Raw genomic sequence first — 143,671 nt, 5'->3', positions numbered from 1 at the left:
CCGTCCGGACATGTGCCCATGAAGGGCCGTCCGGATGCCCACAATATAGCGTCCGGACGCGCCATGTATATTTATATATTTTTGCATTATTTTCTCATTTATTCTATTTCCAAATCCTTTTCTCATATTTTCCTCTTAAATTACTTATTTCTTTGGACTATAAAACATTCTTTGCGCGTCCTATTGTATTTTCTAGTTGTCAAATTAATCCTAGTCATTTATCCATTAAATTTTATTTTTAAAATGGTAAATAATATTCGAGACATCACAGTTGTTCTCTTGCTACTTATTGATTTTTATCTTCTTGTTTCACCCATTTTTTTTGGTACTTTTGTACTTTAGTTGTGTTTCTCTTTTATTTATTCCTTGTACCTGTTATTGGTTGCACTTCCTATTTTTTTTTTTAATTATTATTTTTTTTGTTCTCTTCACTGCTAACCGTGGCCTTCTTGGTAGCATGACTGACCTTGCCTTTTTTATTTTTTATTTTTATTTTATTTTTTATTTTTTATTTATGTTTTCGTTCTTCAAGAATCAGACTTTCAACTAGACTTTTACCTTTATTGTCTTTATTTATTATTTATGGGTTTCTTGCCTTGATGCTGTACAACCAAAGTCTTGTAGGCCCTTTTTGTTTTGTTCTTTCTCATTTATCCCAGAAACCCACGCCTAAGTTATTCCCTTTTGCTTATTTATTTATTCATTTTTCTTTCTTCTTTTCTTTGCTCCAGCCGTTTTTTGCACTGTACTCCATTGGTTTTATTTCTTTATTTAAATTTTTTCATTCAGCCGTTGCAAGTTCAGACTTGCTGTGTATATATATATATATATATCTATATTTTTTTTTCCTCTCTCCCTTTTAGTCAGCAGCTGAGTGCTATTTAGAGAAATTACCGATATTGTGTTTTGTTTCTTTCTCTTCTCTTCTTTCAATGTATAAATTATGAGTTGTTTTTATTATCTCCGCTGTCTATTCAAAGGACAACCTGTAACAAGTATTTTCATGGTATGCTTGTATTAAATCTGTTCCACATAGAAACAAAATAGTTTTAATCCTAGTGTTTCAAACCTTTCTATTAGTTGTTAAAAATCAACAAAGCTTTTAATAAATTGTTTTAAGTATACATATAACTTTGTAATACCAAGGTTTCTCAGAATTTCAGAGTTGTTAGCATATGTTAATACTTTCTTTTAATATACGTTAAAACATGCACACAAATCGTAAAGGGATTGGTATTAATAAATTTATGCATGTCGAATTATTTTAAATTTTTTTTTTTTTTTTTTTTTTTTTTTTTTTTTTTTTTTTTTTTAACTTGGAATCCATTCTCATTAGACTAGCAGACCGAACGATAGATAAGTTATTATGTGTCCAGTAATGAGTACGTAGTAATAATTGTTTGAACCTGTACTCAGGTGACTAGCTAGCTGCCAGGAAATTTCAGTAGCTGCGTTTAGAGATGTAAGGGATCATCTACCCCTTCTAAAATTGTTTTATGTCATAATATTTTATCCCTTTATTAACATATTTGCAAATAATTGTTCTCGTTCTGTATTTCAATTTATATTGTTTGCATGAAGGATTTGTCTTAAATTAGTTTTGATATGAAATTTATTTGGTGGAAATGATATTTTTGAAAGCAGCAATTTTGAGAAAACCTTAGTTCTAAAGGACTTTCCAATTATAGAAAAAATTGCTTATTTTACTCCCGAGATGGGAAGTCATTACTTTTGGTAGTAATGAAAAGGGAAGTGTAAAAACCCTCCCACACGTTGCCCAAAGATGTACTACAAGAAAGTGAAAGGAATAAGAATAATTTATGAGAATGAGATTTTTATAAAAGAGGCACGTTTATGGAAGAGACTTATTTTGGTCCTAGAGATATTCACAGAGATTCACAGAGGATTAAGCTTGGTACTGTTGCTTGAGATGGAAGCGCACCCGCTGAAGAATGTTGAGAAGGCGGTAATCCGTCTCTAGGTCATGTTAAGTGCACTTTGATTAATTAGCTGACGGGGCAGGCCTGCGGCCACAGTTACTTGCCATGGTCACAACAAAGACCGCGCAACCCTAAGTACACCGGGCGCAATAGTGTACATGGGCCCTATTATGAGAAATTAGTTTTAAGTATATTTGTATAATTATGTGTTCCATATAAAAGAATAGGCCTTAACTTAGTTTTATTGAGAATTAAATCGCATTTAATTAATGATATGACACAAGAAGTTTCGAAGGGTTTTAAGAGAATCAATGTTTTAAGAAAAGATTTTTAATAAAAAGGTTATCTTGTGTAAATAGTGATATGTGGTAATTGTGCCTTGAACTGCGACAACAAATAAATTGTTTTATTTTTATTTTTATTTTTGTTTTGTTTTGTTTTAAAGAAAATGAATTTAACTCAACTGTTTTATGGTTGAGGACTACTTTACTGAGCATTTCTCGCTCACCCTTACTCGTTTTGTTTTTAGGTTTTGAGCAGTGAGACCTAGGCGCCCGAAAATGGGAATTTAGGCTAGCAGTAGGAGCATTGCATGACCCTTTTGTTGTCACACGTGCATTAGCACGAACTTATGCCCTTTGGGCTTTTATCTATGTTGTCAGACTTAATTGTTATTTTGATACCAGATGCGGTGGTTGCAAAAAATTGGGTTTCACAGATGGATAAGCTTATGGAAGTCATGTGCTGTACGGACGAATAGATGGTTCGCTATGCTACTTTCAAGATGACCGCTGAAGCAGAACGGTGGTGGGCATCTAAGAAGGACCACTTGCAACAGCAACTAGGCTAAGGCTTACCCATCACTTGGAAGAATTTCAAGGATGCATTTCTAGAACGCTTGTTTCCCCAGTCAGTTCGACAAGCTAGGGCACATGAGTTTATCGACCTGGTGCAGGGACCCTCGATAGTGGAGCAGTACGCTGCAAAGTTCATAGAACTCTCACGGTTCGCCCCATACCTTGTGCCCACAGAAGATCTAAAGGCGAAAAGGTTTGAAAGGGGTTTGCAACTGAGAATCATGAATCAAGTGGTTGGTTTCAAGATCGGAAACCTAATGGACCTGGTCAGCAAGGCGACCGTGATTGAGCCAACGTTGAAGATCAATGCAAAGTACTTAAACCAAAAGAAGAGAAGCGCCCCATAAGGGAGTCGATTTGGGGGACACCCTCACAACCCCAAAAAGAGAAGATTCAACCCTACCGCTGGAAGGAACATAGCTCCTTAACAGCCCAATCGACAAGGAGTGGGCGGTCAGCATCCCACATGTCAAACTTGTGGAAAGATGCATTTTGGGAGATGTCATGTTGGACAGGTTTGTTACAAATGCGGTGGACCAGGGCATTTTGCTAAGGAGTGCCGAACCCCTGTCAACAACCCAACCAATCAGAATCGCCCAGAAGGACAACAGAATACTGCACCTGTACGTGTGTATGCCTTGACGCCAGGTGATACTACGGTGTCGAACAAAGTGGTGACAGGCACACTTTTGATTGCATCTTGCCAGGTTACTACTTTTTGAGTCAGGGGCCACACATTCGTTTGTGTCATCCTCTTTTACTAGAAATTGCGGTTTGAGATTTGAACGGTTGGATGTGGACCTAGCAGTGACCACTCCTGCAGGGAAAACGGTAATATGTACCTCTGTAGTTAAGGATTGCCCAATTTCTGTGCAGGGTCATGTCATGCTAGCTGATCTTGTCATTTTTTAGAAGAGTTGGTTTGATGTCATCCTAGGTATGGATTGGTTGTCTATCTACCATGCTTGTGTCGACTATTTCTGCAAGGAAGTGGTGTTCAGACCATCGGGAGAGGCAGAATTTAAACTTCAAGGGAATTGGGGTATCAATCTACCCAAGTTGGAATCAGCAGTGCAGGCGACCTGGCTATTGAAGCAAGGGTGTTCGGGATTTTTGGCTTGTGTGAAGAAAGAAGTAGCAGAGGCAAAAATTGAGGAGATACCTATCGTACAAGATTTCGTAGACGTATTTCCAGAGGAGCTACTTGGATTACCTCCTGACAAAGAGATCGAATTTACCATAGACCTATTACCAGGCACGAGACCTATATCCAAGGCACCCTGCCGGATGGCACTGCTTGAACTCAGAGAACTGAACGAACAACTGCAAGAACTCCTAGACAAAGGATTTATTTGTCCAAGTGTATCCCCTTGGGGAGCGCCAGTTTTATTTGTTAAGAAAAAGGATGGATTGATGAGGTTATGCATCGACTACAGAGAACTGAATAAGGTCACAGTCAAGAATAAGTACCCGCTACCAAGAGTCAATGACCTTTTTGATCAACTACACGGCTCTCAACTATTTTCCAAGATTGACCTACGGTCTGGTTACCACTAGCTCAAGATTAAGGAGGAGGATATTCAAAAAACAGTATTCAGGAAGCGTTACGGGCACTACGAGTTTTTAGTAATTCCATTCGGATTAACCAATGCCCCAGCCGCATTCATGGACATGATGAATCGAACCTTTCAAGAATTGGTCGATCGATGTGTGGTGGTTTTCATTGACGACATACTAGTCTATTCAAAGAGCTGAGAAGAACACGAGGAGCATTTGTCTACAATATTGACTATATTGAGGAGGCATAAAATTTTTGCGAAATTCAAGAAGTGTGAGTTCTAGTTGGAGGAAGTGGCATTTTTAGGGCATGTCATATCAAAGGAAGGAGTTTCGGTGGATACCCATAAGGTGGAGGTTGTGGTGAATTGGGCGAGACCTACAAGTTCCCACAAGATAAGAAGTTTCCTAGGTCTCACGGGGTATTACAGAAGATTTGTTGAAGAGTTTTCCAAGCTAGCTGCCCCTTTAACTAAACTCACTAAAAAGAATGAAGTATTCCTCTAGTCGGAGGATTGTGAAAGAAGTTTTCAAGAATTGAAGCACCATTTGGTCACCACGCCTGTCCTTACGCTTCCATTCGGGACTAGTGGATTTGTAATTTACAACGGCGTTTCCTACAAGGGACTAGGCTGGGTTTTGATGCAACATGGGAAGGTGATCGCCTACGCCTCAAGACAACTGAAAGTGCACTAACGTAACTATCCAACCCACGACCTCGAGCTAGCTACAGTGGTCTTTGCTTTGAAAATCTGGCGACACTATCTTTATGGGGAGCATTGCAAGATTTACACGGATCACAAAAGCCTAAAGTACTTCTTCACTCAGAAGGAACTCAACATGCGCAAGAGACAATGGTTGGAACTTCTTAACGATTATGATTGCTCAATTAATTATCTACCAGGGAAAGCAAATGTGGTAGCCGACGCCCTCAGCAGAAAGGCGACAACAAGTGGAGTGGCAGCGATGTTCACTACTTGGAAAGAGTTACTCCTGGACATGGATCGGGCAGGCATTGAATTGGCAATAGAAGGAGTGCAATCCTACCTTGGTAAGTTAACTTTGGAACCAACTCTACTAGAGCAGATTAGAGTTGCCCAGCTTACAGACGATGAGTTGATTAAGATCCGAGAGGAAGTTGTTAAAGGTCGACGAGAAGATTTTAGCATTTCTGAAGATGGAGCGAAGTACCAAAACCGTTTATGTGTACCTAAGGAGGACAACCTGAGAAAGGAAATCTTAATAGAAGCTCACCAATCATTGTAGTCCATACACTTGGGTAGTACCAAGATGTATCGGGACTTACGGGAGCGCTACTAGTGGAATGGTATGAAGAAGGAGGTAGCTGATAAGTCTTGAATTATTCGATTCAAGACCCCTTAAATTGCATTTGTTAGACCTAGTTTGTGTTGTACATATAACGTTTTGTTGTAGTTTCGGTTTATGTCTTATTTTCAGGTCTTAGTTGAAATCTAGTTCAAAACACTTGAATTAGACCTGAAAATACATCAAGGGCAATTTGGACATTTTCAGAGTTCGAGGCTGATCCTGAAAAGATGAAAAATCGTCCAAAGCATTTCGATCATTCGATTATTTGTACAGCTAATAATTTGATCGATCGACTTTCTGTCGACTCAACTTCGATTGATCCAGATGCGATTGATCGATTCTCAGAGCACAAAATTTTCGATCGATCGACTTCGCATCTTCCAAAAGGTCAAGATATTTCCAAATCTTTTTGCGATTCAAATCAAAAGTTGGGTTTAATGGACAGAAATGGATGGCGACCAGCTCTGTTTGTGCTGCTAGAATTGATCCTTGATGAGTTCCTTGTAAATTAAATCTCTATATATATGAGATTAGGGTTTTAGGTTAATTCATGCATCTTTTGGGGTTTGTTCGGATTTTCTCAGGTGTATCACTTTAATTTCTCATGTTTTAGTTTACTTTGATGCACGTTTTCTGGGTTTAATTCCAGAGAGCAATTTCTTCATTTTTTTCCCTTTTGTTCTTCATGTTCTAGTTTAGGTTTTTCTCCCCTTTTGTAGTCCGAATTTCATAGTTTTAATATAGTTATTTTTGGTTCATTTCTTTCTTGTTTCTCTACTGTTTTCCTTTAAATTCATGCTTAGATTAGATTCAATTCATGTCTAGCTAATTTAGTTCTTAGAGTTTGATCAAAATCCTATCCAAAACCATGTAGTGTTCTTGATGTTCTTAGGATTTTCTTGAGATGTTTGATGATTGTTAAGGGCTAGAGGATATCAAAACCCATGCTAAAAGGTTTTGTTATCAAGATTCCAATCTATTTATTCATGAAAAAGAGTTAAACTTGTCTATGAGTTTTCTTAGATTTCTTGAGTAAAATCAACATTCTTAGAAATAAGAATGATGTCTTTTGCAATGGTTCAATATGACTTGATGTATGATTACCTATTAGAGTCACCTTATAGGGTATGCTAGGGAACACTGATCATTTCTTACCTTTGGTAGTGTAGAATGTCTTTCCATTGTAGTTTAATCTTTACATGGAATAGACCAGTGTGAAACTAGATACCTTATCATTGGGGCCTAGTTAGGGTTTTCGTATATCTTGTAAACTTATTAGGATGTGTTGTAGAGTAGTAAGCTAGGGAGCATTAATCACTCTACACCTTTTGTAGTGTAAACGTTTTTCAATTATAGACTAATCTTTACGTGGAGTAGATTAATGTAAAACTAGGTACTTTATAACTACGTCTTAACGAAAGTGTTTTCACGTCGAGGTCGTCGTAATGGTTGACGCCCATTACGCGCTCATATCATGCATGTTAGGAAGATCCATATAGACTTTAAGCATTTCATTGGTTGAGGATTGGATAAGATCAATACCCTAAGTTTTCTCTTAGTTATTTTCATTTTCCACTTTCATTTCTTCACCTTATTGTTTTAGCTTTAATTCTACAACCTTTACTTTTATTTTTATTTCAAAGTTAAGTTAAATACGCTATTTAGATATCCCGTTACACAAAACAACCAATAATCTCTGTGGTTCGATCACCCTTACTATAGTACAATCGATACGTACTATTACGAGTGGTAAACTTATAAATTTAATATCCACGTAGCCGGTTAGCCTGCTACCAGTAGCCCAGTTGTGGAACGCTACCTTACCCGCTAGCGGGTCAAAGCAGAACATCAGAAACCAGTAGGGATGCTTAAGCCGTTAACTATTCTGGAGCGGAAGTGGGAACACATAACTATGGATTTTGTCACGGGTTTACCAAGGACAGTGACCGGGTTGGATACAGTTTGGGTGGTAGTGGATCGTCTAACCAAATTGGGACACTTTCTACCCATTAAAACAACTTATGATATGAATCGTTTAGCAAAGGAGTACATGGATGAGATTATACGGCTACACGGGGTACCAGTGTCGATAGTCTAATATCGTGACCCTCGCTTTACCTCTCAATTTTGGAAAAGTCTGCAGGCTGCAATGGGGACGAAGTTAAACTTTAGTAAGGCATTCCACCCTCAGTCGGACGGGCAATCAGAAAGGACAATCCAGACATTAGAAGACATGATGAGGGCATGTGTTTTTGATTTTAAGGGTAGCTGGATCCAATATATTCCTTTAATGGAATTTTCCTACAACAATAGTTACCAAGCATGCATCAAGATGGGACCGTATGAAGCCCTGTATGGAAGGAAGTGTCGATCACCACTCTATTGGGATGAGGTTGGAGAGCGACAACTGTTAGGACAAAAAATAATCCAAGAAACTTTGGAGAAGATCATGCTAATCCGGTAAAGACTCACGGAGGCTCAAAATTGACAGAAAGGTTACGCAGACCACAGGCGCAGAGAATTGGAGTTTGCAGAGGGAGATAAAGTATTTCTGAAGGTCACACCAATGAAGGGAGTGACCCGTTTCGGGAGAAGAGGCAAATTGAACCCTCGGTACATTGGGCCTTCCGCAATTTTGGAGCATGTGGGTTCATTAGCTTACTGCCTGGCACTACCGCCCCATCTATCCGGTGTTCATAATGTCTTCCATGTGTCAGCATTATGAAAGTATGTCGCAAACCCATCACACGTGCTAGAAGTTGAATCTATCCCATTGCGTGACAACTTGTCATACGAGGAGGTACCCATAAAATCCGCATTGCAAAATCTTTGCAGCGGTCTTCTTTGCACTGAAATGGCTTCCACAAGCATGATCATGACAAAAGGATATGACATTGGATTGGTCAGGCTCAGGGATGCATCTCCTAATGATCTGATCGGGACAATACTTGAACAGATAAGGATCGTCCCAGAAAAAGTACTTCACCATGGCCATGAACTTGGACTTATCTTGCCGCCTCTAATGCAAAGGCATTTGACCGGTGACAAGATAGTTTGCTATATCAGCAAACCAAGGTGAAGGAGTGTGAGCAATGTGCATCAACTGCTCATCAGGGAAGGTCTCAGAGATGGGGGTGGCCTCCTCAGTGAAATCTACGGTAATCCTCGAAAGATGATCGGCCACCACATTTTCGGAACCCTTCTTGTCCCAGATCTCAATGTCAAACTCTTGCAACAATAAAATCCACCGAATGAGGCGAGATTTATCATCTTTTTTGGAGAAAAGATACTTCAATGCCGCGTGATCCGAGTAGATAATGCCTTTTGATCCTAGCAAGTAGGATCGAAACTTATCCAAAGCAAAAACGACTGCCAACAACTCTTTCTCAGTGGTCGAATAGTTCAGTTGAGCATCGTTTAGAGTCCTACTTGCATAATAGATGACATGGGGGAGTTTATCAATGCGCTGCCCCAAAACAGCTCCAACAGCATAGTCTGACGCGTCACACATGATCTCAAAAGGTGCACCCAGCTGGTTGGCTGAATGATGGGTGTGGACGTCAGAATCTTCTTCAAGGCCCCAAATGCCTTCTTGCAATCCTCATCAAAAATAAATGGGGCCTCCTTCACCAACAATTTGCACAAGGGCTTGGCGATCTTGCTGAAATCCTGGATGAATCACTGGTAGAATCCTGCATGGCCCAGAAAAGAGCGAACCTCTTTCATAGTACGTGGGGGTGGAAGGTTAGATATCAGATCCACCTTTGCTTTGTCAACCTCTATCCTCCGGTGAGAAATGACGTGCCCGAGTACAATTCCTTGCTTCACCATAAAATGGCACTTCTCCTAATTGAGCACTAGGTTCTTCTCTTTGCACCTCACTAAGACTAAAGTGAGGTGGTGCAAACACTCCTCAAATGTCGAACCAAAGACCGAGAAGTCATCCATGAATATCTCTAGGAAATGCTCCACCATGTCAGAAAAGATGCTGATCATGCACCGCTGAAAAGTAGTGGGTGCATTGCATAACCCAAAGGGCATGCGACGGTAGGTGAACGTCCCAAAAGGACAAGTGAAGGTTGTCTTCTCCTGATCTTCGGGGTCCACAGGGACCTGGTTATATCCAGAACAACCATCCAAAAGGCAATAGTACTCGTGCCCTGCCAGGCGCTCCACCATCTGATCAATAAATGGGAGTGGAAAATGATCCTTCTTGGTGGCGGTGTTCAACTTGCGGTAGTCGATGCAAACTCTCCATCCTGACTGAATTCGAGTTGGCACCAACTCGCCATCCTTGTTTTGCATAACCTAGTACTCCAGCTTTCTTGGGCACAACATGAATTGGGCTCACCCACTTGCTGTCAGAAATTGGATAGATGATTCCTTCATCCAATAACTTTATTACTTCTCCTCTCACCACTTCTTGCATGGCTGGGCTGAGCCTTCTCTGTGGCTCCCTCGATGGCTTGGCGTCCTCCTCTAGATGTATCTTGTGCATCACCACCAAAGGGCTGATTCCTTTTATGTCTTCAATGATCTAGCCTATAGCTTCATTGTGCTCTCTCAAGACATCTAACAACTTCTCCCAGGGATGGAGCTAGAAGTTCTTATGGGTAGGGGCCAGTGGCAAAAAAAATTTATTAGTAGGGGCCAATAGGCTAATTTTTTAGATTTTTAGCTTATATTTTTTTTTTTAGATTTTTTTTTTAAGGAAATTGGGGTGGGGGGCATGGCCTCTACCAGCCCCCCCTCCCTCCGTCTCTGACTTCTCCTCCTGGGCAGCAGGTAAATCTGAAGCTATGATTATAGGCAAAGTCTCTTCTGGATCTAGGAACTTCTCCTTTAAGATTGTCTGGTAAGGGCTTAAGTTCCTTTTTTGGAGGCTCAGGTACTGCTGTCTCCTCATTCTCATTGCTTTCCAAAGGAGCAAACTCCAAAATGGCATCAACCTGCTCAAGTAACATGTCCAAGTCCAAATCCTCTCCGAACTGAGCAAAGCATGCCTCCAAGGGGTATTCAGTGCTTGATTCTTCAATAGCTTCCTCTATAATCTCCTCAATCAAGCAGGTACTTCCGATCTCATCGCACTCCCTCGGCATCTTGCTGATGTCAAAGATGTTCAGCTCCACTGTCATATTGCAGAAGAAGATCTTCATTACCCCTGTCCTACAGTTGATCAGGGCGTTAGCCGTAGCTAAAAATGGTCACCCTAGGATCACCGGTATCTAAACTCCAACGTTCTACACCGGCTCTGTATCAAGCACTATAAAATCCACGGGGAAATAAAACTTGTCAACCTTTATCAACACATCCTCCACAATTCCCCGTGGTATCTTAATTGACCTGTCAGCCAACTGTAGTGTCATGGAGGTGGGCTTCAATTCTCCTAACCCCAATTGTAGGTAAACCGAATAGTGTAGGAGATTGACACTAGCTCCAAGATCATACAGAGCCTTCTCAATGCGGCTAACTCCTATTGTGCAAGAGATAGTAGGACATCCAGGGTCCTTGTACTTGATAGGTAGCTTGCATTGGAGGATTGAGCTGACTTGCTCGGTCAAACAATCCTTCTTTGGGACATTGGTTTTCCTCTTGACAGTGATCAAGTCCTTCAAGAACTTGGCATAAGACGTCACCTGTCGGATGGCATCCAAAAACGGAATGTTGATATGCACTTGCTTGAATACCTCCAAAATGTCCTCAAACTTTCCTCCTTTCTTGGGCGCAAGTAATCTGTCAGTGTAACACCCCATATTTTGAGATATTGAATATAATATCTTAAAATATGATTTAAGACCTAATAATAAGGCAAACGAATAAATAATATTTATGAAAATAAATATTCATTTGTTAAGAAGTGTTTATAGTTTCAATTTAATAAAAGTTCAAACGGACCTTAAACTTTGGAAAAATGAAAATTGGGTTAAATGAACTCCATTTTGGTCGTTTCAAAAGCCATAACGCTCTTCTTGAAGTTCTCTATCTACCCATTTCTATTTCTTAAAAACCCAGCCCAACCTCAAATGGAAGGCAGCCCACAAATGTTAAAAACCCATCTTACACTTTGTACAACCCAGTACCTGTGAATGGCCCAGCTTGTACGTTGGTAATGAACTCAGTAGCTAGAACTCAGTTAAATATAAGTTAGAACTTAAGTGTTAGATTGTTAAGGATAAGAGATATTTTGAGAAGCTTCCATAGAGGACCTTGTGCATCAGCCACCTCATTTCCAGATGCAACCCCCCTTTTTGTCACAACTTGCTGCCCAAGTTGCAGCCCCAACCATTGGATAAGCTTTGATAAAATTCATCCCAGCCGTCCAAGCAAGGTGCAGGCCTTCTTCTACGTTTCTCTCCTTTTTCTCTCAATGATAACATGCATGACTCACTGGACAACACACTACCCAGCTGCTACATCCCCAGCCTTTGATCAATTTTACCCAAAATGATCCAAGCCATCCGTTTATGTATAAGAGAAGAAGCTCACTTCTAGTTCCTACGCACATCTCCTTCTTCTTTGCAGAAATTTCTCTGCAACTCTCTTTCTTTCTGTGTGTTTCTCTAAGCAATAGTCTAATACTGTTGTTAGAGGAATTCTTCAGCAGAAAGACGAAGAATCTCCCATCTCTCTCTTCTCGGTAGTTTAGAGCAGAAAAGAAAAAGATGCAGCAGCTCTTGCTCTCCCTTTATTTTAATTACAGCAGCACGAACCAGCTGCATCTTCTCCTCTGTTCTTTATAACCACAGCATAAGTCAAGAAGAGGAACTCTTCCTTTGTGTATAAATCGGTCAGAATCCAATCAAGACCCGAAAATCCTTTACCTTTTCCTTCACTTGGTCTGTACCTAAAACAGAGTAGGTAATTCGGCATCCCTCTCTCTTTTTCCTGTTCTGTATAAGTGAGTAAGGAAAAGAATTATTCTCCCCTTCCCTCTGCTTTCCTCTTGGTCAGAACCCAAAGAAAATAGAGCAAGCTCCTTCGGTTAAGCTGCTGTAAAACCAGCAGCATTTGTTCTCCTTTGCTGCACAAAAACTGCAAGTAAAGTCCTTGTTTTCTCCCCCAAAACAGCAGCCTCTTCTCTTTAAAAAGCCACAAAAAACTCTCCTTCTTCTGCAGAAAAATAGTGCAACAAAAGCTCTCTCCTTTCTCCGTGTTTTTCTCTCACTTTCAACAGCTTTTTCTCTGGTTTTCTGCAAAGCATTGTTGCTGTAAATTTCAGCAAACAACCTCCTTTTCTCTTCCTCTACAAAGAAACAAGAGCTCTCTTCCCCTTTTAAGAAAGAGAAATCGGATCTTCTCCATTTCTTCTACTCTCTTTTCTTTCCTCTCTCGGGTACAACAAACAATGGAAGGAAGAAGAAAAGAAAAAAGGAGAGAAAGGAGGGAGAAAACAAAAAGAAGGAACTCTCTTTTCCTCTCGCGAGTTGCATTTCTTTTACAAGAAAAACCAAAAAGTTATCTTTCCCGTATGCTACAACAAGGGTGCACTTTCAGCCCTTTTTCTAGAAGCCTTCGGTAAGCCTCTATAAAACTAGTTTATGTTTCTATTTGGTTAAGTGTTTTATTTATATATTTGGAAAAGAAATATATATATATATATATATATATATATATATATATATATATATATATATATATATATATATATATATATATATATGTTGTAAGCAATATTATTTTTAAGGCACCGTTACACCGCTCAAATCTTTTGAAAACATTACTAGGCATTAAATATATTAATGCCGTTATTTTATTCATAAGTCAAATATTGATATTTGGGCCGTTGTGCCGTTCGTCTATTTTTATATTAAACTTGTTATTATTGAAGTCACCATATGGATTTTGATAACAGAACATACTTGGTTAATATAATGTTTATATAGTATATATTATACATATAGCCGTTTTGGTACGAAGGTATTGTATTAAGAATATCTATATTGGAAAGAATAGCAAAAGTATTTACCTAGCTCATACATTAACTTAATGTTAAGGATCTAAAGTTAGGAATTTAAAAGAGTGGTGATAATAGAAATATGTAACTTTCTTGGTGTTGTGCTGATTTGTTATCACATGTATATAATTGTGCAGTCAACTGTTGTGTGGAAACCCTTTTGGAAGAAGAAGAAGAATGTAAGTATCTTTATACTTACCGAGGGTGATGCTGGTGGACTTTTCCTTAATATTATGAACACTTATTTATTTATTTGTTTGCGTATATGATTTTACATATTTTCTATTTTAACTAAACTGGTTAATAACAAAGCTAGTGTGCAAAGGCCATCAGTAGGGCATAGGCCCTGTAAAAGATCTAATAAATAACAACACTGGGATGTAGAGTCTACCAGTATTAATATAATAAGATTTGAGCATAGGCTCTGGATGAAAGAAGTATAGGCTTCAAATATAAGAAGCATAGGCTTTAATTTGACGGATAAGCTTAGGCCCCTGATAAAAGAAGTATAGGCTTCAATTTGACGGATAAGCATAAGCCCTCGATAAAAGAAGCATAGGCTTTCAATATACAAAGCATAGGCTTCAATTGGAAGGAGCACAGGTTCCTAGAATAAGCCGTTAACCGAGCAAAGGCTATAACTATAATTAGGTAAGAAGAAAGTTGTCACTTTAATGAATAAAAATCTGCATATAAAACTGTCATATCATTGCTTTATTATATATATATATATTCAATTCATGCTCGGAACATGAATTGCATATACATATAACCATAGAGTTATATTTCATTGTGTTGCATTTCATATATAAATCAGCATCATTATATTGTTGGAAACAGCTGACTCACTTAGGTTTTTTTTTTGTATTATTATTTCTATCTGTAGTATTTATTAATACAGGGTTTGAGGATGAAAAATATCAGGACTATTCAGATGCTTAGATGGTTCCTAGTGGAGGTCTTTTGAGGCTAGGTTGCCTCCTATGTTGTGGACTCTTGGATGTGATGGACTACCCTGCTTAGTCTATTCTTTCATGCACCTGTGTCAGACTCTTTTCATATGTTTATTTGGTGCTATGATATTTATTACGATATGACTGATACTTTATTAAGTGCCGCTTGTGGCACATATGTTATTAATTTAAATGTAATTATTATTATTTCAGAACGTAAAGTTATTATTTTATATATTGAGGTTATTCAGTCAGCTCTGATGTGTCATTGTAAGAAAAAATATATATTTCGCTGTCAATATTTAACTCTGATGTTGTCGAAATGTCACGTGGAAATCGAAATTTTCACTTACGCCTTTTTGTAAAAGGCGAGGCGTTATAGTCAGGGTATGCCGCCTTAGGTACAAAAGACCTAGGAGGAATCTCAATAGTGGGAGTGGCTGTAGATGGCTCCGCATCTCTCTCCTTTGTGCTCCCACTTCCTTGTCCTTCTTGTGCAGCAGGGTTCTCTTTAGGAAGAACCACTTGGTTGTCCACTTGTTTTCCTGACCTAAGTGTGACAACGGCTTGCACATGCTCCTGCCCGTGCACTGCATTTGATGAACTTCCCCCATGGAACTGCAACTTTGGATTCGGCACAGGCTGACTAGGGAGCTTTCCCTTTTCTCTCTCCCCCAGGTGACTAGCAATTTGCCCAATCTGGGTCTCCACCTTGGATATAGCTTGAGTGTTCACCATGGTAGCATTCTTCACGTCATTGATGGATTGGCCTGTGAGCTGCATGAAGGCCTTAAGGGTGTCTTCTAGAGTGGACTGTGAAGAAGAGGCAGGGGCTTGATTGGGTGCTTGGTATGCTGGTGCTGGCTATGCTGGACGACCCTGATGATGAACCGGTTGATGAAATCTGGGGGGGTATTGATTATGGGCTTGATGCGCCCCCCCCCCCCCCCCCTTGATTCAATGGTTGATTCTGCTTCCACGAAAAATTAAGGTGGTTTCGCCACCCAGGATTGTAAGTCTCAGAAAAAGGTCCATTGGCTTGCTTCCTAAAGTAGTTGAAAGCGTTCACTTGTTCCATTGGTGACTCAACAAAAGTCGGCAAAGATGAACAAGTCTGTGCTAAGTGCATAGGACTAGCACAGATGGAATAGCAACCAACATGGAATGTGTTTGGAACATTGATGGACTTGCCTATGACGAGAGCATCGACCTTCTTAGTGAGGGCATCTATCTTTAGCTTTAACTCAATATCTTCCTTCACCTCATAGATGCCTCCTTTCTTTTGGATGCGAGCATATTTATCCCGACAGCTTGAAAAATCCCATTGCTGGGAATTATCGGACAATCGATCTAAGGTCCTATATGTTTCCTCTCCCATCAAACTCAGGAATGCGCCTCCATTCATTGACTCGATCATACTACGGTTGGATTGAGTCAATCCTTGGTAGAAGAATTGCACGAGTCTCCACTTCTCGTATCCATGTGGAGGGCACTTGATCAACACCTCTTGAAATCTTTCCCAACTCTCAGAAAATTTCTCATCCTCCTCTTGAGTAAATGAACTTATTTCCTTCCTACACTCATTTACTTTGGACATTGGAAAAAATTTATTGTAAAACTTGTTCAGCAAGTTTTCCCAAGACGTGATAGACCCAGGCATGTTTGAATCCAACCATGCCTTGGCTTTATCATGAAGTGAGAAAGGAAAAAGCCTAAGGTGCACAGACTCTTCAGAAATTTTTTGAAATTTAAACGTGGCACCAATGTCTTTGAATTTCTTCACATGGCTATAAAGATTTTCAAGGTCCAAGCCATGGAATGAAGGTAAGAGTTGGATGACATGAAGCTTGAGGTCAAAGTGGGTGGGATTGGTTGGTGGCAACACTATACACGAAGGAGTATTTGTCGCAACAGGTGCGAACAAATCCCTAAGTGATCTAGTATGATCTACATTTTCCCCCCTATGCCTCTCATTCTCTCCCGCATGCACATTATCTCCCATCTCAATAGATTCTCTCACAACAGGTGGTCTACGCCTTCTCCTAAGAGTCCTTTCTATTTCGAGATCTAAAGATATCAAATATAAGTTCAAGGATCTCCTACCAAGCATACACCAAACACAAAACCTTAAATAAACTAAAAGAAGAAAAATAAACAATAAATAATGTAAAATAGAAACAAAATATTAACAAAAACAAACCAAAAAAAGAAAAGGCAATTTTTTTTTTAATAAAATAAATAATATAAAATCAAAGACGAAAACTAACACAGATGCAAAAATTTCAAAAATTAAAACTAAAACTTACAAAATGGACCAAAAATAATTTTTTTTGGTAAAGTTTCAGCTACTGATCTGCCGCAAGTGGTGCCCTTTGTTTTGGTTCCCTCGAGCACAATTTCGTGGATTGTCACACCAAAGCTGCAAAACAATGACAAAAACTTTTTTTTTTTTTTTGGACGAGGAAGCAAAAATAAAAATACACAAAAATTGCAAGAAGAAGAATAAAACAAAAATCTACCTAAACTAGTAGAAAAATAAAATCAATTCAAAGAAAAATCAAATTTTTACAAATCAACAAATTCCCAGGCAACGACGCCAAAAACTTGTTATTTTTTAATGTACTCGCAAGTGCACGAATCGTTTGCAATATAGCATTTTGCAGTGCGAGGTCGATCCACAGGAAATTGTGTTGTAAAAATTAATTTCTATTTAAACTAATTAAATCTTAACCTAGTTCCATTTTTTTTGGTTTTAGCATGCAAAACATCAGACCTAAACTAAAATTGAAATAGAACAAATGATAAAAAGTACTAAGGTTTTAGAATCCACCTAACCAAATCAAACAACACACTCTTGTATTTTATTTATACACCCGATAAACATTTAAACTTTGTTCATTACTCAAGTTCCCTAACAATGTATGTTAAAACATTTAATGAATCCAACTCAAAGATAAATCACAACGAATATCCATTTGAAATCAAATCATTCAATGTATCCGTTTGATAAACAAATCACAATGGATATCCTCTTTCAATCAAATAAGTTGATGTATCCATCGGTTGAAACTCATTAAATATCCAACATTTTAATCAATAAACATTCATTCTAAAGACATAAATCAATGAAATGAATGGGACTTGAATAATAATTCCATAAACATCGGATTGTACAAATAGCATAACAAGAATGTGTGTGTTATTAATGGTTAGGTTTCATCATCAACCTTAGTTGAGGATGTTAGCCTCTCATGAATAAAAACAATACATTAACTTGAGTTACAACTATAAAAGACATGAATAACTAAAAAAAAAATAAAAATAAAAAGATAAATAAAACTACTGGAAAGGGCAAGAGACTGCGTGAACAGGAGCTGGAACGTGAGTTGCAGCTCACGTCTCACACACTGTTCACCACAGGAAAAAAAAAAAAAAAAACTGGGTGTCTCAGCTGTAGCAAAAAAAAAGGTAGGAAAATGAAACTTAAAACTCAAAAAAAAAAACAGCTCCCTCTCACGTCTGTGTAACCGAAAAACTCAGTAAATGGTAGGAGACTAAAACGAAAATACAAGAAAATGAAACTAACTACTCGAAACTCTGCCGTAAAAGAAAGAAAGAGCTGGAAATATAAACTAGAAGACTCCGAACTGCTCTCACTCACGTTCGGATTTACAGTAAAAATGGCTAGGTTATGCTGGGAAGCAAAGGAACGAGAAAAATAAAAACAAAAACCACCGATCTGCTCTATGTTTACAAAAGGAGAAAGAAAAAGAAAATGCAATTGCTAAGAGAAAAGGCAAACCAGCGTGTACTGGAGCTAGCCCCAGTCACGTCTGGTCTTATGTTTTTTCTTTTAGGAGAGAACTTGGTTTTGAAATAAAAAGAGAAGAACAGAATAAAAAAAACAAGAAAAAGAGGAAGAACAGAATCAGAACTTGCAAAATAAAACTGAACAGAAACTTGTAAAGAAAAGAATTGAAATCATAACAAAACCAACGTGACTGGAGCTACTATCCAGTCACGTTCTAGACTATGTTTTTCTACAGAAAAAGAACTCTCCCCCCCACTACTCGTGTCTCCCGTTTTATAAGGAAAAGATAGGTTTTAAACATGCTTAAAAGTGGCGCCTCTTCTCTTCAGATTTCTGCAATTTCTGCTATATCCTGCAGGTCCAGCTTGTGTCTTCTATTTTTTCCTTTTGCTTGCAAAGACTTTTGTGCAATGCTTTCCAAAATAAAGAGAACTTATTTCTTCCTATTTTTGTTGTCTTTTTGGGAAGGGCCGGCCAGTTCACGTGTCTTCTTCTTTCTTTTTTTCTTGCGTTGTGTTGTCTCATGGCTTATGATGTTTGGGTGCTGTGAATTATGGACAGAGTCACAAAAAAATGAAATTGGAAAACCTGCTCTTCAAACGGTGCTCCACGACTTTCTTGGAAATGATTGCATGGCTGGTTCGGTGCTCCTTTATTTTTTATTTTCTTTGGTCATTACCCATGCCTGGTCACCAAGAAGAATGTGTATAAAATTTCTGCTGGGTCTTGGTGCTGTTCCTTTGGAAGGCTACGTCCATGTGAATGTTTCTCTCCTCTTCGTTTTGCACCTCCTCTTCACGTTCACAAGAGAAAAAAATAATTCAAACTGCTGGGTCAACTTGTTATGGAAATAGCAAATTCAACCACTTCTTTTCTGTTCCTTGTCTGCAGTATGTCTTGGTTCGGCTTGACTTCCACGTGATTTCAGGAGAGAAAATAGCAACTTGCATGTGCTGAGACTTTCATAAAGGAGACCTATGCCTTGGCATGCCTATGCCTTTATTGAGCATGTCCTTCACGTGATGGGATTATGATCTTTAAAGACTTTTGTCTTTTCTATATAAATCTCACATAAAGTCAAGAGCCTCCAAGTCTTGCATGGCTCAATTCAAGGGTCTAGAATTTTTTCTTGCAATTTCACATAAAAATATCGCCATTTTAATTCAATTTCCTGTAAAACACTAAAACATCAAAACTAGCAAAAAAATCAGAAAATAACAAAACTAAAGTGAAAAAATAATATGGACTTATAATTTTAACAAGTGTGTGTGAACAGTGTGCAACAAAATATTAAATGCGGAATTAAAGGAGACAAATATTTTGTTGACGAAGTGAAAACTCAATTAAGAGAAAAATCACTCCGGGGCAGCCAAACCTAGGATATCTACTATTCAAAAGACAAAGCTAGATACAAGACAGACACTCACATACACCCGATGCAGTGGTCGTACCTTGATCTCTAACATGTAACCCAACACGAACGCTTCCCAACCAGGTCTCCTACCTGAAGGGGTCTTCAATGGAATCATTTACCTTAGGGCCAACCCCTAAGATAGACTTCACAGCTGATCAAATCACACACTTGGCAAAGCTAGAGAGCTAGCAGATCTTCAATATCTCCCTAAACACCCTCTCTAAGCTGTAGAGAATTCACCACCGAATTCTGTGTTGAAAGCATGCCTAGAGCCTCTTATTTATAGGCTTAGGAAACCATATTTTGAGTAAAAAACGGAGTCTGAAACACGCGCGTCCGGACGGGTCAAGTTTTTCTTGTCTGGAAAGTAATTTTGGAATTTTCTGCAAGGCCGTTCGGACACTTATAATGGTCGTCTGGATAGTTAGTTGACAGCATTTTTTGTCAGCTTTCCAACGACGCTGATTTTGTCCCAATCCGATATTTGAGTAAAACGTTATGATCAAAATATCGGAGGGCGTCCTGACGGCTTGACCGAGCGTCCGGACGGTCAACTGCAACTGCCTTTCCAAAATAGTACTGAAAGCTCCCATAACAAGGCCACATTCGGAAGGTGTTGCCCTAGCATCCGGACGGTTGCACTTTGGCTGCACGTAATTACCATAATAAGGCTTTGGAGCGTCCGGACCTTGAAGGGTGACGTCCGGACGGTTGAACTGGTGCACGCATTTTCCATATATGAAGCTTGATCGTTCGGACCCTGAAGGTTGACGTCCGGACGGTTGAACTTTGTATGCACGTCTTGCCTTATGGAGAACATCGTCCGGACGGGATCACACATCGTCCGGACGGTAGCAACATTCTTCCCATAACTGTGTCTTGAGGCAGAAACCTTAATGCTTGTCAAACCTTGAATGGCGTCCGGACAGTATAACCACGTCGTCCGAACAAATGCGCTGGAACACTGGGATCTTCTCAAACTCTGAAGAGCGTTCGGACGATTTGCCATTACGTCCGGACGGATGCAATCTTGAACTGTTCGAAGCTTCTAGACACTGATGGGCGTCTGGACGGAAAGTTCTCGTCGTCCGAACGGATGTTGCTGACTGATGAGCGTCCGGACGGCTGCCAGGGAACCGAAATAAATCCTTGAAAACTTCACAAAATCTTCTCGAAGAACATAGCTGAAGAGTAGACTCTGGATAAAGCAGAATCCCTGTGAAAGCAACAACATTACATAGAAGTGATTTTGTCCAACATAATGCAGCCAACACAAAAACTAACAAAATCCCCCTTTGGCTATTCTGGGACAAAAATCACATGACCGGTTAAAAATACAATCCCGGTCCAAATCAAAAATTACTTCCCCTTTTTGCCACAAAGGGACAAAGGGTAAAACAGAGTAATGAGAAAAACCACACAACAATTACTCCCCCTAACGGTCTCAGAAGGACCAGGGTAAATAGAGTAATAATATCCATAGACATAAACTTTCTAAAATCCAAAACAATAGGAAAATAGAGAAAAGTCTGCAAGTGGCTCAAAAGAGAGGAACATAAATCCTCCAAGTACCAAATCCTGCTGATCGAGTATCAGAGAGAAATCCGTAAAGGCTGGATTTGTACTACTTCGGTTTCTAGCTCCGGAAGCCGGGAACCATGGACTGAAAAATCTTCAATCTCTTGATTTTGCAAAGCCTGAAACTGGTTATCCGCAGATTGACATCCTCTAAGCATTTGGTCTGCAAGATAATGAGGAGATTCACCACTAAACCTTTGACTGATGCAGATCTGAGGGAATGCTACGGAAAGCTTTGCATGAGCTGGGGAAAAAGCTCATCTCAAAACCCAAGACCTTTGGAAATTTTGAACATCCGACTTCAACCACTGTCAGTTTTCCAAAGGATCCATCTGTCATATATTGAGCTGAGAGTTGCTGGACAACGTATTCCTGAAAGGATTTAACAGAAATCTATCCAAACATAACACCACAAGGAAATATTAGTTCTTGTTAGTTCTAAAAAGAATGTGGTATTATGACAACTTGCAATTTGGATGCGCATGAATTACACAAGCAAATATAGCAATCCAAATAGCACAGATATAACAATATCCACCCAACACATAGACAGAATAGAATTTCCATGCACTCTATCTCAATAAAATATCCCAACAAATATTCTAATATTCTAAAAGCACAAAAACTTAAAAGAATAATGGAAAACACAATGAAGATCATAGGATGAGAAGAGATGTGCAAAGAATGCCGAAATCTCGGGAGAAATCCACAAGAAAAACACACATCATGCCATGATAAATCAATAAAAATGAAAAGATATGTGTATGGCAGAAAAAGAGACGCAAGTCTTAAACCTGTAGAGATCTTGTCCGAATGTGTCACTTAACCATCTGGATGACAACTGCTAGATCAGCATATGGCAAGACTGCGCTTGTCCGGATGTAAGAGTAGGTCCATCCGGACGCTTCACACTGAAAATCTGAAACTGGAGAAAAATTTGCAGAAAAATATTTTTCTCAAAAGTTAGCTTCAGAACACGCATGTATAATCTATTGATAAAACAGTCAAATAGCATTGCAAAAATATGCAAAGATATAAATGAGAGTTAAGTATTCAATAAGCACAAATTTCCATGCAGATAGAAATTTTAAATAGATTACTCAACTCATGCAATGCGTGTGTGTGAAGACTTTTCCCAAAAGGTATGAATTCAACTGATATGACAAAAAGCAACCAGATTTTCTAAACAAGAGAGAAAATCAATGAAAAATCAGCCAAAAGTCAAACCTTATCTTACTAGGGCCTAGCCACCCTCATCTGATACACTCCCCCTAAGATGCAGCATCTAATTATTTTACTTGTACCATGAAGGACAAGGTAAAATTTTTACTTGCACATAAAGGACAAGGCATAAAGCAAATGTAGCACATAAGCAGAGAATATATACTGTAAAGCATAGATTTCATACGATTAACTGCTTGTTTCTTATGGTGGCAAACTATAGGGAGTGCCAGAGTTTATAGGCTCTAGGTTCAACTAGCATGAGGTCAATTTGGTCATCTTATCAAAAAATTCTTCTCTTATCCAAAATTTCTAGAAACACAGAGGTCAGAGAAGGAAAAGATGTACCTCAAGGGAGTCTTAGAAAGTGCACATTTTCATCGCATGAGGAAAGTAACAATCTATCATCAAGATGCAACAGGAAAACTTAGCAGATATCATGCATAAACTCTCAATCATATATAATCATATTTAATAAATGCACAATGAACTGAGTTATCAGAAAAAAATACATGCAATATCTGAAAAGCTATCAAAAGAAAGAAATAAAGTTTCGCATCTTCTCCCCATTTTTTTTTTTTTTTTGTTGAAAACCGATAAACAGAAAAACAACAAACACATGCTTAGAAAAGGAAATGACATCTAATCCCAGCATGTAAGGTAAAACCAAACCTGTCCTCATGGAGAGAGGTTTAGAAATACCAAGACAGAAATGCAGCCGCCCGACGTGCTTTAACTGTCATCCCCAAAAATATCTGCAGATGTTTCTCAAGACAATAAGAGAAATATGGGGACAAAATAAACGGTTCCTCAAACAGAATGCAAGGCATGAATAAGATATGACAAGAAAAACAATGCAATGCAAAACATACCTGACATGCACTAGGATTTAGGAACCAAAATCCTAGACATGGGAAACATCACCTCCTAGGTGAGTCAACTCCCCATCAAGGGGTGAATGGTCTCATCCTTCCTGACCCATACTTGCTTAACCCGTGGCGGTAGCTTGCAGGTTTTGCCCATGTTGTCCATTCTCCTTAGCATATCTTGTATCAGGCTCAGAAACCCTTCATAGTCATGGTAGCTAATGGGCTTTTGCGGCTTTCTCTTGTAGCGCCTTGATTTGTTCTTCTTTGATTTGCCACTCTGATAGGCAAGAACAAATTGCTGCTGATGCCGTGAAGCCTGAAGCGCCATAGGAGGTAGAGTGCCTGATGTAGCTCTAGTTGGCAGCTTCCTCTGAACCTTCAACTTCTGGAGTTGTGGGCATTTGGATCGGATGTGACCGGTGATGCCACAGTGATGACAGGTAGGCAAGCTTCTTTTGTTTGAATGCTTCTTTGTATTCTCTGCAAAATTATGATTAGCATTCTTACAAATAACATTGCCCTTACCTTCTATATGTCTCCTATGAGGAGGGACATATTTAGATGAGGAAGAATCTTCAGCTTCACTTTTCCTCAAAGCATCCTGCTTAATCCAAGGCCTGTGGGATCTCAACAAATAACAATTTGGCCTAATATGACCAATCTTCCCACAATTATGACAAGTAGGGACAAACTTACCATGAGCTTGTGTACCCATGTCTTTGGATTTTGGCATCACATGATTATTCAAGCAAGAATTATCCAAACAAGCAGTGTCTACTATCACAGGCTTAATAATAGTGGAATCTAATTTAGAATCAGAAGCATGTGAAGTAGAAGTACTCAAATCATTAGCAATTAAACCATACTTGTTAGGAACATCTAAATGAATACAAAGCATGCTTTTCAAATTATCACTTGAGAAATTTTTCAAGAGATCATCAGATTCTTTTAATTTATTCTCTAGTGTATCAATAATGTTAAACAACATGGTATTTTCAGATCTCAAAGAGTCAATCAAAGTATGTGATTCAGACAATTGTACAATCAATGACTCTTTTTCTTCCTTCACCTTTTTAAGCTCTTTAGAATGTTGAGCATTTTTCAATTTATTAAAAACCTTAAAGAGCTTAATATCAGAATCTTCATTAGAAAACTGAGAAGAATTCATGATAAAAGGTGTAATAAAAAAATAGAAGTCACAAGAGATGAGGATCATGCTCAGGAAATAAATCCTAAACATGGTGTACCTGCTCTGATACCAATTGAAAAAATAATATGAACTTCTAATTTTAACAAGTGTGTGTGAACAGTGTGCAACAAAATATTAAATGCGGAATTAAAGGAGACAAATATTTTGTTGATGAAGTGGAAACTCAATTAAGAGAAAAATCACTCCGGGGCAGCCAAACCCAGGATATCCACTATTCAGAAGACAAAGCTAGATACAAGACAGTAACACTCACATACACCCGATGCAGTGGTCGTACCTTGATCTCTAACGTGTAACCCAAAACGAACGCTTCCCAACCAGGTCTCCTACCTGAAGGGGTCTTCAATGGAATCCTTTATCTTAGGGCCAACCCATAAGATAGACTTCACAGCTGATCAAATCACACACTTGGCAAAGCTAGAGAGCTAGCAGATCTTCAATATCTCCATAAACATCCTCTCTAAGCTGTAGAGAATTCACCACCGAATTTTGTGTTGAAAGCATGCCTAGAGCCTCTTATTTATAGGCTTAGGAAACCCTATTTTGAGCCAAAAACGGAGTTTGAAACACACGCGTCTGGACGGGTCAAGTTTTTCTTGTACAGAAAGTAATTCTGGAATTTTCTACAGGGCCGTTCGGACGGGAAAATATTTCCGTCCCGATGGGTGCCGTCCGAATGCTTATAGTGGCCGTCCAGATGGTCAGTTGATAGCATTTTTTGTCAGCTTTCCAAGGACGCCAATTTTGTCCCAATCTGATATTTGAGTAAAAAGTTATGATCAAAATACCGGAGGGCGTCTGGACGGCTTGACCGAGTGTCCGGACGGTCAACTGCAACCACCTTTCCAAAATAGTATTGAAAGCTCCCATAACAAGGCCACATCCGGACGGTGTTGCCCTAGCGTCCGGACAGTTGCACTTTGGCTGCACGTAATTACCATAATAAGGCTTTGGAGCGTCCAGACCCTGAAGGGTGACGCTTGGACGGTTGAACTGGTGCACGCATTTTCCATATATGAAGCTTGATTGTCTGGACCATGAAGGTTGACGTCTGGACAGTTGAACTTTGTATGCACGTCTTGCCTTATGGAGAACATCGTCCGGACGGGATAACACATCGTCCGGACGGTAGCAGCCGTCTTCCCATAATTGTGTCTTAAGGCAGAAACCCTAATGCTTGTCAAACCCTGAATGGCGTCCGGACAGTATAACCACGTCGTTCGGACGGATGCGCTGGAACACTGGGATCTTCTCGAACTCTGAAGAGCGTCCAGATGATTTGCCATTACGTCCGGACGGATGCAATCTTGAACTGTTCGAAGCTTCTAGACACTGATGGGCGTTCGGACAGAAAGTTCTCGTTGTCCGGACGGATGTTGCTGACTGATGAGCGTCTGGACGAAATTCCACTTCGTCCGGACGGCTGCCAGGGAACCGAAATAAATCCTTGAAAACTTCACAGAATCTTCTCGAAGAACATAGCTGAAGAGTAGACTCTGGATAAAACAACATCCCTGTGAAAGCAGTAACATTACATAGAAGTGATTTTGTCCAACAGAATGCAGCCAACACAAAAACTAACATAAAGGCTTAACAAATGCAAATTAAGGGGGTACAAATGCAAACTAATATTTTGTACTCATCAGACACCGACAACGCTAGTACGTGCTACTCTAACTTCAGCCTGGAAGAAGGCCCAGTATGGGTATCGAAGGGAGAATCCGAACGTCTATTACGATCCAGATGTAGATAGGGATGTTAACTATCCAGCAGATGTGGTGAGAGTTGTTGACGGGCTTGAGTCCGATTCGGACACCTCATGTACCTTCCTTAGTTGCTAGAATAGTTGGTTTTGAATTCCAAGGACAGAATCCTTTTAAGGATGGACGATTGTAATAACCTTGATCTTCTTTAAGGGATAGAATGGTAATTTACCCTTAAGTGAGAAACTAGGCAATAGTGGGTTGACTTAGCAATGAGAATGGTTTAAAAAAAAAATTAAAAAAATTTTATCAGATAATCGATTTTCATATTTTATTAAGTAAATGCTTTTACTTTTAATAATATTATATTAATATTTATACCCAATTTTAATTTTTGATGCAAAAGCCCAAATTGTCACCCCCTAGCCCTATAAATATGTACTTAAGTTAGCCCATCTCCCCCCTTTTCACAACCCTATTAGCCGCCTCACCCTTTCTCACCCCAAACATTTCCTGCGAGTTGTCTTTCTCTCTCTCTCTCTCTCTCTCTCTCTCTCTGTTGGGGACCACTGCAGGTAAATTTCTTGTACCTTTCCTCCTCACTTCTCTTTCAAATAACCTTGGCAAGTCTTCAACTTTATGGTTTAGTGTTTCTTTCTTTTCTTTTCTTTTGCTCTTATCTAACTACCGTACATTCACATGTTGTTCTCTTGCTACTTATTATTTTTATCTTTCTGTTTCACCCCTTTTTCGATACTTTTGTACTTTAGTTGTATTTCTCTTTTATTTATTCATTGTACCTATTATGGGTTGCACTTCCTTTTTTTTTTTTATTATTATTATTTATTTTGTTCTCTTCACTGCTAACCGTGGCCTTCTTGGTAGCACGACTTACCTTGTCTTCTTCTTCTTTATTATTATTATTCTTTTTGTTGTTGATGTTTTCTTTCTTCAAGAATCAGACTTTCAACTTGACTTTTACCTTTATTCTCTTTATTTATTATTTATGGGTTTCTTGCCTTGATGCTATACAACCAAAGTTTTGTAGGCCCTTTTTGTTTTGTCCTTTCTCGTTTATCCCAGCAACCCACGCCTAAGTCATTCACTTTTGCTTGTTTATTTATTCATTTTTCTTTCTTCAATTCTTTGCTCCAGCCATTTTGTGCAATGTACTCCATTGGTTTTATTTCTTAATTTCAATTTTTCCATTCAGCCGTTGCAAGTTTAGACTTGCTGTGTTTATATATATCTATATATTTTTTTTCCTCTCTCCCTTTTAGTCAGCAGCCGAATGCTATTTAGAGAAATTACCGATATTGTGTTTTGTTTCTTTCTCTTCTCTTTTTTCAATGTATAAATTATGAGTTGTTTTTATTATCTCCGCTGTCTATCCAAACGACAACCTGTAACAAGTCTTTTCATGGTATGCTTGTATTAAATTTTGTTTGTTTTAAATCTGTTCCACATAGAAACATAACAATTTTAATCCTAGTGTTTCAAACCTTTCTATTAGTTGTTAAAAATCACAAAGCTTTTAATAAATTATTTTTAAGTATATGTATTACTCTGTAATACCAAGGTTTCTCAGAATTTTAGAGTTGTTAGCACATGTTAATACTTTCTTTTAATATATGTTAAAACATGTACACAAATCGTAAAGGGACTGGTATTAATAAATTTATGCATGTCGAATCAGTTTAATTTTTAATTTTTTAACTTAGAATCCATTCTCATTAGACTAGTAGACCGAACGGTAGATAAGTTATTATGTGTCTAGTGACGAGTACGTAGTAACAATTGTTTGAACTCATACTCAGGTGACAAGCTAGCTGCCAGAGAATTTCAGTAGCTGCGTTTAAAGATATAAGGGATCCTCTACCCCTTCTAAAATTGTTTTATGTCATATAATTTTATCTCTTTATTAGCATATTTGCCAATAATTGTTCTCGTTCTGTATTTCAATTTATATTGTTTGCATGAAGGATTTGTCTTAAACTAGTTTTGATATGAAAGTTATTTGGTGGAAATGATATTTTTGAAAGCACCAATTTTGAGAAAACCTCAGTTCTAAAGGCCTTTCCAATTATAGAAAAAATTGCTTATTTTACTCTCGAGATGGGAAGTCACTACTTTTGGTAGTAATGAAATGGGAAGTGTAAAAACCTTCTCACACGTTGCTCCAAAATGTACTACAAGAAAGTGAAAGGAATAAGAATAATTTATGAGAATGAGATTTTTGTACCGTTGCTTGAGATGGAAGTACGCCTGCTGAAGAACGTTGAGAAAGCGGTAATTCGTCTCTAGGTCATGGTAAGTGCACTTTGATTCATTAGCTGGTGGGGCAGGCCTACGGCCATAGTTACCTGCCATGGTCACAGCAAAGACCGCGCAACCCTAAGTACACATGGCGTAATAGTGTACATGGGCCATATTATGAGAAAGCAGTTTTAAGTATATTTGTATAATTATATGTTCCATATAAAAGAATAGGCCTTAACTTAGTTTTATTGAGAATTGAATCGCATTTAATTAACGATATGACACAGGAAGTCTCGAAGGGTTTTTAAGAGATTCAATGTTTTAAGAAAGGATTTTTAATAAGAAGGTTATCTTGTGTAAATAGTGATATTTGTTAATTGTGCCTTGAATTGCGATAGCAAATAAATTGTTTTTTTTTTTTTTAAAGAAAATGAATTTAACTCAATTGTTTTATGGTTGAGGACTACTTTACCTAGCATTTCTTGCTCACCCTTACTTGTTTTGTTTTCAGGTTTTGAGCAGTGAGACCTAGGCGGCTCGAAATGGGAATTTAGGCTAGCAGTAGGAGCATTGTATGACCCTTTTGTTGTCACACGTGCACTAGCATGAACTTATGCCCTTTAAGCTTTTATCTATGTTGTCAGACTTAACTGTTATTTTGATAATCGTTTCAGCTTGTAATGAAGTTTATGAATTTAACCATTTCCGTTCACTTTAGAAATCATGCATCCTAGTTGAGTACTTTGGCAGACCTTATGATTTTTGCGTCTCTGAGTTTGTATAAGGACGACCCAAACCCTAGCCAGTTCGGGGTGTTACACTCTCACTCAACTACATCCAACTTTTTGGAAGTTGGAAGACCAATTTGAACCCCAGACCCAATTCTTTACACATCGTTCCTAACAATCTTCAAACAAGAACATGACTGAAAATGCCAAAAGCTACAACCGACAAAAACACACAAAACACAGTGCATTGGGGACCCTACATAAAGTTCGGCACTTTATGCTTTGCCCACAAAACCATACTCTAATATATATAAATTACTTTTCCTAACAACCAACCCCAAGACAAAAGATGTATATAAAGCTTCTTGGGTCAGGTTCTTCTTCATATCACAAAGAAAGATCACACAAAGCATCATGAAATATAACTTTCGGGTCTCAGAACTACATTCTGTCTTTTGCTGGTACTCTGTCACGAGTGGGTTTCGAGAAGGTTGGCAAAGTGGGTTCCAAGAAAATCTAACTGCAAATCTACTTCTAAGCATCCGACAACAAATCCAGCCTAAATGCTGGAACTAGCTTTGGGGGGAGATTGAATGGGGCGAGAAGGAACGAAAGATATTTGGGGGAGAAAGACGAACTTTGAGGAATTAAGCTAGAAATAATTGGAAGTTAAGAAAAATGGTATTGTCTGCACCAAAAAGAAATATTTACTCTTTGTTTTTTTGAAAATTCACCATTTTAGTTTCCCTCTTAAGTGATGTGGCAGTGGAGAGGTTGACGTGCATGTTTCTCTCACACTGAGGTGTGCATGGGGACAGATGTCGTGTATGTACGCGAACACCTATAGGATGACATGGCTGGACGTTAGTTTTGAACGGAAAATTGGATGGAGTTACTAAGTCCGTCTTTTCCCATACCACAGGTACCACCTATGATAAAAATGAAAACTCTAGGGGCAAAAAATAAAATTTGCAAACCACAGAGGGAAATTAAGTATTTAACCCATTCTTCGTAAAATGTTTGAAAATCTGCAAAACCCATTAATACATTGTTGTTTTTGTTGTCTTGTACGCGATTTACTCTCAGTTATGTTGTACGCAGGTGGGCTCTAGTTGATTTCTCCGGCCTTTCTTTGCCGTGCCGAACAGGTAATTTGCAGTTCCCTTGTCCCGTTAGGCCGCTGGGTGGGCAATCGAGAAGTGTGTAAGTTTATTTAATTAAGGGACAAATCACATAAATTTTTTCCATTTAGTTTATTAAACTGATATATATTTTTAAAAATAACTATGAAAATTACATGTTTTATTAATTGTATTAAATAATGCGTCCTCTAAAAATATAGGTCAGTTAATAGATTGATTAATTAAAAAAATGAATAACTTTACAAAAAGGTATCGAATTATACGGCCTTTTGAGATTAGAGTACTGAACTAGCAAACGTTTCAAACAAGGGTATTCACGTTTCAAATGTCTCACTTAAAGGTACTCTGTTAGGATTTGCTGTTAAATCCTGTAAATATTTCCAACTGTGCTTTTTTTAAAAAAAAAATTAGGCATGGATATTTTTGCAAATTCCGTTAAATTCTGACCAACACTTAAATCCTAAATTTTTTTTCCTAAAAAAATAGGGGTATTTTGGGTACTCCGTTAGGATTTAACAGTAAATCCTAACAGAGTACCTTTAAGTGAGACATTTAGAAACGTGGATATTTCAGTTTGAGACGTTTGCTAGTTCAGTACCCTTATCTCAAAACGGCGTTTAATTCGATACTTTTTGTGAAGTTATCCTTAAAAAAACTTCCTTTAACTAATTTAAAGAAAAATTTTGCTATACAAATACACGTGTTCCGACAAGAAGTCCTAGTCCACAAATGGTTTGGATTGGATTGATGATTAGAAAGAGACATAAAGTAAGTTTAAACCTTTTTTTTCCCTCTTTATTTTTTTGTTTTATTTTTTTGGTTTTAATTTCTGCCTACCCCCATTCCGGTTAGGTGAAGAACATAATTCCTGCATTCATATTTCATAGGGCACTTAATGAGAGGTTGTTGAAGGTGAAGAAGACATCTTCTGTTTTTTGCAACTAGAAGAGAAGTAGAAACATTTGGTGATAATTAATTACCTTAATCTCATTTTCAGTGCAAATAAAAAATCTAAAATTGGTGATATGAATTATATTGTCAATTTTAGACGGGGTCTAATTCGGTGATAATTACCTTAATCTCATCCGACTTAATTGGTGCTTGGAGCTCAAAGTATTCAAGTATATCTTCAGTCGTGAGAAGTATATTCTTTGTAAATGTAAAACAAAGAAGATAGAAGGAAGTCGGAGAGAGAGAAAAGAGTACGGAGTTCGGCGTTGGATGGAATTTTTTGGGCTTGTTTGAACTTTGAAAAAAGAAGAAGAAAATGGAAAGGTTGGAAGTTGATGGTGTTGGTGGTGGCAATCCTTTGTATTTATTGGCTTCCGATCTGGGGCTTTGCAGCGGAACAACAATTGCGGTTTGGGAAAAGTGGGGAGTTTAAGATACTGCAAGTTATTGACTTTCAGAAAGGAAAGCGATGAAAGAAAACATGAAGAGAGGAAAGTGTTCGAGAGAAGAAAATTCTTCTTGTATTGATAAAAGTGCGTAAATGAAATACAACTGAGAGTCAGATATTTATACTAAGACTAAGGATACAAGGATACAACTCGACTGTATATCTAGGATCCAGCTCATACAAAACTGAATAACAGAAAATGAAACTAATTAACAGAAGCTTAACTAAATAACAACTAGTTTAAGCTAAACTGATAAAATATATCGTAATACCCCCCCCCCCCCCCTCAAGATAAAGGGAATATGTCAATAGCATTCATCTTGCACTTGAGCAATTGAAAAGGACCCCAAGCTAAAGGCTTGGTGAAGATATCAGCAACCTGATGCTGAGTATTAATGTGAAGAGTCCGTAGAATGCCTTCTTGTATTTTATCTCGAACAAGATGGCAATCAAGCTCAATATGCTTGGTCCTCTCATGGAAAATCAGGTTTGCAGCAATATGGAGGGTAGCCTTGCTCTCACAGAAAAGTAATGCAGCTTGTGGGTGATCAATCCTGAAATCCTTAAGTAAAGAGAGAAGCCAAACAATCTCACATGCTGTGGAAGCCATGGACTGGTATTCTGCCTCAGTTGAAGACCGAGAAACAGTATGTTGTTTCTTGGATTTCCAGGAAATAAGAGACTCGCCTAAGAAAACACAAAAGCTAGTGATTGAACATCGAGTGTCTGGGCATCCTGCCCAATCCGAATCATAAAAGGCTTTTAAGTGAAAAGTAGAAGAAGATGAGAAGAAAAGACCTTAACCAGGAGACCCTTTAAGGTATCTCAAAATTTTGTACGCTGCATCAAGCTGTGGCTGTCTAGGATGAGCCATGAACTGACTAAGCTTCTACACTGCATATGAGCTGTTCGGGTGTGTGATTGTCAAGTAGAGAAGACGACTAATTAACCTTCGGAAAACTGATGGATCTTAAAGCAAAACACCATCAGACTAAGATAACTTCAAGTTTGACTCCATGGGAAACTTAGCAAGTTTAGAAGCAAGGAGACCACAATCATCAATAATCTCTAAGGTATACTTTCGCTAAGAAATAGAAATACCTTGAGCACTTCGGGCAACCTCTAAACCAAGAAAGAACTTCAGAGGTCCGAGGTCTTTTAACTTAAACTGATTTTTCAAATACACTATCAACTGAGAATTAGCCTGAGAGTCATTGCTAGCCAGGATAATATCGTCAACATAAACCAATAGAATCACAAAAGAAGAACCTTGAACCCGGGCAAACAAAGAATAATCAGAATGAGACTGGGTAAAACTCGAATTAAGTAAAGTGGTAGAGAATTTGGAGAACCACTGTCTCGAAGCCTGTTTTAAACCGTACAAAGACTTGTTTAGTTTACAGACTTTAGATGTGTCTTGTTTACAGCCAGCAGGTAACAAAGTCCCTTTACAATCAAAACCGAGAGGAAGAGTCATATAAACCTCTTCGGGTAAGTCACCATGTAGAAAGGCGTTATTCACATCTAATTGGTGTAAAAACCAATTTTGGCAGCAACAACAAGTAAAATTCTCACAGTAGTGAGCTTAGCAACTTGAGAAAAGGTGTCATAGTAATCCAGGCCCTCACACTATGTGTATCCCTTGGCAACAAGCCTGGCCTTGTGACGCTCTATAGAGCCATCGGCCTTGTACTTGAGTTTATAAACCCATTTCAAGTGCAGATATCTCAGCATGCATAGCATCTATCCAAGACTATGATTTAACGGCTTGGTAAAAATATTTGGGTTCAATATGAAAAGAAAGACTAAGACAAAAATGTTTATGAGTAGAAGAAAGTTTGTCATAAGCAATGCAAGATGAAAGGGAATAAGGAATACCTTGTTCGTCAGTAGAGGATGAAGAAGATGGGTGAGTGGCAAGCTTACAGTGATATTGTTGCAAACAACCAGGTTTACATTTAACACGAGTAGATTGTCAAACAGAAATTAGATCAACAGAAACAGGAACTGAATTTGGAACAAAATCTGCATTATCTAATGAAGTAGGAACTGAGGGCGTATGTAAAGGAGAATTGTAGGAAGGAATATGTGGAATAGGATGAGAAACATAATCTGGAAAATCATAAAAGGAATGAGGTAAAACAGAATGATTAAAATCTAAGGAATCAGATTTAGACAATGATTTATAAGGAAAAATAGACTCATGAAAAATCACATTTCGAGATAGAAAAATTGACTTAGTTTGCAAGTTAAGCAACTTGAAACCTTTGACACTAGCTAGATATCCTAAAAACAAACAAGGGATAGCTCTAGAATCAAAATTATGACAATTTCTTGTTAAAGTTGAAGCAAAGCAAAGACATCCAAAGACTCGCAAATGTGAATAAGGAGGTTTAGAAAATAATATCTCATAAGGAGATTTATTTGAGAGTAAAGGGGTTGGAAGTCTATTAATGAGGTGAACGGCTGTGAGTACACAATCACCCCAAAAATTCAAAGGAAGATGTGATTGGAAACGCAAGGCACGAGCTACGTTTAAAGGTGTTGATGTTTACGTTCAACAATCGAGTTGTGCTGAGGAGTTTCAACACATGATCGATGATGAATAACTCCTTTAGCCATAAAAAAATTCAACCATATTAAATTCAACCCCATTGTCCGAACATAAACATTTAACTTTGGTATGAAATTGAGTTTCAACCATTTGAAAGATGTATTGAATAAAACAACGAGTTTAGGATTTAGAATGTAACAAAAACACCCAAGTAAAACGACTAAAATCATCCACAATTGTCAAAAAGAAACTAGCATTATTATTGGATTTCACATTAAAAGGACCCCACAGATCACAGTGAATCATATCAAATGAGGCCTGTGAAACAGAAATGCTAGATGGAAAAGGAAGCTTATGCTGTTTTGCTAGAGGGCAAACTGTACAAACAAAATTAGGACTACAAGGAACAAAAGAAATGAAATTGTCTAACAATTTCATTCTAGAATGTGACAAATGACCTAGCCTATAATGCCATATGTCAGTAGAAGCATTCTTTATTGAAGCATAATATACCTGTGTAGAATGTAAATGTGGCTTATGCAGCAAGTAGAAGAGACCACCACGCAGTCTACCCACTCCAATCGTCATCCAATCTAACAAACTCTGTATGAAACAGAAATTAGCAAGAAAGATTAGACAACAATTAAGAGGTTTAATCAACTTGCTAGCCGAAATCAAGTTGAAAGAAAAAGAAGGAACGCAAAGAACATCATGTAAAATAAGATGTTCAGAAAGCTTAACTGTACCGATATGAGTAACCATGGCATAATTGCCATTTGGTAGTTTTACATGAGAAGAAATGGTTGCAATATTTGAGGTGAATAATGAAATTGTACTGATCATATGATCAGTAGCACCAGTATCGATAATCCAAGAATGAAGATTAACAAATGAAATATGAGGTGGTAAATGTGAAGTTGAAAACACGGAATGCTTCATTTCCAAAGAAACAGAAATAGAAGCAGAGGAAATCACATAGTGAACCATAGAGTTCTTCAATTTCGAAAGGAAAGAAGCAAAAGAAAAAGGAATGGAATTAAAACCATTACCTCCCATATTAGAAAACAAATGATCCTGAGAGTTGACGACTTTGATGTGCTAAAGGTGGAACTTCAGCAGCTGAAGTTGAGGTGGACGACTTGATTAGAGCCGGCCAGCAGCTGTTGTATCTGCTCCTTAGAGATAGATAGCTGAGGAACCTGGAAAGGTTGATAAACTTCTTGAACTTGATTAGCTGAAGAAGAATTCAGCTTGTTCTTGTTGAATGTGTACCCTGGCGGATAACCATGGAGTTTGTAGCATTTCTCCATTGTGTGGCCGAGCAAACCACAATGAATGCATACAAGTCTTTCTTTGCGAAACGGTGGTTTGCCAATACGATTCGGCTGATTCTGGTACTGTGAAGTAGTCTTCGTCACCAGTGCAACGGTTTCAACTTGAATAGGATTAGCAGAAATCACACACGCTGCCTTTCCTCCTGAATAACTAGAGAAAACACCTTATTGATCGATGGCAATGGATCAATAAGGAGAATTTGCCCTCGAATTTGAGCAAAATTGTCATTCAGTCCCATGAGGAACTGAAAAACGTAATCTTGATGATAATGATGAGCAAGAATTTTCGGAGTATCACAGGAACACTGTGGAATTGGCCTATAACTGGTCAATTCATCCCAAAGCCCCTTGAGTCAAGTATAATACTCACTGACAGAGAGGTTCTGTTGTGAGTAAGAAGAAATTGCCTTTTGCAATTGGAAGATCCGAGGCCCATTTTTCTGTGAAAAACAATCCTTTAAATCGTTCAACATTTCTTCGGCCGAATTGATGTAGATCACACTCGTCGCAATATCCTTGGACACAGAATTCAAGATCCAGGATAACACCATATTATTACTGCAATTCCATACGTGAAATTCATCTTTGAGCTCAGTAAATGGTTTCTTCAACGATCAATCAACAAATTTGAGCTTATTCTTGGCTGTTAAAGCCATGATTATCGAGTGGCTCAAAGTGTGATAATTGTCCCATTGGAGAAGTTGAGAAATGAGAACGGAGCCTGGACTGTCCCTGTGACGAAGGTAATAAGGACTGGAAGAATCAGAGAATGCGAAAGAGAAAGAGCCAGACGCCATTGATGGTTGCTCTGATACCATATTGACTTTCAGAAAGGAAAGCGATGAAAGAAAACTTGAAGAGAGGAAAGTGTTTGAGAGAAGAAAATTCTTCTTGTATTGATAAAAGTGTGTAAATGAAATACAAATGAGAGTCAGATATTTATACTAAGACTAAGGATACAACTCGACTGTACAGCTAGGATCCAGCTCATACAAAACTGAATAACAGAAAATGAAACTAATTAATAGAAGCTTAACTAAATAATAACTAGTCTAAGCTAAACTGATAAAATATATCGTAATACAAGTGGCGGACATGCATTTCGCCGACGGCAAGACACGCCTTTTGAGGACGTGGTCCCGAGACAGGTCGCCTCTTGCTCTGACCTCAACATCACCGCCTTTGTGCGCCGCATGATCCTCGCCGAGAACCCCCATCTCATTGTCTTCACCGGTACACTACTTGTCTTTCTTCTCTTTATGCTGCTTCCTTTTACAAGTAATATTGCAAGTGGGCACTTTTTACTATGTACAGAACAGCGCTCATTGACATCATTTGCTAAGCTTATTACCCAATTCACCCCATGACAGTATCTTAAGCTTGCTAAGCTGAGTATGTTTGGTTATGGATTCTACTCAACCTGTGCGACTGTTAACTTTTTGGTGCAGGGGATAACATCTTTGGGTTTTACGCTACGGATGCGGCCAAGTCTTTGAATGCTGCATTTGCGCCAGCAATCTCATCCAACATCCCATGGGCTGCCGTTCTCGGGAACCATGATCAGGAATCTACCCTCTCGAGGGAAGGGGTGATGAAACATATAGTTGGCATGAAGAACACACTGTCTCGGGTCAATCCTGTGGAAGCCCACATTATTGATGGTTTTGGGAACTATAACATCGAGGTTGGTGGGGTTGGGGCTCTGGTTTTGAAAACAAGTCGGTTCTCAATCTGTACTTCCTTGACAGTGGAGATAAGTCCACCGTTTCTTCCATCCCTGGCTATGGTTGGATTAAACCCTCTCAACAACTATGGTTTGAACGCACTTCTGCAAAGCTTCGGGTACTGACCTCTTTTTTTGTATAGAATATCACAAAAAGAATACACTTATGATAATCTGTTTATCAACCATACCTGTTTTCATTGCAGAGAGCATACATGGACAAGCCAGAGGCTCAGAAAGGACCTGCACCGGGGCTTGTATACTTTCACATTCCGTTGCCGGAATCTGCAAGTTTTGACTCGACCAACTTCACTGGTGTGAAACAGGAAGGCATTAGCTCTGCTTCTGTGAACTCTGGCTTCTTCACGACCATGGTAGCTGCAGGGGATGTGAAGGCAGCTTTCACTGGCCATGATCATCTCAATGACTTCTGTGGCAAGCTAAGCACTATACAGCTCTGTTATGTTGGGGGATTTGGATTCCATGCTTATGGGAAGGCTGGATGGTCAAGGAGAGCAAGGGTGGTGGTAGCGAACTTGGAGAAAACAGAAAAGGGTGGTTGGGGTGCAGTAAAGTCAATCAAAACATGGAAGCGCCTTGATGATCAGCATCTCACTGCTATCGATGGTCAGGTCCTCTGGAGCAAGAGCTCTGCCGGTAAGCTTTCCTAAAGTTCCATGCATGCTTTTTGCTTATTGCTGCTCTTAGCTTATCCTGTAGCTTTAGGAACCTAACCTTTGTCTTTTCACTTTTCACTTCTCTCTTGACGTGGTACAGACCTAGCCTCTAGGCTCATTTTAATGTGTCGTTGTACTATAAATTTATCTAAACATTATGTATGGCATACGTATCGATCTTGAGAATTAGTGAAACTACTGATGAATTTGTATTTGCCATGTAATTGTGTGTTCGAATATTGTATTCAGATCTGAATAAAGTTGGATATTTATGTATTGAGGCTGGTTGTCTTTTTGAACATTGTGAAGAATATAAATAGGCCTCTCAAGCACAAACGAAGGACACGAACAAGGTGGTAACTTGAAAAACGCCATTGTAGCATTTTTAGCTCCCCTTCCCTCCATACTCTTCTACCTCTCCTTCCTTAACCGTATTGCTTCTACTGGGAGTGAGGGAGATTCGCTTTCTCTTCCTCCGCTTTGGACATGGTGCTATCACCACCCTCTTCTGCTAGCCAACGCCCTCTTCTTCCTCAACGTTAACGTGCTCTTCTGGCTCATCGGCCATATCCAGGACAGCCACTGGGTACGTGCCTACTTGCTGCTTTTTGTCGTTTTTTCTTTCCGATTGATCGTTGACTTTCGCTGTTTGGTTTGGCTTGGGTACAGATGATAGATTTGTATTGGACGGTGATACTGGTGATGCTTGTTCATTACTACGCAACTCACCCTTTGGCTCACTTCAACTGGTGGAGGTCGAGGATCGCGATGTTGATGACCTGGCTGTGGGGTTTAATGCTCACCCATAACTACTTCAGGCATGAAGGCTGGCGGTGGGGCGCCAGGGAGGACTGGAGGTTCACCGATATGCGCCGACAGTACGGCAAGCACTGGTGGTGGGTGTCCTTCCTCGCCGCTACCTCTCTCAGCAGGTAGTTTAATGTGCCTATCTGACGTCACGTTAACTGCTCGATGAATTACCTCAATGGGTTTCCAAACTATGTCAGCTAATTATATGGGTGGTTTTGCAGGTATTTCAGATTGGAGTAACCATCCCATTCTATGTTGTACACTCGGTCAATGAGCCATTGAACATCTGGGATTTAATTGCAATCGTTGTCTCTGTGTGTGGCATCATTGTCGCGTACCATGCGGACATGCAACTCCATGACTTTGTGACTAGGAACAGCAAACAAAAGGAGCTTGGAAAGCCAATGGTACCCAATCTTGACAAGGGCTTGTGGAATTACTCCCGGCATCCAAATTACTTTGGAGAGCAGTTGTGGTGGTGGGGACTGGTTATATTTGCATGGAACCTGGGACATGGATGGACCTTTTTCGGAGCGCTTATCAATAGTATGTGCTTAGCGTATGTGACTAAGCTTGTGGAGGACCGAATGCTGAAACAAGATTACAGAGCTGAGGCATACAAGATTTACCAGAAGACAACTTCAGTGTGGATACCTTGGTTCAGGTCATCCACGATAGGAGGAAAAGACAAAAGCAATTGAGTTGATATATTGGGCCTAAGCTCTGGTAGTTAATTATCTTTATCAGCATTATCCTTTATATTCTGTGTTCCTGCCTTGATTATCCAGACTTTATGTACATTTATTTCAAGAAAAAGTTGGATTTTGTTTGTGCTTAGCCAAATAGATCATTGTATGTATTGTTCTTGTATAAAATCTTTCTGCATAGGCTAAAGAATTCACCTTTGTTTTCTGAAGTTTTCGAAGGTTTATAGATCTTTAACGAACCTCTCTCGTCATAGATCGGACATTCGAACAGGTCCGCTTCTTTTTCTTCTTCCTCCTCAACCACATCTATAAAAATTTATAGGTGGAAGAGTGAGTCCACAGCTCAGCAAGTTCAAGCAAACCGACCATATATAATTTAAGCCCTTAATTGTTTATTAAATATCTCATCACTAGTGTTTACTAGACATCCATGTATCCAGGGTTTGTTGTTTTCAATAAAAGTATGGCTAAATAGTAAACTAAGTAATGGACAGTTTGATACATAGTAATAAAACATAAATATCTTCCTTTGTATTTTCTTATTACATAATTAACTTCACATTTTATAATATGAAGCAATAAAACAGTTCATAGCATGATAAGTAAAACATTAGTTAAAATAAACATACTTTATCACATAACATTGCATAATATAACATCTCATAATAATTATAAATGAATTTATACTCTTACTTATCTTTAGGAGTTTGCTAAGTGCTACTCCACTTAACCGCAAGGTTGCTAATAATTTATCCCTCTCATAGCTTCGAGGTGTCAAGTGATACCCAACTTAATCGCAATGTGCTAATAATTTATCACTCTCATAGCTTTGAGGTGTTAGGCACATAATCCTCACCTAACCGTTGGGCCTTTGCATGCATTCATACATAATTTCCATATAATATTATCATTTTTGCAAATCACATTTTCCTTCCAAAACTCAATCATATCATTTTGAAAACACATTTTCATTTAACACAGATGTAAAACATTTCAAAATATATTCATACGTGTAATCAAAATAATAGAGCTCAATAAAACATACATAACATACTTTTGTAAAATAATGCAAGGTCAGTAAGTTTGAACTTACCGTTCAGGTTTATACTTTTAAGATAACTTTCTGTGCCTTCGTAAATTTTATGCATTAACATTGTATCTTCATATTAGCCTATGTTCTTTATTTCTCATTCCTAAGCCTTATTTTAAATTCTAAAAATTTGGGCAGCATAACGCCATATTTACAATGTCATAAATGCAAATTGGGCATGATCATAACAACATATCTAAATATTTTAATATTATTTAGGCATCATAACGATATATCTAAAATATCTTAGTATTGTTTGGGCATCACAACGACATATCTAAAATATCTTAGTATTGTTTCGGCATCACAACGACATCTAAAATATCTTAGTATTGTTTGGGCATCACAATGGCGTTATTGTAAAATAACTTAAAATATTTAGGCAGTACGACGACGCATTTGTAATTTTAAAAGAATGATTGGATATAATATCATTCCCTGAGATATTCAATCACACTTTCTCCAACAATTTAGGCATTATATCAACATAATTTAAATTCTAATAATTAGAATGGACATAAGCTAAGGATAAAATAATTTATACTTAGTAATTCCACTTTAAGTAGCTCCAAAATTTTCTCACTATTCTAAATATTTATCTATTTTTCTTTTTCTTTTCTTTTTTTCACTGCTGTCTGCTCGTAAGAGAGAGCGAGAGAAGAGTGAATTTTTAGTATAAAAACAATAATGTATGTGAATTTCACCACAGCAATAGCATCTGCATGAGTCTTGTTTGGATGTTCAAAAACACTCTAAAAAATCATCGCATTTCGCCTCAACCAAATCCTTCTGGCAATTGTTGCAAAATAATCCATTTCATCCCTGTTGAACCGATTTAGGCAAAGCTGGAAAATTTTCATAAAAGAAAGATCAACAAAAGCACATTTCTGAAAAATAGAGTGGCCTACATTCCACACATCCTTGGCTGCAGGACAGTACCAAATTGCATGGGTTGTAGTTTCCTCTTCTAGATTACATCAAGGGCATTTGCTAACTTCAATCACCCTTCGTCTGAGAAGATTCTTTTTAGTAGGGAGGATATCATTGCAAGCACGCCACAAGAACATTTTAACCGGGTTTGGAACTTGGAGGTTCTAAAGAGAGCGCCAAACATCAGTGCCCTTCTCAACTTGAGAGGTTTGACCTTTTCTTCTTTCTATAATTTTAAGGCCTAGATGATAAGTACTCCTTACAGAAAAATTTCCATTCTTCTTGGTACCTAACCAAATGAGGCGATCTGGAGGCAGGTTCAAGCTAAAAGGGATTGAAGCTATCACACTAGCTTCTTCTGGATTGAATGTGGCTTGCAACAAAGACACATTCCAGCTTTTAGAATCCTTACCAATGAGAGCATGGGCCCCGTTTTCTACCAAGTGCAAAGCTGTTAAGGATTGAACTGTGTAAGTGATGGGAGTGGGGATCCATCTATCCCCCTAAATATTAATGCTTGCACCATTTCCAACTCTCCAAACAAGGCCCTGTTACAATAAATATTGAGCTGAAAAAATACTTCTCCAAACATAGGAAGGATGTCTTCCTAAGGAGGCCTCCAAAAAAGACGAATTTGAAAAATACTTTGCTTTTAGAATGCTACCCGTGAGTGAATAGGGGTTTTGGCAAAGTCTCCATCCTTGCTTAGCAAGGAGAGCCTTGTTGAAACAGTTGAGATCCCGAAAGCCTAAACCTCCAATCCTTTTTGTTCTACCTATTTTTTCCCAACTCATCCAATGAATCCCTGAGGAATTAGCCATATGCTTCCACCAATGAAAGCGGTGCTCTTGTGACAACACTCGAGAGAAAGCGGCGCTCTCATGTAAACATGCTATGGTCTCAATGAAAACTGTATAGTCATTTGTAATGTCTCTCCAACCTAAAAAGTGCATCAATATTCCTTCTAAACTATTAAAAATTTGCAATATTACCCATAATGACAAAAATATTCTTATTAAGAAAATTCTTAAAAAAAAAAACACTAAAATTTTTTTAGTTTAAAGGGATATCGATGGCAATCTTCTTTTTTTTTTTTTTTTTTTTTGTTGAAAATAATATCTTTGGCAGGGATTTGATTATTTTATTTTATTTTTTCTGTTTTTGAACTAGTTGATGAGTTCTTCAAACCTAATCAAATAAAACATGCTGACCTAAATGTCGGTAAAATATGGTGACCCAAACTAACTGACTGAAAATTGGTTTATGTCCTGCATAGTCATTATGTTATAAAACAACTAAATCATGTCGTACAAATTTAGCTACAACTAGAGATGAAAACTCCATAGTTTTATTCTTTTCCCAAAACACATTTTATTTTCTTTTGTTGTTTTAAGTTAAAAAATGCTTACTTACATCTAGACCATACAATTTTCACAACATCTATGCGGTAGTGAAAACTACAACATGGAAGCCGAATCCCTCCTTTTTTGTCGCTGAGAATATATATATATATATATATATATATATATATATATATATATATATATATATATATATGGGGAAAAAACACTTTGCCCCTCTGATTTATCCACGTTGTGGCAATATACCTCCCAATGTACAAAAATTTAGATATGACTCCCCCGAACTTGCCAACGCGTGGAAAAAAATACAATCCGTCCATTCGCCCATCTGTTTGGACGAAAAGTCGGTCACGTGCAACGCACATGACCGTTTAATGCATTTATCCTTCCAAAAACACCCCCATCCCATCAGCTTTTAAATGAAACGGTATTTTGATTTTAAAACAACGTCCAACAAAGACCACACTCGCATGGCACTTTCACAGAAATGCTTTGGATAAAGCTCCATCAATGGCTTCCTCACTCCGTCAATGCTTTGGGTGAAGATTTTCGACCCAGTTGCTTTGCTTCCTTGTTCGAGAAAGCCACGAATTCTATTGGTTCATTGCAGAACCGTCCGAGACACGCATTCAAACGTCCTAACCTCATAGTCCCTATTAAAGAAAACTTTCACGCCTTCACCATAAAGCCGAACCAAGACCTTGCTGACAACCATTTTTTTTCTCTTTTGTTAAACCTCCTCAGTCATTGCACCACTTAATCGGATCACACACAAGCCCCTATATCATCAATCACGTCAGCCACTGATCCAAGCACTTTCTTTAGTTCCTCAGGAAGACAACCTTTGACAAACCCATTTGTCTTTCTAACCATGGTGCTTCAATACTACGAGGGAATTGTAACAAAGTTCAGCCTAGCTAAGACACAAACAGAGAAGATTATCATTTCTAAGGCTATACAAACAGAAAATAAGCTAGCCATGCAACCCATGGTTTTGTTTGCCGGATCCGTTGTTTTGTTTGCATGGTTTTCATGTGCCCACGTAAGGGCCCACGTAGCATAATACCAATATCTTTGATTGTATGATCTGTGCCTATTCCATATGTACAAGCTTTCATTGCTGCAGTTGCACGTGTAGCCTTGATTATTTTAGTTTCCTAATCTGTAGATTGCAGCTTGAGGAGCAATGTTAAGATCAATGACAACTTATTCCTCAAGTGCAGTAGCTCTTGATGAATCTGCTGCTCTTGGAAAACTTACCTTGACATAAAAAAAACATTCTCCACGTCCTCTGTTTCATGTTCAAAAAACAGAGCATGACAGATTGCTGTTGTGTATAGTCTGGTTTGCAACATTGTTTGTATTTTGACTATGAAGATCATGTTGCTGCTCAAAATTAATATTTTCAAGGTTTGACTGATAAAATATATTCACTCGGAAGGAGGGGTCCTGTTGTATATTAGAATGTCCGAGGCTATGCCTTTCTTCAACATATTCATTCCAAAAGCTACTGGGATGAGATCTTTTCAAGGAAAGGTCCAATTGCGGCAAATAATCAAACTCGCCTATGCCCTCATTACTGCCATTTGGATAGTTACGAAATGCTCCAATCAAGTCAATGGCTTCTCTAGAAGAGTTGACAAGGGCTTAATTATTGTCACAATCCTCATTGCCAAGAGTAATTATGCTATATATCATCCTTGGAGGTGTCCACCACTAACTTAGACATGTTCAAATGTTAGATGCATCCCACGGGACAGAAAGATTAGAGATATTTACCCTCGGCTTCACTCTCATGCACAAGCAATTTCTGCCACTTCCACATGTTTGGATTCTTCATGCTGGTGAGGGAGGTGGCAATGGGCGGTGCAATAGAGAAGTTTGAGTGGTAAGAACTCTATTCTCCATTGAATACAATACTAAAAAAAAAAAATACTATCCTTTCCTTTTCATTTTTCTTTCATTTCAGGACTAAACAATGACTACAATATTCGAAGAGATATGTATCGTGTTGTGGTTGTAATGAAAAAACCAATAATAAGAATCTGTAAAAGAAAATTATGATGAACATCGGAATTGTATGCGTCACACGACAAGAATTTATTTATATATTTTATGGTTGAAAGTTAAAAACCTTAGTCTCAATTCAATGTCTTATTTTATGATAATTAAACAAGGAATTGTAAGTGTTAAAAAATTTTACACAAAAATATAAAGAAATTCAATAGAAAGAAGTTTGAATGGTATGAACTCTATTCTCTATTGCACATATATATATATATATATATATATATATATATATATATATAAACCCTACTATCATTGGCCTTTTTCTTTTATTTTTGCACAAAAAAGAGACTACTATATTCAACGAGATTTAATATTCTAATGTATACACATGTAACAAAAAGAAAAAAGAAGAAACATTGAAATGAAGGATGGAACGAAGTACCGAATGAGAAAACTAGGAGCGTCACGAAAAGAAGGGAGAAAGTTGTAGAATATTTCATGTTGAGACGAAAACGTGAACAACAACAATTCAGCTTAACAACAAAGTAATAGAAAACTATAGAGATTTCTCTAGCATATATAGCAAAGCGCAAGCTTAATATTTTTTGGCGAATACCGTAATTTTTTGAGAAAGATATAAGAAAATAAATAACAATTTAAGAAAAAAGTTAGACGAAAAATAAAACACTTATCAAGAAAGGAAAAGGAAAAAGGGAAAAAACGAAAAAAAAAAAAAAAACAAAAAAAAAACAAAAAACAAGATATTCAAATACGGAAGACAGCGAGACAAAAGAATATGTGAATAAATCCAAAAAAAGAAAACAAATAATAGAGTATGGAAGCATATTAGTGCAACAAGGAAAGACCGTGTATTAGATGATAAATTAAGCCACGGTAATGGCTAGAAAATATAAGAATATTGATCTTCGATAGAAAATTAAATATAAAAGATATGGAGCTAATTAAAATTGCTTGTCAAAATAATATTCTATTTTCTTTTTCCAGAACTTAAAGCCTTTGTTGTTGCATGTTAAAGAAAAAAAAAAAGAAGAAAAAAAACGCCATGTCCATTTAGGTAAAAGAAGATAAAAACAAATACAAATAAATCGATAGAAAATTATTTATAGCAAACAATCTCAATTATTTTCCTTGAAAAGCTTGTAAAAGTTTTCTTTTAAAAAAAAAAAGAAAAAAGAAAATAATTCTTTTTCGAATAACCAAGTTTGTTTACTTTTCTTTACTCCCCCATTTAATTAATGTCTTTTATGATGCCCACACACCATTCATTTTACGCTTTCTCCCAACTCCAATCGTCATTCGTATTTTTGGATCTGGATATTTGAAGGTAAATGATTTCAGAGAGAGAAATAAATTCCCGAATAGGTTATGGAACTGAAGAAATCTGACAAGAAAGGTAAAATGAGTTAAAAAGAAGGAAACAAATTTGACTTACAAGAGTTGGTGAAATAGTTCATAAAATGAAACCATCAAATAGAATAAAGAAATACATTAGTGGAATAATGAGAAATTGTATCTATAAATTAACGAAAAATATGTTACAGAAAAAGAAAGAGAACAATAGACTATTGACCATAAACAAAATATGCAGTTTTTTTCCTTTAGAAAGTAATGACTTATATAAAAAATATTGTTCGAAATAATCGCCTTCTTGTTTGGCTATTCAAATTATTACCTTTTATGCCGCATAATAAAGAAACAATTGAATATCATGGCTAGAAGGTAAAATAACATACATAGATCGAAAAAAAAAAATGAGTGTATTTACTCTAGAAAAAGTTAGATTTTGCTTCCTTAAAAAGTAATGGCTTTAAATTTTTAGACAAACTTCTTTACAAAATAATCCTCGCTGAATTTATTTCTTAAATTTGTTCGTGGTTTTTGTAACGCCCCGCCTTTTACAAAAAGGCGTAAGTGAAAATTTCGATTTTCACGTGACATTACTACAACATCAGAGTTATAAATTGGTAGCGGAATATAATTTATCCAACAGACTTGGATTAAATAACACATCAGAGCTTTTAAATTAAATACCTCTAGACATTCATTAGAAAATACTTAGAACAAATACATGGAAACAGGTGTCCATAGTGACACAAGAGAATACATGGAAATTATTAGCAATCTTGTCAACATAAAATGTTATAAACACAGAAGACTACAAACAAAATACAAACTATATATCTTTAACTTGAAGACCACTCGAGCTCTAATCTTTGTCTATAAACCTGCACCAATGTATATATATATATATATAGAAATAAAAACACAAAACAACCTAAGTGAGTCCACTGTTTCCCATAATAATATGAATGCTGATTTACTAATAAATGTCACATAATGCAAATATGGTTTTATAGTCACGTATATATGCAATATATAATCCGTGGTAGCTAATCACAGTCATATATTAAATGTATACCTAACCATAAAACAGTAATATGACAGTTTTAAATGCAAGGCTTAATTATCAATTTTATGCACTCCTCTCGTGAAGGAACCAACGGTCCGGATTAGCGTGTCACGGGAGCCAACGGTCCCAGTTGGCAATACCATCAACACCCCAGCTGTATTAGCCAACTCTCACATTTATTAGTTTGTTACTGGAATCCAAAGGTCCCAGCAGACTATGAGCCAAAGGTCATAACCCGTTTATTTATTAAGTGTCACGGAAGCCAAAGGTTCCACTGGCAGCCATCACCCCCCCGCTGCATACCAGCTTTGTTATTAACCATTTTAGTTAAAAATATAAAACATGTAAGAACACATGCGCAAACAAATAAATAAAGCAGTAAACACAATATCATGGAAAAATCCACCAGCTTCGTCCTCAGTAAGTATAGAGATACTTACAGCCTTTTGGTGCAGTTCTCATAATAGCTCATATTCTGCAATAAATATATGTTTATATATAGAGAGTGTTAATATTATTATTCAAGGATCATAATTGTACATATATAGATACAATTACCCATTTTTTCTTGGAAATCATTTATATTTATTAACACGAGTTTAAGGAACTCAATATTATTGTCATAATTTTTAATTAAACCATATAACCATTTTAATTGATTATTTCGAAATCCCTATTGCAATTCATTTTAAGATCCAACCTTTGAAAATACAATTTATCCAACATCACAGCTGAGACACTTCTCCTGTTGCATAATTAGTTAACCAAATTCTATTAAAACCCATTTATCCTCAATTTACACATCACATCATTAAACCATAAAACCAAATACTAAAATATAGTTCTAAGATACCCTAACCCAAAACAGGAACACCATCACGACTTCACACAACCGGTACAAAAACACCAAATACACAGTATCATAACATATACATACTACACCACCCGAAACCACCCAAAACCGGCTGATCAAGGAAAATACTCAGCACCTAGCAACCAACCAAACCCAATCAAAACTCACCGATACAACCCAAAACGTAGACCAGTCCACACAACCGAAACAACACACAACCGGGTCAATCCAAATACTCAATAAATCCAAATACACAACAGAAAACCACAATAAATCAAATAGAAAATACAAGAAATCATCAGGAATTGAAGGCTGGGGAAATTCACCAGAAAATCGCCCATGGAAGTCGCCGGATTTCCGGCCAGAACCGCCGGAAATCACCTCTGGGTTCGTCACCGGCGATGACCCACGGAGGATCGGGTCTGGGTCTCGCCGGAGAGTCGGGTTTCAGCTCCGGTTCTTCTGGGTCCTCTCCTCCGTCGGTTTCCCTCTCTCGGTTCTCCCTCTCTGATTCACTCTCTCCCTCTCGGCTGTCTCTCTCTCTCTCGGCCTCTCAATTTCTCTTGTTCTCCTGATCTCTCTCTCCCTCTGTTTCGGGTTCCCTGTGTTTCTCCCTCAGCTCTGATCTCTCTTTCTCTCTGTTCTCACTCGGATTCAGCTGAGAAGAAGGAGAAAAGAAATGGGATCAAAAGAAGAGAAAAGAGAAAAGGATTGGGTCTCTTCTCTCTATTTCGGCCAGACAAGGAGGAAAGAAGAAGAATCACGGAAAGGGAAAGAAGAGATTCGGGTCATGGGTTCTCCGGGTTCGTTGGGCCACGGGTCATCTCCGGTTCTCTCCCTCTCTCGATTCTGCCTCTCTCTCTCTGGCTCTCCCACGGTCTCTCTCTCTCTCCCAGTCAACTTCTCTCTCTCTCGGGTCCCTCTTTATCTCTCTTCTCAGTTTCTTTTGATCTCCCTCTCTCCCTCACTCTCTGTTTCACTCAGACAATATCAAGAAAGAGGAATGAAGAAGGAAAGAAAGGAGAAAGAGATGTGATGAAATTGAAGGAGGAAGTATCTGTTATATAGGCGTGAGAAACAGACCAGGCGTGGGCAACAAGTTGTAGGAGTGAGCTGTAGAGGGTGAGTCAGTAGTGATGCAAGGGGATGACGCAGAGTTTAGGACAGCTGGTTCATGAATCTTCCTATTTGCACATTATGTTCATGATACAGATTAAGTTAATCTGTAGGTATTCTTACATTAGGCTTTTATCATATAATAACTCACTAGGGTATAATTTTAAACTCGTTTTGAGTCCGGTTCATTTCATAAATAATGTTAATTTTTGAATAACATTATTACACTGATAATATTATTATACAAAATAATATTAGATCAAAATAATATCTTGTACAATAAATATTTCAAAATAATATTATATATTAATAATATTATTCTACAAAATATTCTCGTATAATAATATTAGAGATATTATTATTCCAATCAATTTACTAAATATTTAGGTTTTGGAACAGATAGCACATAAAGATGCAATTTATCACAATAATGTCGATCAAGCAATTAAAAGTGTGAATTGATCGCCATAGATCTTAAATTCTATTTAAAACGCTCTGTCTTAAAATCTGGGGTATTACAGTTTTATTCGACTTTCTAATTCACTTTGACCACAGACGACGTCATTCGTTTGGAAGTGGATCGTGATATTATGTCATTTTGTTTGTCTATCACTTCATACGATTATGACGACATTGTAATCTAACTATACTTTTTATGCTTTTAAGTGTAAAACTATTTGAATTATATCTACGAGCAATGCTATATATGTCAGCCCCATGTTCACCTTGTGCTCCACCCAAAATTGATGTGGCTTTTTAAATCAGCATTTGAACTAAACCCTAAACCCTTTTTTTAAGAAAAAAAAAAAAAAAAAGAAAAAAAGAAAAAGAACAAACTGTAAGGATTTAGGTGTTGGTCAAAATTTAACAGAATTTGTGAAAATATCCATCCCTGGATCGTTTGTTTATTTTTCTTTCTTTCAAAAGAGAAAATTGATCGTTCACACCTAAGGAACAACATCGGTGATTTAAATAACCACATCATTTTTTGGGAGACACAAGGTGGACAATAGGGTGGCACTTAGAATTACTCATGTTTCTCGTTATATTAGAATTACACATGTTTCTAATTATATTCCTGTAGTAAAATGTTATTGTTTCTTCCGTAAAAAATAAAATAGTGTTTATTCAGTTGTGTTACACTTTCTCTTCTTCTGCGCACAACCCTTATCCTTCGTTTGCAAGTGGATCGTGGATTAGTTTCGATTTTTCCCTCGATATCAAAAGATCGATAATGAAAATAATCGTGCTGGTTAATGCCTTGTTAGGAATTTCTCATGATTGTTACTTGTTATTACAATTTATTTTGGACTGAACATTTATCAGTTGAAGAATATGGTGTTTGAAAATTTGTTTTCCATCAAATGCTATAAAAGGTTGTTGAAAATAGCATATATTTGCTTTATTCATTCAAATTTATCCTCAACAACAACTATTTCCCCCACCCACTTCCATTTTCATCTTATTTCATTTATTTCTTTCATCTACTTGAGACCAAATCGATCCATTGGTTAAGCAATCAAAGGTAACCCTATTTCATGAGGTTGAGGGGGTTCAGTTCTTCTTCGTCAAGCAACAAAACTTGCGTCGTAAATGCAACAGCATTGGGTTGGCTCCATACATTTAAACCGAGTCCCCTTGCCATAACCGTCCTCACATTTTGTCCTGCAAGTATCAGGAGTACAGTTTGGAATCGGGCTGCACTTACTATGCACGCCTAAACCAGTTGCCGCTATTCAACAAAAACATATTGAATTAAGCAACATACGAAATTATTTCATTACAGTGCTATAATACTTAGATCCTATCATTACACGGTGAAGAAAATAACAGCAATTAAAAAATAAAAAATTAATTAATGAATTTATTGTTTTAATCAATTGTGTACGACTACTTCTAACAATACAAAAGCCGCTGAACTCTCTAGCTATCAACCCTCAAGTTTAAAATCAATACATCGAGAACATATAAAAACCCTTCTACATATAAAGAAATTCAACAAATAGAAGTTTTAATGTTAAGAACTGTATTCTCTATTGCATATAATACAAATAATAATAAATAAAAAAACAACTATCATTTACTTTTTTCTTTTATTTCAGCACTAAACAGTTACTACTATATTCGAAGAGATTTGTATCGTGTTGTGAGGTAAAAAAATAACCAATAATAAGAATCTGTAAAAGAAAATTATGACGAACATTGAAATTGAACGCGTCCCACACCAAGAAATTTTTATTCCTAGTTTTTATTTTTATTTTTATTTTTGTGTGGTTGAAAGTCAAAAACCTTACCCTCGATTCAATCTTGTATTTTTCTGTTCACTAAACAAGGATTTGTAAGCGGTAAAAGATTTTACACAACGATATAAAAAAATTCAACAGAAAGAAGTTTGAGTGGTAAGAACTCTATTCTCCATTGAATACAATACTAAAAAAAAAAAAAAAATACTATCCTTTCCTTTTCTTTTTTCTTTCATTTCAGGACTAAACAATGACTACAATATTCGAAGAGATATGTCTCGTGTTGTGGTTGTAATGAAAAAACCAATAATAAGAATCTGTAAAAGAAAATTATGATGAACATCGGAATTGTATGCGTCACACGACAAGAATTTATTTATATATTTTATGGTTGAAAGTTAAAAACCTTAGTCTCAATTCAATGTCTTATTTTATGATAATTAAACAAGGAATTGTAAGTGTTAAAAAATTTTACACAACAATATAAAGAAATTCAATAGAAAGAAGTTTGAATGGTATGAACTCTATTCTCTATTGCACATATATATATATAAACCCTACTATCATTGGCCTTTTTCTTTTATTTTTGCACAAAAAAGAGACTACTATATTCAACGAGATTTAATATTCTAATGTATACACATGTAACAAAAAGAAAAAGGAAGAAACATTGAAATGAAGGATGGAACGAAGTACCGAATGAGAAAACTAGGAGCGTCACGAAAAGAAGGGAGAAAGTTGTAGAATATTTCATGTTGAGACGAAAACGTGAACAACAATAATTCAGCTTAACAACAAAGTAATAGAAAACTATAGAGATTTCTCTAGCATATATAGCAAAGCGCAAGCTTAATATTTTTTGGCGAATACCGTAATTTTTTGAGAAAGATATAAGAAAATAAATAACAATTTAAGAAAAAAGTTAGACGAAAAATAAAACACTTATCAAGAAAGGAAAAGGAAAAAGGGAAAAAAAACAAAAAAACAAAAAAAAAAAACAAAAAACAAGATATTCAAATACAGAAGACAGCGAGACAAAAGAATATGTGAATAAATCCAAAAAAAGAAAACAAATAATAGAGTATAGAAGCATATTAGTGCAACAAGGAAAGACCGTGGATTAGATGATAAATTAAGCCACGGTAATGGCTAGAAAATATGAGAATATTGATCTTCGATAGAAAATTAAATATAAAAGATATGGAGCTAATTAAAATTGCTTGTCAAAATAATGTTTTATTTTCTTTTTCCAGAACTTAAAGCCTTTGTTGTTGCATGTTAAAGAAAAAAAGAAAAAAAAGAAAAAAAAACGCCATGTCCATTTAGGTAAAAGAAGATAAAAACAAATACAAATAAATCAATAGAAAATTATTTATAGCAAACAATCTCGATTATTTTCCTTGAAAAGCTTGTAAAAGTTTTCTTTTAAAAAAAAAAAGAAAAAAGAAAAAAAAATTCTTTTTCGAATAACCAAGTTTGTTTACTTTTCTTTACTCCCCCATTTAATTAATGTCTTTTATGATGCCCACACACCATTCATTTTACGCTTTCTCCCAACTCCAATCGTCATTCGTATTTGGATCTGGATATTTGAAGGTAAATGATTTCAGAGAGAGAAATAAATTCCCGAATAGGTTATGGAACTGAAGAAATCTGACAAGCAAGGTAAAATGAGTTAAAAAGAAGGAAACAAATTTGACTTACAAGAGTTGGTGAAATAGTTCATAAAATGAAACCATCAAATAGAATAAAGAAATACGTTAATAATGAGAAATTGTATCTATAAATTAACGAAAAATATGTTACAAAAAAAGAAAGAAAACAATAGACTATTGACCATAAACAAAATATGCAGTTTTTTTCCTTTAGAAAGTAATGACTTATATAAAAAATATTGTTCGAAATAATCGCCTTCTTGTTTGGCTATTCAAATTATTACCTTTTATGCCGCATAATAAAGAAACAATTGAATATCATGGCTAGAAGGTAAAATAACATACATAGATCGAAAAAAAAAAAAAAAAAATGAGTGTATTTACTCTAGAAAAAGTTAGATTTTGCTTCCTTAAAAAGTAATGGCTTTAAATTTTTAGACAAACTTCTTTACAAAATAATCCTCGCTGAATTTATTTCTTAAATTTGTTCGTGGTTTTATTCGACTTTCTAATTCACTTTGACCACAGACGACGTCATTCGTTTGGAAGTGGATCATGATATTATGTCATTTTGTTTGTCTATCACTTCATACGATTATGACGACATTGTAATCTAACTATACTTTTTATGCTTTTAAGTGTAAAACTATTTGAATTATATCTACGAGCAATGCTATATATGTCAGCCCCATGTTCACCTTGTGCTCCACCCAAAATTGATGTGGCTTTTTAAATCAGCATTTGAACTAAACCCTAAACCCTTTTTTTAAGAAAAAAAAAAAAAAAAAAAAAAAAAAAAGAAAAAGAACAAACTGTAAGGATTTAGGTGTTGGTCAAAATTTAACAGAATTTGTGAAAATATCCATCCCTGGATCGTTTGTTTATTTTTCTTTCTTTCAAAAGAGAAAATTTATCGTTCACACCTAAGGAACAACATCGGTGATTTAAATAACCACATCATTTTTTGGGAGACACAAGGTGGACAATAGGGTGGCACTTAGAATTACTCATGTTTCTCGTTATATTAGAATTACACATGTTTCTAATTATATTCCTGTAGTAAAATGTTATTGTTTCTTCCGTAAAAAATAAAATAGTGTTTATTCAGTTGTGTTACACTTTCTCTTCTTCTGCGCACAACCCTTATCCTTCGTTTGCAAGTGGATCGTGGATTAGTTTCGATTTTTCCCTCGATATCAAAAGATCGATAATGAAAATAATCGTGCTGGTTAATGCCTTGTTAGGAATTTCTCATGATTGTTACTTGTTATTACAATTTATTTTGGACTGAACATTTATCAGTTGAAGAATATGGTGTTTGAAAATTTGTTTTCCATCAAATGCTATAAAAGGTTGTTGAAAATAGCATATATTTGCTTTATTCATTCAAATTTATCCTCAACAACAACTATTTCCCCCACCCACTTCCATTTTCATCTTATTTCATTTATTTCTTTCATCTACTTGAGACCAAATCGATCCATTGGTTAAGCAATCAAAGGTAACCCTATTTCATGAGGTTGAGGGGGTTCAGTTCTTCTTCGTCAAGCAACAAAACTTGCGTCGTAAATGCAACAGCATTGGGTTGGCTCCATACATTTAAACCGAGTCCCCTTGCCATAACCGTCCTCACATTTTGTCATGCAAGTATCAGGAGTACAGTTTGGAATCGGGCCGCACTTACTACGCACGCCTAAACCAGTTACCGCTATTCAACAAAAACATATTGAATTAAGCAACATACGAAATTATTTCATTACAGTGCTATAATACTTAGATCCTATCATTACATGGTGAAGAAAAAAACAGCAACTAAAAAATAAAAAATTAATTAATGAATTTATTGTTTTAATCAATTGTGTACGACTACTTCTAACAATACAAAAGCCGCTGAACTCTCTAGCTATCAACCCTCAAGTTTAAAATCAATATATACATCGAGAACATATAAAAACCTTTCTACATATAAAGAAATTCAACAAATAGAAGTTTTAATGTTAAGAACTGTATTCTCTATTGCATATAATACAAATAATAATAAATAAAAAAACAACTATCATTTACTTTTTTCTTTTATTTCAGCACTAAACAGTTACTACTATATTCGAAGAGATTTGTATCGTGTTGTGAGGTAAAAAAATAACCAATAATAAGAATCTGTAAAAGAAAATTATGACGAACATTGAAATTGAACGCGTCCCACACCAAGAAATTTTTATTCCTAGTTTTTATTTTTATTTTTATTTTTGTGTGGTTGAAAGTCAAAAACCTTACCCTCGATTCAATCTTGTATTTTTCTGTTCACTAAACAAGGATTTGTAAGCGGTAAAAGATTTTACACAACGATATAAAAAAATTCAACAGAAAGAAGTTTGAGTGGTAAGAACTCTATTCTCCATTGAATACAATACTAAAAAAAAAAAAAAAATACTATCCTTTCCTTTTCTTTTTTCTTTCATTTCAGGACTAAACAATGACTACAATATTCGAAGAGATATGTATCGTGTTGTGGTTGTAATGAAAAAACCAATAATAAGAATCTATAAAAGAAAATTATGATAAACATCGGAATTGTATGCGTCACACGACAAGAATTTATTTATATATTTTATGGTTGAAAGTTAAAAACCTTAGTCTCAATTCAATGTCTTATTTTATGATAATTAAACAAGGAATTGTAAGTGTTAAAAAATTTTACACAACAATATAAAGAAATTCAATAGAAAGAAGTTTGAATGGTATGAACTCTATTCTCTATTGCACATATATATATATAAACCCTACTATCATTGGCCTTTTTCTTTTATTTTTGCACAAAAAAGAGACTACTATATTCAACGAGATTTAATATTCTAATGTATACACATGTAACAAAAAGAAAAAGGAAGAAACATTGAAATGAAGGATGGAACGAAGTACCGAATGAGAAAACTAGGAGCGTCATGAAAAGAAGGGAGAAAGTTGTAGAATATTTCATGTTGAGACGAAAACGTGAACAACAACAATTCAGCTTAACAACAAAGTAATAGAAAACTATAGAGATTTCTCTAGCATATATAGCAAAGTGCAAGCTTAAGAAAAAATATAAGAAAATAAATATTTTGGCGAATACCATAATTTTTTGAGAAAGATATAAGAAAATAAATAACAATTTAAGAAAAAATTAGATGAAAAATAAAACACTTATCAAGAATGGAAAAGGAAAAAGGAAAAAAAAAAAAAAAAAAAAAAAAAAAAAAAAACAAAAACAAAAACAAAAAACAAGATATTCAAATACGGAAGACAGCGAGACAAAAGTTGAAAAGTAGTAGTAGTGGACCTAGAAATTAGAATTATTATGGCGTAAAAAAGAAGTGGGAATGAAGAGACAAGTGCAAACGTTTTTAAGGTTTGGAAGATGACGGCAAAAAGAAAAGTGTGACCGATTCCGTGTCTGAATTTTCATTACGTATCGTGTGGTTGATCATCAAAAGTAAAGTGTTAAATCACTTATTATTTTAAAATTTTAATCTGATAGAAAAAAAATTATTATTTTTTTAATAAAAAGCAACGTGATTCACGTGAACAATAATACTGTGGTAACTTTAAAAATAAAAATAAATAAATACTGTGGTAGAACATCAAAAAAAATTTGGTTGGTGAATTATGTAACGTGGATGTACAGTACTGGTTGAGAGTTTGGATAGGTCCACACGCTATAATGGGGACTTGTTTGACGCTCACGTTTACCTTTGACCGCGGTTAAAGGTCTACCATGCTGCTGCTCTCATCACGTTTACTTGTTTTGTTTCCTTCTTTGATTGCTATTTGCTATGGACTTTGGATTTTTTTATTTTTTTATTTATTTTTTTAAAGATACGTAAGAAACACAGAAGCTAAAGCTAAAAATATAGTTAAAGCTAAAATAAAATTTAAACAAAGCTAAAATTTAAAGCTAAAGCTAAAGTTAGATTTAAACAAGTCTATGAAAGATCTTTATTGCTAACAATTAGAATAAAGGAGGAGATATGAAGATAGATGAGAATGCTGTTAAAGTTAAATTTGGCTGCAGCCCAATGTGCCATAAAGTGGGTATAGAAATTTGTACTTCTATGGACTTTGAAATTTCATTCACCAACATAAATAAGATTGATGTGATATAAAGTTGAAATAATTTATATGGAAAAGTTAAAAAAATTTGTATTGTAGTGAGTTTTTTATTTTAAAAAAGTATTGATGTAATATAAAAAGTGAAAAAATTTAAGAATGTTTTGAAGTTGATGTTTTTTGAAAAAAGTCAAAATAAGAGAAGGGGAGAAGAAAGTGAATTTCAAACGGGACCAATAAGTATTTTCGTTGAAGTTTTAGTCGGCTAGACATGTAGGCGCCAAAATCCTCTTCTTTTTCACACCTGCTTCAAGCTTCACGCAAGCCTTCTACACAGATTCGTGAAGGCTATGCAAGGCTTTTAACAATTTCTCAAGTCACGTACAGACTTGTTTTAACTTAACAATTGTGCATTTCTTAAGGACGAAGGGAGGGGGGGCTGGCAGGGGCCATGGCCCTCCCCCCAATTTCCTAAAAAAACAAAAATTATAAGGTGGAAATTTTTTTTTTTTTCTTTTTCCTAAAAGATAAAAATTTAACTTACCGGCTCCTATCAAAAAAAAAATTTGGCCATTGACCTCTGCCCATAAGAACTTTTAGTTCCATATTTCATTTCTCATCTTTGAAAATTCAAAGTTTGAAAAGTTAATAAAATTCTTTCCTTTTTGCTTTTGCTTTTCTTTTCTTTCTTCTTTTTAAGTCACGTACATGTTGACCACTTGACCGCATCTTACTTTTCTCTTCTTCTATTTATTTATTTTTAGGGTTAAATAGCCTATACACCCATGTGCTTTACGACCTTTATTTTTTGCCCCTTCAGTTTCACTTTTTATCAAATTTGGTACCGGTGGTATATGAAAAGACGGAAATGGTACCTCTGTTTGATTTCCCGTTCAAAACTAACGTCCAGCCACGTCATCCTACAGGTGTTGGCGTGCATGCGCGACACCTGTCCCCGTGATACACTTCAGCGCTGACGTGGCGATCATTTTTCTTTATTATTATTTTAATGATTTCTTTTATATATATATATATATATATATATATATATATATATATATATATATATATATATATATATATATATATATATATATATATATATATATATATATATATATGTATATAAAAAAAAAAAAAAAAAAAAAAAAAAAAAAAAAAAAAAAATTGGGGTGGCTCCACCCCTTTGGGCCACATGGGGGTGGCCGAACCACCCCCAAGGCCTTGGGGGTGGTTCGGCCACCCCCAAGGGCCAAATTGGGGGTGGCTGAAACCACCCCCATTTGGTTTGGGGGTGGGTTGGCCACCCCCAGACCGGCCGGTATGGGGGTGGCCAAACCACCTCTGTGGCCCATGGGGGTAGTTCGGCCACCCCTAAGGACCAAAATGGGGGTGGCCGAAACCACCCCCATTTGACTTGGGGGTGGCCATTAGGCCTGGGGATGGGTCGGCCACCCCCGTGGCCCATGGGGGTGGTTCGGCCACCCCCAAGGGCCAAGGTTTTTCTCACTTTGGCCCTTGGGGGTGGCTGAACCACCCCCATGGGCCACGGGGGTGGTTCGGCCATCCCCAGACCGGCCGGTCTGGAGGTGGCCGACCCACCCCCAGGCCAAATGGGGGTGGCCGGCTGCCCCATGTGGCCTAAAGGGGTGGCTCGGCCGCCCCAACAATTTTTATTTTTTTTATTTTTTATTTTTAAAAAAATCTTTAAAATAATATATATTGATTTTATTTTATTTTTTGACATATTCGCACAAGAAGAGGAGGGGGATTCAAACTAGTAACTTCCATTTCATGTGGCGTGGTCTCCAGGCGATTTAGCTATTCCTTGGGAACAAAAATATATTAACTGTGTACAAAGTACCATGTGTGATATATTTATAAAACCAAGGTACCATTTCTAGTAATTATTTAAACTACAGGGGGCACATCATGAAATATATAAAACCACAGGGGTATACATTGGGAAAAAAATTGTGTTTAAGTAACAAACATTTGGTCATTTTTTGGGTTATATCAATTGGCTACGCAGATTATTTTGTGTTTCCAATTGTTACACAGAACTGATAGCATTTATTTATTTTATAAAGGGTTCAATTCTTGGCAACATATTATTTTCATACACGACAGGCATATAGGTCACTTTGGGTTCAAAACATGCATACCAAATATACCAAATATTGTTTGTGTACAAAGTACCATTTGTGCACGCCGACACATGTCTGATGACGTGGCTGGACGTTAGTTTTAGACGGGAAATCAGACGGAGGTACTATTTTCGTCTTTTCATATACTACCAGTACCAAATTTGATAAAAAATGAAACTGAGGAGACAAAAAATAAAGGTCGTAAAGCACATGGGCAAATAGGTATTTAACCCTTATTTTTATGTTCATTCTTCTATTTGTTTTGGTTTCACTTTTAATTTCCAACGTACTGACACACATTTCTCCTTTCTTTTTTTTCATTTTTTAAATTCTTTTAATTTTATTTCATTTTTTTTAAAGCTATATACTTGAAATCCATCTTAAAATTACAAAAGTGATTTTAAATTTAATGACCCATTAATTAATCTTTGTATAATTTACATACAAATTTCTCACTATTTTAATTAATATATTTTAAATCAGAGCATTTATCTATAATGCAAATCAAAGCCTAGTTCGAATTGTACGTCCACTTCTCAATTTAAACTGATGATATAAAATTCGACATCAAATATTTTTTTTTTCTTCCAAATATACTTGATCAAACTTAAAATTATTATTTATACTAAAGTATTCTTAGTCAACCTAATAAATTCTTTGGGTGTTACATGCATTGTCCTGGTTACAACCTTTTTTAGCTATTGGCGGGAGTTGGGATCTTCTCAAATATTTTAAGAAAATTTTGGTAAGTAATTCTAAGAGGCCATTAATAAGATTCACCTAACCAGATAAATGGTTGAGTAACTCAATTTTTATTTAGTTAGATGAATTTTATAAATTGTCTTTCTTATCTAAATATTTTTAAATTTAAATAAATAATTTGAAAGAAACATGACCCATTAACCCTGAGTCCTCCATTCCATGAGAATCAGGGCCTTTCAACTTCTTCGTTCTTTCTTCTTCATCTTTTATTATTATTTTCTCTCTCTCTTTTTCTAAGCTATTCAAATAATTTAGGTGTGAAAATTTGACATTTCTTAGTGACAGACAGTGACAGGGTGCGTTGATTCTTTTTCTTTTTCTCTATTTTTTAACAGATTCCTCCCTTGACACTTAACAGACAGTGGCAAATTAAAGGTCACGGAGTAAACAGTTAATGGACTCAAATTACCTTAAAATTCAATATTCAAGTGATTAATTAAGATGACATAAAATTATAAAAATCAACGGCGCTGCTTGATTTCAAAATGGTCACTGTCCCCATCCAGCCATCCAGGGTGTTTATTGAGGCCCGGGATGAGACAGATATGAGTTGATTCTTCGTAAAATGTTTGAAGATCTGCAAAACCCATTAAAATATATTGTTGTTTTTGCTGTCTTGTACGCGATTTACTCTCAGTTCCGTTGTACGCAGGTGGGCTCCAGTTGATTTTTCCGGCCTCTCTTTGCCGTGCCGGACAGGTAATTAGCAGTTCTCTAAAAATATAAGTCAGTTAATAGATTGATTAATTAAAAAAATAATAACTTTACAAAAAAGTATTAAATTATATGTTGTTTTGAGATGAGTGTACTGAACTAACAAACATTTTAAGCAATGGCATTTACGTTTCCAAATGTCTCACTTAAAGGTACTTTGTAAGGATTTGCTGTTAAATCCTGTAAAAATTTTCAACTGCATGTGCTTTTTTTTTTAGGGTTCCTTGATTGAATTTATGATAGATCATTATTGTATTTTGATTCAATGGTAATTTTAAGAACCACATCAATTTTGAGGGAATAAAAAGAAGACAAAGGGATGATATGTAGCATTAATCATTTTAGATTGGGTCAAATTTGGTGATAATTACCTTAATCTAATCCGACTTAATTGGGGCTTAGAGCTCAAAGTATTTAAGTATATATCTTCTGCCGTGGCCCGTGGGAATATATATACGAGGCCCCAGGGCATAAATTATTGAAAGCAAATCATTCTTTGTGAACGTAAACAAAGAAGATAAGAAAGTCGGGGAGAGAGATAAGACTACGGAGTTGGGCATTTTCTGGGTTTGTTTGAACTTTGAAAAGAGAAGAAGAAAACCCCATAAGCAGAAGAAAATGGAAGGGTGTTGGAAGTTGATGGGAGTGGCAGTCCTTTGTATTTATTGGCTTCCGATCTGGGGCGTCGCGGCGGAACGACAACTGCGGTTTGGGAAAAGTGGGGAGTTCAAGATACTGCAAGTGGCGGACATGCATTATGCCGACGGCAAGACCACGCCTTGTGAGGACGTGCTCCCGAGACAGGTCGCCTCTTGCTCCGACCTCAACACCACCGCCTTTCTCCGCCGCATGATCCTCGCCGAGAAACCCCATCTCATTGTTTTCACCGGTACACTACTCGTCTTTCTTCTCTTTATGCTGCTTCCTTTTACAAGTAATATTGCAAGTGGGCGCTTTTTTACTATGCACAGAACAGCACTCAACCCCATGACAGTATCTTAAGCTTGCTTGGTTATGGATTCTACTCAACCTGTGCGACCGTTAACTTTTTGGTACAGGGGATAACATCGTTGGGGCAGACGCTACGGATGCGGCCAAGTCTTTGAATGCTGCATTTGCGCCAGCAACCTCATCCAACATCCCATGGGCTGCCGTTCTCGGGAACCATGATCAGGATTCTACTACCCTCTCAAGGGAAGGGGTGATGAAACATATAGTTGGCCTGAAGAACACACTGTCTCGGGTCAATCCTGTGGAAGCCCACATAATTGATGGTTTTGGGAACTATAACATCGAGGTTGGTGGGGTTGAGGGCTCTGGTTTTGAAAACAAGTCGGTTCTCAATCTGTACTTCCTTGACAGTGGAGATTATTCCACCGTTTCTTCCATCCCTGGCTATGGTTGGATTAAACCCTCTCAACAACTTTGGTTTGAACGCACTTCTGCAAAGCTTCGGGTACTAACCTCTTTTTTTGTATAGAATATCACAAAAAGAATACACTTATGATAATCTGTTTATCAACCATACCTGTTTTCATTGCAGAGAGCATACATGGACAAACCAGAGGCTCAGAAAGGACCTGCACCGGGGCTTGTATACTTTCACATTCCATTGCCGGAATCTGCAAGTTTTGACTCGACCAACTTCACTGGTGTGAAACAGGAAGGCATTAGCTCTGCTTCTGTGAACTCTGGCTTCTTCACGACCATGGTAGCTGCAGGGGATATAAAGGCAGCTTTCACTGGCCATGATCATCTCAACGACTTCTGTGGCAAGCTAAAAACTATACAGCTCTGTTATGCTGGGGGATTTGGATACCATGCTTATGGGAAGGCTGGATGGTCAAGGAGAGCAAGGGTGGTGGTAGCGAACTTGGAGAAAACAGAAAAGGGTGGTTGGGGTGCAGTAAAGTCAATCAAAACGTGGAAGCGCCTTGATGATCAGCATCTCACTGCTATGGATGGTCAGGTCCTCTGGAGCAAGAGCTCTGCCGGTAAGCTTTCCTAAAGTTCTATGCATGCTTTTTGCTTATTGTCGATACGATTTTTATCTTGGTGACGTGGCAGCCTCCGATTCATCCCTTCGCATATAACGTGCAACAAAGCAAAGACCCATCGGAGGTTGGCCGTCGGAGCCTCCTCTGACACCCAAGTCAGTAGGGAGAGTGAGAGTGAATGATCATCATATTAGTTAGATGAGATGCATACCTCTTAGATGATGTGTATATATATAGGCTCCATTTTACTGTTGATGCATAACAAAAATCTTATTATTGTACAGTGTGAACAGTGACCAGTAAGATGTGTAGATATCAGGCATGGTGCTCCATACTGATTTCTGACTTGATTTTACAAGTGTTGGAGATCCTAAGAAATGCTGAGGATCTAGGTCATTCCCGACCAAACATACATTCCCGACCAACCATATAACCAGAGTAGTCATTACCGACATAGCATATAATCCCGACCAACCATATAACCCGAGTGGGGAATAATAATAATTCCCCAACACTTATTGCTGCTCTTAGCTTATCCTGTAGCTTTTGGAACCTAACCTTTGTGTTTTCACTTTTCACTTCTCTCTTGACGTGGTACAGACCTAGCCTCTAGGCTCAGGTCTCCTTGAAGGATTGAAGTCCATCCTTGCCAGTGCCCTTACCCTACTTTCATACCAGAAAATTAGATAGGAAACACCACAAATCAATCCTCCTCCTTTTTGTTGTTTGTTATCTATTGCCTTGTAAAGACACATTTTACCTACCGTGACACTCGTTTTCCATTCGATGTCAACTGTTTTCTCCCAATTTTCTAATTTTTCTAGTTTGCTCTGAACAGGACCCTTCAGAAAAAAACAAATTGGTGGCACTTGAGTAGCAGGCATATGAAAAACAATTACTATATACAAGTTCATACTTAACAAGTTGGCTGTGAGGAATAAAGTTTTGGAACTGGTTTGTTGGAAACATTTTAATGCATGTGTCGTTTTACTATAAATTTATCTAAACATTATGTATGGCATACGTATCTTGAGAATTAGTGAAACTACAGGAGGTAGCGGATGAATTTGTATGCCATGTAATTGTGTGTTCGAATATTGTATTCAGATCTGAATAAAGTTTGGATATTTATGTATTAAGGCTGGTTGTATTTTTGAACATTGTGATGAATTTGTAGTAAGTTACTGTAATATTTTGAGCCATGGACGCGTGGTGCAACGCAGCAGACACAATCTGAGAATATGACTAGGCTTTAACTCGAATTTCCAGACATAAAACATACGCACTACAAAAAAATTTGCATTTAGCTACTTGCAGGTTGCCACGTGTATGGGGCTTATACACATAGCAAACTGTTAGACACGTGTAAATGATCACGTGTGCGCAGCGTGGTAGATCCGATTGTTGCGAAATGCACAACTTGAGTGTAATGTAATCTTTAACCAAGTTGTGCAACTTGGTTAAAGATTACAATACACTCAAGGATCGAGAAATTTGACTACGTACAGCTCTTTCATTATGATCCAGAACTTGGTTAAAGATTACAATACACTCAAGGATCGAGAAATTTGACTACAGCTCTTTCATTATGATCCAGGGTTCTACTTCTACCTCTTCCATTCTGTGTTTTTCTAGTCAACAGAGAATTATTTGGTCGCAAGGTGCAAGAATTAATTCTGATGAACCAACCTTGGTAGCAAAATTTTCGCCAAAACGGATCATCCTTTGTTGCCCATGATTGATGCCTTTTGGTACCTCAATTCCTCAAATCTCCTTTCCCAGAAAATCCAAAGTCGTCACTACAAAAATTCATGCAAATCACCATGTGGCTACAGTAGCCGTTACTGTAGCCACGTGGCCAGATCGCTACGTGGTCTAGATGACCACGTTGCTGATTGTATCACCGACATGCCCAAATGACCATGTGGCTACCTGGACACGTGAGATTAGTGCACGTGGCAACATGGCTGCATGGGATTAGGACACATGACCATGTCGCCACGTGGATTAACGCATATGGCCACATGGCCACGTGGAAATAGGGCACGCGGCAATGTGGCCACAATCTACCACATTTATTAGACCATGTGGCCGACTGGCCACATGTGGGCTAATCCCACGTCACTAAATGGCCAGGTGTTATATGTACACGTAGCTAACTATTGTAATTTTTATTTTATTTTGTTTTATTTTATTTTTTTGACATTTGAAAAAAATAATATATTTTACATGTAAAATAAATGTTTTAAAAAATAAATACAACTTTTAATTAATATTACATACATATTTTGGTATATTCTACGATTTGAACTCTAATTAACTCTAATTTAATATTTATATAGCATGCATATATACGTATGGCTAGTCTAGAGTTTATATTCGTGTAATATATACAATATAGATATATATAGTATATATACATTAAGAATATATACTTGTTTTAATTAATACTATATACATATTTTTTAGTATATATATACATAATGTATATATAGCATTAACCCTAGTTTAATGCCATATATAGTATATATACGTAGGGTTAGGATTGTGTACTACACATATAAAACATATACTTTAAAAAATATAACAATTTGCAATATATTAATATTATATACATAAACCGCAATTGTGCTTGTCTGGTACGTATAAGAAAATAAATGCACAAGTTCATGAGGATCATCTGCAGAAAAGCCAACCTTGTCAAATAGAACATGGTAATGTGTTGGTCTTGTCGTCCCGAGCATTCGAGCATACCCTACAAAGATAGAAATTGCATGCCTCTATCATTACATAAATCCGATTCAATGTTCAAAACTTGGTTGAATTGTGACTCGTTGACGCCATCTCTGAATATAATGATCCAACCAGGGCCGGTGTTTCCTAATCTGGCCTGAACTCTTATAGAAGTTAATCAAAAGCTCCCTAATTAATAAGGGCGCCTTTCATCTCCAGTTTCAGACACACGCTTAAATAATGAATCTAGCATTTCAGACCTTGGAGACTGTGTCCAAACAGATGCCCTATACTTATATTTCAATGGTCACTGCCTTGAGCTGACCACCGCAGCAATTGATGGTATGTCAGACTGTCCTGGAGGGTCATGTACGTGAAGGAGGGCGAGTTGAACTCCATTCAACTCTCCACATAGTACACAAATCTCATATGAGTCATTGTATAATATATATATATATATATATATATATATATATATATATATATATATATGTGTGTGTGTGTGTGTGTTAATGGTATATTTTATATATTGAACCATAACCCTAGTTTAGTGCTATATATAGTATATATACTTAGGGTTAGGGTTTACATCCTTATAATATATATTCCTTTAAGAATATATGTCAATTAACTTCCATGCAATACTATATACATAATATTGTACATATACTATTTATTAAAAAATAACCCTAGATTGAAGCTATATATAGCAAACGTAGGGTTAAGGTTTACATTAACTTGTGTACGTACTATATATACATTTTGGTATTTTAAACCCATAATAAATTAATACTATATAGTCTATATAGTTTATTTCAACTCTCCACATTTAGTCAAATCTCGTATAAGTCATTTTTTATCTTAATACATGTGTTAATGGTATATTTTATTTATTGAACCCTAACCCTAGTTTAGTGCTATATATATACCAACATATATATTTTATTTGCACTTTGGAAAATTAATACTACTTTATATATACCAACATATATACTTTTTTGAGTGTGTTTTATTTATTGAACTCTAATGTACCGTATTTTAGTGCTATATGTGGTACATATATTTAGGGTTAGGGTTTACATTCGTGTACTATTTAAATACTTTAAAAAGTATATACCAAATAACTTTCAATTAATTTGCAGATATACATATATAATATTCTACATATACTATTTATATACCCTAACCTTAGATTTGTGCTATATATAGTATGTGTACGTATATATAGTTAAGGTTTACTTTTATGTACTATAAATATATATACATTTTTAAATTTTTCATGTTAAAAAAATTTGAAACTACTTTAAATATTTAATTTAATAAACTATAACGTACCCTAGCTAGTTTAGTGCTATATATAGTATATACACTTAGGGTTAAAGTTTAGGGTTAAGTGCGTGTTTCAATATATATTATACTTAGGGTTAGGGTTTATGTAATATATATATATATATATATTAAATTGGGCTTAGGGTTTAGTGCTATAAATAGTATACTTAGGGTTAGGGTTTAGTGCTATTAATAGTATACTTAGAGTTAAGGTTTAGGGTTTAGTGCTATAAATAGTATACTTAGGGTTAGGGTTTAGTACTATAAATAGTATACTTAGGGTTAGGGTTTTGGATTTTGGGCTTAGGGTTTAGGAATTATTGTTCTATATAGTATACCTAGAGTTAGGGTTTATATGGGTTTATTACAAATACATATTATATAGTATATATAATATAAAATATTTTAATTTTATTAAAAATCTTATACAGTGACGTGGCTAAGTAACACGCTGCACAATAACCACGTGTTTTAGCCCATGTCACACAATGGGCGACGTGTATTTGATATACACGTCGCCCAATAGCCACATGGTTTTGACCACATGGCAATAAGCCACGTGGGCAAATTTGGCCAGGTGGCGCACGCGGGACATATTTGCGCGCCACTCGAAACTTATAAGAAAAAAATAAAGAATAAAATAAAAAAATTTGAAAATTAATCTTATTAAAATGGATAGCATCCTCAGGAAGCGATCCATTTTCAATATCTCTCTCTCTCTCTCTCTCTCTCTCTCTCTCTCCCAGTACTTTATCTCTCTTGCTATCACTCTAAGAAAAAAGTCCCACCGTCCGGCAACTACCTCCGGACTGCAACACACCAGCCTGCCCCCAAACAATATCTAGCCCTCACTTTCTCTCAGCTCAATTCCCTCTCTCTCTCGATTTACATGCAATAGTGTTCTAACATTTTTTTTTTCTCCAAAAATGCAGGTACACAGGCAACCATCAATCCTTACACTACGAAATCCATTGTGAGTAATTTTTTTCATTTTTGCCTTGAATTTTTTGCTATATCTTTGTACATTTTATTGATTTCTTTGTAATATTTTCTGATCTTTTTGGGCAACCAATACGTAGAAAATTGTAATATATACTTGTAGTTTTTTATTTTCCTTGCAATGTTACTGACTTTTTTGTAATTTGTATATATATGAATTTTTTTTTTTGTCTATTTTGATTTTGCTGTGGTTAGTTATTACGTAGATGTTGGAATTTTTGTTCGATTCTATTTTTTTTTTGGTGTTTATGTTACTATAATGTTGTGTTTTTTGTTTTTTTGTTTTTTTTTTGGATTTAATAGTTGTTGTGAGAAGTTTTGATATATATTTTAGTGTGCTATTATGAATTTTGGTATTTTTGGGAAGTGGAAAAAGTAAAACAATAACCGCTATCATTTTAACTTTATTAAAATATGTTCGCAACCAACAATGACAATCTAAAATTAAAATACGAAATTATAATCAACAAATTGCAGCAAAAAAATAAAAATAAAAATTGTGCTACTAATATACATACATCTTGATGGTAATTTTGGAAAAAAAAAAAAAAAAAAAAAAACCAAGTCTTTTACCGTCCACCATTTACAATAATATTCGTACTAAAAAATTTAAAACAAACGTCATAAATGTGAATAACGACGATTGACCTTTTTTTTCTCTCATTTTTAACTTTAACCGTTGATGTGAGGAGATTACATATTTATGAGAAGCATTCGATACAATTCGCTTTAATTAAAAAAATAAAAAAATTCCCACATGGTCCATATTTAAAATAATATGCAAAATCAGTAGTTTAAAACTAACATCAATCTTAAACAAGTGTAACGACCACGTTCAAACATTTTTGTTTTCAAAAAAGTTTAATTGTTAATGTGAGCAGGTTGATCATGATTTACGGTTAGGTTATGAACATGGATGAACTAGACTGTTTTTGACATAACTACAATATTATAAGAAGAATTTTCCACATATGTATATTTAAAATAATATGCAGAATCAACAGTTGAAAAACTTAAATTCTATTAAAAGAAAAAATAAAAAATAAAAACCGGTTGAAAACAAACATCAAATTTAAACAAGTGCAACGACCATGTGTTTATCAATTTATTTGTACATTTTGTTACAGTTTAATTGTTGACATGAGACGGTTCTAAAAATTTTAAGGTGCTATGAACGTAGACGAATTTCGGTATATGCGACCAAAATAAAATAAGACCAAAATTTTCGACATATGCATATTTAAAATAAGCTGTGGAATAATTTGTTTAAAACAAACATGAAATTTAAACAAGTTCAACAACCATGTTCTTACCTTTTCTTTTCTTTTTTGGTCTTTTCAGTTTAACTATTGATGTGAGAAGGTTCTCAAAATTTAAAGGTGCGATTAACGCACACAAATTTCAGTATATTCGACCAAGATAAAATAAGACCAAAATTTTCAACGTATGCATATTTAAAATAACATGTGGAATAATTTGTTTAAAACAAACGTGAAATTTAAACAAGTTCAACAATCATGTTCTTACCTATTTTTTTTAGTCTTTTCAGTTTAACTATTGATGTCAGAAGGTTCTCAAAATTTAAAGGTGCTTTTAACGCACACGAATTTCGGTATATTCAACCAAAATAATATAAGAACAAAATTTGGTGACATATGCATATTTAAAATAACCCGTGGAATAATTTGTTTAAAACAAACGTGAAATTTAAACAAGTTCAACAACCATGTTCTTACCTTTTTCTTTTTTTTCTTTTTTTTTTTTTGTCTTTTCAGTTTAACTATTGATGTCAGAAGGTTCTCAAAATTTAAAAGTGCTATTAACGCGCACAAATTTCGGTATATTCGACCAAAATAAAATAAGAATAAAATTTAACGACATATGCATATTTAAAATAACCCGTGGAATAATTTGTTTAAAACAAACGTGAAATCTAAACAAGTTCAACAACCACGTTCTTACCTAATTTTTTTTTTTTTTTTTTTTTTGTCTTTTCAGTTTAACTATTGATGTAAGAAGGTTCTCAAAATTTAAAGGTGCTATTAACGCACACGAATTTCGGTATATTCGACCAAAATAAAATAAGAACAAAATTTGACGGCACATGCATATTTAAAATAACCCGTGGAATAATTTGTTTAAAACAAACGTGAAATTTAAACAAGCTCAACAACCACGTTCTTACCTTCTTCTTTTTTTGTCTTTTCAGTTTAACTATTGATTTGAGAAGGTTTTAAAAATTTTAAGGTGCTATGAATATGGAGGAATTTTAGTATCTTCGAACAGATGACCAAAAAAAATATCTCAAATTTAAGACAGGACTATGGAAATTTAAAATTTATATAGCCAATCAACAGTTTAAAATAAACGTGAAATTTAAACAAGAGTTTTGGGCAATTACTGTTTTTTTTTAAAAAAATTTACTTTAATAAATTTAGGCCCTTTAATTGCTCAAATTAAAAATCTTAATTTGTTTCGGCCTGTTGATTCGCGTACAGACAATTATGGACAAGTCTTGGATGTTAGCCCGTAAGGGTACGACACAGTATAATGACAAGTGTAAAGCGTTTGTAGAATTTGCCGTTAGTAACTGTACGGCCGCCAATGGTAAAATTTACTGCTCATGTAAGTATTGTAGAAATAACCAGCGCCACTCCACATATTACGTTTTTGCCCATCTGACAGGGGGTATGAGAATGTCCCCGGGGTACATTTTATGGTATATGCACGGTGAGACCGCGATTAGTGGACCTGTTCCTGGCCGGTATTTGAATCCTGTGGCCACAGATGCGACGGCCGGTAGCACAGAACAAGGTGGAGGCACAAAACAGGGCAGAGGCACAGAACTGGGCGGCGACATGCATGCCATGTTGCGTGGCTACCATGACACTTGTTTTCCATTCGATGTCAACTGTTTTCTCCCAATTTTCTAATTTTTCTAGTTTGCTCTGAACAGGACCCCGCGAAGAAAAAAAAAATGGTGGCACTTGAGTAGCAGGCATATGAAAAACAATTACTATACACAAGTTCATACCTAACAAGTTGGTTGTGAGGAATAAAGTTTTGGAACTGGTTTGTTGGGAACATTTTAATGTGTCGTTGTACTATAAATTTATCTAAACATTATGTATGGCATACGTATCGATCTTGAGAATTAGTGAAACTAGCTACAAGAGGCCGGTAAAGGATGAATTTGTATGCCATGTAATTGTGTGTTCAAATATTGTATTCAGATCTGAATAAAGTTTGGATATTTATGTATTGAGGCTGGTTGTCTTTTTGAAGATTGTGAAGAATATAAATAGGCCTCTCAAGCACAAACGAAGGACACGAACAAGCATGGGTTCGATCTGGTGGCGACGGTACGCCATTGTAGCATTTTTAGCTCCCCTTCCCTAGCCTCCATACTCTTCTACCTCTCCTTAACCGTATTGCTTCTACTGGGAGTGAGGGAGATTCGCTTTCTCTTCCTCCGCTTTGGACATGGTTTTGCAAACTATGTCAGCTAATTATATGGGTGGTTTTGCAGGTATTTCTGATTGGAGTAACCATCCCATTGTATGTTGTACACTCGGTCAATGAGCCATTGAACATCTGGGATTTAATTGCAATCGTTGTCTCTGTGTGTGGCATCATTGTCGCGTACCATGCGGACACGCAACTCCATGACTTTGTGACTAGGAACAGCAAACAAAAGGAGCTTGGAAAGCCAATGGTACCCAATCTTGACAAGGGCTTGTGGAATTACTCCCGGCATCCAAATTACTTTGGAGAGCAGTTGTGGTGGTGGGGACTGGTTATATTTGCATGGAACCTGGGACATGGATGGACCTTTTTCGGAGCGCTTATCAATAGTATGTGCTTAGCGTATGTGACTAAGCTTGTGGAGGACCGAATGCTGAAACAAGATTACAGAGCTGAGGCATATAGGATTTACCAGAAGACAACTTCAGTGTGGATACCTTGGTTCAGGTCATCCACGATAGGAGGAAAAGATAAAAGCAATTGAGTTGATATATTGGGCCTAAGCTCTGGTAGTTAATTATCTTTCTTCTTTTTTTTCTTTTTTTTATGAATAAAAGCTTTCATTGAATCAACTCAATCATATACAACTCTCCAGTAAAAACTAGAAGCACACTCCCTAAACTGGAGAAAACAATCACACTGTCCTTATGACAGGAACTCCACACTATAACCCAAGTCTATACACAAAGAGAAACCAGCTAAACAGAACCAACCAGAGACCACAACCTACTACAGAAAACAGAGAAGAAACAGGAAACTAAACCAAAGAACTCAAATTCCATAGCAAGCTTCTCATTTTGAGCAGACCTCTTGAACCTCCCTTTAGCCATCACCCTCGTCCGGACCTCCCATCTAATATTCTTCACCACCACCTCTTCTGTCCTAGGAGTGTTTTCATGACAAAGATCATTTCGGAGCTTCCATAAATGGTAGATTGATGCAGCTAAGCATAATCTGCAGAGATTAGCCATTAAGCTTCTGCCGGTAAACTTAGCTTCATACCAGCCCTTCACTTTCTCCCATTCAATTTCAGGTCTTGTCATACATCCCTCCATAGCAGCTCTCCATACTCTACGACTGAAACTACATTGGAAGAACAAATGCTCAACATTTTCTTGAAAACTATAGCAGAAACGGCATAGAGTATCTCCACCAAATCCCCAACCACACATTTTTTATTTAGTGACAATGGCACCTCTAAAAACCAACCAGAGTATAAAAGCATGGCGCGGTATTGCCAAAGGAAACCATACAACCTTAAACCAAGTAACTACAGGTTTTTTTTCCCTAAGGAACTCCCAAGTATCAGCACATGAATACAAGCCTTTCTTGGAATTCCAAATAGGCTGATCAGATTCACCTATAGGAATCTCAGGCAACCTACTTTGAATTTGGACAAGTTGGTCCGAACGAGCAGCCGGCCAGTACCACTCTCCATTTCTAATGATAGAAGAAACACGGGCATCCACATGACTACCTGCATTATACATTGCTCTATAACCATATTTCTCCAAAAGACACCCATCCGGATGCCAATGATCCCACCAAAGAAAAACTCCGTTGTCCCTACCTATGGAAAACCGAATACTTTTCTGAGCAAATTCTCTAACCTTTAACAATTTCTTCAAACTCCAAGAACAAGAGCTTGGAATGGGGACATGCCAAAAGCTTCTCCCCTTAAGCCAGGTTGTCTCCACCTAAGCCACCCATAAAGAGCATGCTCGAGTGAACAAACTCCAGATGTGATTTAGCATAGCTGCCCTATTCCAAACCTCCAAATGCTTGATCTCCAACCCCCCTTCCTTCTTAGGAAAACATATATTATCCCAAGACACCTTAGCTTTGGCCTTTGAGTCATTTCCACTCCACAAAAATCTGTTCAATTTTTGCTCTATAATCCGGATAATCTTCATGGGAAGAATGAATACTCTAGCCCAAAAAACATGAAGACTAACCAGAACAGAACTAATAAGTTGGAGTCTACCAGCAAAAGAAAGGTGCCGAGTCAACCATGAGTCAATACGGGCTGTAATCCTCTCCACAAGAACACTGCAATCATCAGCCAGCAGCCCACATGTACTTTATTATCTTTATCAGCATTATCCTTTATATTCTGTGTTCCTGCCTTGATTATCCAGACTTTATGTACTTTATTTCAAGAAATAGTTGGATTCTGTTTGTGCTTAGCCAAATAGATCATTGTATGTATTGTTCTTGTATAAAATCTTTCTGCATAGGCTAAAGAATTCACCTTTGTTTTCTGAAGTTTTCGAAGGTTTATAATAGGTTTAAGTCTGATGTTCCTAAAGGGTTATGAGAGAGATTAATGTTAATTAATAAATGAATGGTGAAGCAAAATATTTGGCTGCATGGAGTTTTTTAGCTGGTGTTTAAAGTGTAATACAAAATGTCATGTAGATTGGATTGGAATGCTTAAGCAAGAACTCACGCAAGCTATAAGCTCTCCCTGTGCCTTTGAAGCCAGAAAAAATGATCCAGGCAAGCAGTGATATAAACAAATGTGGCTAAAGTAGGCTATTATATTTCTTTGTTTAGAAGCTTGAGGAAGTGGAGATTTGGATCCTATGCTATATATGTGGGTGGCGGGCATATTTGATGCGGTTGCACATCTATATGGTAGATCGATACATTTAACCTCCAAAATGTAGGACAGGATGATACTGCCAAATTGTCAGAATGTCCACTTTTTCTTATTCTCCATTCTAGAGTAAAATGAAGTGTACGTGTCTAGCTACTATCACATGTTACATTCTGGAATTTGGAAAGAATGTGGAGGCCTTGTCATGCCTAGCTTCTGCACGGATAAAAGCTTTAGGGCTTCAATCAAATGATTTGCCAGATAGCGGCTATGCTTACTAGGAAGTGGATACAACTAAACCCTCGCCACTTCCGCATTGAGTGTAAAATTATCTTTTCCATTTGACCAAAATTAATGTCCTGGCTAGCTAGCCCTCCCATGTGGTTCCTCCTGCCCCCTGTGAAGGACCTATTCTTAGGGGTGTTCACTTTTCAGGTGGCGGATCCGCCTGTTGGCTGTTTGCATGGTTACAAGTGAATTTTTAACCTCTAATCTCGGGTGAGCTGATACTATATTTACTATTTACACATATGCAGGCGAATAACGGAGTATAGGTTAATTGTTATCCACCCCTCTGCCTACCTATATATATATATATATAAATAGTTGACTTGTAAAACGATGTTGTTTCGGGATTTAATCTCAAAACGACGTTGACTATATCTGGATTTAATTTCAAAAATTGGATTAAGCCCATTTAAAAAATTAAGCTCATAATAATTTTTTATTTTTTATTTTTTAAAAAAAGACCCATATAATTTAAGTCTATAGCAAGATGCCAATGAAATGATGCTCTCACTTGGCCTGAGAATAGCAGGTTGGATCTGAGGATGCAGTGGTAGCAAACAGTCATCCGCGCGCAGGTCGAAACCGAAACTTTGACATATAAAACAGTGCAGATGGGAAATAAAGATATTATCCGCTTATATATAGTGGGGTTTACACCCCCTAGCTACGGCCATGCTTATTTGTAATCTATCATTTTCAGTTTTAAGTTACAATAATTTTGAGTTAGGATCAATGTCTATTCTATGAGCAGCACCTCAACTAACAACTTCGAACCACCCATTAATTACTGTGATTGTGCATATCTAATATCTTGTGTACTCGTGTTGACCTTGATGGCTCAACCATATTATTAACTATGCAATGTCCTGATTACAAACTTTTTTAGCTATTGGCGGAGATTAGGATCCTCTCAAATAATTTAAGAGAATTTTGGTAGGTGATTATGTGAGACCGTTTACGAGACCTATTTGATCGGATAAGTGGTTGGACATAAGGGCGGAGAGAGGGGGGTCGAGAGGGGTCAAATGCCACCCCCTCACCTCCTAAAAATTCCCTTTCCTTTGCTTGTAAAAATTTTCAGATGTTCTGTCTGTCCACCCTTAACCGTTCTTTAAGGGGCAAATATTTTTAAAGATCAAGGATCAGGATTCACAACTCATGGCCATAATTTTCTTTATGTTCTGGTGTTGATAATAAGGTCACAGACTCAATTCACACAGTACAAGCAATGAAACGAAAGGTTGAAGATGACTTTTAATGTTTTGCCAAAACGCATCGTTTAAGTGATGGAAACGCACCGTTTTACTAATGTTGAGAAATAATGTTTAACGCACAACTGAGAATTTGGATCTTCTTCATTTAGTGTAAAAGTGGGAGTGTAGTTGTCTTTTCACATTTCAAAAAAATATGAAAAGATAACTATACAGTACCTCACTGTTACACTAAATGAAAAAAATATCTTCATTTCAAATGAAAAAAATGTAAAAAAATAACTACACCTTTACTTTCACACTTAAATGGAGAGGACCCTTGTCCACACTTTTGAGTCCAGACTCTTTAGCCCTGAAAAACTTCAATAAAACAAGACTTTGAATGCAACGATAAATAATCCTGAAAAGTGAAAAGCATGAGGCCCATGAAATAAAGGGCCAACTTTTACCTTCTTCTACAGATATACTGGAGTTTCACAAATCAGAAAAAAAATACAGAAAGAGAATGAATTTGCGATTAGAGAATCGATCGATCATAATATGCCCAACAATTCTTTCTACAATATCTCTCCTGTTCTAAGCCTTCAACTATTCGTATCAAGCCTTCAACAATTTGTATCAATTCAAATCAATTTTTTCTTAAAAAATTTCAGATACCCAATTAAACTTTTACATTGATTAAGCTTTTATATTTAGATTTTTCTTCTAAATTAATTGTTTATAAATATATATTTTTTTGTTACAGATTTTAATTGTATGTATGTAATATATTTTTCTAGTTACCTAATAATATTACGGAGAACAACAATAATTCTATTAAGCTTCAATCAAATTTTTAAACGAGCTCATGTCGAAGTAAATTTAGCAAACCTGTCAAAAAATTCTTGCTTAAGAAAAAAAGTTTCCATTACCATCCTATTGTTTATATGTTTTAAACAATAAATAACTTTTGTTGAATTGTTTGTTTATTTTGTTGGTTATATTTTTCAATATTTTTAATTATTTTTTTTTCAACTTTTTTTTTATTCATTATTAAAAAAAAAAAAAAAAAAAAAAAAAAAATTAACCCCTCTCAATCGGAATCCTGGCTTCGCTACTGGTTGGATGGTCCAATTTTTATTTGGCCATGTAAGTTTTATAAGTTGTCTTTCCTGTCTAAATTTTTTTAAATTCGGACAAATAATTTGAGAGAAGCGTAATCCTTTAGCCGGAGTCCTCCATTCCATGAGAATCATGGCCTCGCAACTTCTTCCTTTTTTTTTTTATTATTATTTTCTCCCTCTTTTTCTAAGCTATTCAAATAATTTAGGTGTGAAAATTTGGCATTTCTTAGTGACAGACAGTGACAGGGTGCGTTGATTCTTTTTCTTTTTCTCTATTTTTTAACAGATTCCTCCCTTGACACTCAACAAACAGCGGCAAATTAAAGGTCACGGAGTAAATAGTTAATGGACTCAAATTACCTTAAAACTCAATATTCAAGTGATTAATTAAGATGACATAAAATTATAAAAAATCAACGGCGCTGCTTGATTTCAAAATGGTAACTGTCCACATCCAGCCATCCAGGGTGTTTATTGAGGCCCGTGATGAGATAGATATGAGTTGAATATTCTTCATCAAATGTTTGAAGATCTGCAAAACCCATTAAAATATATTGTTGTTTTTGCTGTCTTGTGGCTCCAGTTGATTTCTCCGGCCTCTCTTTGCCGTGCCGGACACGCAATTTGCAGTTCCCTTTGTCCCGTTAGGCCACTGGGAATGCTTTAAGCCTATTTAATTAAGGGACAAATCACATAAATTTTTCTCATTTAGTTTATTAAACTGATATATATATTTTTAAAAATAAATATGAAAATTACATGTTCAGTTAATTGTATTGAATAATGCGTCCTCTAAAAATAGAGAAATGATCCATACACTCATTTCTCACAACAACTCCACAACAAGCTGACGTGGCGGGTAATATTTTATTATTTTTTTTGTTTTCTTTTGTTTTCTTTTTGTAAAAAAATAATAAAATATTACCTGCCACGTCAGCTTGTTGTGGGGCTGTTGTGAGAAATGAGTGTAGAGATCATTTCTCCTAAAAATATAGGTAAGTTAATAGATTGATTAATTAAAAAAATGAATAACTTTACAAAATGGTATCGAATTATAAGTCGTTTTGAGATAAGAGTATTGAACTAGCAAACATTTCAAACAAGGGTATTCACATTTTCAAACGTCTCACTTAAGGGTACTCGCACTCGGTTAGGATTTTCTGTGAAATCTTGCAAAAATTCCAAAATACCTCTATGCTTTTTCTTTTTCTTTTTTTTAAAAAAAAAAAAAAAAAAAAAAAAAGAATCAAAGATTCATTCATGAATATTTTTGTAAATTCCATTAAATTCTGACCAACACTTAAATCCTATTTTTTTTTCTTTTTTTTTTTCCCCTAAAAAAGAATGGGCATTTTGGATACTCCGTTAGGATTTAAGATAAAATCCTAACAAAATACTTTTAAGTGAGACATTTAAAAACGTGGATACTTCAGTTGATTAATTTAAAACGATGTATAATTCGATACATTTTACGAAGTTATCTTAAAAAAAATTTCATTAATTAATTTAAAGGAAAATTTGGCCGTACAGGTACACGTGATAACATGTGTTCCGACAACAAGTCCTAGTCCACAAATGTTTTGGATTGGATTGATGATCACAAAAAGACATAAAGTAAGTTTAAACTTTTCTTTTTCTTTTTCTTTTTCTTTTTTGTTTTTTGTTTTTTTTTTTGTTTTGGATTTTTGTTTTAATTTCCGCCCACCCCAGTTCCGGTTAGGTGAAGAACATAATTCCTGCATTCATAGGGCACTTAATGAGAGGTTGTTGAAGGTGAAGAAGACATCTTCCATTTTTGCAACTAGAAGAGAAGTAGAAACATTTGGTGATAATTAATTACCTTAATCTCATTTTCAGAGCAAATAAAAAATCTAAAATTGGTGAAACATCGATTTTAGACAGGGTCAGATTTGGTGATAATTACCTTAATCTAATCCGACTTAATTGGGGATTAGAGCTCAAAGTATTTAAGTATATATCTTCTGCCGTGGGAATATACGAGGCCCCAGGGCATAAATTATTGAAAGCAAATCATTCTTTGTGAGCGTAAACAAAGAATATGGAAGAAAGTCGGGGAGAGAGATAAGACTACGGAGTTGGGCATTTTCTGGGCTTGTTTGAACTTTGAAAAGAGAAGAAGAAAACCCCATAAGCAGAAGAAAATGGAAGGGTGTTGGAAGTTGATGGGAGTGGCAGTCCTTTGTATTTATTGGCTTCCGATTTGGGGCTTCGCGGCGGAACAACAACTGCGGTTTGGGAAAAGTGGGGAGTTCAAGATACTGCAAGTGGCGGACATGCATTATGCCGACGGCAAGACCACGCCTTGTGAGGACGTGCTCCCGAGACAGGTCGCCTCTTGCTCCGACCTCAACACTACCGCCTTTGTCCGCCGCATGATCCTCGCCGAGAAACCCCATCTCATTGTTTTCACCGGTACACTACTCGTCTTTCTTCTCTTTATGCTGCTTCCTTTTACAAGTAATATTGCAAGTGGGCACTTTTTTACTATGTACAGAACAGCACTCAACCCCATGACAGTATCTTAAGCTTGCTAAGCTGAGCATGTTTGGTTATGGATTCTACTCAACCTGTGCGACTGTTAACTTTTTGGTACAGGGGATAACATCTTCGGGTTTGACGCTACGGATGCGGCCAAGTCTTTGAATGCTGCATTTGCGCCAGCAATCTCATCCAACATCCCATGGGCTGCCATTCTCGGGAACCATGATCAGGAATCTACCCTCTCAAGGGAAGGGGTGATGAAACATATAGTTGGCCTGAAGAACACAGTGTCTCGGGTCAATCCTGTGGAAGCCCACATAATTGATGGTTTTGGGAACTATAACATCGAGGTTGGTGGGGTTGAGGGCTCTGGTTTTGAAAACAAGTCGGTTCTCAATCTGTACTTCCTTGACAGTGGAGATTATTCCACCGTTTCTTCCATCCCTGGCTATGGTTGGATTAAACCCTCTCAACAACTTTGGTTTGAACGCACTTCTGCAAAGCTTCGGGTACTAACCTCTTTTTTTGTATAGAATATCACAAAAAGAATACACTTATGATAATCTGTTTATCAACCATACCTGTTTTCATTGCAGAGAGCATACATGGACAAACCAGAGGCTCAGAAAGGACCTGCACCGGGGCTTGTATACTTTCACATTCCATTGCCGGAATCTGCAAGTTTTGACTCGACCAACTTCACTGGTGTGAAACAGGAAGGCATTAGCTCTGCTTCTGTGAACTCTGGCTTCTTCACGACCATGGTAGCTGCAGGGGATATAAAGGCAGCTTTCACTGGCCATGATCATCTCAACGACTTCTGTGGCAAGCTAAACACTATACAGCTCTGTTATGCTGGGGGATTTGGATACCATGCTTATGGGAAGGCTGGATGGTCAAGGAGAGCAAGGGTGGTGGTAGCGAACTTGGAGAAAACAGAAAAGGGTGGTTGGGGTGCAGTAAAGTCAATCAAAACATGGAAGCGCCTTGATGATCAGCATCTCACTGCTATCGATGGTCAGGTCCTCTGGAGCAAGAGCTCTACCGGTAAGCTTTCCTAAAGTTCCATTCATGCTTCTTGCTTAATGCTGCTCTTAGCTTATCCTGTAGCTTTAGAGAAAAGCATTTATTAGGAACCTAACCTTTGTGTTTTCACTTTTCACTTCTCTCTTGGTGGTACAGACCTAGCCTCTAGGCTCAGGTCTCCTTGAAGGATTGAAGTCCATCCTTGCCAGGGCCCTTACCCTACTCACATACCAGAAAAATTAGATGGGAAACACCACAAATAAATCCTCCTCATTTTTGTTGTTTGTTATCCATTGCCTTGTAAAGACACATTTTGGCTACCGTGACATGTGTAGAAGAGAAATGCTTGACATTTCAATACTTTTTTTCAGAATTTGATTCCAACAAGAAAAATGATAGATCTCATGAGATTGTGACACATCAAATTGGAATTAAATTCTGGAAAAAAGTGTTTGGATGTCTAGCATTCCTCCGTTTAGAAGTAGGTTGAATACCGGTTTAATTGTTCTTGTCAAATGCATCTATCTGTATACTTGTTTTCCATTTGATGTCAACTGTTTTTTCCCAATTTTCTAATTCTAGTTTTGCTCTGAACAGGACCCCGCAGGAAAAAACAAATTGGTGGCACTTGAGTAGCAGGCATATGAAAAACAATTACTATATACAAGTTCATAACTAACAAAGTTGGCTGTGAGGAAGAAAGTTTTGGAACTGGTTTGATGGGAACATTTTAATGTATCGTTGTACTATAAATTTATCTAAACATTATGTATGGCATACGTATCTTGAGAATTAGTGAAACTACAGGAGGTAACGGATGAATTTGTATGCCATGTAATTGTGTGTTCGAATATTGTATTCAGGTCTGAATAAAGTTGGGATATTTATGTATTAAGGCTGGTTGTATTTTTGAACATTGTGATGAATTTGTAGTAAGTTACTGCAATATTTTGAGGCATGGACGCGTGGTGCAATGCAGCAGACAATCTGAGAAGATGACTAGGCTTTAACTCGAATTGCCAGACATAAAGCAACTTGGTTAAAGATTACAATACACTCAAGGAACGAGAAATTTGACTACAGCTCTTTCATTATGAATCAATGATCCAGGGTTCTACCTCTTCCATTCTGTGTTTTTCTAGTCAACAGAGAATTATTTGGTCGCAAGGTGCAAGAATTCTGATTATGCTTGAACCAACCTTGGTAGCAAAATTTTCGTCAGGACGGATCATCCTTGTTGCCCATGATTGATGCCTTTTGGTACCTCAATTTCTCAATCTCCTTTCCCAGAAAATCCAAAGTCGTGTCTGTAACATGGTTTGGCAAGCAGCCTGCATCCAGCATCATTTTTAAGAATTTATATGCATCCTTTAATCGACCTGCCTTGCTATGAACTTCAATGAGAGTGTTAAAAGTGACAACGTCCGGATTGATCCCACTAGTTTTCATCTGCTCAAAAAGCTTGTTTACTTCCTCAATCCGGCCAGCCTTCCCAAGCGCATTAATCAGGGTGTTGTACATAACTATGTCAAGATAACCACCATCCTTAATTAATTTATCCAGAACAGAACTGGCTAGATCTGCTCTTCCCATCTTCCCCAAGCCTTGGATTATCACATTGTATGTCGCTACATCTGCAGGGCAAACCTTCTCACCCATTTCATTTAGGACACCCCATGCCTGATTGAAATAGCCCTTCTTGACAAATGTACTCATCATTGAATTATAAGTGTAGCTCACAGGGTCAACACCCATATCACTGAAAATCTCAAACAACTTGCACGCTAAGCTCAGCTTTCCCTTTGCCAAAAATATAGACAAGAAAGTATTAACCATATCAATGTCGAAAGAGCCTGACCCTTTTGTTTGAACCCTTCGCCCTCTAGATAGTGAAAATGGCTGAGAAGAATCCTCGGTGGACTTCATTTGACTAGCCAATTTATCCATATACGGGGATGATGACCACTGATCAATATCAGTGGATGAAGTCTCTTCATCTCCAATTCCAGGGTCATTTGAAACAAAGTTCGTGTCCATCGCCCTGTCTGCAGAACTTATTAAACTCATAATCTCACCAAGGTCGCCTTTTGATGGGAACATTGGTGTATAATCCTTCCTCTTGCTCTGTGGATTTTTCAGTGAAGCCTCCATATCAGCCTGCCATTTCAGAACATCAGCAACCAGATTACCATCCCTAACATGCTTCATAAGCCTCTCTGTCCAATCCCACCGCCCATGCTTATGAAGCCCAATCAAGAGCGATGTTACAGTGACTAAATCAACAACAAAGCCTCTGCCTTCCATTTCTTCCACCAATCTTAGTGCTTCCTCAAGCAGACCCTCCCTACAAAGTTGCAACACAACAATGCTGTAAGTAACACCATCCACAAACCGACCCTTCTTCTTCAAGTCACAAAACAGCGTGTAACCAGCCTCAGCCCTCCCATTCCTAAACAACCCATCAATCACAATATTATGCGTCCAACATGAGGCTCGCACCCCATCTTGAACCATTTTCTCAAACAGTTGGCAGGCCTCCATGACCTTCCTCGCCTTGAACATCCCATCTAGGAGTGAATTATACACATTAGTATCCGGGCTAAACCCATGGTACTGCATCTCACTAAAAATCTTGCTTGCGTCCTCCAATCGATAGGATTTACAGCACCCTTGAATAAGTATTCGATACGTAAACTCATCAGGCTCATGACCGGATCCTTTCAATTCCTCCCACACATTTAGTGCATCTTTCACCTTCCCAACCAAGCATAGGACATGAATTAAGCTATTATAGGTGCACATGTCTGGATCCAATGCCCCAGAAGCCCCAAAACTCTTCTCCTTCATTTCTTTGAACAGGCCTAAAGAGGTAGCCAAGTCACCCCAACAGCCAAATGCATGAATGCATACATTGTAACCCCAAGTATCAAACTGAAACCTTTTCTTCTCCCTAAGCTTATCAAAGACTTGTTTGAATTCCATCCTCATGTTTGCTTTCCTAAGAGCAACTAACACTTGGTTACAGGCAATGGAGCTGGGGACTGAAGATGAACCATCCAGAAGCTTAAAGAAGATAGATAAGGCCAAACCCACCTGGTTTTTCCGAATCAGAGCCACAAGAACCGAGTTATACATGTTGGGATCCATGCTCGCGGTGGCCCCCAGCTCCAGCTCCTCCATGTGATCCAAAATCTCGAGCGCCAAGTCGATCTTACCGGACCGAATCAACGCATCGAGTACGAGCTTGAAAGTCCCGGAATCGGCGGCGACGCCGTCTTCCTTCATGGAAAGCAAGAGGCGAGGAATCTCGTGGAGGTGGTCGGCGCGGCAAGCGATGCGGAGGATGTGGGCGTAGGCGCAGGCGGAGTGCTTGTAGTTTGGTCCCAGAGACGACCTGCACCAGTCGAAGAAGTCGATTTTCTTGGAGGGGTGGAGGGAGTAGGAGCGGAGGATGTCGAGGAGGAGGGGCTCTGAGAGGGGGATGGAAGAAGGGTCGAGGTTTCGAGTGCCGGAGTCGGAGAGGGTTTTGGTGAGGGAGGCCACCAGGAGTAGGTCTCCCACTTTGGATAGGCTGCTTCTTGCTCTTGCTGTTTGGGTTTTGGCGACGAGAGTTCTTCCATGGCGCATTTCTAGCTTGCGCTGCGCTTCGCATTGCGACCAGTGAGTTCTAACAAAAAAAAAAAAAATTCACGCAAAAGAAAAACCAGGCTGAGGCCGAGGACATAGTAGAGCCATTCTTGACGTTGTAGCGCTAGTCGTTGTTGTCTGGTTCAAGTATAGGCCGACAGTCTTTATTTAACCTCACAACTAACGTTAAAGGCTTTTTTTTTTTTTTTTTTTTTTTAATGTTTATATAACTTTTAAAATTACTATCAAATTTAATATTGATTCGTTTTAAATCTGATAGTAATTTCAAAATCTACATCAACTTTATATGGATAAAAAGATAACAAAAAAGTGGTCTCTACCATTACTCTTTATGTCAATGTATCGATACATCCGAATTCAATATACGACATAAAAATAAATATTTTTTTATACAATCTATGAACCCAAGAGATCTTCCCTCTCTATTTAAATGGGTTAGATTATACTTGAGTTATTAGTTTTATATCAATGCATTTATACAATCCGAATCCAACACGCAAATTGTAAACACGACAAGAACCCAGCATGAAATTAGTAGATTAAGGTTGAAATGTCTGACCCGTTTAATTAAATGTGTCGAGACTGAGTTGATCTTTATAATTTTATACTTATACCTCGATACGATATAACCCAAACCCGACACGCAAATAAAAAATTGTCGCTCCTAATTGAAGATCGGAGAGTTGAGACACGACCCTAGTAGGGGGACTCTGGGCCTGGGCTGTACTTGAGCCTATACTTCATTGCACTGACCGGGCCCAACCCCTTATTAATGCAACCCAGCTAGCTAGAGTATGAATTCGAACCTTTCCAACGACACGACTTCTATCAGTTCAGTTGCTTGAATTTTTGTGAAAGCCAAGTGTGTTTCTTACTCCAAAGAGAATTCACCATGTACGTACGAAAACAATACATATGAATACGAATATGCCACGTTAAATCCCTATTCTCTATATAGATAAATCATAACTTATTGCAAAAGTATAAGTTAATAAAAAATAAAAAATGATAAATTTAATTAATATTTTTTTTTTAGTGATGAAAAATCCCTTCGAAGTAGAGCTATTTCGTGTACCTATCCATGTCGGGCAAACTTCGAACCCATGCAAAGCGCCCCCTCTACACGGATCAGGTAAAACTCCGACTTCGCTGACAGATTGGCTCCAAAGAATTGTTTTTACCCAAAGAGATCCGAACCTTAAACCTGATGAAAATGCTACCAAGACCAGTTTCCTTACCACTTGAGCCAACTCCTTTGGATAAATGATATAAATAAGGTTCAAAATCAAAACTTTAGTTTTGATAACATGTAAAATCACCACTTATTCTAGAAGATTAAGGCGATAAAAAATGCCTACATGAACTACGCATCCGTGGCATGAAAAGAAGACAATTTCAAACAAAGATCAGCAGCATAATGATTTTACAATCAGCAAGCATCCACTGCCTTTATACTAATGGCTATTAGACTCTCTTAACTCTTAAGACTGAATAACACTAACCAACAGTTTTGTAACGGTCACTCTGTTTCTCACCAAGTATCAGATTCCAATCAGAGGAAAGCGATGATTGATCATATCTGTGATTACTTTCTAATGATGCTCTCCCATTTGCTGCTACTTTCTAATTATGCTTACTGCTTTTACTTATTATACAATTAACAACAGAAAAGCTTTTACTGGCATAAAGATTCTCACCACATTATTGTTAATATTTAAATGGAAAGCTGAATATGCGAGTTTGTGTAATGATGATGCATATATTAGCTTAGCAATTAATGATGCTGTGATCTCACTAATGCAAAATTTCCAGGAAAAGAGCAGTAGAAATATAAAGCTAATTGCTTAAAGGGGTTGATTTGATGCAGAATATTATTCATATTCGTACCCATTTTGGAGTGGTAGGTCGCTTATATATAGAAGCAAACACTCAAACATGTCTAATAACAAGCATTGTGTTTCCAAGCACAGGAAAGTAGAAGAGAGAAAGGAAGGTTGGTATCTAGTTGAGATGAATTCCTTTGGAGAATGGAAGCCTGTTGCTGCCATGGTAGCAGTTAATTTTGCATTGGCCATGGTGAATTTACTTCTTAAGAAGGTTCTTAATGAAGGAACAAACCAATTGATTATTGTGACCTACCGACAGTCAATTTCTGCTATTTTCTTGGGACCCATTGCCTACTTCTGGAAAAGGTATATATAGCTTCTTAACTTTTCCATCTAAAGATCGTTTTCATCAATTTCCTTGTCTTGTTCTTTTGGACAAGTTTCCTAAAGGGGCTAAAAATAGTAAGTTTTCTTGCAGGAAAAGCAGACCTGAACTTACTGCTTGCATCTTGTGTCAACTTTTCTTTAGTGCTCTGATCGGGTTAGTTATGGCAAATTGTCCGGTTGAATTCTTACGAGGGTTGTACAAGCGGTTGCGGTTAACAGTTATTAGCTATAACGGCTAACTGCAACCGCATAAGGCAGTTATTGAATTTTAATAACCGCAATTGTTCTGCTTAGGCGATTAATGATTATTTATAACCGCCTTCAAAAGCAGTTATACGGTTAGCGGTTAACGATTATAAGCAGTTAGCGGTTACGGGGAGATTATAACCGCCCCATTTGTATAGCACTAATTCTTACAATTTCTAGAGATATTGATAGCCTTAGAAAATTACAAATGTTTTTCAGGGTAACACTCACACAATACTTGTTCCTTCTTGGACTTCAATACACATCTGCTACGTTCTCATGTGCTTTCATCAACATGGTGCCTGTAAACACATTTCTATTGTCACTTCCATTTGGGTAAGTTTTGGGTAAACACATTTCTATTGTCGCTTCCATTTGGGTAAGTTTTGGGTATGTGAAATCAATAAGCACCTACTTTTACTAGGATTGTGATTCACAACAATTATTACATGTTTGAATTATTAGCAATTTAGACAAATAATGTGAAAGACCCCATATGAGACCTATTTGTCTAAATAAATTTTGGACCGTTTGGTCACCTACTCAGACAGGTAGGTCCTATATGGAGTTTTTTACATTACCTACTCAAATTACTAGCAACTCGGATATGTAATTATCATATATCCTTATCCCTTTTACTATCCATTGAAGATGCAATAATTGCCACTCTATGGTATTTAACTCTTTGTAGTCTAGAGAAAGTGAACATGAAGAGCAAATGCGGGAGGGCTAAGGTGTTGGGAACTGTGGTATGCATTGGTGGTGCTTTGTTATTAACCCTTTACAAAGGAACGCCACTAAACCACCCACATTCACGAGCCACAACTCAGATAAATAACCATAGTAAGACAGAAAGGTGGGCCATTGGTTCGATACTTAATGCTGCAGGCTGCCTTTTGTGGTCTTCATGGTTCCTTATACAAGCAAAGATTGGCAAAAGATATCCGTGTCAATATACTAGCACAGCAATTTTGAACTTGTTTGGTGCCATTCAATCTGCCATCTTGAGTTTGATCGTGGAGAGAAACCTTGGCATGTGGGTTTTGAAAGGGAAGTTGGAGATATTGACAGTCATATATGCTGTAAGTACTCCTTTTAAGATTCAAATGTTGCAGAGCACATAATCAAAATGATTTTCTTTTGAATTTCTAGAGCCAACAATAAATGAACGGCTCAAATTTTAATCCAAACTTACTAGACTCCATAAACCTAGTTCTTCATTTTTGGACACAGGGGATGGTGGGATCAGGCTTGTGTTATGTGGCTATGTCATGGTGTGTCAAACATAGAGGTCCACTCTTCACATCAGCATTTACACCCCTGATAGAGTTATTTGTAGCCATCTTTGATTTCTCTATCTTGCATGAACAAATTTACCTTGGAAGGTTGATACCTTTTACCACTTTTCAGTAATTTGTTGTTTATCAGATAATTAAACTGTCCTTAACATTTTCTTCATTGGTAATGAACAGTATTCTGGGATCTATCCTAGTTGTAATTGGCATGTATATTCTTCTATGGGGTAAAAGCAATGAGAAGCAAGGCCAAACAGCAGAAGAAGATGCAGATTGTAATACAGTGTCAAAGGTCATACCTGTCACAAATCAACCAAAGTTGTCATTGACCAGTTTTGAATAGTTCCAATCAATTCACGCACCTAAACTCTGCAATCACCAAAGTAGGGGTTCTAACATCTTGAACTACTGTAAACCGTTTTCATGGTGATCTGATTGAATAATGAAATGCAATATAACCAGTTGAAATGAGAGTATGGTTTTGTATAGTCTGTATAGATGAATGAAATAAGACTACAATTTAGTACGGCTATGACAACTTTTTGTATTATAGCTGTTGAAAGTTATCCCGGATTTCTGTTTTGAATAAAACTCTTATTTAAATCTTTTGAAAGTGAAAAGAAAGTAATTTCCTTGTCACATAAGGAATTAATATTCTTTGTCCAACAAAGGAAAAAAAAAAGAAAAAAAGATTAATTCTCACTGAAGAATTAGATTAATCCTCATTGGTGGCTGCTGTAACTTAACCTCTCCCTCTGAAAATGAAAATCAGTAACATCCCCCCCCCCCCCCCCCAACTCTCCAACTTTTCCTAAATTCAAATAAAACAAACAATTAGCAGCATAAACCATTAGATGGAACTAAAACTACACTATAACACATGTGACTTCACTAGTGCACTCTTTTTCAGTCAAAGGATAGACACATGACATTACTTGAGCATGATTTATCACATTAACTTTCCTCCAAGTTCCAACACAACTTAAGGTTTTGATTCTTGTCATCTTCCAATGCAGAATAACACATTCAAGAGAAGACAAAATATTTCAGCAACCAACAAGCATTAAAATATTCTTACCTAAGTTTTCTTTCCCCCTTTCATTACCTACTATCAAAACTTGGATTTGGCACAAATTATGCTCAACAGACCTAGCAGCATTTGTCAAAATTTCTCCAACCATAGTACCATACCCAATAGAGCACAGAACAAAAGACAGACTACAGTGTCTAAAAATGGCCATGGAAAGACATACATGTAATTTCAGCATAATATGTATAGGCATATGACATTGTAACTTTTAGAACTTCAAATTGAGGGGAAATGTCATCGTAAATGCTTCAGAAGTCTGAAAGTATCAGATAATATTATGGTAAATGGATTACTATGAGGTCCTCCACAAGATGCAAGAACCTTACAGAAAACTAATCACTTTGGACAAGCAATTCGTTGAGCATTTCATATGGGTTTTATAAACCATAAGCAAAATGTCAATATTAGCATTATATTAAGCATATTAGCATAATAACTGAGGAGGTGCAAACAAGTACATAGTAAAAACAGCATCACGTATCTCACATTTTCTTGCCATTCTTCGTGCGTATACTATCACTAGATAAATTCACTAAAACATAAACCTCACCATGCCGCCAGGCTGTTGAAACCTGACCAAGCTCGGCTGGTACACAATGGTGGCATCGGTCAGGTCAGTTTCATCGGCAGTGTGAACGCACATGAGAATCCAAGATAACTCAGGTATCAAAACAACCATAAAACATACTGACGAATTAGACTAAATCTTCCTGGTGGCTGCTACGAACATAACCTTTCCTTCAGCCCCCTCGCCCCCCAGCAGAAAGTTTTTTTTTTTTTTAATAAGTAATAAATTGATCTTATTAAAAGCGTAAGGCGCCCCTAAGTACACCAGAAGTATACAAGAGAAAGCACCTAACTAGAAAGCGAAAAACAAACAAGAAAATCGCCAAAACTAAGTGACAAAGGAGACACAAAAGCCACCGACCAAAGATACAAAGTATTAAAAAATGAAGCTAAAATATCCTTCAAGGACCTCTCCAAATCCTTGAAATACATATTATTTCTTTCAAACACACCAAAGAAGGCATGTCGGCACCATCTTCCAAATCGCAGCACTCTTCGGCCTTCCAGACGTCCACCAACAAGCAAGCAAGTCAAAGACTCTTCTAGGCATAACCCAAGACAAACCAAAACGAGTAAAGAGAGCACTCCACATAGCATAAGCCACATCGCAATGAAGAAGAAGATGATCCACTGATTCCCCATTTCGCTTGCACATGCAACATCTATCCACCAAAATAACATGCCTCTTCCTGAGGTTATCCAATGTAAGGATCTTACCTACAGCTGCCGACCACGCAAAAAAAGCTGCCCTCGTAGGAGCCTAAGTCCGCCAAACACGCTTTCAATGAAAATGACTCCCCACAGAGCAAGCCAAAGAGCTAAAGAAAGACTCGACCTTGAACAAACCTTTTTTGGAGGAGACCCACCACAGCCTAACTTCACTACCTCTTCTTACACTGATTTAGTGTAACACCTGGAAAAAAGAAGCAAAGATATCCACTTCCCAGTCATGCGCCTCTATAGAAAAACTCACGCTCCACTGATTAGAACCACCCAAGAGCTCCAAATTATCCACAATAGATGCATCCTTCGCACAAGAAATACCAAATAAAACATGAAAAGCTTCCTTAAGAACTGTATTTCCACACCACAGATCATACCAAAATTTGGTCCTAGCCCTATCCCTCACCTAAAATCTAGAAAAGCCTAAGCATGTCTCACACCCTTTCCTGATGTTCTTCCACAACTCCACCCCAAAGGCACCTGCAGGCTCAAAGGATCACCAACCTCCCCATAAACTGCCAAACTTGGAATCCACCACAATTATCCACCAAGCTTCTCTCTCAATCCCATAACGCCACAACCATTTATCTAACAGAGCCCGGTTGAACATCACAAATTTCTGATACCCAGCCCGCCCTTTGAAATTGGGGTACAAACCTTTGACTAACTCACCAAGTGATATTTGAACTCATCACAAATCCCTCCCCATAAAAAGTCTTGTTGTAGCTTCTCAATGCGAGCACCTACAACCAAGCCCCCCATAAACTATTTCATTTTTTCCCCTCCAACTTTATCTATACTCAAATAAACAAACAATTGGCAGAATCAACCATTAGATGGAACTGCAACGACATTATAGTGCATGTTACTCCTCTGGTGGAATTTATTTGTGGTTAAAGGATAGACACACATGACATAACTTGAGCATGATTTATCAAATTAATATTCCACCAAGTTCCATAAAAATTTAAGGTTTTAATTCTCCATTGCAGATTACCACACTCAAGAGAACACAGAAAACCAATAATCATTAATTAGTTTTTTTTTTCATGTAGCATGATTACCTGCTATTCAAAACATGGACTGATGTAAATTATGCTCAACGGTTCTTGCAGGTTTTCTTTAAAATTCGTCAACACACAACAGAGCAAGAGCCCGAAACAAACTACAGCCAGTAAAATTGGCATTTGAAAGAAATAAATGTACTTTCGGAATGACATCTACAGGCACGTGGCATAGTAATTTCAAAAAATTCAAGAATCCGACAACAACAATTGAGTTTGACTCCAACTCCTCCTCCCCTCTCCCCCAAAAACAAAAGAGATAACATCTCTGTCCAAGATAAATGGACAGATGATCAATTTGGAGGAAAAATTACTGCAGTGTCTAATCAATAAGCTTGTTAGCCCCGAACCTCGGAAAGACAGCCCATGCGAGAGACTAGAGAACACTACAGTAAACATTCTGAATGAGGAACTATAACAAATGCATATTGCTGAACCCTTTCTTTATTTTTGTAAATATATAACAGTAGCACGATGCAAGGACGTAAACCAGTCGCTTTGGACCAGCAATTTGATAAGCATTTTGCAGGGATATACAAAGGGGTATGCAGAAGGTCAATAACAGAATTATGTTAAGCACAGTAATGGAGGAACCGCAAACAAGTAGAAGTAAAACTAAAATTACACATCTCGCCTTTGCTTGCCTATCTTTCCAAGACTCCATCTGCTATATTCAGTAGAACAAGGCTCTCCACGTAAGTACTCAAATAAAACGACTCTGTTAAGCCATAAATGGGAAGATCCAAAATTCGTTGTCTACTAGGTTCGTGAGAAACCAACTCTCCAGCCTTGTTCACTGGAACTCCACCCTTTCTTCTAAAGGCTACCACCCTCCCTAATCCTTCTCTAACATCAACATCAAATTGCTTAGTCCAAGACTCCACTACTCCATACTCCTTCATCACCCACACAGAGTAAGGCTCTTCCCCCCACCATCCGTTACATGGGGCAAGCGCGAGCAACCCATCAAGCACCGCAACAGTTACGTTCAAGTGTTCCGACCCTCGTAAACTCTCAGGCAAAGCCATCTCATGAAAGGCCTCATCTCCCATATCGAACGACACGATCACGTTGCGAAAAGCACCCTTATTCCACGGAGTGTGCGCGAGCCAGTGGACTGCCCCATTGACGAAAACCGATAAGGGCCACTCGTCGACAACATAGGGAGGACCCGGGGCGGTAACAAAGCGCCAGGCGCTGGTGCGAAGGGTATAAATCTCAACCAGAGGCGGAACGGCGTCGAAAGAAACACCAGAAGTGCCTTCAGGTTCAAGATACACCACCCTCACCAACTTGTAATCGTCGGTTGTGGGGTCATAGCCAAAGCCAAGAGAATGCAAAAAGGGACCATGAGAACTAAATCTGATGCTGGGGTCCGGAAGGGATGTAGCTTTTCGAATAGAAGGGTTCCAGAAAACATAGCCATCGTTGTACAAAATATTGAGACAAAGTAGGCCGTTAGACGAACCAACTATGGTGAAGGATTGGTTGATGCTCTTGTGGGGGTAACGCAATTCTATGAAATCTGATGGGTATGCGAAAAAAACACCATTCTCACCTGAAGAAGGCAGAGGGAAGCAGTCTTTCTTGTGTTGACCGTCGTAGTGACGAAAGAGAAGGTAAGGTGGGTGTTGGGTGTTGGAAAGAGCAAAATGAAGATGGGCGGCGATGAAGTGGGGGCTAGAGATGAGAGATCTCCATGTCCTGGAAACGCACTTGAATCTGATGAGTGATTTCACCGGCAGTCGTGAGAGGATCTCGATGACAACCTCGTTTGGGATACAGTCTGACATTTCCACGGTGGTTCTGAATCTTCTGATGCAGAGAGAAATGTAAAAATGTCCAATTAGAATTTGGAATGAAGAAATTAACTGAAGGGGAAATAGTCATGGCTCGTGATTAATAATTTGAATATTGGGCTGCGCGTGAATCGTGATAGACGCGAGTCACCTTCATTATTCATTTTTCTTTCTTTAAAGAATTGTAGAATTATAATTTTATACGAGTTTCATAAAGTAAAAAGTAACAAAATGTCAAAATCTATACGGAATTGAAACAGAATGAATTAATTTATAGGGGGAACAAATTCAATGAACTAAAAGATAAATTTTGAAATTGAAAAGACATTTAAATAATACTCAATATTAAGAATATTACAGTAATTTTTTTTTCCTTAGTTAAATAAGAAAATGGTTACAGTTGAGGGAGGATCTTTTTCACTTTCGATCCGAATGAAAAAATAAGTAAATAATCCTAAAAATAAAAATAAGAAAAATTAGATGGGCTCAACAATAATCTCAACACAAACTAAAACAGTGAATAAAAAATTGGTCAAATAAGTTATCTAATCCTCTAAAGCAGCAGTACAAGGTTGTTAAAGGAGCAAAAGGGGCGCAATGCTTGCACATGCTTATGGGTTTATACTCATCAAATTATTTTTTTTTTTTTTAATTTTTTTTCCTACCATGGGATGGTTGAACCACAGCCACCTTAGACTAGTCAAGAGGGTAGCTTAGCCAACCCTCCTCTTCTTCTTCTTCTTCTTCTTTTTCAATTTTTTTTTTTTTTTAAATCTCATTTTTTTTAATTAATTTTTAAAGATGTGGGTGATTTGGCAATTATGTGGGTGCTAACGTGTGGCAAGGGACAGATGTCGTGTTCTTAGTGGTGCTAAGTAGCAGTGACGTGGTGGGCCGTTAGCTTTTGGACAGAAAACTTGATCGAGATACTAATTTGATATTTTCTCAAAACGGAGGTACCGTTTGTGATGCGAATTGAAACTCAAATACCAAAAAATAAAGTTTTCAAAACTCAGGTACTAAAAACGTATTTAACCCACAAATAAAATACAAAACACTTTTAAAAAAATAATTACCAAAATGTCTTGTGCCTCGCGATAGTCGTCATGAACTTTTGACAGCTCTCATGGTGATTGCTTGAAACTTTTGACCGTCCCGCGATGGTTGCCATTAACTTTTGGCCGCCTTGTGGTAGCCGTCATGAACTTTTGGCGACTCTAGATGATTGACATGAATTTTCAGCAGCCCCACGATAATCGCCACAAATTTTCAAAGGCCCTACAATAGCCGCTCTTAGAGCATTTGTAGTGAACTCGCCAAAATTTCAGCAAATTTTGAGGAAAAATATCACTTTTGTTATTTTAGCTACCTAGTTTTCAAAAGCTCTAAATATCAAACTCCTCAAATATTCCCTACTTCAAATAAATATTAATTTTTTATTAGTTTTATAAAAATAAAATTTTTTTAAAAAAAAACCTTCCGGTAGATCGATGGGAGCAAAAACGAAAGAGAATCGACCGGATTATCAACACTGGGTATCGGATTTTTGACGCCGGGAGCATAATCGGCCGGATTGTCAAGCCCAGGTACTGGATTTTTGAGGGTTGGAGCAAAATCGGCTAGATTATCAAGCCGAGGTACCGGATTTTTGGGGGTCGGAGCAAAATAGGTTGGATTGTCACGCTGGGTATCTGATTTTTGATGACTGGAGCAAAATCGGCCAGATTATCAATGCTAGTAATGCCGATGGGAACTGGGTTAGTCACGCCGTGGTTTGTCGTACCTCCACTTGAACAGCTCGCCACGCCAGTGCTCCACGCCCAACTGACCATCCACACGACCTGTCGAATGAAAGGATCCTACTCCAGTCGTCCCATCTGAGACGATGATGAAAAAAGAGCAAAGAGATGGAATAAAAAATTGGAAAAAAGTAAGAGACGATCGACGAAACGCTCCTCTCATTAGACGAGGGCTTCTGACAATCCTCCATTTGACGATGGTGTTGACGAGCTCGTTGGAGACGACATTTTGAACAAAATCATCTGATTTTGGTGATTTCGTCTGTTTGACGACTTCATTACAAATGCTCTAAACTTCTAGTTGCCCTGTGAACTAGCAATGATCACCATGGACTTCCAACGACCAATACAGTAGTCGGTAGCTAGCATGAACTTTAAGTGACTCTGTGGTGGTTGCAGGAATGTCTGGTGACCCCCATAAACTGTTGTGGACCTGTGGTGGTTGCCAAAAACTTTAGCAGCCACGCCGTGACTGCTATAGGACCATTTCGCACTAACAATACAAAGGCTAATGCCATATAACCACCACCGTGAAGTATAAACTGCAATGATTTTTTTATTTAAATTTTGGAAAATGCTTTTCAATTTTATTTTTTGAAAAAGGCTCCTTTTATTAATGTGTTTTGGAGGATTTTTTTTCTTTTCTTATTTTTCAATTATTTGATGTGACATGTAAATAAAAATTATTTTCGTGTTTATAAGAGTGTTTTATAGTTAAATTGTTTGATAATATTATTCAAAAAAACAAAAAACCAAAAGGCCAAAAAACAAATTTTTTATCAAAACGAACCTTAAGTTTATAAAACGAGAACGGTCGACGTCGCTGCAAGAAATTAAATTAAATTAAATTAACCTCCTTTCCTTGCAAAAACCCTAACAGCCCAAACCCCCAATTCCTTCTTCTTCTTCTTCTTCTACGTTGCACGGTTACAGTGCGCAGCGAGCAGTGAAATTAAGAATGGGGAGAAAGAGAAAGACGAACGAAAGCGATGCAGAGGATGCGTTTGAGACGGAGAAGGAGAACGAAGAATACAGAAATAAGCAGCAGCAGCAGAAGAAGAAGACGGTGGAGATAGTGCCATCGATGATAAGGAACAAGGAGAGGAGGTCGGAGGTGCACGCCAAGCTCAAGCACCAGAAGAAGCTCGAGAAGCGCAAGAAGATCCAGGCTCGCGACGCCGCCGAGAAGCGCGCTCTCGAGCTCGGCGAGGAGGTCCCTTGCCTTTTCTTTTTCTTTTTATTTCTTTTTTCCGTTTTTCGTAAATTGAATTGTTTGTTTTGGTTTGTTAATAATGCAGCCTCCGCCAAGGAATGTTCCTCATACGATCGAGAACACCAGGGAATTAGATGAGACTGTTTGCAAGCCCGATGATGAAGAGGTCTTCTCTCTCTCTCTCTTTTTCGAATTATTGTTAACAATTTCAGTATATTTCTGTCTTCTTCCGGGTTCGTTTCATTTTTTTTAAGCTAATGTATTGCTACGTGGATTTTATGGAATGGAAAAATATAGCTTAGAAATCTCATTTAGAAAAGAAAGGGAACCTATATATTATATATAGATCTAGCTGTTGGCTTGCAAATTCATGCAAACTAAATTGACAACCCACACATATAAAGGGGATGGACCAGAATTTACGCTTCATGTCATATAATAATTGAATGTCACCTTATCACAATTTTAATGTATAAACTACGGATGCTAATGATTTAAGGGGAGTGGAAACTTTGAAGCTAAGTTAATTTACATGTTCACAATTTCAGGATAAATGACTATTTTTATTGACATGTTTACATTTATCTAGATTCACTTGGATGAATAACTCTTGCAGTTGACCTGTTAATTATGTTCATTTGCAGCTGTTTGCTGGAAATGATGCCGATGAATTCAGTGTAGTTTTAAAGCGTGAGTGTACTCCAAAAGTTTTAATCACCACTGCCCGTTTCAATTCTACTGTAAGTCCTCCCTCCTCTTTACCATTTTTGGTTCTCTTAAGCTACCTGTGAAGCTTATCATGACTGTATCTTTAATACTGCATCAGTCTAGTTGAACCTTCCTGTAGCAAGATGCTGGCTAACATGCTTAGATTATCTTTGGTTTGCAGAGGGGGCCTGCTTTTATATCAGAACTACTTTCTGTGATCCCAAATGCACATTACTACAAGAGAGGAACCTATGACTTGAAAAAGGTGCTTTTGATTTTTACCCCTCTATGAACATAAAGTTCAAAACATTTGAAGTTTCTTTTGATGTATCCCCCTTTTTGGCATTTACAGATTGTAGAATATGCTAAGAACAAGGACTTCACTTCTGTCATAGTTGTTCACACCAATCGCAGGGAACCAGGTTGGTGATGCTTCTTGCTGAAGTTCATATGGAATCTGTGATGTGAATATTTTTCGCAGGCTTGATTTTCTGTTCCTTGAACGTTGAGAATATAAATAAAATATTTGAGATTTTTTTAATCTTTTTCATTCCCCTCTGTTATTGTCAGTATGAGGATTTTGACCATCGGCTCTTTGGCTGTCTTGTAGATGCTCTCCTAATAATTGGGGTGCCTGATGGACCTACTGCTCATTTCAAGCTTTCGAAGCTTGTTTTGCGCAAGGATCTCAAGGTTCGTTGCTGATGTTTATATACCAATACAAGACCTTTGATTGATGAGATCATGTGAGCCGTTGTATTGACCAATATTTAAAATATATTATGGTTTTTAATTGCTTAATGGACACTAGCATCAGACTGACTCGGTAAGATTGGCAAAAATGGAAATTTGTAATGAATCATGGGATTAGAATAGGAATTTATGAAGTTATGACCACTGTTAAAATCACATGCTTAGCATTATGTGGTTATGGTGTCTCTCTCTCTTTTTTTTTTTTTTTGGCTTTAGTAGTTAGTGTCAAGCCTTATTTTTTAATTTGCTACTATTACGTGTGGTACATGAAAGAAGACATTCTTCTGTTGTGTTTATCGAATTATCCAAACAGTCACAAGCTTAACGACACCAGCTCTAGATTAACTCAAAGAAGATTGACAAAAAACGGCAATTTTGAAAGAAACACGGGAGAAAAATAGTAATTTATAAAATTATAAGTATAACCACTCTTATACTTACTCTTGTAACATCAGGTTTCTGCTTTGGTGAGTAGGATGATGCCTAATTTTTCATGTTACTAGGATTAGTCAGAAATTTGTGAAAGAAATAATTGTTTCATTTGTATTCATTGTCTCCCCCCTCTCCCGCCATATTGCTTGCAGAATCATGGAAATCCAACCAGTCACAAGCCCGAGCTCGTGTTGACTAACTTCACAACACGCCTGGGTCATCGTATTGGAAGGTATGTTCCTTATTTTATATAGAGAAATGCTAGATGCACTCCCAAGTCTACACTCCCCAACGTTGCAGTATAGACTCTTCTATATATAATTTTTTTTGATAAGTAGACTTCTATATATAATTAAAGGTGTACATTTTGGAAATATCTTTTAAAAACTATATGAGATGTGACTACTACTTAAAAGTTCAAACACACTTCATTTATATGGTCTTGATTGAATTGAGTGCATCTTAATTTTCTTATCTTATATGTGTGTTAAGTAATGAAGATGTTTGTGGTTGTCTAGACTCTATTCTTAATAGTTTTCTTGGTTTTTTTGTTACCTTTAGATTAATACAGTCACTTTTCCCGCAAGATCCAAATTTTCGTGGGCGGAGAGTTGTCACATTCCACAATCAGCGAGATTTTATATTCTTCCGGCATCATCGGTATGTTTCTGTAGCTTGTGTAAGCTACTGCAATAAAAATTCTATACTGTTTTATAGGTTTGGCTTTCTGACAAATACATTCTGTTATCATGTGTTCAGGTACATTTTTGAAAGCAAAGAAAGTAAGGAGACTAACTCAGAAGGTAAAAAGGCCAAGGATGCCAAGTTAGAGAAAGCTCCTCAGGACAAAGTAGTTGCCCGCCTTCAGGTCAGTGTCAATTTATTTGTTACTTGTATTTGTATTTCAAGATTTTGATATTGCAACCTCCACAAATTGCTCTAAAAGGCCCTCTCGCTCCCTCCCTCACTTTAGTTAAAATATAAGAATTGAGCCCCAAACATCACTCCACTAATACAAAGTCTATATTACCTACTTTGGCCCATCCTTACCTAGAGTGTGATCATTACGGAAATTAGGGATGGGAATGCGATATGCTGCTTCCTTAGGAACGGGGGGCGATGAGTTTAGATTGTATATATAGCCCATTCAGGTTGCCTAGCTAGATGTTTGAATGTGATTAGATGGTCCTAAGTCAGATTTGCATGGTTCTCTTTTTATCCTTAAACTTCATGTGATATAAGGTTTCAGTTGCCTTAGGGGCGGCAAACATGTATATGTAGATACTTCCATTGCGACATCCACATTGTTGATAATGCCATCTAGTGAGAATGTGGTGACTCTGTGAGTAGAAAAGTTAAAACACACTTGTTTGTCTCTTAGAAGATATAAAGGTTCAGCATTGACAATGGTAAATCCCTTTCAGTTCACATGATGCAAAACATAATTTGCTAAAATAAAATTGAATTGCAGTAACTCTGCTACGGCCCCGTGTTGATACCTAAGACATCTATGGAAGTTCATTAATAATTCCAATGACTTTTAAGCTTAACATTAGTTGTATTTGACTATGTTTTATCTCTTTAGAAGTCTGTATAGTCTGCATGTATGTTAATACAATAAACATGCAGGAGTGTGGCCCCAGGTTCACACTGAAGTTGATCAGTCTGCAGCATGGAACATTTGATACTAAAGGCGGGGAATATGAGTGGGTTCATAAGGTAGTCCATTTACCAACCAAATCAGGCTGCTGTTTTGTTCTGATGATTTATCTTGCTTTTTGTTCTAAATAGAAAGAGAAAAACTTCCCCTTATGTGTCTGACACATTATATGCTTTCCTTCCTATTTGAATGTCAGCCGGAAATGGACACAAGCCGTAGGAGGTTTTTCTTGTAACTTGCTTTGGAATATTGCTCTCAACTGCCTCTTTCGTGGAGTAGAAGCATTTTCAGGTGAAGAGGGTTGGTACCCGGGGACAAGATGTTGAAATTAATCTCAATTGTCTCCCCCAATATGCTGGACCATTTGATTATATTTTGTGATGCTTGGTGCATCTTTATGATCAGTTTTGGCCATTTTTGTATTTGATAGTCGATAAGAGAGAGACTATTTTACATATGAACATTGTTGTTTTCTTCTCATCATTATAATCTCCAATTAAAGGAAATTTATGTCTCTTCTGATCAGTCATTTCTATCCTCTTTGTGATGCAAATGATACCATACTCATTTCTTCCACTTTGAATGCGATTTTGTTATCATGGTGCATGCCCATTTGATTACATGAAGGCAAATTAAAGCAAGTATACCTCCAAAAGCAGCAACTCTCAACAATGACCTCTCTGGTGGGGAGTTTGTTGCTAGATAAACACAATCCTTCAATATAAAGATCCAAGCTACACTTTCCAGCCATGGCCTAGCCAGTATAATATTTCCTATTTTTTCTCCGAACAACCTGCAGACAATCCTCAAACATAGAGCACCCACAACAGAAAATGTGGTGAGCGACCATCCCCTGTATGACACTAACATACCTCCCACAATCAAAACCTCTTTCCTACACACGCAGGATGCACACTCACCTGAAAAGGTTGACGACACCAGGGCATCAAAACCTGTATAGTAAGGTAAGAGAACAGAATCCAGGTATAGGCTGGCATGTAAAATCCCAGAAATCGTTGATGCCTCAAAGAAGGCATATTTGACGTCTTTATTAGCGCCGTGGTCGAAAGCGAGAGCGGAAATGTGAACCAGTTGGAGGATTGCAGGACCGATGCTCGACAAGGGAAATACGGTGTTGATTTGGTACCCTTTTGCTAGCGCCAAGAGGATCACTGGAAGGGCAACTGGACCAGATGGTAACAGGTACCTCTTTGACTGACTAAGGCAAGTTTGCCCTCTTCTTGATATGTCCATTGCCATAATGAAGAGGGTTGTCAAGTATGAAGCTAGTGTGAAGAGAAATACCAGCATGTCCACAGCAGGCGGATAATTGCCAGGATAAGCGCTATCGCAGAAATAGTGATAAGGGCAGTCAATCGGATCCATGGTTTCTTCTAGCTGCCATCTAACACATTTGAAAAATTTTAGGCGGACATCTTCCGAGGCCCAAAATTGAGGTTGAAATGCCGGATTTTCTGGGCGCAGGAGTACTTGCCTATTCATTGTGTTTGCCTGTAATGATTTCTTCTTTTTCTTGGTATGTTTTTATGGAGGCCATGATGGCATCTGACCTAACAAATACAAGAGCATTGCCCTTCTGTTAGTTGAGATGTTTCAGTTGAAGCTGAATTGGACAAAGAGAGACCAACTAATTACTTGTTTATTTTCCTGTCCAAAAGCAAAAATATAATCTCGTTTTGATTTATTAGATGCCATGAAAACTTGTATTTTAGTTGTTTTCAAAAAAAAAAAAAAAAAGCAATAGCCTGTAATATAAGAAAGATGTTGAATTGTTAGTAATGAAGCAACATCTCAGGTGGATGTAGGTGGCGATGAGTGAGGGTGTAAGGGCATGGAGGTTGAGGGGACTTGTTTCCGAAGCGATGCTGTTTGGTAAGTGATTGCAACTGCCTGATTATGGATTAGTGGACGAGGTTAGCACAGTTTATGAGTTGCCAATTTTCTTAAAACAAATTAGTAATGTTATATAGTACTACATTTTTATCCCACATTTATCCTATAATGTTGAGGTAACAATTTTAACCAACTCTTGATTTTTTATTTTTTAATAATTACTGATTTAAGGGTTGGTTGGAATTGTCACATCAGCACTGTAGAATAATTGTGGAATAAAAATTGAAGGGGTTAAATACTGACAGGCCCATAAGACAAATTCAGATTCTTATATTTTGATTAGCATGTATACTAATCAACCAAATGAATCGAGGGACCGCTGGAAGGTCCAAATATTACATACTAACAGACCTCTAAAGCCCGGTTGCTAAAGAGTCCAAAGAGGCTTAAAAGGATGCACCACTAGGTTCACTACCTACCTCATGGGATACACCATATACAATCTTCCTTCTTTGGCTTAGGGTTTCAGACACTCATTTATATATCTCTTGTTACCGTATTTAGGGAGACTCTCTAACCTCTTTTTTTTAGCTTTTCTCTCCCCTCTATAGGCCTTTATTGACTTGGGCATCGGAATGCCTCCGGTCTCTATACCGCCGGGCTTTCTAATGACTCATTTCTTTTGCAGGTGCAAGTAGAGCTCTCCCCTAAAAGGCAGCTCAGAGTCTGTAGATGTTCTTTGCATCAACAAAAATTTTCTATCATCCCACCAGCCCTCCCATTTCCTTATTCCAACCTTCCCCAATTGCGAGTTGCCAATTTCCTTAAAATCTCTCTCACAAGCCTCTCTGAATGTCCATTAATGCCATATAAAGAACTCACATCTCACACCTCCAAAAATCGTCTGAACCCACATGATCTCTCACCAAGCCCCTAAGAAAAACCAGAGATGGGCAAGAAAATGAAGCTCCCCTTTTCTTTCAAAAACATAAAAAGCAAGGTCTTCGTGGCCTTGACCTTCTTGTAAGCAACCCAGAACCCTCTCCTTCCGAACCAGAATTGACATTTACAAGACCATGAACTCAATGTACTTGGACCCCGCCATTGATGTGGTGGAGACAACCGAGTCGTTTTTAACCAACTCATCCGAGTCCACCAGCTTCTCAACGACCTTGGAAGCTGAGTAATGGCCGGCATCTTCGCTTTCCTTCAGACTAGCACCAGTGTCTGTCTCAAGAAAGACCGAAGTCCACTGGGTTGGATGGAAGATTGGAAGGCCTTCGTTTTATGCATGCCCACACGTACTGCAAACTGTCCGCTTGGTGGTAGTTCTAACTTTGCATTTTTGTCCCACATTGGAGAGATTTGAAAGAGCTATGTAAGATGGTAAGATATAAAAAACCCAAGCGCTGTAGTGGTAAATCACGCAGCCGCGCAGTGAGCACAAAGCGAACTATTCTTTCGCCTTTTACTAAAGAATACCGTGTGCTCGCCGCAAATAGTGGCATACGCCAATTTTTGGAGGGGTTTCTTCTCAAGAGGAGGTCCCTAAAAATTAAGTTCTCAAATATTCTTCCAGTCTGACAGCACTCACGTTGGATTATTTATTTTTACCTCTAGGCCCAAAAAATTTAAAATTAAGATTTTGTCAAATTATTCTGTCAAATTGTAAATTTTAAAATTATTCTGTCTAATTTCACTCCCCTTTTCACGAGGAAGTTGCAGAATGCATCGTGTTAAGGACATGGGCCGGCAGATGTTTTGTTTCATTTAGATATATCGTGGAAACAACCTCGTATTTGCCAGTTAATTGGAGAGAATAAATGCAGTTTTTCCTTTTTTATTTTTTAAAACGTAAATATTATTTTCAAAACAATATTTTAATTTATTTTATGTCAATTTATTTAGTATTTAGTTTAGTCGTTGTAGACTTGTAGTAAAGAAAATAGATGTAGCTTGTAAAATGAAAGGAAGCTGAAAGGAAAACTTCAAAACATTTCAGGGGTGAACCTGCAAGCCAAGCCAAAGAAATTAAAAGAAAAAAAAACCAAAAAGCAAGAGAAGCGTGGCTGCGACCCAACAGTAAAGATAATATAAAAAATCAAAAAATCAAAATAAAATAATAAAATAAAAACAAGAGATTTTAAGTAGTTTGATCTTTGACGAACGATCGTAAATAATTTCTCTTGGTATACGTACAATGCATAAAACTTCTATTTATAAAAAAGTTGTGATAAATAAATATAATAAAATTTAATTACCATCAAATCAATCTTATATATTCTCTTACTAAATTCAATCACAATTATTCTAAAGAGTAATGATTCACTACCATATTTTAATACAATTTTTCACCACCTTGCTTATGTGGCAAAGTAGTCTCTCACCTTATTTTATTTTTAAAACCTAAAAAGTAGTAGGGGACCACCTTGCCAAATAAGTAAGGTGGTGAAAAGTTGTATTAAAAGGTGGTAGTGAATCATTACTCTATTCTAAATATGAAAAAAGAAAAAAGAAAAAAAATTGAAGATTAAAGGAGGCTGAAAATGGAGCAGACACGTGAGTGCTTGACGTGGCCATAAAGTATTGTTAATTAATGAGATTTGATTCTTACACTATACCATCACAACAACCCCTCACAAGAAGGTGGGCCCCAGTGTCTGGAGCCCACCCTCTTGTAAGGATTTGTTGTCCAGTTGTTGTATTAGTGTTGTAAATTTAACATTTTCTTTAATTAATTGTTGTTAGCTTTCCCCCTTCTTTCCTTTCCGACTTTTATGCGGTGAGTTAGCAGTGGCCCGACAGACAAGCATTGCGTGTCCCAGATTCTTTCATGGTTATCTTGACCATACAAAGGATGACGCATGGGTCTCACTTCCGTAATTGATTTATGGCAATTTTCTCTTATCTTCAACTTATACTATGACCTCATTTGATAACAGTTTTAATTTTTTTTTAAAATTTTTTTTTTCCCTCAAAATCATTAACGTAATTTTTTAAAAAATGATTATATTCTTCACACTTATTTATAATATCACACACCGATTGACATGACATTAGTTGAATAACCACTTAAAAAAGTAAAACTTTTTACTTTCATTCGGTTCATGTCACTTCAACGGTATGTAGTGGGAGAAAATGGGTGTAGAGCATAGATGGATTAAGATCTTCTCAAATTATATGTCCGAATTTGAGAGAATTCAAGCAGGTGATTGTGACTTGTGAGACTTCACAAATAGAACTTACTTGACATGATAAGTAGTTGAACAATCCAATTTTTATTTGGTCAGGTGGTCCCATGAATTATCTCTCACAATCACCTATTCGAATTCTCTTAAATTCGGACAAATAATTTGAGAAAATCCTAATCCAACATATAATTACACTTTTTAAAACTATTGACAAACAATTCCCAACAATTTAAACCACAATACACTTTTCAAAATAAATTTCAAAATTCAAAATGCTATTAAAATGCGAACTTCTTAAAAAAGCACTACACACTTTTATATTACATTAAAAAAAAAAAAAAAAAAAAAAAAAAAAAAAAAAACTTTTCAAAAAGCCTCATAAATGATAATACGTAAAAGAGTTGAATTTTTTTAGAAGTAATTGTTAGAGAATAATTATTACAATTGGCAAGCCTGGGATAGACAAGTGAGTAGGACCTTCCCTTTTGTTTATAGATAAGCCAGTGAGTAGGATTGAAAGCGAAAGATTGCACTATTGCAGGGGTTGTTTGGCAAACAACTAACATTCATCTTTTATTTTTTATCATTTCTTTTAAAAAAAATCAAATAAAAAGCATTATTTTTTATTTTTATTTTTTTTTTCACTTTTTATATCACATCAATAATTTTTATTATTATTTAAATAAAAAAATTCACTATAAAATAAAACTTTTCACTTTAATATAAAATAATTTTAAATTTTTTTATACTTTATATCACGTCAATTACTTTTAAAAACTTTTAAAATAAATATTTCACAATTACAAACATCTGCCAAACAAGTTCGCAGCATCATCATCATCTACGGCCCACGAAAACAGTACGGTGAATGAGTCACCGACACGGCTATAAAAGAAATCTCAGACCAATTACTACAACAAAACTCTTCTACTTGCATCCATCAGCAAAATATCGAGCTTCCACAAGCATCACTCTCTGGCTTTCGTTTCCTTTGCCCGTTGTGCGTGTTATCTGCTCATTACCGGAAACGGAAGAAACTGGTCCAAACTGCGGCAGAATGGTTTGTGAGTTGACAGCGAAGTACAGGTCCTTGAAGTCAATGCCGGAGACGGAGACGGAGGCAGGGGCAGAGCAAGAAGAAGACCCAGAAGAGGGTTGCATATCATGCACCACTTTCAATATCCTGGCTCCCATCTACAAGCGGTTGGATCAACATGGACAGGTCTGTATTTACTGCTTCTGGTATATCTCAGTATCACTCTAGCGAAAAAATAAGGTTCAGTGGCTTTATGATATGGTGGGTGTGGAACAGAATCAAGGTCTTCGGGAAAGCGAATTCAGGGCGTTCTGGAGGTGCCGGAACCAGGGGATTTTGGATTGGTTGCTCCATGAATCGTCCTCCGTTGTTATATGTCTCCAGGTGCGTATTCACACACCCTTTTACTCTTCTTTGCTAGTAAAATAAAATAGAAGAGATAGAAGGAAAGAAGAGGAGAACACAAAAGAGAGAAAACGCTCTATTGCTCCTTATTTCATTGAGTGCTTTTGATTACAAAATATATGAATATATAGGCAAATAGAGGATAGTACATCCCACTAATCATGGCACACAATCGAGAAATATTAAAGTGAAAAATATTGAGAAAATTAGGTAAAAAAATAAGGAAAAATATTGGAGAAGAAATCAAAGAAATATTCTTGATATGCTGGAACAACTCTTTTTTCTCTAACACTCCCCCGCAAATTGACGGGAGGAACTTCCTTCAGTTTGTCTTCTACATCGAATCATCGTCATGAAACTATTTTTTTTTTTTTTGTGTGTGTGTGTGTGTGTGTGATGGCCCGAGTTTGCAAACTGTACCTCAAAGGCCAAAAATAAAGCCAACTATGGGCTAAAAGAAATTAAAGACAGGTTTGAGTTTTGAAACATTACCACAAATAAGAGATTGAGCCAAAGAGAAGAGGGTCAACTATGGACTTAAATGAGCTTGGGCCTTTGAACATTTACCTCAAGCTTGAAATTGGGCCAAAGAAAAGAAGGGCCAACTGTGGGCCAAAGAGAGATTTTTTTCCTCCTCTTTTTTTTTTTTTGCAACATCTTCATAGTATAGCACAAGACAACAAATAAAAGAAAATTGGACTAAAAAAAAAAACGTCGGTAGACAGGAAGAATAATGATTCACCACCACCTAAAGATACAATTTTTCACTGCCTTGTCTATGTGACAAGGTGGTCCCCCACTACTTTTTAAGTTTTTTTTTTTTTTTTTAAAAAATAAATTAAGGTGAGGGACCACTTTGCCACATAGACAAGGTGGTGAAAAGTTGTATTTTTGGGTGGTGGTGAATCATTACTCAGACAGGAAATAAAAAAAAAAAAAAGAAATAAAAAGAAACTGTAACTTGTGGACAACCTTAGGAGGTGAGTTCACAATGGATGGAGAAGGCAGAAATCATTACTCAGACAGGAAATAAAACAAAAAAAAAAAGAAACTGTAACTTGTGGACAACCTTAGGAGGAGAGTTCACAGTGGGTGGAGAAGACGGAAACTGAAGGATTTGTGGCCGAAGACGGTGCCAGAGGTGGGAGACTTGGCCGGTGGAGAAGTCGTCGGGGAAGGATGCCGGAAAAGGCGCCGGAGGTGGTGCTGCAGTGGAGCACACAAACTTTGCGGCAAGGGACTGTGATATGCATTTTTTTTTTTGAGTGAAAGAGAAAATTTTGGGAGATGGAGATGAAAACTGAGATAGATTAGAAACTAGGAGAGTTTTTGTGTGGATAGAGTTGGGATGTTGGGATGTTGGGAGTGGCAGAGATGAAGCTATGTTTTTAGGCTGAACCATGTGATGGGTGAGACGTGTATGATAAAAAGGCTGAAAGAGTGTGCTGCAGCGAAGAAGAAACCAAGATCGTGAGGTGTTAGCCAAAGGGCTCTGATACCATGTAAAATAAAATTGAAGAGATAGAAGGAAAGAAGAGGAGAACACAAAAAAGAGAAAACGCTACATTGCTTCTTATTTGATTGAGTACTTTTGATTACAAAAGATATGAATATATAGGCTAATAGAGGGGAGCACATCCCACTAATCATGGCACACAATCTGGAAATATTAAAGTGAAAAATATTGAGAAAATCAGGTAGGAAAATAAGGAAAGATATTGGAGAGGAAATCAAGGAGATATTCTCGATATGCTGTAACAACTCTTTATTCTCGAACAAATTTTGCTTGCGATTCATTCAGGGGCCATGGATTTTTCAGCTGTGCTAATTTTGGAACTGTTTTTTTGGACAGGAATTCTGGGTTGGAAATGATGAACTTGTGCATATGTACCAGGAGAGGCTCGGCTATGCAGGCTATGTTACCTTCCAGCTTGCACGAACCAACAACCGTGGAGATGGTATTTGTTGTCTATTTAAATCTGATCCTTTAATGCCAATTATCAATACGTTTCGACTTGTCCTGCACCAATTCAGTTTTGAATTTGTGGATTAATTTAAGCTTTAATTCAGGTTGGATGGTTAAGAAATTCCGACACAAAAATGTAGTTTGTCTTTTATTTTTCAGATTCTAAATGTTATTTGCAACATGATTAGATTCTGCTGTTTGTGGTTGAGATTTTTGGACTCATCTTTGGTACATTTTTTTCCAAGGATTTTTTAGTGCATCTCTATCACAATCTTTGGAGTTGTATTGCTGGTTTTATAGCTTCCAATTTTTCTTTTAGCTTCCCCCTTCATTCTCATCAGCTGCACCCAAAGAAGATATTTTTCACGTTTCTACCTTAAGAATTGCTCACGAGCTAGCTAGTGTCTCATTTATAGACTGATCTTCAGGCTTTAAGCGAGCTTTGTAAGTACTTCTTAGTGCTTTATGGATTGAGATATTGTATTTGCTCTGTGCAGGTCTGTTGACTGCCATACATAAGGACTACTTAAGGGTTTTGGATTATCGAGAGTTGCTTTTTAATGGCTTTGGTGACCGTGTTGCTCAGCTGTTTCATGTTGAGTCAGTTGTCCCTTTTTTACAAAACCACGAGGGCAATGCTCTACAAGAAATTCTAATTGTGAACACCCACTTGCTATTTCCTCATGTTTCAAGTCTATCTCTAGTAAGACTGCGTCAGGTATATACATTTTCCTTCAGGTTATTAACTAATAATCTATTCCTGGTATCATGGTTTTTGTACACTAGCTATGGTTTCACTTCTCATGGGGTTTCGTCTTTGCCTTCTAATAGGTTTTCGAAATACTGCAATATGTAGAGTCATATCAGAAAGAAAAAAAGCTCAAACCCATTCCCATCATACTATGTGGGTGAGTTTCTGTCCTCCTCCCCCCCCCAAAAAAAAAACTTTTGATGATCGATGAGGGTTGACTAAAGGCTCTTAGTCTTATATAACCTCTGAAATGTATATCTCTTCATTAATGCACTCTTTTACTTTTGTAGTGACTGGAATGGAAGCAAGCGTGGGCATGTTTACAAGTTCCTTAGGTCACAGGGATTTGTATCATCCTATGATACTGCGCATGAATATACCGACAGTGATGCAGATGCTCACAAGGTTTGTCACCTTTAAGTTACAATTTTACTGCCCCAGAATTTACTTGGCCACTCAATGGCTTATAAAAAAAAAAAAAGAAAAAAGAAAAAGAAAAAAGAAGAAGAAGATAATGCTAATCAATTAAGTTTTTTATGTCTCTTTTTAAATGTCCTGCAGTGGGTTAGCCACCGCAATCATAGGGGAAACATATGTGGTGTCGATTTCATTTGGCTTTGTAATCCTAACAAGGCGCTCAAACCATTAAGAACAAGTTGGGCTGAAGCAGTTTTTGGAATAATAAAGGTGAGTAATGACTCTTTTGCCAATTTTATTTCCATGAAAGATGAAAACCTGTAATTTCATGTCATGTAACTTGGAATAGGGAAAATAGGAAAAGGAAAAGATATATAGGGCGAGCAATTCACTTCCACAATACGATTTGGATGATTTCTGAATATTCGGATAAAGTAATTGCAGAGTGGGATCTGCTGACTTCCTTTATGCAATTCAACCATAAGTTCTAAAACTTGTACACAGTGTTGGTTTCTCTATAATACTTATTTTTTGCAGCCTTGAGCTCATATTTCTCTGTAAAGGCTTATCTATACCTGCCTTCAGGTGCGAGGCATAAGAGGAGCTGCTTTATGAAAATGTGATTCAATTATAGATTAAAGCATTACAAAATTTTCATGGTTCTTCTCTGGGCCATTCAATGACAAACTTGGTGACAAATGCTCTCTTTTTCGTTTTTCCCCCCTCCCTTTTTGACTTCTTTGCAATTATAACCTTCGCAAATTTCTTCCTAACAGGACTAGATTCTTGTCATAAAAGTTGTTAGTCTTGATTGGATTAGATTGAATTGATTTAGTTCCCTTGTTTAACTGGTAGATTTGGCGACTAAATTTAGAGATGTAGTACTTATTTATACAGCTATTTAATGGATGCATAAATAGTATTAGAATTAGCAACACTTAATGCAAAACATACTATGCATGTAGCATGACATGCTACATGTAACATGTATGGTCATGACCATAGGCCATAGCCCAAGATGATTGTCCATGACAATTGGGGTGTGGAACATCTCAAACCTGCTTGTTGCCAAAGAGAAGTGTCAAGTGCTTGAACATAAATTTCTCCTGTTTCCGTTTTTATTCTTTTGTTATCCAGATGTCATTTGTTAGAATATTAATTAGATTATTAAATTCATTATTTCCTATGAGCTTCATTGGCTGAAGATGATGCATTTACCTTTCTATAGGGTGACAACCATGTGGATTTTATTAAATTTTCCAACTTCTGTGAAGCACTGCGCCAGGTACTGTATTTTAGTAAGTTCAGTATATGAGAATTGAGATGTAAATTTTACTGAAGAGATAGACTCACTATAATCAGACCTCATACAGGTTAATTTAATTGGTCTTCCTTGTGGGCTAAGTTTCCCAGAGATAAAGGATTTGTGGGCCCAAGCAGACATCAATGGAGATGGTGTTGTTGATTATGAAGAATTCAAGGTACCTTGAAGCCCTAAATTGTGGAAGATACCCTAAATTCATTCATTTACTTGCACAACCCAATCTATCACACGCTGAAATCTGGATACAACAATCTGGTTGCTTGATATATGTTAAATCACATCATTAGTTCAATATAGATATACTAAATAAGAAAATTAGAGTTGAAACTTGTTAACAGCACGACAAGCCTAGGGATCCCTTTTTATTTGTCCATTGTCGTTTAAAGAGTGTTAAATGGTTTATACATATTGTCAATTTTACACATTGTCGTTTGTATGATGTTCATAGCCTAAGCATGTAATATGCTCATCTCTGTTTAGTCCAGCATGCAATTTGTAGCACACTCGCATGCTCTTTACTGCCTTTGCTTCAGCATAAAGTAATAACATTACTTTGCAGCAGAAGATTTGGAATCCTACATGGTCAGGGCAGACAGAGGAGAATCTTGAGACAAGTGTAGAAGAACTTAAACAGAGCACCACCAAGGAAGCCATCGGTTTCAAAGTGAAGAATGCAGTTCTCTTCCCTCGGGAAGTGGAGAAAGGAATGTGGCCTGAAAACTACTCTCTTTCTGATCATGCCCCACTCACTGTTGTCTTTTCACCTGTAAGCTTGTCCAATAATCATACCTAGGCATGCATAGAGTACTAGAGAGCCTATAAATGAAGAACACAATCTCAGGGAACTTATATGTACAGCCTATAGAAATCCTCTGCTTACAGTTTAGGTCAGCCTCAGCCATTTTTAAGAGGCCAAGACTGAAAGTATATTTCGGATGATTTATAATGTGAAATGCTTATACAGAAGTAACCAATTCAAGGGATTTGAAAAATCCTGATTTAAGCATGACTTGATTTTCAGTAACTATTGGCATGATCATATCTTTATTCCATCAAGAGATTACCCCAAATTTAATCCAGAAACCAGTATTGTACCTCATATCTTCCCAAAAACATGCTTTCAATGATTGAGTCCTTTGTCTTGATCTTTTCTTTTGGTTAGAGGAATAACCCAAAAGGTGACATGCCTATTCAATGAACTACCTCAAAGTTATGGATTGCTACGCCCCCCATTAAGCTACATTCAAAGAAATGGGAGGTGGAACTTTTCATGAAATCTTGCTGTTTCTGTTAGAAGCCCAACTAGTGCGCGCGGGGGCACATACAAACAAGGTAAAAGGGATGAAGCAGGACAACAGGGAAACAAACAAAAAGTGTTATGGATTGATGAGGGCACTAACAGGGTTATCAAAGCCAATATCTTCTCTGAGCGTAACCATTGCTTCTACTACCTCAAAAATTCGTGTACTTTTTGCCATTGTCACAAGATCAATGCTTTGATAACATTTGTTATAGGCCTGAATATTTGATGGTGGGAATGACAGTGAAATGACAATAAAAGTAACAATTTGACACTTCAAGGGGCCAAGTCTTCTTCTAACACACGGCTATATCCTCACGGGTTTTCTGATGATAATACTTGGGATATCCACTCTATCAATGATGCTGAATTTAAATACAAATGATTCAAATAACTACTTCAAAAAATCTTGAAAATAACTACCCGCTACCTACAACATAGGATAACTTTTACGTTGAGACCCACCAACACTCAACTTCCCCTAAAACAATTGCCCACTAACAATTAACCCCAATTACATAACTCACAACTATTAAACATATTAATTCTACAACTACTAATTAAATACGTAAACTATGATTTGGCCCATAACACAAAAGAACAGGGGAGAAGACACCAGCACATGCACAACAATGGGGTTGAGTCTCACTAAAACAAGAGAAGTCATCTCTATCAAATTAAAATAAAATCTAAAATCTTTCCATAATAATGCCATAAGCCCAATTATATCGCCCTAGCACAGAAATTGGAGGATCGCCCCCACACACGAGATGGTGGATCCCCAGAACTCGGGCCCCACCCCCGCGCGACCAACTCCGTCGAATAGGGGTTCCCTGTAAGCCACCTTGGTGAGGTGGGTCGCGAGAGAACCCCACTACCATTTGGAAGGAGATTTTGCCACTGCCTTTTCAATTTTTCTTTTTTTTAACCGGTGGCAAACATACTTGATGGCAAATGGATAGATGAAAACCGCGTCAATTACTTTTGGATTAACCCTTTACAAAATACGCGCATATATATATATATATATATATCAAAGTTAATCATGAAAGGGTAACCAAATATGTCATTACAATTAACAAAATAATGATCGATTGACTAAAACTCGGATAGAATGAGTGGTTTTGATAAAGGGAGCAAATGCAAGTGGGGATCATAACATGACAACCATAGAGAAAAAAGGCCAAAAAGTGAATGAACCTTCGTTGTGTGGTTATGCAAAGAAGAATGATAGATTATGAGAATTGACATGTATGGAGATTGGAGAAAACTTGCGGGGGAAGTTGAAGCCCACTTGGATATTTCCAAATACCCAATAGGAAACAATGACAAATCAAGTCAAACTTTACTCCTGCCTTTCAAATTATTATTTACCCTTTTGTTTGGACGCTTATAGATTGGACGATACCTCCATACCTATACACGTTCAGAAAATTGGTTCTCGTATCTTTCACATCGTGTCAACAAAGAGTAGTAGTAGTAGTAGTAACAAAATATCTTCGTCATCAACAATAGTCAATATTTTTCAAATTTATATAAAATTCTATTAAATTCGTCATCGGATCGGATGATCGTAAAGAGGCTTACCTTCTTTTATTTTAAGGATATATAACTATTGCTTTAATTACAAACGGTCAGCGATGAACAAGTTCTCCAGCTTTTTTCAAAGTCTAACATCATTAGCGACTTCTCTTAAAACTCCATACGAAAAAAGAAAGATAAAAAAAGTTGAAATGTCAAATTTTTCGACAAGTTCTGCAATTTCCTCATTTGATTTGATGATGTTGATGACGCCTCGCCATCCAAAATCTTCGCTGACGCATCTTGATTCGCCAAAGACTGAAACTATTATGATCATCAACTTTTTTACTTTAAATTTTGCAGAAACCACCTGTTATATAAACGACTCAAATTCTGATACTAATTTGTTGCGACAAAATATATTTAAAATTAAAAAAGAAAAGAAAAAAAGAAGAAGAAGAAGAAGAGCCAAATACAAATAAACCAGTATAATAAAACACCAAAATTTACTTGATTTGACTTTTTACGTAGTTGGTATAATTTCGTTTGTAGAGTAGAACAGAAAGCAAAACAGGAATGAATCTAGAACATTCCCCAGCTATATGTAGTACGAAGAACTGATTAGACACGGTTTGAGTGGGATCCACGTTATCGGAAGCACTACATAATGGGGCCAATCCAAACTCTCTCTCTCAGTCTGCCATGGGAGTAGCTTCCTAACTAAGCCAAAGACTCAGATCAATCTCCAGTCAACGCAGAAGTAAACGACATCTCATTCAGAACTCTCCCCAAAACACTAACCTCAGCTGATTCTAAACCAAAATGTTCCCGACAAACTAGGCATACGTTTCTTCTTCTTCTTCTTCTTCTTCTTCTTCTTGAGGTTCTCTGTTTCCTCCTGTATTTTCCAATTTTCTTGAGAGAAGTTGAAGTTAGTAAGAGATGACGAGCAGGACAGGATTGCCGGTGGGATACAGATTCCACCCAACCGATTTAGAACTCGTCAACCACTACCTGAGGCTCAAAATGCTCGGCAAGGACTCCCAGGTTAGCGACATCGCTGAAGTTGATCTCTGCAAGTGCGAGCCTTGGCAGTTACCCAGTACGTTTACTTTTGCTTCATCCATTCATATAGTGTCTATGTGTAAAATGGGCGTATGGTATTGTGAATTTGTGATGAACGCTCTTGTGCATGGTTGTGTAGATTTATCAGCGATCAAGTCAGATGACCAAGAATGGTTCTTCTTTTGTGTCAAGCACCCCAACAGTAACCGGACGAAAAGGGCGACGGAGTCCGGCTACTGGAAACCCACCGGTCAGGATCGGAAGATCAGGGTTAAAGGCACCGTGATTGCTACAAAGAAGACTCTGGTGTTCTATAAAGGTCGTGTTCCTAATTCGGTCAGGACCAATTGGGTTATCCACGAGTATCACTCAGCTGCCACTCTTCCTCACCAGGTTGGTATTCTTGTCGGGTTCGAAAACGAGATTTTTAGAAATGCAGAGTTATGCGTTTAGGCGTTTAGTAAAATCACAGTTTAACCTTTCAAATCACAATTTGCTTTTAAAATCTTGCATACGATTTGAAAATGCAGATTTTTCTGTATTTTTAAATTATAATTTTTTAAAAACGCACTCCCAAAACATTCATTATGCTGATGCACACGTTTCTTCTACCATCCATTTACCCTCCGTTCTTTCAAACTAGAGTGAGGCAATCTGATATGGCTTTTAGTAATCATGTCCTCGAATGGTGCTTTAAGTGACTGATTAATGATGCCTTAGAATCTTGCTTAGTTAAGACTTTCTTGTTAGCCAAGACAAATGTGGTACAACAAGACAAAATCATTATACTGGTGGGTTGCATGCTGTGGACATGTATGCAATTAGAAAAGTATAATGCTCTATTCATTGATAACAGAGTTCTCTTGTTGCAACTCCATGAGTTCTTGTAACCAGCATGGATGTCAAAAGTTATATTATTTGAATTCCATTAAAAGACGGTTGGAGAAGTTGTATATTCATATCAGGCACTTACTAATCACATTCTTGGAATTGGTTTTGGAATTGTGTGTTACCATATGGGCATAAACTTCAAGGCCTTCTTTGCTAAGATGTTCTCAAATTGCCTGGCAAACTTGCTTTGTTTCATCATTGTTGTTCACAAGAAGAATTGGTTTTCATCATTATTGATACTTGATGCCTGCTGATTCATCCTAAACAGTCGTTGATGTGATTAGAAAGATTTTAGGCTATATGCTTCTGATTCTGATGTTTTGAATTTTGTTTTGCCTTTTTTTTTTCCCCCCCATAAACTTCTATTATTTACTATGACAACGTAATTGTTGAATTGTTCTCCAATTTGTGCAGAGGCCCTTCGTCCTCTGTCGCTTAAAGAAAAAAACAGATGAGAAATCAACCTGTGCTGAAGGCGAGGCAAGCAGCTATACTGCTTCTGATTTTGAAATTCAGCTTCTAGATGATCCAACTCAAGAGGTAAGGAGCATACCTTGTGGACATTTCCAATATAAAATCCTTCATATGGACCATGAGAAGCATATTCGGAATTGAAACCTGCTTGTTTATGATTTTTAATTCAGGTATATATTCAACCAGAAGCAAACTTGTCACTCTTTGAGGCGAACTTTCAGCCACTGGATTATGACTTCTCTTACCCACTGCAATTTCCAGATTACAATTCTCAGGGGCTCTCTTCCTTGGGTACCACAGTTACCAATAGCCATAATGATGAACGCAATAGGATGCCATTTCAGTCTGACGCTGAAGTGGAAGATGAAGTGTTCGTGAATTCACTTTTTGTTGATCATGACGAATTCTCCTGTGAAGAAATTATTCACCACAACGGCTCCATGGCACCAGAGCCATTGGGAAAGGTGTACTATGCCGATGTTGGATTCAGCAGTGACACAGACACTGACGCAGCTCAAACACGGGTAAACATATATATATATATATATATATATATATATATATATATATATATATATATATATATATATATATATATATATATATATATATATATATATATATATATATTCTCCAATAGCTAGTGAACCACAATTCTAATCTATAGGAGAATATCACGAGCATCATTATAATAACATGCATCCTATGGATGCACATTATTACAATGCTTTATTATGATATTTGCCTATAGATTATTGAAAACTCTTCAGGTGAAATGAAAATTTTGAGGTCTGTAGACGTTTTGCACCAGTCAATCACCTCATTGTTTGCTGCATTTCTGTTACTGTAGGCTTTCAGAACTTTTACTTCTTTTTGGACTTTGTTCTTTTGGACAGTTGGAAAATTAACTTGTCCTTTCGTTTGTATATGTTGCAGTATCGATATGTTGTAGGTCCAGAAGAATACGGGCACAGAGAAGGAGGAAATGGTTTCCTTCATACTAATTCCTTGAGACTTGATGCTTCCCATCGCAACGTAGCTGCAGATACGTCTCATAAGATCTGTTCCATTACATTAGCCAGATCAGAATCTCCTCAAAAAGTAAGAACCTTCACACCTCAACGTCAACGAAGATCCCGCAACTTTGTAGCACAGAGAGCTGCTCAGGGAAGAAGCCAATCACAGAGGAACAGTTCTCGCAAAGCAGTATCGCAAGACAAGGTGAGATAATTTTGAGCTGCAGCATAGACAACATGAACAGAAGCCTGTCTCCACTAAGATGTTTTCAAATGGAAGCAAAATTTATTTTCTAGACATTTATATATGCCATGACATTTCAACTCAATAAATATGATTTCCTATTGCAGGCCAAAGATGCTTCAAGACACATTTCCATTGTCGATCCGACTCAGAAGGAAAAGTCCATTACAGACTCTGACAAAGCGCCGAAAATGGCTCCAGTCACCAATGCAAAGAAGAGTTTGAAGTCAACATCGGGTGGCTCAGTTGGCAGCAATCGAAAGGGTTATTTCACTTTCCAAGAGACATCTCTACCATGCCACGATTCTAGTCCACCCTCCGTGTATTTTGTCAAACTACTATTTGGCATAATTTTGTTCCTGGTCGTTATTCGGGAAGTGTTGTTATATGGGAACTGGTGATAAACTTCATCAAGAGTTTTTTGTGTTCATTTCACCTGAGAAATGCTACACTTACCAGGTATGCTTTCAACATTTCATCACAGGAAGGCAAAGTCCCTTAGCATGTGTTGTGTTGTGTTTGTGATGAGACGTCTATATATACCTGGTATATATAACTAGTGTTTCACTTTTCATTAGTCAGTTATATTGTAACTTAAGACTTGGGAATGCTGTGAACCTCAATCCTGAATGGAAAATTTTATGTATGGTTTTCTGATGTTCACTTGGTTTAAAATTGTTGTATGAATGATTCGTTTTGATTGGGACATTGGATGTTTGGGAGAGTTGTGTCTTGATAGTTTGGAACAAACAACTCACAGCTTCCATTTTTTACTCCTGTTCATGCTAATTTGGTTGCTTTGGGTTTAGAATCTTTGAGCATTACCATCCCATCCTCCAAATTTCTCCTCATTTCCACTTGTCCTTCTTGCAGCTCTGATTGAGAGGCTGCAATTCTCTTGGATTGGATTTGGATTTGGTTTTGAAATTTATTTCGATTTTTTGCAGTACTTCAGATTATGATTGTGGAATAAGGCTTCTAGTTTTGATCCATTTTTGTTAATTAAGATTGTTCTGCTTTGTTTAATCTTATGATTGGGCTATATGCACATAACATCTTAGTTCTTCCTTATGATAAGATTTATATTATGAATATGTATGTATTTTTAGTTTCTACCGTATGGTTTATAAGTCGTGTTGGTCTATGTTTGTGCCAGGAAAAATATTCCAGCCAAGGATCTTAATCTGTTGGTGGAAGCGATGGAGGCAAGCGGTAAATGAAGAACATGCTGTTAGATATTAGATTGTAAAGTTGAGGAGTTAGGATCTAGGAGAATATTATATGCTTGTACTTCCAAAACTTTTCTGCATTTATTTTCTAATCCATAACAAGAATATTTTTGATATTCTCTATTGTCATATTGATATTTTGTATGGGGAGCGTATATAGAACGCTTATTTAATTGTACGTGATGAGGAAAAGCTTGTTGTCTACTTTAATGCTTTTTTTTTTTTTTTTTGCATACTATATTGCAATTATGGAACGGCTAGGGATGAATGAATTTGTGTACATAGCCTAGTGTTGTGTGTAATATGGTTTTTACAGGAATGTAGAGTTGTGAAAGAGTATTTGTGGAAATAACCTAGCCTTTTCATTGGATTTTTTAATTTTGTTTCTAGCATTATATGTTATTAGGATATAAAGAAGTCTATATCTTTATGTTGTAATATTAGATTTTGAAGATGCACTATAGTTGTTGGACTTGTATTGTCATCTTATTTTGTGCAGGATGTGATTATCTAGCTGTTTTGTTTTGTATATGCACTCATTGTACAATCTAATAGATTGCAGAGTTTCTGTCCAATCTATTTAACTTTTTATACACGAGCAACACAACTTAATTCTTTGTGGTTTCCGATAAGATAATCGTTGGAACAATCGATGCTCATGCCAACATGACTCATTGTCTCTGGAAATCCTCAATAAAAAGTGTGTATGCAAGAGAGAGATGGAGAGGAGTCATTTTCAACTCTGACAGTCATTAAATTAAGACATGTATATAAGTTTACCACATATTCCAACCTAATGACTCAAAATATACAAAACTAAGAACATTGCAATATCCTATGCATAATTCAAGCAAGATTCGCTTTCGTCACTCTTCCAACGTACAGTATCAACTTCGAGCAAGAATATGACATGTAAGGACACCTTAAGCAATAGTAGTAATAGAATGTCAGCTTTGCAAATAAAACATAAAAACCTAAAACTGACATGAAGTAATAATTTTAAATGTGTTCTAGTGCTCTCATTTAATATATCTGAAATTGCATTAGCAATATACGGTTCATAAAATCAAAACAAAGATACCATGCTCGCAAAAATGATGCAACGAAATGATCAGCAAACCATAAGAGAACCGAAATATCAAGAAATTAAGAAATTTAACTTTCTTTTAGTACATCTAATAAAACAAACACAACTTCAAGCTCATGGAAAAATATACAAAGAAGAAGGGCAAATCCCTCCTATTACATCCAATAATGTGGAAATTCATCTAAATATCAAACATATTTCACTACAAAAGTCCAAACAAGCAAGTCAGTAAGTTTTAGGGTCATTACAGCGTCTTCCAAAGGCTTTAGTTGATCTGAACAAAGTCAAAATCTGTCTTTAATTTATAGGAAGGAAACAAAAAAACAAAAAAACAAAAAGGGCCCATAAACAAAACTCTAAAACTCTACCGAAAATACAATCGAAAGGACCCAAATAGCCAAAAATATGAATCTTGGACATTACATTCTTCGAGAGCCAATAAAACAAAAACCTCCCTTCAACTGAACTGATAGCTTAAGATTTTCATATTAAGAAGTTTCATAAAACATAAACCAAAGAATGAAAAGTTCAATTGTATCCTACCAAAATTTTCCCATCAACCAAACAGAGCATTAGTTATGTCCCCTAAAACCCACAAATTATTAATTTTTTCACATTTTATCAGCAACCAAACAAACATGGCAACTACTCAGAACCCACTTAATAACCAAATCAATTCACTAAATCCAAAACTACAAACCCCATTAACCAAGAAACAAGCTTCAAGAACAAGATCTCAAGTTCAAGCAAAGCTACAAACCCCTACATCACGATCACTAAGAATTCACTTTCCAAGAAGGGTTAAATACAATTCACCCTCCCAAAGTTGTCGGCCGTTTTCAATTTGACTACCTAAGTTTAAAAATTTGCAATGTGCCCCCCCAAAGTTTCAAAAAATTTCAATTCAAGCATTTCATTTGGTTTGATTGTCAAACCAAATGGAATTTGGACCACTCCAAACGACATCGTTTTGTCCTTTGGGGACACCCAATAGGAAGCTGACGTGTGTCCATTAAAAATAAAAAATTATAAAATCTAATAAAACAAAAATATTTGTTTTGTTTTATTTTATTTTATTTTTTTTAAAAAAAGGAAAGAAAATACTAAGGTATTTTTAAAAGAATTAAAATACTACACCTGGGGTGGCCATGCGCCACCCCCGGCAACCTCTGGGGGTAGCCGCGGCCTCCCCCGGCGCCTGGGGGTGGCTACGCACCACCCCCAGCCGCCACTTGGGGTGGCACGCAGCCACTCCCATTGGCTGGGGATGGCCAAACCATCCCTAAAGGGGTGGCTGCAGGCAGCCCTAAAGTGTGTTTTTTTTTTTTTTCCTTAAAAAAAAAAACAAATATTTTTAAAAATTTGTAATTTACCCCTACAAAGTTTTTAAAATTTTCAATTCACCCCCTAAAGGGCAAACTGACGTCGTTTTGGAGTGAGGGTAAAATGGACAATGTTGCCTAAAAAAAAGTCACGTGACACGCACGTGGTCAAAATTCCGTCTGGTTTGACGGTCAAACCAGACGGAATGCCTAATTGAAATTTTTTGAAACTTTGGGGGGGGGGGGGGGGGGGTGCATTGCAAATTTTTAAACTTTGATAGCCAAATTGAAAATAGCTGACAACTTCAGCCGGGGGAGAGGGGGGGGGGGGGTGTTGAATTGTATTTAACCCTTCCAAGAACAAAATCACTAGTCCAAAAATTTAGTACATGGTAACCAACAATATAATGCCTCTCTTCAGAAGCAACATATGGTATTTATTGGACTAAAATTCTAAAATGATAATCCAGAGGCTAACCTAGCAAGACCCATTTATTTCTTTATTTTTTTATTTTTTTATGAAGTGCACAACCCATTTGTTAAAACTCTCTTAATTAACACATAGTTCATGTAATGATTAGAGGTTGAATCATTTGACCGATATATGCAAAGAAACCATATATACATCCATTAGTTGATCTAAATAAAGTGAAAATCCGTCTTTAATTTATAGGAAGGAAAAAGAAAAAAAGAAAAAAAAAAAAGGACCCATAAACAAAACTCCAAAACTTTACTCAAAATACAATCAAAAGGACCCAAATAGCCAAAAATCTGAAACACCACAGAACATTGTAAGGAGGATACTTGAAATTAGGGGGAAATCTAGGGCAAGTACCAGATCTAAGGTCGCTGGAGGTTGGTTCGGCGTGATCATTGGTGGTCAGAGGTTAGGTCAATGTGGTCTTCGATGGGCGGCGTTGGGAGGGTGAGAAGGAAGTTGGAGATGGAGGGATAAATTTTTGGGTGAAAACCAGACTGGCGGTGGTGGGAGCTCCTGGGCAGCAAAGTGAGGTCAGCAAAGTGAGGTCAGCAAAGAAGAGCGATGGGTGGCGAACTGCAGTGGTGGGGTGAGTTTTGAGGGGATTTTGAAATTTTGGGGATGAGTTTTCTAAAAATAGGGGGGGGGGGGGGGGGGGGCAGATGCGTTTTCAGACTTTTCCATAGATATTTTTCGGTTTTTTTTTTAATCAAATAATAAAAAAAGAATATATAATGTGCCATGTTAGACGAGAACCCTCGTCCTACGTATAGACGAGCTCATCACAAGGTAAGGCCTCTTCTTGCCTGACTCAATTTGTTTCAAATACCAAGTGAGAAAGACATGACACTACCAAGGCATGCCTGACCCCTGGAAGTTGTACGCCCAAGACATCCTTCTCGGGAGGTTGCTAACCAAGGAAAGCTCACCACTTGGAAAGTTTTATAAACACTGCTCCACTAATAGGTTGTCCGAGCAATCAAACCAAAGGACTTGAGGAGTTGCTCAAAAGACAAAAAATACATCTTATTAAAAGCTACTAATAGAATTGTTCTTAGCAAACGGCAAAAAAATCCCCAATATAGATGAAGAAAAAACAAGTTACAACTGAGGGGAATTGCCTTGAAGTTCTTTAGCATCGGGAAAAGTAGGATCCTCATCGTCTTCAACGTCAGGAACAAAGTCTTCGGGGTGATATTGCAAGATGTCGAGCTTTAGATAGTCTTGCCAAATTCCTCTCTTGAGGGTGTTGAATCTGCCCACAAAGCTCGTAGCGAGCTCAGCATTCCTGATTGCCTCAACTCTCTGGAGTCGATCATCCATGGTTGACAGTTTGGCCTTCTTAGCCTCCAAGTCATTCTGAGCTATCTCTCAGTCACCCTCGCAAGTCTCTAATAATTATTCACTCTCTGTTGCAGGCGTCCATTGCTCGAAGCTGACTGTGTGATCAATTGTATAATCAATTTTTTTTTTTAGAATGGTGATTATTGGTTAACCATTGAAAGAAATTGGTAAAATCTCACAGAATCAACAGCTCAAGAGTATTAACATATGTGCACACAATTGTAGAGGCACTGGCCTAACCCAAATAACACACACTTGGTTGTTCAGTTAGAGATCATAAATGGATAACATATACGGTTAGAAATCATTAGTTACGAAGTAGAGGTGGGTCGTATAACTCCTCTCACTCTTCACAGGCCACTCACTTATCAAATGGCCTAATCTAAAATGCCAAAGATCTACAGAAACATTCTTAAGAGATGCAAAAAAAGAAGGAAGAGAAGCAAACTTGGTTGCCACATTTGAACTTGAAGATGCTCTTGGATTACGCACCAAGTAATACAAGTCATCTTGTAGTTCACCCAATTCAATCGTCATCCAGTTGTTTAAACTCTGAATGAAGCAGAAATTAGCAAATAAAATGAAATAACAATGAATGGATTTTATGAGTTTTCTGGCAAATAACAAATTGAAAGAAAAAGATAGGACACACAAAACATTTGTGAGAAGAAGATTGGCTGGAATTTGGACTGTTCCAATATAAGTAACAACATCCAATTTCCCATTCGGAAGTTTAACATTGGTGGATATTTTTGCAGTGATTGAAGTAAAGAGAGAAATGGAACAAATCATATGGTCGGTAGCTCCTGTATCAATTATCCATTTGGAATGATTACTTGAAACAGGAGGCACCAAATGACAAGAAAAAAATACTGAAAATTTGGAATCAAAACTTAAAGAGTTAAGATTGATTAAAGAGGATTTAGGTATACTTGTCATGTTTGAGAACAGCTAATCACGACTATCAGGGTTAATACCTACTTGATGAGCTGAATGAGAATGAGCATTCTCAATTGCTTGAGATTTGAGCATAGCAAGAATTTGCTGGCACTGCTCGGGAGTAAACTGAGGAGTAGCTTGAGGAGTGATTTGAGAATAAAATTGGGGAGCAACTAGAGGAGTGACATTCGTGGATGAACTGTCATCATGTGTTTGAACTTGATGAGCAGATGATTCACCATATGTTCTGCTCTTAGTGAATTTAAATCTAGGGGAAAACCATGAATTCTGTAGCACTTTTCAATGGTATGTCCAACAATACCACAATGGCTACAAGTGGGACGATCCTTTTTGGGAAATTGCTTGAGATTGTTCTTAAAATTTTGATCAGTGTATGCTGAGGCAGAAGACCTAGACACTAAGACATAACTATTTTGAAAAACATTCTAATTAGCCGAAGCAAACTTAAATCATTCTTTTCCTATCTTCTTGAATGATTAAGGAGAAGACCTTGTTCATTGATAAAAGGGGATCATTCAATAAAAGCTGACCACTAATGTGAGAATACTAGTAATTCAAACCCATCAAAAACTACAAAATATAATCCCTCTCCCGATTTTCTATAATCATTTTGATAATTTCACAAGTACACTTACAACACAAGTACATACTGGAATTGACTCAAAATTGATCAACTTATCCTAAAGTGCTTTGAGAGAGGTGTAATAAGCATTGACAGAGTTATTTCCTTAATTCAAATCAGAAATGGCTTTCTTCAATTCAAAGATACAAGCACCATTACCTTGTGAGAAACGCTCTTTTAGGTCTTTCCACATGAACTCAGCGTTGGTGATGTAGAAAATGCTATTGGTAATCTCTTTTGTCACGAAATTCATGATCCAAGAAAGGACCATGTTATTGCATCGCATCCAATTTCTGAAAATTGGATCATCAAATGAAGGCTAAGGCAGAGAACCATCAATGAATGTTATTGATAAGTCTTGAATTATTCGATTCAAGATCCCTTAATTTGTATTTGTTATACCTAGTTTGTGTTGTATATATAACGTTTTGTTGTAGTTTTGTGTTATGCCTTATTTTCATGTCTTAGTTGAAATCTAATTCAAAACACTTAAATTAGACCTGAAAATACATCAAGGGCAATTTGGCCATTTTCAGAGTTCGAGATTGATCCTGAAAAGATGAAGAATCGTCTAAGGCATTTCAATCGATCGATTATTTGTACAGCCAATAATTCGATCGATCTAATTTCAGTCGACCCAACTTCGATCGATCCAGATGCGATCAATCGATTCTTAGAACACCATAAAAGCGATCGATCGACATATTTTCGATCGATCGACTTCGCATCTTCCAAAAGGTCAAAATATTTCCAAATATTTGTGCGATCCAAATAGTTGAGTTCTATGGACAGAAATGGACGGCGACCAGCTCTGTTTGTGTGGCCCAAATTGGTTCTTGATGGTTTCTTTTGTAAATCCAAATTCCTATATATATGGAATTAGGATTTAGGTTAGTTTATGCATCTTTTGGGGGTTTCAGATTTGCTCAGGTGTATCAACTTAATTTCTTGTAATTTTAGTTTCTTTTGATGCAACTCTCTGGACCGAAATCCAGAGAGCTTAATTCATTTGTTGTTCTTCCTTTAAATTTCATGTTATAGCTTAGTTTTATATTTTCTTTTCTTATCTTTCTTGTAATCCGAATTTCTTAAGTTTTAATCTACTGTTTTAGTTCATTTTCTTCTAGTTCCTTTACTGTTTTCATTAATTTTCATGTTTAAATTAGATTCAATTATGTCTAGCTAAATTAGTTCTTAAGGTTTGATCAAAATCCTCTCCAAAAACCATTAAATGTTCTTGAAGTTCTTAGGATTTTATAGATGTGTTTTGATGATTGTGAAGGGTTAGAGGATTACAAAACCCATGCTAAAAGGTTTTGTCTTCAAGATTCCAATCTACTTATTCATGAAAAAGAGTTAAAACTTGTCTATGAGTTTTCTTAGATTTCTTGAATAAAATTAACGTTCTTGAAAGAGAACGATGTCTTTTGCAATGGTTCCAATTTGACATGATGTGTGTTTACTTGTTAGGGTCACCTTATAGGGTATGCTAGGGAGCACCGGTCGTATCACACCTTTGGTAGTTTAAACCGTTTTTCAATTATAGTGTAACTTTTACGTGATTTGATCGGTGTGAACTTAGATATCTTATCATTGTGGCCTAATTAGGGTTTTCACGTATTGTGTATGCTTATTAGGATGTGTTATAGAGTAGTAAGCTAGGGAGCATTAATCACTACACACATTTGGTAGAGTAAACGTTTTTTCAATTATAGTTTAAATCTTTACGTGGAGTTGTTTGATGTGAAACTAGGTGCTTTATAACTACATCCTAATGAAAGTAATTTCATGTCGAGGTCGTCATATTGGTAGACGTTAAACATTTCATTGGTTGAGGATTGGATGAGATCAATACCATAAGTTTCCTTTAAGTTTGTTTTAAGTTTCCGCTTTTCTTACTTTACTTGTTGTAGCTTCAATTCTACAACTTTTACCTTTCTTTTATTTTCTTTTCCAAAGTCAAGTTAAATACGCTCTTTAGATATTCTATTACACAAAACAACCTTAAATCTCTGTGGTTCGATAACTCTTACTATAGTACAATTGATTCGTATTATTGCGAGTGATAAAACATATAAATTTAAAATCCACGCAGCCGGTTTGTGGCTACCAGCTATCTTGTTCTTCGCAGTGAGTGCCATGATCATAGATTGGCTGCAAGCACTATAATTGTCTCAATTCAAGGGTTGAACCACCATATGCGAACCAAGATTATCACCATGGTGGAGATACAAAGGAATTGACGAGATATCATCAAAGACAATAGCGGAATTGAAAGAAGAAGAGGACATAGCCGAAATGAAAGACTCCATGAAAAATCGTGAATGAAGCTTAAAGAAGCTCTGATACCATGTCAAATGTGAAAGCTTGTGAAATAAGATATTGAGAAAATAGAGAAACAGAGAATGGAGAGAAATCAAATTGCTCTTTGTATTAAATAATCTTGAATGAATAATACAAGGAAAGGTTTCTGCATATATATAGAAAAGAGTCGGATAAAATATCTAAATACTTGATAATAGCTTAAAAGTGCATATTTTCTCTATTAAAATAAGCATTATCATACTACGTTTAATCATAATTCTTGCATTTTATATTTAATTGGAGAATATTGTTTATTTATTAAAGCTGAACTTAAATTGGTATTAATGCAATGAATTGTTATTTTGTAGAAGACTAAAAGAAGAAAGACGCATGGAGGACCAAGGAAATAAAAAATAAATTCGTGGGGTCCACGTAGAAGGAAACAAAACATGGAAAATAAGAAAAACATTTCTTTCTATAACAAAGCAATTGATTTTCTTTCCTTACTTAGCAGATTTATGGGGACCTAACTCACACATATTTTCTACCATGAAAGGATCAGCACCTAATTAGCTTTTTCTATGCATAACTCACCAACACATGTATGGAGACATGAAAAAGTCATGCGCTACATTAATTGTTAAGATACGTGATTTGTTTTCCATGAAGAGCCAAACTTGCAATAATTCTTAAACAAGGAAATAATCAAGAAAGCATGTGTATGGCATCGAAAGACCTAGCAAATTAGTCTATACATATCATGCTTTACTTGTGCTAAAAAGGAGCCCGAGGTGGGGAGAAGCCAGAGACGAGAAGGAAGAGAGAAGGGGGCAGTTATGGAGGCCTTCTAACCGGTTTTGTTGTTTGTCATTTATGTTTTTTATAAGCATTAGTGGCTAAACCTCTAGCTAAGGCTAGGGGTGAAGCCTAATATTTTTATTATGCATTCTTGAGACTATGTTATTTGTTCTTCATAGATTAATGATTAAATTTGGGGATGATTTTTATTTGAGAGTAATTTAATGAAACAACTTTATTTTGATTCATTATGATTTTTGTTTATATCAAATGCTTACTTTGTTTGATTTGTTATGATTCGAAAATATATTGAATGCTTAATTTATTGTGTCATGTTTATGAAATCAAATTCTCAATCAACCCATGTTTGATCTATTTTATATTATGTCTCAAGAATATGTAATAAATTGCTACGTGGATCCCTGAAGTCTTAGTGTTTTCTTTTAATTTTTCTTTTTATTAATTTAGTTTAGTTAATTTTATTTTATCATCTATCCATTGCTCCACTTTTTAGTTGAAAAATCCATTCAATTTACTTTTTTGCACAATAATAGGAATTTTACTTAGTATCCACCATTCCCAGTGGATTGACCTCTTACTTACCGAAAATTTATTACTTGCAAAAACCTACACTTGGGTTTGTACCCTTTGTGGTCCAACAATACTAACTATTACATCACCATTACATCAACAAACTATTACATCATCCTCTAATAGACCCACATGTTTAATACAATAACTGATATCTAACTGCTAACATAAGTCTCACCCAAACAAGAGAAGTAAAACCACGTCAATTACTGTTGGATTTAACCTTTTACAAAAATACGTGTGTCTATATAAATATATATTAACTCAATGTTATCCTAAAGGGTAACCAAATATGCATGTCATTACAATTTACAAATACTGATCGATTGACTAAAACTCGGATAGAATGAGTTGTTTTGATAAAGGGAACAAATGCAAGTGGGGATCATTATAAAGGTAAGAGAGAAAATTGATTGAATGGCTTGTATTTTCATTCACAGATTACTCAATTTATACAGATGATTACATAGTACAAAAATGAAAATAAATACAATGAAATATAGAATTTATTTGGATTGATTTTGAGTGATAATATGCTAGCCGTTGCTTTCCCTTGTGGGAGATGTAGCTGTTGCTTGATTTTGGTTTCCTGATTTTGCGCTAGACATTTGTGGCTTGCCTTGTATAGTTAGGGTTTCCATGGTGTCTTCCGTAGATGTTCCAATACGTCCCCTCAAGCGAAACGTAAGGGAGACAACGTTGAGCTTGGTGCACATAAGAGAGAAGTATGGCGAGGAAGTGGGTTTGGTAAGGACATCAGTGAGATTGTCTTTGCTGGAGATGAAACGGACAACTAAGGTTTTGGAGGCAACTTTGTCACGAACAAAGTGAAAATCAATTTCAATATGTTTAGTCCGAGCATGGAAGGCGGGATTTGCAGAGAGATAGGTGGCCCCAATGTTGACACACCATAAGCTGGGGGGTGAGTGAAGGAAAAGGCCAAAAGGTCGCGGAGCAAGGATTGGAGCCAAATGAGTTCAGTGGCAGTGGTGGCAAGGATGCGGTATTCAGATTCAGTACTAGAACGAGCGATGGTTCTTTGTTTGCGGGAGGACCAAGAGATGAGATTAGGGCCTAGAAAAACACAGAAACCCCCAGTAATGAGTACCAGAAGAGGAAGAAGCCAATCCAGAGGAGGACCCCCTCCTCGAGTACTATTCAGAAGAAGATATGTACGTCTACGTAACACAGGATATGGTCGACATTATAGGCGGACCTGAGTACGACTTTGATATATCAGGTACCTTTCATAGCTACTGTCGTAGTCGATTACCAAATTTCGAGGACGAAATTCTTATAAGGAGGGGAGATTGTAATAACCCCGACTCCTTTTCGAGGGTAAAATAGTCTCTTATTACCTATGAGAATGGATAACTAGACGGGAATAATAAACGCTTGATTTTTACGTATGAAAATTTATTTTATTCCTTGTTGTTAAATAACCGTTTCTATATTTTATTAAAACAACTGCTGTTAAATTTAATAAATTTATATCAATTTAAGTTCCACTTTTATATTTTATATTTATATTAAAATATGAGGACCAGATTTTATATTAAAAATATTAGATATCTGATTTATTATTATTAAAATACCTGTTTTAGTATATAAAACCCTAGCAACCAAAGATTGAAATCCTACTCCTATAAATAAATCTTTTAGCCGTCACTCTCTCCTCTCATCACAAAAAAAAAAAAAAAAAATAGTTTTCAAGCCTTCTATCCCTCGCGTTGTACGTACAAGAATTTTTAGTTTCCTTCGCTTCTATTTGCAGGTACTTTTTCATTTTTCTTTGTTTTTCTTGTCTTCTGTTTTATTGATTAGTCGTAGCCTTTGTATGAATTTGGTTCCCTTCTTTTCTTTTCTTCTTAACCGACGTCACAAACATGCCCGGCTTATTGTGTTTTCTTTTCTTTTTCTTTCACTGCTGAATTTCCGTGGCACACGTGACTGATCCGCACTGTTCCTTTTCTTTCCGCAATACTTCTTTTCTTGTCCTTGAGCCATTCTTTACAGCAAGTTATATATATATATATTTGTTTTCTTCTTTTCTCTCTTATAGCCGTAAAGATAGGAGGAATAGTCTTCATTGATTTTTTATTTTTTTTCTCCTTGGTTCTATCGGACAGCATGGTCTTCTCATTCTTCACTTTTATTTATTTTATTTTTTTTCAAACAACATACAGGTCTCCTACTTGTATAATTTTTTTTCCTTGTCCAAGATTTTATGCTCCTTTCATGTTCTTCTCTTTTGGACATATATATTTGATAATTTCTATTAATTAATTAATTTATTTTGTTCTCTTAAATCTTTTCCACAAAGAAGCAAAACTGTTTTAGTTCAATTGTTTCAAACCTTCTTGTAAATTTCTTAAAAAGAAATCATGGATCATTTTTATAAACCATTTTTATTAAGGGTATAGTTCGTAATATCGGAATTTATTAAACTTTATTATTATAAAAGAAAATATTTCTGGTGACAAATACCTTTATTAAGTCGTATTTCTAATACCAATAAAATAAAACGTGTTGTTACCTATTTGATTATTTAAATATTATTCGAGTAATTAATGTCTTTAAACATATCTAGGGAATCCATTCTCAATAGGCTAGCAAGACGAACTGTAATAGTGTCTGGGTATTTTCTAGTGATGAGTATGTAGTATTAATTTGTTGGAACCTGTACTCAGGTGACTAGTTAGCTGTCAAGGAATTTGCCTTAGTTGCATTCGAAGAGGTAAGGGATCCTCTACCCCTTTTCAAATTGTTTTATGCCATATTACTTTATCTTCTTTTTTTTTAAAACATATTTGCAATTAATTGTTTCTGTTCTATATTTCAAATTATATTGATGCATGAAGGACTGTTTTAAAAATAGTTTTGAGATAAAAATTGTCGGTATAAATGTTAATCTTGAAATCACTGTTTTAAAAGAAGCTTTGGTTATAAAAGATTTTCTAATTATTCGTAAATTGTGTAGTTGATTCCCGAGACGAGAAGTTACAGCTTTTTGAAATTAATGAGAAAAAGAGAGTAAAAACCCTCACACACGTTGCCTCAAGAGTTATCAAAGGAATAAGAATAATTTGTGAGAATGAAATTTTTATAAATGAGGCACATTTGTGGAGGAGACTATTATTTTGGCCCCAGATATATTCACAGAGATTTGCATAGTTTAAGCTCGGTACCGTTGCTTGGATGGAAGCGCAACCGCTCAAGGAGTTAGAGAAAGCGGATCCATCCCTATGTCATGCTAAGTGCACTTCAATTAATTAGCTGACGGGGCAGGGCCTGTGGCCACAGTTTACCTGCTTGAGGTCGCAGTAGACCGCGCAACCCTAGTACACAAGGCGTAATAGTGTACACTGGCCCTATATATGAGAAGTCTTAATTATTAATGGGTATTTTATGTGTTAAGTAAAATGCCGAATTTTGATTTGTGTTCTAGAAATTTAGATTTCAAGTGTATTTTAATAATTATTTTAAAGAAAATGAAGTTAACTCAACTGTTTTATGGTTGAGGGTTACCTTACTGAGCATTTTTCCCTCACCCCTTATTTTGTTTTGTTTTCAGGTTATGAGCTGAGAGACCGAGGCGGCCGGGATAGGATCTAGGCTAGCATTAGGACATTGCATCTCAGTTACCTTAATAAGTGCACTTGCACAACAAATTTAGTTTTTCTTTAGATTTTCAATTTTTGAATCAAACATAATTGTTCATTTCGAAATAACTGTTTCCGCATTTATTAAAGCTCTGAGTTTTAGAAACTTTATTATTTTTGTTATTAAATTCAGCATATTAGCTAGGTTGTTGGCAGACCTTACGAATCTTTGCAGTTTGGTGTATGAAAATGGACGAACCTAACTCTTAGCGGTTTGGGGGCGTTACAGTTTACGCCCCAAACCCACTAAGGGTTAGGTTCGTCCATTTCATTTAGAAACTCCAAAGATTCATAAGGTTTGCCAAATAACTTAACTAATATGCTGAATCAAATAAATTACTAAAATAAATAAATAACAATTTTAAAACTCAAAGCTTCAATAAATACGAAAACGGTGATTTCGAAAAGTAATTATGAAAGATTCAATGACTGAGAATTTAAAGAAAAACTAAATTTGTTGTGCAAGTGCACTTATTAAAGTACTGAGATGAAATGTCCTAATGCTAGCCTAGATCCCATCCCGGCCTCCTAGGTCTCTCTGTTCATAACCTAAAAACAAAACAAAATAAGGGGTGAGCGAAAAATGCTCAGTAAGGTAACCATCAACTATAAAACTAATATAAAATATAAATTCTGCATTTTTCGTAAAGCATAAAATTATTGGTTGGTAAATAAATTTCTCTTATTTAGGGCCCATGTACACTATTACGCCCTGTGTACTAGGGTTGCGCGATCTATTACGACCTCAGGCAGGTAAACTGTGGCCACAGGCCCTGCCCCGTCAGCTAATTAATTGAAGTGCACTTAGCATGACATAGGGACGGAATCCGCCTTCTCTAAGTCCTTCAGCGGTTGCGCTTCCATCCAAGCAATGGTACCGAGCTTAAACTCTGTAAATCTCTGTGAATATCTTTGGGGCCAAAATAATAGTCTCCTCCACACACGTGCCTCATTTATAAAAATCTTTATCTTTCTCATAATTTATTCATATTCTTTTCACTATGCTTGATAACTCTTAAGGCAACGTGTGGGAGGGTTTTTACTCTCATTTTCTCATTTATTTCAAAAATAGCAATTTCCCGTCTCGAGAACCAACTAAACAATTTACTGATAATTAGAAAATCATTTATAACCAAAGCTTCTCTTAAAACTGTTGATTTCAAGAATAACATTTATACCGACAACTTTCATGTCAAAGCTATTTTAAAAACAGTCTTTTATACATCAATATAATTTGAAATACAGAACGATAACAATTAATTGCAAATATGCTAATATCAATGGACAAAATAATGACATAAAATAATTTTAGAAGGGGTGGAGGATCCCTTACCTCTCCGAATGCAACTAAAGCAATTTCCTTGACAGCTAGCTAGTCACCTGAATACAGGTTCCAACAAATTAATACTACATACTCGCCACTAGAATATATCCAGACACAACTACGGTTTGTCTTGCTAGCCTATTGAGAATGGATTCCCGAAGTGTATCTTTACGACATTAACCGAATAATATTTGAATTATTAATTAAGCAATAACACATTTTCTTTTGTTGATATTAAAAATACGACTCAAGAAACGCAATTGTCATAGAAACCCTTTTCTTTTACAGTCATAGAATTTACTAAATTCCTTAATCACAAATTATACCTCTAATAGAAATAATTCATAAAAATGATCCGTGATTTTCAAGCAATTTACAAGAACTTTTAAAACCCTTTAATTAAAATTCTTTTTCTTATAACTTTGTGGAATAGGTGCGAATTAATTAAAATCATTAGGAAGATAGAAACATGGCATCAGAAGACTTATTGTGAATAGAATGGGAGGATTCAGAAGGTCCAAGCGTAAGGTAACAAGAGGGGAAAACCAATGAATACTGGGCTAAAATAATTTCTCCTGTAACTACAGACTTGTTCAACACAGAAAATAAAATAAAATAAATAAATGCAAGACTACGGTCCTCATGTTCCATAAAAAAGAAATGAGTATAAATAACCAACGGACAAAGTACATGTTCAGGTATGGAACAAGGAAAAACACAATTATTTTATGTTCCCGCAAAATAGAAGGAAGGGAAAGAATCAAAATAAATGAGAAATACTACTCAAGCTAGGCTACGGAAATCATACAACAAACAGGGAATCAAAATAAAATAAACATAAAAGTAAAAGTAAAAGGGTGAAAAGGACAAGTCATAATGGCTTGTATTTGAGAGAAGGGGGAGAAAATAAAATTTAAGGAAAGGGAAGAGTGTATCAGAGAGAAGGAGGAGTAAAGTAAAATAGACAATGAAAGTCAAGCTTGTGGTCCTACCCATTTGATGAAAGAGAGAAAAAGGACAGCAGCCAAGGGGTCACGTCCATACATTGAAGGAGTAAACGAAGGAAATCCAAACAAACAGACGAACATGTACTCAATTTTTAATAGATAGAAGAGAACAAAATAAAAGAAACAAAGCGACAGGCTTGCTGTGATACGCCAACAATAGAAAAGAAAAGAAAAGAGATTAGAATATACCTGCAATGTTTTTGAGGGAGACAAAGGTTGTAAAAATTTCTTGTGAGAGATAGAGAGACGCTTGAGAATTTTATGAGGCAATAAGAGAGGCTGACGGCTAAGGGGAATATTTATAAGGCTAGGGTTTTGACAGTTAGGGTTTAGATGCAATGAGGAGGTATTTTAATATACTTAAAATAAAATAATAACAATGGGTAAAATTTCATAAATGCCCAAAACATCTTTTTAAAACAATTAATATATCTTTATAGATTTGGAAAAAGAAATATTAAATTGAAAAACTATATTAAAATTTTATAAGTGCAGCTTCTAGAAATTATTGGAAAAGAAAACAACTTGAGGGGGAGTGTTGAAAAATGAAAGATTTTCTTCCTGATTTATCTCTTTAATTTGAGTGTTGAAGATTTGTTGAAAATGTAGAAGATTTTATGAAGATTTGCCAAACTAAATAAGGCTGATTTATAAGTTTAGGGTTTTCTCACTTGGAGACCACTAGGGTTTTTGGCAATTAGACTTTTACATGTAAGACAAAAATTTAGGTATTAAAATATTACTATAAATTGTTGTGTAAAAGAGGTATTCAATATTAATAAATTTTTATTTTTAACTGTAAAAGAAGGTATTTGGCAAAATATAAAAGCGGTTTTTAATAAAACATAAAGTATTATATATAAAATATCGGGTTTTTATTATTTTGTCCAGTCCTCCATTCTCATAGGTAATAAAAGACTATTTTACCCTCGAAAGGGAGTCGGGGTTATTACAATCTCCCCTCCTTATAAGAATTTCGTCCTCGAAATTTGATATTTGACTACAACAGTAGCTATGGAAGGTACCTGAGGTATTAGAGTCGTACTCGGGTCCGCCTACGACGTCTACTTTATCCGATGTATACGCGGAATTTATTGCATCCAATACAACTTTATCTACCTCAATTTCTTTGTTCGGTTACTACGCAAAAAAAAACACGGATATTTGTCACGCATAGTCTCTTCCAGTTCCCATGAAGCTTCCTTTGGTGATTGGTGGTTACTCCACATTACTTTGACCATTGGGATCTGTCTCCGGCGTAATTCGTTCTTTTTCTTATCAATGATCTTCATAGGTATCTCCTTGTATGACAATTTTTCCCGTAAGGGAATCGTTTCATCCTCTAACACGTGTGAGGGGTCTGCGACATATTTTCGTAAAACCGATACATGGAACACATTGTGCACTCCAGACAAATGGGGCGGCAATGCTAAGCGATATGCTAAAGGGCCAACTTTATCCAAGATTTCGTAGGGTGTAATATTTCAAGGGTTCATCTTACCTCTCTTACCAAAACAGGTCACTCCCTTCATCGGAGCTACCTTAAGAAATACTTTGTCTCCCTTCACGACTTCCAAATCTCTCCGTCGATGATCTGCATAGCTCTTTTGTCGGTTCTGAGCCTCGGCCAATCTCTGTCGGATTAGGGTAATCTTCTCTGCAGTTTCCTAGATGTGGTCCCGTCAATTGTCGCTCTCCAACCTCGTCCCAATAGAGTGGTGATTGACACTTCCTTCCATATAGGGATTCGTACGGTGTCATCTTGATGCTTGCATGGCAATTATTGTTGTAGGCAAATTCTATCAAGGAATAGATTGAATCTAGTTACCTTTAAAGTACAGAGCACATGCTCTCATCATGTCTTCAAATGTTTGTATTGTTCTTTCCAATTGTCCGTCAGTCTGAGGGTGGAATGCCATACTAAATTTTAACTTCGTCCCTTTTGTGTCCTGCAGACAATGCCAAAATCGAGAGGTAACGCATGGGTCACGATCTGAGATGATCGACACTGGTACATTGTACAATCGTACAATCTTCTCCACGTACTCCTTTGCCAACAACTCATATCATAAGTTGTTTTTAATGGGTAAGAAGTGTGTTGACTTCGAACTCCAATTCTCGTTGTCTCGCATCGATGTAGTTTTTTTTTTTTTTGACTACTCAGCGCTATTGTCGATAGTTGTTTGATCACTGTTATCTTCTCGTTCATGTTTTGGATGATTTCTGACTCCAGTCTCACCCTTCAAGGAAAGCGGGGCATAGAGAACAACGTCTCGAGTTTGGCGCCGTAAAACTTCTTCTACAGAGTGATTATTCCATAAGACCTTCACCAACGGAATGCTCTTGTTTCTCAAGAAATCAAGACGTGAGTCGAATTCGTGATATGCTTCTTTCACGTTGGTGTAAGAAACACATTGAGAATTTCGGGAAAGGTTTGATGGTAGCGCTAATCGGTATGTTGTCGCTCCAGCTTTCTCGAGGATCTCAAATGGTTTAACAAATCTAGGATAAAACGCGCGTAATTCCTTTAATATGAGCGATCTTGAGAAACTCGTGTGCCCACTTCGAACTTTAATTCTGGTCATCTCACATTGGCATAGCTCCTCTGACGACTCTGAGTCATTGTCATTCCTTGTTCGTTTACTGACGTCTTCTCGTATGTTTTCAGGTAGTTTCTGGCTCTAGTAGTTTTCGTCCACTTCCTCCCAATATTGCGGCGGCATACACTTCCTTCAGTATGAGGTTCCATATAGCAACATATCGCCATTGATTGGTACTTCGATCTCCACGAATCTTAGACTTCGCCTCAATGACGGTCTAACTACATTTCCTTTCAGGTAATACTGCCAAATTATATCTAATTATACAGACTCCAAACACAAAGAGATGACCATATTGAACTACAACAAAAGACAAAAAGAATGGAATACGACAACCTCCTAACTGAGTTGTGTGAAGAAATATCAAGAGACAATGTAAGGCAAAGTATACATGATGAATAGAAGAGATGAGGAGAATTGAAATATTGCAAGGGAGAGAGGGAGATGGTACTAGGGAAATACATGCCGACAATTACTCTTCCAAGGGCAAGGTTTGTATGCTTGGTGGGAGGTGAAAGAGAAAAGAGAAGCGCTAAAGGAAGGCTATTCAAAGCTTTAGGGCTTCACTTCTTTCATAAAATTTTGCCATGGAAAGAAGGAAGAAAATGAATGAGAGGTACTTACTAACCAATGTATGTGAGATTAGAAATTACACCACTATATATGGTAGAGGTTTTATTTTAGATAAGGCTTTTGCAAATCGAATGAGCCAAGTGTCATATAAGCTGTTGGAAATAAATCTTTAAATGATGCACAAAATTCTTGTAGAAATAAAATTAAAATCAAGATGAAAATTATCAATTATTTAAATAAATTTTAAACAAATAATTGGTTGATACTGGACTATATTAATCCGAATATCACCAACCGTAAAAACAAAACATAAAGTAATTGTTTTTATTCATTTATTATTACAAAATGTAAGAACAAGGGTGAACATCAGACCATGCTTTACAAAACTTATTAAAATACTAACAGTCAAAATAAAAGCAATGGTCAAACGTTTTCCTTTCTTTAAGGCTCAATCAAAACGTAAGATTTTTTTTTTTTTTTTTTTTTTCATAAAACTCATGAATTTGACTTAATGTCAAATGGTAATAAAACAATAGGGAATAATTAATATTATTTGTAATATTACAACCACATTGCCTGGTTACTAGGTGAAACTGGGCTTTATAATAGATTCTAGGAAAGCTCTAAATTGACTAGTCCTTTTGGGGTGATAGCGCAGATGTGACTAGCGTTTTTCATTGGGTCGTTACAAATGGTATCAGAGCCACCTAGTAACGTCAGGTCATGTGGTACTGGAGCACTGCATGACGTGGCCCTGACGGGGACATCAGGGGTTTAAGGGGGGGAGTTTGTAACACCCCAGTCCCATATTGGGAAGAGATGAATAGCTCACATAGAGTGAGTGATTTATAAGAGATAGATGAGTGCTAAGTCCCACATTGCCTGGTTACTATGTGAAATTGGGCTTTATAATAGATTCTAGGAAAGCTCTAAATTGACTAGTCCTTTTGGGGTGATAGCGCAGATGTGGCTAGCGCTTTTCCTTGGGTCGTTACAAGTGGAAAAGGAGCGTCGAAGGAGGAGGCCATAGGAAATGGTGGATTTAGATACCGAATGATACGTTTGACGACTTGTAGATGGATGGAGGTAGGCTGATGCATGAATTGGGAGACTTTGTTGATAGCAAAGGATATATCGGGGTGGGTGAGTGAGAAATATTGAAGGGCGCCAATAAGGCTACGATAGGGGGAAGGATCGGGCAGAGTGTCACTGGAGAGGAGTGAAAGGGTATGGGTTGTGGACATAGGTGTCTTAACGGGTTTGGCACCGGACATGTTGCTCTTTTTGAGAAGATCAAGGATGTAGCGTTGTTGGGAGAGAATGAGGTTGTCTGGAGTGGAGGTAGCTTCCGTGTTAAGGAAGTAATGGAGAGGACCGAGGTCCTTGATTGCAAATTCGGCATAGAGGGACTGGATTAGAGTGGTAGTGCCATGAGGAAGGGAGCTGGTGATGAGAATGTCATCGACATAGATAAGGACAAAGGTGGTCTCTTGAAAGGTGTGGAAAATGTATAGGGAGGGGTCGAAGCGGGAGCCGAGGAAGCCAAGTTCAATGAGGGGATCGCTGAGGCAAGAGATCCAGGCACGAGGGGCTTGTTTTAGGCCATAGAGTGCTTTGTGGAGCTTGCAGATATGATTGGGGAATTGAGGATGAACGAAGCCAGGGGACTGAGTCATGAACAAATCTTCGAAAAGCCAGCCATGTAAGAAGGCATTCTAGACATCAATCTGGCGGATAGGCCAGCCTGTAAAGGTGGCAAGTGAGAGAACCAGGCGAATGGTAGTAGGCTTGGCAACTGAACTGAAAGTTTCTTCAAAATCAACACCTGGTTGTTGATGGAAGCCTTTGGCGACAAGGCAAGCTTTGTGGCAATCAATGGAGCCATCAGATTTGTGTTTGAGATGGAACACCCATTTTCAGCCAACTATGTTCATGTCTATAGTGGGAGGGACTAGAGTCCAAGTGCCGTTGCGGAGTAGGGCATCAAATTCAAGGTTCATGGCTTCACGCCAAGCTAGGTGCTTGGAGGCTGTAGTGTAGGAGGTGGGTAAGACATCTGCTGAGCCTGTGGTAACTGTGAGTGCTTTAGGTAGAGGATAGCAAATGAGTCCATTTGAGAGAGGCTTGGGCTTGAATATGTTGTTCTTGGAGCGAGTCTGCATGGCGTATTGCGGTTGTGGGATCACTGGAGGGGGTTGAGGATCCTCAGATTGTATCTACAAACAAGGAGAAGAAGAAATAGTGTTAGTAGGTGAATAGGAAACTGCAGTGGATGAGTAGGCGATTCCGGAAGAACTGTTGCAAGAGGCCTGAGAAGGGAAGGTGCTGGGGTTGGAGTCGGGGTTTTGGCATCGAGTGTGGGAGAGGGGGTGGGAAGGGTCTCTAAAGGATGGTGTGGGAGTTGGTGGGATGGGTGGTAAGGGATGGAAATGAGGCTTTGAAGGGAAAAACAGATTCATCAAATATGACATTGCGAGATATGCAGATGCAGCCAGTAGGTAAGTGAAGACATTTGTATCCACGGTGGGAGGGACTATAGCCGATAAAGGTGCATAGTTTGGAGCAAAAATCAAGTTTATGGTGGTTGTAAGGGCGAAGGTGAGGCCAACAAGCACATCCAAAGACGCTCATGAAAGTATAATTAGGGTGAGAGGGAAACAATGTTTGAAATGGGGAGTGATTATTTAGGATAGGGGTAGGTAAACGGTTTATATAAGGTAACAGGCGGTTTGGAAGGCTTCAGCCCAGTATTGAAGAGGAGTGGAGCAGTGGGCTAGGAAGGTGAGGCCCATTTAGACGATGTGCTGATGTTTGTGTTCAACAGACCTATTTTGTTGATGGGTGTGAGGACACGTGATGCGATTTTGGATGCCGTGTGCAGCAAAAAGGTAATGTAGTTTTGTGAATTCGCCTCCACCATCGGTTTCGATGGATTTTATTTTGTAATTAAATTGACGTTTGACATAGGCCTGAAACTTGGGAAAAATAGTGAAAACATCAGATTCGCATGCAATGGGGTAAAGTCAAGTGAATTTACTAAAGTGATAAGCAAAAATAACATAAAAACGTGCACCATTATTAGATAAAATGGGAGATGGTCCCTAAACATCAGGAAAAAAAAAATTAATTAATTCAAGTGGAGCACTGGATTTATTTTCAGAAATTGAAAAGGGAAGCTGATGACTTTTGCCTTGCTGACATGCAGGGCAAACAGTTTGCTTCTTATTAAAAACATAGGGAAGCTGAAATTTAGAAATGACATGGCGAACAATGCGATCAGAGGGATGGCCAAGGCGAGCGTGCCAATCTACGAAGGTGGTGCGAGAGCTGGAGAACACACTTGGTGATGCAGCCGTAGGGGAGAATCAATGATAGAGTCCATTTCTACTCAGGCCGTGGTGGAGGATTTTCCTGGAGATACGATCCTTAAGAAAAAAAATAAGATGGGTGACATTCCACATAAACATTGTTACCAGAAATAAATTTTTGGATAGAAAGTAAATTTTTTGTAATTTGCGAAACATGTAAAATATTATTTATAATAAAATGAGGAAAAAGTTTAGAAATGCCCGTATTTTTAATGGCAAGACGAGTACTATTGCCCACTTGAATTCATCAAGCCCATCATACGCTTCGGAGTGAATATTCAAATTGTTGAGGTCGGAGGTGATGTGGTGAGTGGCACTGGTGTCGGGGTACCAGTTGGAGTTCCGGGTTTGGGACGGAGCAGCAGTGTATGCAGTGAGGTTGGGCCCAGCAGCTTGGAAAGCGTGATCAAACCTGCGATAGCAATTTAATGCTGTGTGGCCCATTTTGCCACAGACTTGGCAAATGGGTCGGGAATCATTAGGAGGTCCATAGGAAGAACTTGGCCCATTTGAGAAAGACATGTGAGAGGGCTTGGGTAGGAGCCCACGCCGTTGATGTCTTGAGAAGGCAGGAGGGCCGTGGGTTCTAGAAGAACCTGAAGAATAGTAAGAACGGGTATGGCCCTGGTAGATGCGTGATTGACCAGAGGAAGGGAATCGTTGTTTGATCGGATTTCAACTTCGGCCACGGGGAAGATTTCGACCGCGGGAGGCTATGTTGGTGGCGAGCAGAGGTTCGGCGATGGCAGAGCTATGTTTTTCAATTCTCGTTTCGTGGGCAAGGAGGTGACAGAGAAGATCATCCATGGTGAGGGGCTCGGGCTGGGTTCTTGACGGAGGTGACCAGGGGGTCATATTTGGGACCTAGACCGGTGAGCAGGTAGGAGGTGAACTTGTAGTCATTTAGCGGCTGTTTGGCTGCTGCAAGAGTGTCAAAGATTTGTTTGATGCGATGAAAGTAATCTGTAATAGAGGAATTTCCTTTCTTGGCCATAGCAAGGTCGTAGTGAAGGCTCATGGTGCAGGCTCCGGCAGTGGAAGCAAAAGTTTTGCCAATTGAGTTCCTGAGCGGTGCGACATCCGAATACTTGAGGAAGGAGTTCATCAGAAATGGTGGACATGAGCATGCTGAGAATGAGTTGATCTTGGCGAAACCACTGGAGTGTCTCTGGGTCAGTGGAGATGGTGATTGAACCGTCATCAGAAGTGGAGGAATGAACGTGTGGTGGTGTTTTGGTACCATCCATAAAACCGTATAGATCGTGACCAAGGAAATTGGTCTCGACTTGGCGATACCAAACCAAGTAATTGATTTTTGTAAGCTTAGAAATTGATTGGACAAAGTTAGAGAGTGAGGCAGGAGGAGGATGTTGAGGGGGCATTGCAGTAGGAGTGGGAGGGGTAGTATCGGTGGATGAAGGAGAAGAGGATACATGTGCATCCATGGTGTTTGAGAAAAGGCTTCAATGAAAAAAAAAAAAAAAAAAAAAAATCTGGACAAGGGATCAACGACATTGGTTGCTTTGGAATTTCTCTGATACCATATAAAGGTAAGAGAAAAAATGGATTGAATGGCTTGTATTTTTATTCATAGATTACTCAATTTATACAGATGATTACATAGTACAAAAATGAAAATAAATACAATGAAATATAGAATTTATTTGGATTGATTTTGATTGATAATATTCTAGCCCTTTTTTTGGATTATTTTATTTCATTTTATTTTTGACATGTCCACATAAGAGGGGAGAAATAGGATTCGAACTAATGACATCTGCTTCATGAGACGTGGTCCCCAACTGATTGAGCTACCTCTTGAGGACTTGATTTTGGTTTTTTGATTTTGTTCTAGCTGTTTGTAGCTTGCCTTGTATTGTTAGGATTTTCTTAGTGCCTTCCGTAGATGTTCCAATAATAATGAGAAGACCACCATTGAAAAAAGGGCAAAAAGTGAATGAATCTTCATTGTGTGGTTATGCAAAGAAGAATGGTGATTATGACATGGATGGAGGGGTCAGAGAAACTTGTGGGGGAAGTTGAAATATTTCCCAAATATAAAATATAAAATATAATAGGAAAGAACGAGGAAGTTATACTCTCTAACTTGGGATGAGAATGACTGAGGAAGAGTATTGACACCTCATCCACAAATCACGTCAAACTTTACTCGTGGCTTTCAAATTATTTACCCATTTCTTTGGACGCTTATTTATTTATTTATTTTTTTAACATGTCCACATAAGAATGGGAGAGGAGATTCGAACTAGTGACCTCCACTTCATCAAACTTGATCTCCAGCCGATTGTGCTACTTCTTGGGGACCTCTGGACGCTTATAGATTGGACGATACCTATACACAATTAGAAAATTGATTTTCGTATCTTTAACAAAATATCTTCATCCTCAACTTCGATAATAATATTTTTCAAATTCATAAAATTTTATGTTAAATACTTTTTACCTTCTTATAATTTAAAGACTTTATTCTTTATCTCCTATAGTTCATTTTGTACCGCAGATGATACTTTGTTTATGGTTAAAGACAAAAATTATACATTCGTCTAAAAATAGACAGAAGTTCACGTCATTGGCCTTCAAAAACTGACACATGTTCCTATGCCTAATTAAAAAAAAAAACTAAAAAAAAAATAAAAACTTTAAATCTTTTTTTTTAAAAAAAAAAAAATTGAAAAAAGAAAAAGAAAAAGAAAAAGAGTGTGGATTGCCGGATCCACCCCCACAAGATCAATAAAAAAAAATAAAATAAAATGCCTTAAGGTTTGGCCCTTAGGTTGGCCTCAAAGGCGATGAGGATGGTTTAACCACCTCAGATGAGTCAGGTGAATCATTATATGATCACCATAAAAAATAATAATAATAATAATAAATAAATAAATAATTAGTGAATGAACCTTCGCTGTGTGGTTATGCAAAGAAGAATGATAGATTATGAGAATTGACATGTATGGAGATTGGAGAAAAACTTGGGGGGGGGGGGGGGGGGGGGGGGGGGGGGGTGGGGGAGGAGTTGAAGCCCACTTTTATATTTCCAAATATATAAAATCTAATAATAGCCCATGGGAAACAATGACAAATCCGTCAAACTTTACTCCTGCCTTTCAAATTATTTACCCCTTTGTTTGGACGCTTATAGATTGGACGATACCTCCATACCTATACACATTCAGAAAATTGATTCTAGTATCTTTATCATCAACAATAATCAATATTTTTCAAATTTATATAAAATTTATTAAATTCATCGAACGATCGTAAAAAGGCATACCTTCCTTCA

The 143,671-nt window shown here is 36.9% G+C and overlaps 12 protein-coding genes, 1 non-coding gene and 1 pseudogene across 17 annotated transcripts; 10 read left to right on the top strand and 4 right to left on the bottom strand.

Annotated features, from left to right (window-relative positions):
• Nucleotides 1-3,736: 3,736 nt before the first annotated feature.
• On the top strand, nt 3,737-5,620 carry LOC133863134 (uncharacterized). The gene is made up of 2 exons (XM_062299122.1): nt 3,737-4,343; nt 5,259-5,620. The coding sequence occupies exons 1-2, from the start codon at nt 3,737-3,739 to the stop codon at nt 5,618-5,620; spliced, it is 969 nt and encodes a 322-aa protein (XP_062155106.1).
• Nucleotides 5,621-37,071: 31,451 nt separating this feature from the next.
• On the top strand, nt 37,072-39,852 carry LOC133863133 (uncharacterized; annotated as a pseudogene).
• A 21,657-nt stretch (nt 39,853-61,509) lies between these two features.
• On the top strand, nt 61,510-64,263 carry LOC133862974 (probable inactive purple acid phosphatase 29). The gene is made up of 4 exons (XM_062298913.1): nt 61,510-62,016; nt 62,186-62,583; nt 62,671-63,121; nt 63,963-64,263. The coding sequence occupies exons 1-4, from the start codon at nt 61,746-61,748 to the stop codon at nt 63,995-63,997; spliced, it is 1,155 nt and encodes a 384-aa protein (XP_062154897.1). The 5' UTR covers nt 61,510-61,745; the 3' UTR covers nt 63,998-64,263.
• A 6,426-nt stretch (nt 64,264-70,689) lies between these two features.
• On the top strand, nt 70,690-72,232 carry LOC133863132 (uncharacterized). Its single transcript, XM_062299121.1, has 2 exons — nt 70,690-71,091; nt 71,715-72,232. Exons 1-2 carry the CDS (start codon nt 70,690-70,692, stop codon nt 72,192-72,194), a joined length of 882 nt encoding a protein of 293 aa, XP_062155105.1. The 3' UTR covers nt 72,195-72,232.
• A 176-nt stretch (nt 72,233-72,408) lies between these two features.
• On the bottom strand, nt 72,409-73,200 carry LOC133863129 (uncharacterized). The gene is made up of 2 exons (XM_062299120.1): nt 72,920-73,200; nt 72,409-72,793 (listed from the first exon to the last, which is right to left on the bottom strand). Exons 1-2 carry the CDS (start codon nt 73,198-73,200, stop codon nt 72,409-72,411), a joined length of 666 nt encoding a protein of 221 aa, XP_062155104.1.
• Nucleotides 73,201-78,672: 5,472 nt separating this feature from the next.
• LOC133862832 (probable inactive purple acid phosphatase 29) lies at nt 78,673-81,334 on the top strand. The gene is made up of 4 exons (XM_062298709.1): nt 78,673-79,344; nt 79,528-79,922; nt 80,010-80,460; nt 81,037-81,334. The coding sequence occupies exons 1-4, from the start codon at nt 79,074-79,076 to the stop codon at nt 81,069-81,071; spliced, it is 1,152 nt and encodes a 383-aa protein (XP_062154693.1). The 5' UTR covers nt 78,673-79,073; the 3' UTR covers nt 81,072-81,334.
• A 105-nt stretch (nt 81,335-81,439) lies between these two features.
• Nucleotides 81,440-84,187, bottom strand: LOC133862831 (pentatricopeptide repeat-containing protein At4g01570). The gene has a single exon (XM_062298707.1). It carries the CDS (start codon nt 84,064-84,066, stop codon nt 81,658-81,660), a length of 2,409 nt encoding a protein of 802 aa, XP_062154691.1. The 5' UTR covers nt 84,067-84,187; the 3' UTR covers nt 81,440-81,657.
• Nucleotides 84,188-86,007: 1,820 nt separating this feature from the next.
• Nucleotides 86,008-88,314, top strand: LOC133864936 (WAT1-related protein At3g30340-like). The gene is made up of 6 exons (XM_062301387.1): nt 86,008-86,279; nt 86,392-86,454; nt 86,766-86,882; nt 87,238-87,628; nt 87,780-87,931; nt 88,019-88,314. The coding sequence occupies exons 1-6, from the start codon at nt 86,023-86,025 to the stop codon at nt 88,182-88,184; spliced, it is 1,146 nt and encodes a 381-aa protein (XP_062157371.1). The 5' UTR covers nt 86,008-86,022; the 3' UTR covers nt 88,185-88,314.
• A 3,399-nt stretch (nt 88,315-91,713) lies between these two features.
• On the bottom strand, nt 91,714-93,167 carry LOC133864935 (F-box/kelch-repeat protein At3g06240-like). Its single transcript, XM_062301386.1, has one exon. The coding sequence runs from the start codon at nt 93,076-93,078 to the stop codon at nt 91,930-91,932; it is 1,149 nt and encodes a 382-aa protein (XP_062157370.1). The 5' UTR covers nt 93,079-93,167; the 3' UTR covers nt 91,714-91,929.
• A 2,535-nt stretch (nt 93,168-95,702) lies between these two features.
• On the top strand, nt 95,703-100,174 carry LOC133864937 (uncharacterized). Its single transcript, XM_062301388.1, has 11 exons — nt 95,703-96,096; nt 96,182-96,262; nt 96,741-96,836; nt 96,986-97,069; nt 97,157-97,226; nt 97,415-97,497; nt 98,142-98,221; nt 98,551-98,649; nt 98,749-98,857; nt 99,619-99,708; nt 99,846-100,174. Exons 1-11 carry the CDS (start codon nt 95,842-95,844, stop codon nt 99,882-99,884), a joined length of 1,086 nt encoding a protein of 361 aa, XP_062157372.1. The 5' UTR covers nt 95,703-95,841; the 3' UTR covers nt 99,885-100,174.
• Nucleotides 100,175-100,189: 15 nt separating this feature from the next.
• Nucleotides 100,190-101,181, bottom strand: LOC133864939 (uncharacterized). Its single transcript, XM_062301389.1, has one exon. It carries the CDS (start codon nt 101,150-101,152, stop codon nt 100,214-100,216), a length of 939 nt encoding a protein of 312 aa, XP_062157373.1. The 5' UTR covers nt 101,153-101,181; the 3' UTR covers nt 100,190-100,213.
• A 1,750-nt stretch (nt 101,182-102,931) lies between these two features.
• LOC133865073 (U5 spliceosomal RNA) lies at nt 102,932-103,049 on the top strand. Its single transcript, XR_009899608.1, has one exon. It is a non-coding gene; the product is annotated as a U5 spliceosomal RNA (small nuclear RNA).
• Nucleotides 103,050-105,513: 2,464 nt separating this feature from the next.
• LOC133864934 (uncharacterized calcium-binding protein At1g02270-like) lies at nt 105,514-111,599 on the top strand. 4 transcript variants are annotated; one of them, XM_062301383.1, is made up of 10 exons: nt 105,514-105,916; nt 106,007-106,114; nt 107,988-108,093; nt 108,599-108,819; nt 108,933-109,009; nt 109,143-109,257; nt 109,414-109,539; nt 110,498-110,554; nt 110,643-110,750; nt 111,156-111,599. In XM_062301383.1, the coding sequence occupies exons 1-10, from the start codon at nt 105,563-105,565 to the stop codon at nt 111,384-111,386; spliced, it is 1,503 nt and encodes a 500-aa protein (XP_062157367.1). In that variant the 5' UTR covers nt 105,514-105,562; the 3' UTR covers nt 111,387-111,599. The 4 variants fall into 4 exon arrangements, with proteins under 4 accessions (XP_062157367.1, XP_062157369.1, XP_062157368.1 ...); XM_062301382.1 differs by having other exon boundaries at nt 105,515-105,916; nt 111,153-111,599; XM_062301385.1 differs by lacking the exons at nt 110,498-110,554; nt 110,643-110,750.
• A 2,449-nt stretch (nt 111,600-114,048) lies between these two features.
• On the top strand, nt 114,049-118,449 carry LOC133864298 (protein NTM1-like 9). Of its 2 annotated transcripts, XR_009899481.1 has the most exons (7): nt 114,050-114,516; nt 114,619-114,872; nt 115,785-115,910; nt 116,015-116,368; nt 116,781-117,065; nt 117,212-117,563; nt 118,261-118,449. XR_009899481.1 is itself a non-coding variant. In XM_062300581.1 (6 exons), exons 1-6 carry the CDS (start codon nt 114,357-114,359, stop codon nt 117,503-117,505), a joined length of 1,473 nt encoding a protein of 490 aa, XP_062156565.1. In that variant the 5' UTR covers nt 114,049-114,356; the 3' UTR covers nt 117,506-117,564. The 2 variants fall into 2 exon arrangements, 1 of the variants encoding a protein (XP_062156565.1); XM_062300581.1 differs by lacking the exon at nt 118,261-118,449 and having other exon boundaries at nt 114,049-114,516; nt 117,212-117,564.
• The last annotated feature ends 25,222 nt before the right edge of the window (nt 118,450-143,671 follow it).

The sequence above is a fragment of the Alnus glutinosa genome, chromosome 3, assembly GCF_958979055.1.
Source record: "Alnus glutinosa chromosome 3, dhAlnGlut1.1, whole genome shotgun sequence".
NCBI classification, from domain to species: domain Eukaryota; kingdom Viridiplantae; phylum Streptophyta; class Magnoliopsida; order Fagales; family Betulaceae; genus Alnus; species Alnus glutinosa.
This window is presented reverse-complemented; position numbering and strand designations above follow the sequence as displayed.

Bases quoted from the DNA above. Each gene is read 5' to 3' on its own strand.
- LOC133864939 (XM_062301389.1), bottom strand. From the start codon at position 101,152: ATGAATAGGCAAGTACTCCTGCGCCCAGAAAATCCGGCATTTCAACCT.
- LOC133864935 (XM_062301386.1), bottom strand. From the start codon at position 93,078: ATGTCAGACTGTATCCCAAACGAGGTTGTCATCGAGATCCTCTCACGA.
- LOC133862974 (XM_062298913.1), top strand. From the start codon at position 61,746: ATGGAAGGGTGTTGGAAGTTGATGGGAGTGGCAGTCCTTTGTATTTAT. The intron at 62,584-62,670 runs GTACTAACCTCT...TTTTCATTGCAG, and splicing joins GCACTTCTGCAAAGCTTCGG to AGAGCATACATGGACAAACC. The intron at 63,122-63,962 runs GTAAGCTTTCCT...TGCTCTGAACAG, and splicing joins CTGGAGCAAGAGCTCTGCCG to GACCCTTCAGAAAAAAACAA.
- LOC133863132 (XM_062299121.1), top strand. From the start codon at position 70,690: ATGGACAAGTCTTGGATGTTAGCCCGTAAGGGTACGACACAGTATAAT. The intron at 71,092-71,714 runs GTCAACTGTTTT...GTGGTTTTGCAG, and splicing joins ACACTTGTTTTCCATTCGAT to GTATTTCTGATTGGAGTAAC.
- LOC133864298 (XM_062300581.1), top strand. From the start codon at position 114,357: ATGACGAGCAGGACAGGATTGCCGGTGGGATACAGATTCCACCCAACC. The intron at 114,873-115,784 runs GTTGGTATTCTT...CAATTTGTGCAG, and splicing joins CTGCCACTCTTCCTCACCAG to AGGCCCTTCGTCCTCTGTCG. The intron at 116,369-116,780 runs GTAAACATATAT...TATATGTTGCAG, and splicing joins CTGACGCAGCTCAAACACGG to TATCGATATGTTGTAGGTCC.
- LOC133863129 (XM_062299120.1), bottom strand. From the start codon at position 73,200: ATGTATAATGCAGGTAGTCATGTGGATGCCCGTGTTTCTTCTATCATT. The intron at 72,794-72,919 runs GTTGGTTTTTAG...CTTCCAATGTAG, and splicing joins CGCCATGCTTTTATACTCTG to TTTCAGTCGTAGAGTATGGA.
- LOC133864934 (XM_062301382.1), top strand. From the start codon at position 105,563: ATGAGTCACCGACACGGCTATAAAAGAAATCTCAGACCAATTACTACA. The intron at 106,115-107,987 runs GTGCGTATTCAC...TTTTTTGGACAG, and splicing joins CCGTTGTTATATGTCTCCAG to GAATTCTGGGTTGGAAATGA. The intron at 108,820-108,932 runs GTATATACATTT...GCCTTCTAATAG, and splicing joins CTCTAGTAAGACTGCGTCAG to GTTTTCGAAATACTGCAATA.
- LOC133864936 (XM_062301387.1), top strand. From the start codon at position 86,023: ATGTCTAATAACAAGCATTGTGTTTCCAAGCACAGGAAAGTAGAAGAG. The intron at 86,455-86,765 runs GTTAGTTATGGC...AATGTTTTTCAG, and splicing joins TTCTTTAGTGCTCTGATCGG to GGTAACACTCACACAATACT. The intron at 87,932-88,018 runs GTTGATACCTTT...GGTAATGAACAG, and splicing joins GAACAAATTTACCTTGGAAG to TATTCTGGGATCTATCCTAG.
- LOC133862831 (XM_062298707.1), bottom strand. From the start codon at position 84,066: ATGCGCCATGGAAGAACTCTCGTCGCCAAAACCCAAACAGCAAGAGCA.
- LOC133863134 (XM_062299122.1), top strand. From the start codon at position 3,737: ATGGATTGGTTGTCTATCTACCATGCTTGTGTCGACTATTTCTGCAAG. The intron at 4,344-5,258 runs GTTACCACTAGC...ATTATCTACCAG, and splicing joins CAAGATTGACCTACGGTCTG to GGAAAGCAAATGTGGTAGCC.
- LOC133864937 (XM_062301388.1), top strand. From the start codon at position 95,842: ATGGGGAGAAAGAGAAAGACGAACGAAAGCGATGCAGAGGATGCGTTT. The intron at 97,498-98,141 runs GTTCGTTGCTGA...TATTGCTTGCAG, and splicing joins TTTTGCGCAAGGATCTCAAG to AATCATGGAAATCCAACCAG. The intron at 98,858-99,618 runs GTCAGTGTCAAT...ATAAACATGCAG, and splicing joins AAGTAGTTGCCCGCCTTCAG to GAGTGTGGCCCCAGGTTCAC.
- LOC133862832 (XM_062298709.1), top strand. From the start codon at position 79,074: ATGGAAGGGTGTTGGAAGTTGATGGGAGTGGCAGTCCTTTGTATTTAT. The intron at 79,345-79,527 runs GTACACTACTCG...TTTTTGGTACAG, and splicing joins CCATCTCATTGTTTTCACCG to GGGATAACATCTTCGGGTTT. The intron at 80,461-81,036 runs GTAAGCTTTCCT...TGCTCTGAACAG, and splicing joins CTGGAGCAAGAGCTCTACCG to GACCCCGCAGGAAAAAACAA.